This window comes from Canis lupus, chromosome 20 (genome assembly GCF_011100685.1).
Source record: "Canis lupus familiaris isolate Mischka breed German Shepherd chromosome 20, alternate assembly UU_Cfam_GSD_1.0, whole genome shotgun sequence".
Lineage (NCBI taxonomy): Eukaryota > Metazoa > Chordata > Mammalia > Carnivora > Canidae > Canis > Canis lupus.
The window spans coordinates 43,720,663-43,856,591 of record NC_049241.1 but is presented as its reverse complement, the minus strand read 5'-3'; the positions used below and the strand labels follow the sequence as shown (position 1 = coordinate 43,856,591).

Sequence of the window (135,929 nt, the reverse complement as noted above, 5' to 3'; positions counted from 1 at the left end):
CTTCGGCCATTGCATCTGTCACGGTGACTTTTTCAAACATCCTCAGCTCGGTGAGTAACCTGAGGGTGCGGTCCCCTGTCCCACACCTGGGTCCTGGGGGGAGGGCGGCTCTGGGTGAGTTAGGGAGCTCCTGCCCTCCCAGACAGGACTAAAGGCAGGAACTGAAGCAGAGATTGGGCTGTAGCTTGACCCCCGCAGGCTGCTCCTCTAATCTCAAGCCAGCTGGGAATGACCTCCGGCTGTAAAAAAGCCTGCGTGCTTGCTGCCCTTCCAGGGTGCAGCTCTCATCCTGTGGTCTCTGCAGCCTCCGTGCAAGCTGACTCCTAGGGGTCTGTGACCTTGAGCATGAGACATGGAGGGTGGACGCCCTTTCCTCTGATAGCCTGATGTCAGCCCTGCCTTTGAGGGAGGGAGGACTTGGCAGGCCGCTTTGGGTCAGCCAACACCAGGCACCAGCTGTGGGCTGGGCTTGAGCACCCGGCCTCTGCTACTCTTCCCTGTGCCCTTTGCTTGGGGCCAGGGCTATGAGGAAGCCCCCCCACACACACACATGTAAGTCGTAAATGAATAGTGACTTGCGGAAGGTGACAGCTGGGTTTCCAGCTCCAGACCTTTCCCCCTGCCCCAGGATGGCAGGCAGCCCCCGGGGGAGTGAGGAGGTGCCTACTCGCTGAGGTCGAGTCCGGCGGGCACGTGTCTGCGTGGCCTCACAGTGGTCTCTGTCCACAGGCCTTCCTGGGCTTTGTGTTGTATGGAGAGTGCCAGAAGGTCCTGTGGTGGGGAGGCGTGTTCCTCATCCTCTGCGGCCTCAGCCTGATCCACAGGAAGCTGCCACCCAGTGAGAAGGCCCCTGCACACAAGCAGCAGTAGCAACAGGGGCCCAACGACCCAACGGGAGAGTGTGGCCAGGTGCGTGGGGACTGCTTCCCAGGTGGTCTGGGTGCAGCCTCCTGACCATCGGCCAGAGGGAGATGCTCCTGAGGGAAACGGGCCTCTGACCTTGAGGGCGGCCAGCCATGGCTTCTGGGAGGAGAAAGGACAAGCGTGGTCAAGTCCTGCCTGAGGCCTTCTCGAGACACCTGCATGGTGCTTTGGATCCTCACACCCTGGGCCTGCCCGGTAGCCCTTGGCAGACGCTGGAGACCCTGGGCCTGGCATGCTGGGTGCGTAGACTGGAGACCACACTACCTGTAGTCCTGTGGCCGAACAAAGGCCAGTCATGGGACATTGGGATCAGCTCTCAGTGGAGCCTTCCGACAACTCCTGACACCGATGTACAGGATACCTGTGTCTTGCTTCTGCAGTTTGGCAAGGGAAGGGAAACTGGATTAATAAATCCTTTTTTTTTTCTTCTTTTTTTAAAATAGCAGGTACAGCATCTTAATGCTTCCCTACTTTTTTTTCTTTTCCTTTCCTAATTTTTTGGAGTGAGAGGGAGCAGCCCAAGTGAGCTGTAGTTCTTGGAATGGAGTTAATAGCTGCCCTCACCCCTTCCCGCTCCCCAGGCCTGGGGCTCAGCTGCTCTCTTACCTGCCGAGCTCCAGCACACGGTTCTGCCCTGATGGCACCCAGGCTGGCGCTCTTCAGATTCAGCAGGGTCTGTCCATTTTCTTGGTACTCGAGGAGGAGAGCTTGACCTCACTGTGGGGACCTAGTTTTGTTTTACTCTTGAGGAAAGGAAAGCGGCCCAGGCTGCTCCCACCCCCTCATTTCCCCTGGAGGCCTGTCTGCCCGTGGGTTTTCTCAGATCTCTGTGACTTTTTTGTATCTTACACAGTGTGAATGTAATTCCTAGTTCAAAATGGTCTGTGTGCTGCCTGCCTGTTCCCTTGTGTGGAGCTTCAAGTGTGATGCTCACCTCCAGTTCTCTGAGGGGAGGGTGGGGGGCTCCCCTGGGTGTCTCGGTACCCGCTCAGCTCTCCCAAGGCTGACCGCCTCTGTGTCTTCTTCAGACATTCTATGCAATTGGGGAGAACTTGGCAACCAGTAGGCAATGGAGCGGATGGTTGGGGCCGGGGGGGGGGGGGGTGGGCAAGGGCCATGTCCAGGGTGGCCCCTCCTCCCTGCCCAAATAGCACCTGCACTGCCCTCCTCTGTTACTCATGGCACAGCTGACAGATGAGCTTCTGAAAACTGTTCCATGGCTCCTACTGATTGGGATCTGGCCTTAGCTCACCTCCCCAGTTTCTCTCTTACTGCCTCCTTAATAGCCCCTCATCCACCATGCTAGAGTTACCCCAAACACCTGCATCTTAATAGTTCTCAAGTCTAGTATATCCAGTCCTGCCTCTGTGCTTGGTGTTTTTTGCAAGAATAGGAAAGCCCATCCTAAAATTCATGAGAACCCTCAAGGGTTTCTCCACCCTGGACACTCAAAGGGCCCCTGAAGAGCCATAACAGTCTTTAGAAAGAACAATGTCAGAGGACTTACACATCCTGAGTCCAAAACTTACTGCAAAGCTACATAGTGAAAACAGTATATAGTACAGGCCTAGAGATATGAACCAGTGGTACAGCATAGAGAACCTAAGCCCTTTGAGAAGGGTGTCAAGACCATTCAGCAGGAAAGGGCAGTTCTTTTCAACAGTTGGTGCCGGAGAAACTGGATATATGTATCCAAAAGAATGAAGTTGGACCCTCACCTTTCACCATATAGAAAACAAACTTGGGACACCTGGGTGGCTCACTGGTTGAGTGTCTGCCTTCAGTTCAGGGCGTGATGCCGGGGTCCAGGGATCAAGTCGCACATCGGGCTCCGTGAGGGGAGCCTGCTTCTCCCTCTGCCTGGGTCTCTGCCTTTCTCCTTCTGTGTCTCTCATGAATAAATAAATAAAATCTTAAAAAAAAAAACCCTCAAAATCAGAGACCTAAAATTATAAGAACTGAAACTATGAGCTCTTAGAAGAAAACAGAGTAAAAGCTTTCACAACATTGAATTTGGCAATGAGTTTTTGACATCTAAAGCTCAGGCAGCAAAAGAGAAATAAATCGGATCTTATCAAAATTAAGAATTTTTGTGAATCAAAGGACACCATCAAGAGAGTACGGAACGCCTGGGTGGCTCAGTGGTTGAGCATCTGCCTTTAGCTCAGGGCATGATCCTGTGGTCCCGGGTTGGAGTCCCAGGTCAGGCTCCCTGCATGGAGCCTGCTTCTCTCTCTGTCTATGTCTCTGCCTCTGTCTCATGAATAAGTAAATAAAATCTTAAAAAAAAAAAAAAAGTACCATAACCTAAGAATTGGAGATATTTGCAAATCATATATCTGAAAAAGGATTAATATCCAGAATATATAAAGAATTTCTACAATTCAACAACAAAAAATTCAACTTAAAAACAGGAAAAGGACACGAACAGACATTTCTCTGAAGAAGATATACAATGGCCAGTAAGTATGTGAAAGATGCTCAGCATCACTCGTCATTAGGGAAATGCAAATCTAAACCACAGTGATGGGCGCCTGGTAGCTCAGTCGGTGAAGCGTATGCCTTCAGTTAAGGTCATGACCTTGGGATCCTAGGATCCAGCCCCACTTGGGCTCTCTGCTCAGCAGGGAGCCTGCTTCTCTCTCTACTTCTGCTGCTTCCCCTGCATGTGCTCTCTCTGTGTCAAATAAATAAATAAAATATTTTTTAAAAAGCTCCATGAGCTCCACAACAAGATAGCACCTCAAACCTATTAGGATGGTTACTATAAAAACAACAATGCAAAACAAACCACAGAAAATGACAAGTATTGGTGAGAATGGAGAAACTGGAACCCTTGTGCATTGCTGGTTGGAGTGTAAAATGGTACAGCCACTGGAGAAGATAGTTTGGCAGTTTCACAAAAAGCTGAATAATTATATGATTCTAGCAATTCCTGCTCTAGGTATATACCCCAAAGAATTGAAAGCAGAGACTCAAACAGATACTTGGATACCAGTGTTCATAGCAACATTATTTACAATAACCAGAAGGTGGAAACAAATGTCCCAACAGCAGAAGGATGGATAAACAAAATGTAGCATATACATACAACAGATTATTCAGCCTTAAAAAGGAATGAAGATCTAACACACAGGCTACAAACAAAGATGAATCTTTTTTTATTTTTTTAAAGATTTTATTTCTTAGAGAGAAAGCGAGCACAGAGGGAGAAGCAGACCGAGCAGAGCTCCATGCAGGGCTCGATCTCAGGCCCCTGAGACTGAGACCTGCGCTGAAGGCAGATGCTTAACTGACTGGGCCACCCAGGCACCCCAAGAAAGAGGAACCTTGAAAACATTTTGCTTGGGGATCCCTGGGTGGCTCAGCGGTTTAGCGCCTGCCTTTGGCCTAGGGCATCCTCCTGGAGTCCTGGGATCGAGTCCCACATCTGGCTCCCTGCATGGAGCCTGCTTCTCCCTCTGCCTGTGTCTGCCTCTCCTGAATAAATAAAATCTTAAAAAAAAAAATAATAAAACCGGTCAATTTTATGTCATGTGTATTCGTCCACAATTGAAAACAAAACAAAACAGAAAGGAGAGAATGGCAGGAAGAAGGATTGGACACAGTTAGTGGTGAAGACTCCTGCCATGAGTTTTTCTGTGAAGGGGGCAATGGGTGGCAGAGAAGACAGGGACAAGAGAGGGCATTTTGTTTTGTTTTATTTTGGGTTGTGAGAGGAGAAATAGCATATTTATGTAGGCTAACGGCAGTGAACTATCAGCAGAGATACAGAAGGTGCAAGGAAGGGGACTGTTTTGAGCACTGAGCATAAGCTGGAGCCCCTGAGCCACAGTCTGGTGCACAAGGGAGGGTCGGCTTTAGCCGGGGATGCAGACATCTAACTCTCACAGAGGTCAGGAGGTCCGTGTGTGCGCAGAGCCAGGTAAGGCAGCTGGATGTGGTGGGAGGGACTCGTAGAAGTTCTTTTCTCAACGTTCCTCAGACTTTAAATCATGAAGAAAAGACAGTACACCTCAAAAGAAAATTGGGCAAAGCACACGAGTCGATCATTCATAGACAAAGAGGAAGCTCGAACAGCTCATGAACATTCAAAAAACTTCAGTTTCACTGTGATAGGGAAATGCGTATTAAGACCACAGTGAGGAGAGAAGCAGCAGGCCTGCCAAAGGCTGAAAATACTTGCACAACATCTGTCCAAAGAACGCGTCTCCAGAAGATGTCCCACCAGTGTTGGGGTGTTGGTGGGAGCAGGTTGGTGCTGCTGGGCTTGCCCAGGTGACATCACGGCTTGCCTTGCGGTGGCCTGGTGTGCTGTGCTGCTGATGCTGCATTCGCTTGAGCAGCACTGCTTTTGTTTTCCCAGCACCTTTAGGGTGTCAGGACATTCCAAGGACCCAGGCCATGGTGGGTGGTGTGGTTAAAGGTTCACAGAAGAGAGATCGTGCAATTCACAATGTTGAGGCAACTGGTTGGCACTTAGAGCAAAATAAAGGCGTGACATGGGTCACTACGTCATGCCTTTTGTACCCAATAAATTCCAGAAAGAGCAGAGATGAAACTGTAAGGCAGAAAAGAAAATGGTGGCAGTGTGAAAAATAATCTTGGAGTGAAGATATTTCCCCTAGAAACAAAGGAAAAGATAGAAAAATTGACTACATAGAAGTTAAAAAATGTGTAGCAGGACTCAGAGGGAATGAATAAGCAGAAGCTGTTCTGAAGTATAAAATGAGTTCCTGTGGGTCGGAAGAAAATGACCCACATCCCAAAAGATGAGTGGACAGTATTAGGTAGCTGAGAGTAGTCTAGGAAATGATACTCAGTCTTCCTTGTAATGGGGGATGATAATGAAATAAAATCAAAACAGCAATGAGATTGCCCCCCTTTTTTTTATTCTTATCAGACTCGCCATGATGAAAAGTTTAGTAAGCAGGGTTTTGTTGGCTGGTTGGCTGGTTTTTAAAGACATCTTCCCATCTTTCTATATGAGTCACTGATGCAGTCTCTGGAAGGCTCTTTGGCAACATTTACTGAAACTCAAGATGCACATACCTTGTGACACAGCAGCTCGACTTTGGAAGATGTGTGTTCCAAATATCGTCACCCACAAATGCAAAGACATCGGTGCAAGGAAGTTTTGTAGCATACAAGAAGAAGATTTGGAACAATCTCCACGCCCACTCAGAGGCAGTAGTGACCATTGAAAAGAAGAGAACTACTAGGGTGGTTAAGAAATAAATTCCAGGGTATGTTTTAGAGGGGGGAAAAGAAAAGAGCCAGGTACAGAATCAGTATGTTGAGAAAGCTCCGTGAGTAAGTAAATATGGTAGAGAAAACTGGAAAGATGCTTCATAGTCGTTGTCTCTGGAGAGAGGGTCTGAGGGTCTGGGGTGGGAGAGTCATAATTTTTACAGTGGGTATTTATTACTTTCCATCCCGTTTAGAATCTTACTGGTTTCCTAAATAAGAGAAGTCACGTCTTTCATCCATTCTGGAAAGTTCTCAGCATCATCACTTTGATGCAACTGTTCCCTTATGCTTGATTTTCTCCTCCCAGAAGTCATATTATATGTATTTTGGGCTTTTTTTTTTTTTAAGATTTTATTTATTCATGAGAGACACAGAGCACGAGAGAGAGAGGCAGAGACACAGGCAGAGGGAGAGAAGCAGGCTCCATGCAGGGAGCCCGACGTGGGACTCGATCCCGGGTCTCCAGGATCACACCCTGGGCTGAAGGCGGTGCTAAACCGCTGAGCCACCTGGGCTGCCCTATTTTGAGCTTTTTCATCCAAGTCCGCATGTCTCAGTAGGACCGTATACACAGGTGACAGCCTGCGGTATTGGTCTCCGTGATGGCCTCTATGGGGACTGGTTCAAACCAAGTTGGCCTCGTTAGCCGTGAGGATCTGTCTTGAAAGCCGGGTGGCGGGATCCCTGGGTGGCGCAGCGGTTTGGCGCCTGCCTTTGGCCCGGGGCATGATCCTGGAGACCCGGGATCGAATCCCACGTCGGGCTCCCGATGCATGGAGCCTGCTTCTCCCTCTGCCTGTGTCTCTGCCTCTCTGTCTCCCTCTGTGTGACTATCATGAATAAATAAATAAAATCTTTAAAAAAAAAAAAAAGAAAGCCGGGTGGTTTCCTCAAGTTTCTGTATGAACCTTTTCCCGCCAGGCCCAAGGCGTCAATGGAGACACAGTATAATCTGGCCAGAAAATTGAAGCTGATCTGAAAGCCTGCCAGGGCCGAGCGGGTGTCACGGGAGGCAGGGGCACACACCAGAGGTACCATCCACGTGGTCCTCTGGACACAGAGTTTGTAGTGTCCGGGCAGCCAAGCAGGACCTGCACCGGGCAGGATAGGCCGACACTGTGTGGCCGCCCGCCGTGAAGCCCCCTGCCCTGGAGAACTCAGTCCAGACCCAGGACTTCAGGGCAGATGCTGCGGATGTGGTTTACACAATCTCTCACTGTTTGTGCCGCTCATTTACCCAGTGAGCTGCCTGGAAAGGATCGACCCCTTTTGGGGGGACAGCTGCATTAATGAGCCGATGGTCTTCCCAACGTGTGCGGACCAGGAGGAAGATGAGGGGGAGAGGGGCAGGCTGTCAGTGTGCTGTGGCGAACTGCGAGGACTCTGGAAAGCCGGTGGTACCCTGACATCCCTCCAGGGTCCCGAGTGGCCTGAGCTGGCAGGAGCATGTGGGCCCCCGCGATGGGCCTCCCCAGCCCGCAGCTTTGGGCTGGAACCACAAATGAACACAGCCTCGGCGTCAGAAACTCGCTGGATTTTACATGGTCTCAGCGGAGCACAGGCTCCTTCCTGTGGGCATGTGTTCGTGACCCGGCAGGGCCAGCCTGGGATGTCGTCATAGTTCAGGGGCTGCACGGAGGGGTGTCCTCAATCAGCCCAGGTCCTGTGTGCTGAGCCCGAGCTGTGCTGCTGACAGGTCTGCAGGTTCTTGTCACCGACGTCCTGAGAAAGGAGCACGCCGTTTCTCACCTCGCTGCGGTGTTCCAGGCAACCAAAGGTGTGCCAAGGGCAGGTGCTTTACCTGCGGCTGCTGCTCGATCCGGGCCCGTGGGCCTGGGCCCACCTGGAGCCCCGCTCGTGGGGGTCTGCAGGGGTGGCCGGTGCGCAGAGCACGCGGGTTCCGATCGGCCCTTCCAGAGCAGCCAGAGTCAGGGGTGCCCTCGCCTCCTTGATCCTGTCTCCCCACCTGGAATGTAGGAATGATGTGGGGACAGTGAGGATGGAGTGGGGGACCGAGGGACGAGGCGGGGCCCGGCCCACGGGGTGGGAGGCCCTCCATCCTCAGACGCCCGGGTTCCTTAGCCAGAAGCAGGGCTGGGCTGGGAGGGGACAGAGCAGGGAGAGGAGACAGCGGGGCGGGGGGGGGCCCTCTGCCTGAGGCGGGCTGCCGCCGCAGCTGTGTGGGGTGGAGGCAAGCCAGCCACGGGGGAAAAGTACCACATTTGGGGCGCAAAGATCATAGGACATGGCTCATCCGCTGCTCATGGGGAGGTAAACACATGGGTGCAAGTGCAATCAGGGGACCAGACAGAAAATCTATTAGCTCTCATGACAGGTAGTGGGTAAGGGGAGGGGGGCGGTCTTGCTGCTTTAATGTTGTTTTCGAGTTTTTTTTTTTATATATTTTATTTATTTATTCATGAGAGTCAAAGAGAGAGAGGCAGAAACACAGGCAGAGGGAGAAGCAGGCTCCCTGTGGCGAGCCTGATGTGGGACTCGATCCCGGATCTCCAGGATCATGCCCTGGGCCGAAGACGACGCTTAACCACTGAGCCACCCAGGCATCCCAGAACCAATGGTTTTATTTTTTTTATTTTTTATTTTTTATTTTTTTATTTTTTTTTAGAACCAATGGTTTTAAACAGGGACTCCGAGGGGCGCTGGGTGGCTCAGTCGGTTAAGCCTCTCCCTTCGGCTCAGGTCATGATCCCAGGGTCCTGGGATCGAGCCCTATGTAGGGCTCTCCACTCAGTGGGGAGCCTGCTTCTCCCTCTGCACCCCCACCTTACTCATGTTCTCTCTTTCTCTCTCAAATAAATAAGTAAAACCCTTAAAAATTTGAAAAATAAGAAATAAATATAAAGGGCCTCTAAGCGCTGGCAGGGTTGGCAGTGGCGTCTGCTGGTGGGAGAAACAGGTGAAGCTGGTTGCGCCGGATTGCCTGGAGGACATCACAAGGCAGATGGGGACATGTGACATGCGTGGAGTCCTGCTTCCCTTGTGGGGGGACCAAGGAGGGCATGGAGAACAGGGGGACAGGAGGTCTGGAGGCCCTGGAGCAGGAGGCAGCTGGCAGGGGAAAGGCTGCAGGGCTCTGAGGCTGGGCCCGGGGCCCCAGGAGCCAGGGGGCAGGTAAGGAGCCACACGATGCTGATGCTGCCTTGTACTCCCCCCCAGCGGCTCGGCGCGTTTCAAGCTCTTTACCTGAGCTGGGCTCTGAACCACAGCACTGTGCCGGGTCACCCCGTCACCCCATCAAAGTCATCAAGAAACACACGTTTGCCCATAATTGTTCTGAGCGCAGGTTTTCAAGTCGGATCTGAGTTCCAAACCCAGCCTCTCCTGGAGGCTTCCAGGCCCAGCCTCGGCCTCCGGGCTGCCAGTGGTCCCACGGTCCTCCTCCCACCTGCCGCTGGGGCCTCGGGCTGGGTGAGCGGACAGTCCGCCCGGGGTGCTCCTGGGTGCAGGACTGGGGGCCCTGTCCTCCCAGGAACTCCACTTGCCCAGAGCAGAAAGTTCTCAGGCAGCTGGGTCTCAGGTCCCCTCTCCGCTCTTACAGGTTATTGGAGACCCCGGTCAGCCGGTGGTTAGGACGTTTCTATCTGCAAATGGTTACCATTTCGGAAAGTTGAACTGAGAAGTTTAAAAAATATTTGTTTTATTCTGAATGAAGAATCCTACATTCTCCACACGTTACATAGATAACATATTTTTGTGAAAAAGAGCTATATTTTTTGGAAGCCTAAAATGTGGGGAAGAGAGTGCCGTTGTTTTGCATTTCTGTAAATCTCAGTGTCTGCCTTAGTAGAAATCAGCCGGATTTCCCCAGTTGCTTCTGTATTCAATTGTTGAGATGCATTTTGTTGTTGTTGTTGTTGTTGTTGAAATAGATTAAGAAAATCTGCCTTCAGCCAGATACATAGATGAAAAAGGCAGGCATATTTCCTTTTTTTGTTTAAGATTTTATTTTTAAAAATATTTTATTTATTTATTCATGAGAGGCACAGAGAGACAGAGAGAGGCAGAGACACAGGCAGAGGGAGAAGCAGGCTCCATGGAGGGAACCCGACATGGGACTCGATCCCGGGTCTCCAGGATCACGCCCTGGGCCGAAGCAGGCGCTGAACCGCTGAGCCACCCAGGGATCCCAATATTTCCATAGGCTCTTCAGATGATGGTGGATGTCCTTGTTTGAGTCTATACTTGTGCGCTACAAGTAGTAGTTTCTTCACGTTGACGGGAGTGTGGACTCTGAAACTGCATCACCGAGCTTGTCCTATACCCTATGAGGGGATCACAGCGGAGAGGCGAAGAGCGTCTTGGAATTATTGTGCAGATACTTGCTGACCTCTGGACTCCCAGGGGCTCCCAGCCACACTGAGAACGCTGTCCCGGGGCCCACCCAGACGGTAGCCGTATGGTTGTGTTTGCACGTGGGTGGTAGGCAGACGTGTGTTCATCGCTGGGTGAGTCTGAAATGCTCCCTGTGCTGGGCGGCTCTGAGCGTGTGCCTGGCACACAGGGGACACTCTGTGAATGGCGGGGGGCTCCTGATCCCTCGTGGCCCACCTGCTCATCCCAAGTTAGTGGCTGGTAGCATTACCACGGGGCCCCCACCCTGACCTCTGGGGTCCAGGCACAGAGCCCACCATGTCCATGGAAAGAAGTGCCTGCTTCTTCCCCTTTGCCCCCATGCTGGCACCTTCTGGCCTGGGAGAAAGAAAGAAACACTGAGGAAGCCTGGGCCATGGGCAGACAGAGCCGGCGACCGGAGGCCCTGGTGCTCAGGGGTGCAGGTGGACTTGAATGCACCTGGCCACTTCCTTTCAAGCTCTGTGATTCTGGGCAAGACTCTGACCCCTCCGGGTTTCCATCGTCTCATTGTCAGGGGTTATTATGAGGATTCAGTAGCACATAACCAGTACCCAGTGCAATGCTTGGCACAGCCAGGGCCTGCTGGAAGGCTGTTTGTTCCCAGGGGAGTCTTGCTGGTGTTGGAGTTTGGGACGCAGTGGGCTGAGCCACTGCCCATTCAGGAGATGAGGAAACCAGCCCAGAGAGATGGGGCCGGGAGCCCAAGGCTGCACAGCAAGGTGGTGCAGTGCTCCCTCCTGACATCCACCAAGCTGCGAGCCAAGCAGGGGCAACCAGAACTCCCAGGTGTTGCAAGGGTCACATCCAAGTTTAGGTGATGAAAGATGAGGTCCCATGTTTGGGAATCTCAGAAACGCAGCTGGCTTTAGGAGGTCCTCTGCTGGAGGCCTGCGACCTTCCCCTCTCCGGCGCCCTGTTACTATTTCTCCTTCACCGCTAGAGATACGTGGCCCTCTGTGGGCCTGCTGGTCCACTAGGAATCCATGACTCCCGGGGGGGCTGCTGGCCGGGGCTGTCTAACTAGGGCTCCGACGTCGGGCAGTTAGAGTATTCGTTACCTGCTGCTGTGCCACATATTACCCCACCACCACCATGCAGTGCTTTCAAACCACAATCGTGTGTCTGTGTCATCTGCAGCCAGGGCGGCCAGCTGGCATCACCCAGGGCAGAGGCCGCAGGCCCCTTGTAACCTCAGAGGTGACATCCCATCGCTTTTCCTCCATTCTTAATTTTATTTCTTAATATTTTATTTGTCAGAGAGAGAGAGAGTGAGAGAGAGAGAGAGAGAGAGAGAGAGCGCACAAGCAAGGGGAGCAGCAGGCAGAGGGAGAAGCAAGCTCCCTGCTAAGCAAGGAGCCTGATGCAGGACTTGATCCCAGGACCCCAAGATCATGACCTGAGCCCAAGGCAGCCGCTCAACCAACTGAGCCACCCAGGTGCCTCCTGCATTCTCTTTTTAGAAGCGAGTCACCAGGTCCGGCACACACTCTAGGAGAGGGGGTTCCACAAGGCACGAGGTGTGCATCACTGCCCAGCACACTTGGAAGAGGAATTTGCTTTGTTCCACAGGAATGAGAATCGTCCTTTGGGATTTTTGAAACTGTGAGTAGCCTTGGGGGCTCAGCATCACTCCACCCTCCCCTTCCTTTAATTACTCTATAGCCAGCATGGGTGGGCCCGAAGGCACGAGGCATGAATAGGCTGGGGCCACGAGGCAGGACAGGAGGACAGGACAGGAGGACACTGCAGCCCGGAGCAGAGAGGCGGCAGGGCCCAGCGCTAAGAGTCTCTATGTCCCTCTTCAGCCAGACCCTTCACCTCTTTTCCATGTATTTGCGTTCCTCCTGGCCGCTCCAGGGCTTGGGGGTGGCCTTTGTTCTCTCTGATGGGAGAGGTCGCTAGAGGCCCGGGCCACACTGTCTTTTGCGACTCCTTATAAATTAAAACTGAACAGCGTCCAAAACAGGCCTTGGAAATCGTGACATATTGTAAAGCCCCAATCTAACAAACTGCTATCTTTCCTGTTCAGGATACAGGGGGTGTGACTGTCTTTCACCAGGCCTGATGGAGTTTGCAAAGAACCATCCTGTGCCGGCCAGGAGGGGGCGGGCTGGGGGTGGAACCCAGGCCACCGGTTCAGAGATTTGTGACAAGTGTCTTCTTTATCCCGTACCTGCCTCTACAGCCTTTTATAGAAATTACATCAAAAGTCTAAATTAGGGCCCTTTGCTAATTTATTTTTACATGATTTACAAGCGCTTGTTGTAAGTGCTTTAAAAGAGGAATTAAAGGGGCTTTGCCCTTTCTCTGGTTTCAATAAAGTGGAACGATTGTCCAGCTGGGGCTCGTCAGAGGTTGAGAGATGCAGGCCACTCCCAATTAATTCCAAAGCAGGAGATGCCCCAAACAGGCCTAAACATATCGTCTGCGAAACAACCCCAAAGGTAGGTGTTCTAACGCTCCCATTTCACAGAAGAGGAAACAGAAGCCCAGACAGGTGGGCGTCCGTCCCAGGCCACATGGTGGGTAGGTGCCCTGGGCCCTCTGCGCTCCCTGCCTGTCTAGACAGGCCATGGCCTCCGTGTGTTCTGCTACGCACGAGGCGTGTGGCCGGGCCGGGCTGGCCTGGGCTGGCACCACCTTGTTCCACTGGGTGTGGACACGGATGCCTCCCCCTCCCCGCCTTCCCCGTGCCACGTGTGTGTCAGATGAACGTGCAGGACGCGCAGGGCGTGCTCGCTGGGAATTGGTCAGGGAGCTCCCAGAGGGGCAGGCCCGGACCTGCACCCCCATCCATGCCGGGGCAGCCCCGCAGCCCGTGCTGGGTGTTCTCCGGGCCCCTGACCACAGGTAGGCAGGACACCAGGGACGAGAGGGGAAAGGCCCCCTGGCCCTCGGTCGCTGCTCGCTCCCTGCCCCCCGCATCATTATTGGCCGAGAGCCTGGGGGAGCCCAGCACCCAGAGGCTACGATTCAGATGGTGACACGAGAACCTCAGCGAGGACGTGTGCCTGAGCGAGATGGGCGACACCAGAGACTCTGGGCTGGTAGGGGCAGCCCCCTCCCCCGCCTCCCTCTCCCAGGAATCTTCTAGCAGGAGCCCAGTTGCCAGACCCCCCCAGCCCCAAGACTCCACAGTGGGGACTCTCCAACCTTTCAGAAACTGGTCCGAGCCACAGGCAGGTGTCCATTGCTCCTGAAATCCAGTAATTTTCAAAACGTGGCCCTGGACCCTCTGCACTGGATTCAGCTGGGGGTGCGTGTAAAAGCAGTCCTGGACTGGCGCCCTGGCCCCTAGCTAGGGGTGCCCCTAGGGCCATCTACATTTAGGAGCCACACCTCCCTCTATAGCAAGGCCTCACTTGGGAACCACAGGGGACGGGGCCCTTGGCTGGTTTATGAATTTGCTGGATCTGCTGCGTCAGTTCTGTCTTCTCCACTCCAGCTCTCGAGGCCAAGCAAGTCCCAGGTCCCCCAAGACCCCTCTGTCCTCCCCATCCCCTGCTCCCCAGCAATCAAGCTGCCTTTGGGGCTTCCTGACCAAGGGGCACCTCACTTGGAGCCTCCGGCCCTCCCGCCTCACCCACCACCTCATCTTGCCAGCGCTGGTGGCCCCGAAACACCCCAGGCCTGGAGACAGGCTCCTGGCAGGGACACAGGCTGCCCCGGGTAGAGGCTGGCCCAGCTCGGGAGGGGTGGCTTCCCGGGCTCAGAAGCCTCGGGCAGGCCCAGGGGAGAGAGACCTTCCCTCGAGGGGAGTTGGTTCCCCGGGGGGGGCAGTCTTCGGGGAGGGGGTGCCTCCTCCTGGCAGCTCCTGGCGCTGAAAGCCCTGCTTTGTTAGCTGAAGCCTCTGCTTCTGGTTCGGCCCTCCGGAGACTTGCTCAAATGATCAATATGCTTTTAATTAAACTCTGACTGCTTCACGAGGACTGCGTGGTCCCCTGGGTCACGTTTTTCTTTCTGCGAACAGGCTTCTTAAAGAACCTCGAGCGGCGGATCTCGTGGGCCCTTGAGGAGCCATCTGATCCTCGGAACTTCCCAGGTCAAGGGCCTCTCCGGGGTCCGCTTCCTCACTGGGCCTTGGGCCGCACTCAGGACGCTGGCGGGGGGAGGGGATGGAGGGTCGGGGGAGCTTCTCAAAGGCTTTAACCCCAGGGACGAGCTTTGGCAGAGGCCTGGGTTGAGTGGGCGTTATTCTAGGTGTGATTGGCATGACATTCAAGGGCAGTGGCCTGGCTTTAGTCAAAATCCTGGGCACCTGGGTGGCTCAGATGGTTAAGCATCTGCCTTTGGCTCAGGTCATGATCCCAGGATCTTGGGATCCAGTCCTGCCTCAGACTCCCTGCTCAGTAGGGAGCCTGCTTCCTCCCTCTGCCTCTCCCCTCTGCTCTTAGTCTGTCTCTCTCAAATAAAATTAAAAAGTCAACTCCCTCAATCCCGCCCCAAATGCCCACCTCTCTGGCCTGTGGAGGCCGAGAAAATTAAGGCCATTCCACTTTAAGTTCAGTGTTAGCACAAGTGCAGCCATCCCAGGCCCCTGGGAATAAGAGCTGAAATTTACAGTACTTCAGTTACAGGAAGAAAACAGTTTACAGCTTAAGTCCTAGAAAGTCCCATATTAGAATGAGAACAGAGCTCAATGCCCTTGAAAGCCCCATATCAGAATGTAAACAGAACTTGAGAAATTCCTCCACCCCTTCTGAAAATCCCCTAGACCAGCCTATAAAAAAACCCAGCTTTGGGCAGCCCCGGGTGGCCCAGCGGTTTAGCGCTGCCTGCAGCCCGGGGTGTGATCCTGGAGACCCGGGATCGAGTCCCACGTCGGGCTCCCTGCATGGAGCCTGCTTCTCCCTCTGCCTGTGTCTCTGCCTCTCTCCTTCTCTGTCTTTCATGAATAAATAAATAAAATTGCTCTCATTCTGAATGAATAAATAAATCTTAAAAAAAAAAAAAACACCCAGCTTTAACCCACTTCGGGGTCCAAGTCCTGCTCCGCGGTGTCGGGTATACTGTAAATAACCCCTCGTGTGTTTGCATCGGTGTCGGCTCCTTGTGGTTTCTCGGATACGTAATCTTGGGCGCAACAGGCCTACGGGAGGTGTGCAATAAGTGCTCTGATGAAATGAAAGGTGAGTTTTCCATCTGCTGGAAACACCCGCTGGGAGATGACCCGGAGAGGTCTGGTTAGTTACTCTCCACCCACATCCTGGACGTTCGCTTGTCCTTCTCCACCCGCGGGGACAGAGGTGCCCTTGAGGTGACTAAGCCCAAGGACCCTGCTGCCCAGGGGTCTGGACTGGGATTTCTTGCTGAAGACAGGAGACTCCAGCCGCCGAAGTCAAGCAAAGAGCTTTTTATTCAGAGCCCGGAGGTGGAGTGTGCGCCCAGCCTCCCTCCCCGCAGCCCTCCTTGGGTTTTGACAGCGGTTACAGTCCAGTGTGAGGCAAGCACAGTGTTATGCTGTCGCCGTGCAGTGAGGACAGGAAGCTCAGGGTTGGACGGGGCCCCAGAACCCGGTGGGCTGCGCTGAGCTCCAGTGCAAGATGAGCCCGCTGTGCGGGGGGGCCCCCGAGCAGGAGCGTCAGCCCCCCTCCGACCAGGGCCCGAAATCCATGGAGACGGACATTGCCAGTGGTGACCCTAACTCTACGTGCGGCCTCCTCGGGGCCTCCAGGGGCGGCACTGCTTCCCCCCGCGTGCGGAGTCTTTGGTATACAGTCGCCGTGCTGCACCCCTCTGAGCCCCCCTGCCTCCCGGCTGCCTCCCAGGGTTAGGACAACAAACCACAGGCCTCTGTGATCCGAGAACGGCTCTCCCAGAGGGGCCAGCGGCCGCGTCCTGCCCAGACTGCGAGTCCACAGGCTCGGAGCCGACCAGCCCCCCTGCCCTCGTCATGAATAAATATTAAAGCTGATATAGGGACGCCTGGGTGGCTCAGCGGTTGAGCGTCTGCCTTTGGCCCAGGGCATGATCCCAGTCCCGGGATCGAGTCCCACGTCGGGCTCCCCACATGGAGCCTGCTTTTCCCTCTGCCTGTGTCTCTGCCTCTCTCCTCTGTCTTTCATGAATAAATAAATAAAATCTTAAAAAAAAAGCTGATATGGACCAAGATGGGCCTACGGCCTGGCTGCTCTGTCCCTGTTAGAGCCTCACCATCAGCCCCTCGTGGGATGTCCTCCGGGGGCTCTGAGCAGGGCTTAGCACAGGTGGCTCTGTGAACACCGGCCCCGCTGGGTAGTTAACCCTGGGGTTCAACCAGGCTCATCCTGGCAGAGTGTGTGTGTGTGTGTGTGTGTGTGTGTGTGTGTGTCTTTCTGGCTCGTCAATCTGTAGTTCCCCGGCCACCACCCATCCTCTCAGAGAAACACAACAGGCCCTATCTTGTGAGAAGTGGCTTAAAACACAGGCCAGATTTCTGGTCGGTTCTGCTGCCCACGTGGGTTGTGAGACTCTCTCCAGAGGGATAGTTAATTAAGCTATGGGGCAGGGGCGGGGCCGGGGGGCGCTCAGAAGGTCCCCAGCAGCTCTAAATAGGTCCTCTCCCCCATCCCTACTTGTGAATGGACAGACCTGGAGCCACCAGGCAGGACGGCTCCAAGCTCTCCGACTCAGTGACAGTTCTCGTATCCCTGGGACGGGATGGGAGCTCAGCTTTGGCACCACTGCCACGACAGTTACGGTCATAACCCGCTTTTTGAGCCTGGGCATGTCCCTCATGTATGCGTGTGTCCAGCCCAGTGAAGGGCCTCCTCAAGCCAAGCCTGACCCTCAGGTCTGACCTTGCAGGTGGCTGTGGCAGCCGTGCCCCTGTCCTAGGTCAGACAAGCCTTCCCGGGAGCAGCCGGGATCCTGAGACCTTTCCAGGCTGGTCTCTTCTGATGTCACTGTCCCAGCCCGGGGTCCCCGCGGCCAGCCCTGCTCTGTCCTTCCATCATAACATCATGGCCTTCGTTCTCCAAAGCCAGGAGCTAGGGCCCCAACCTCTCCAAGAGAAGACAGACATCCCAAGAAAGGCCAAAGGCAAGTTCTTTCCTGACCCTGGGCTGCCCCGTTCGGAGCTTCCTTTGCTGGCGAGGCTGTGCCAGATGCCGAGGACACCCGGTCTTGGAGGGACGTCCAGGCCCGCTCTGGGCAGACCCTTCCTGATGGACTCCGAGTCTCGTCCTCTCGTCACCCCTAGTCCATCCCCCCAAGACCCGGCCCGACCCGGGGAGAGGATGAGGCGGTGCAGGGGATGGCAGTGGCAGCGGGCGGTCTGCGGGCGGCAGCGGGGTGCAGGGGTGCGTCCAGGTTGCCTGAGGCTTTCGGGTGACGGGCTCCCCCCACGGCAGCCTCACTCATCTATCACCTCCACGGAGTCCTCGTCCTTCCTCTCCTCCGACTGCTCCTCCGTGGTCTCCGTGTTGTCCGTGTCGGACAGCGAGGCCGCCTGCCGCACCCAGGCCCTGTCACTGAGAGGCTCGGGGTCGCACGGTCCGGAGAAGGGGTTGAACCAATTCGGGGAGAAGTCCCCGCCGAAGGTCTCCTTCACGGACTTCCAGCTGCCCCTGCGCTCCCTGGGCTGGTGCTTTCGTTTGAGGCGCTCGATGCCCTGGAGGGACAACGGGATGAAGAGGGTCAGTGGGGTTTGGGCTGCGCACCCCCCGGCACACCCCCAGCGGGGCGGGTGAGGTGAGGGGTGGAGGAGCCGGGACACAGCCAGCCTGGGCCAGGTCAGGGCTCTGGGGGCCCCCGAGGGCCGGAGGGGCCCAGTGGGGAGCGGCGGGGAGCGGCACAGCAAGCAGGGCCTTCATGGGGATCTGGCCTGTGTCCCCCCAGCCCGGGACCCCAGGCCTCTGCCCTTTCCCCCTGCTGCTGCCGGGGTTCCCCAGCCTCACTAAGTCAGGCCAGGCTGCCAAGGGGTCCCGGGTTGGGGAGTAACATCGCAGCTGCCCTGAGAGCTCTGAGAAGACGAACCCGCCCCCCTCCAGGCTTCTGGGCCATGCCCCCCAGCAGGTGCAGCAGACTTAGCACGAAGAAGGGGTGCGGGCGGTAGCAGGGGAGCATGGGGTACAAACAACACCAGGGCCAAGGAAGCAGATCGCGTGCACAGCCAGTGCCAGCATGCGGCGGGCAGCCGGGGGCGCACAGGGTCGGGGAGGCCTGGGTGGGCGTCAGGCCCCGCTCGGGGGGGCAGACTGCCCTGTGGCTTCTCCCAAGCTGCCCACTCACCTGCCTCTGGGCGTCGGCCACCAGGCCACAGAAAGAGGGTGTGGGAGGGGGAGAGGCCCACGGGAGTTAGAGGCACAGCCGGGTCAGCTCTCCAGGCCACAGCACCCTCCAAAAGGCTTTTAGCCCCACAGGGGCCTCTTCCGGAAGCCAAGGGACATTGCTGTGGGTTTGCCCGGCACGGGCACTGCTCATTCACACGACCCATTCCACCTCAGAACGATCTCTGAGGACCTTGTCCTAGGTTTTCTCTTCTTTTCCACACAAGAGCCTTACATAACTGGTATGATCCCTTGTGTTATGCAGAGAGAGAAACTGAGGCACACACACCAACTGAGGTCTGCCCCGTCCTCCGGGCCAGGTCGTCTTCCAGCACTGTTTCTTCCCCCTCCATCTCAGAGATTTACGTTTCTTGGCTCTTGAAAAAATTGTAGGAGTCAAGAATCTGATCTCAAAGTACGTCCCTTGTAAGGTACTAATTACAAAGGGCAAACCAGCGTGGGAGCTTCGCAGGCATCGCCTTAACCAGCTCGGAAGTAACATCGCCGATAATGAGATGTGTTAACGTCGCACGACCTCAGGATGTGACGCGCCCAGGACACCACCTCAGTGGTTTTCCTGCCAGAAACGCGTAATCTAGATCTAATTGCCAGAAAACAGCAAACGCAAATTGAAGGGTAGACACTCTACTGAATACCTGGCCTCTGATCTTCAAAAGGGTCAGAGTCTGATGAACACACTTTGGAACCGGACAGAGGTGGAGGTGGCACGGCCTTACGTCCGGACTCCATGCCACTGAACGGCACGCACCAAAGTGGTGGATTTTATGTTATGTGAATTTCATCTCAATTCTTAAAAAAGATTTTATTTATTTATTCACGAGAGACACACAGAGAGGCAGAGACACAGGCAGAGGGAGAAGCAGGCTCCTCGCACAGAGCCTGCGGCGGAACTCGATCCCAGCACCCTGGGATCATACCCTGAGCCAAAGGCAAATGCTCAACCGCTGAGCCACCCAGGTGCCCTTCATCTTACTTTTTTTTTTTTTAAAGGGGGTCAAATTCATGAAAGGCGAAGAAGGACCGGGCAGCACTGCAGATTGGAGCAGACTCCAGAGACGTGACAAGCGACACAATGAGACAGAGGAGGGTCTCAGCGGGACAACCGGACAAGTCTGAATAAAGCAGGTAGACCCGTTAATGGTATCGTATTGATAAGTTCCCAGGTTATGTCTTGTGGCCATATAAAATGTTTACGTTTAGAAAGACCGATGGAGGGGGGATATAGGAGCGCTTTGTGCTATTTTTGCTGCTTCTCTGTAAGTCGGAAGTTATTTCACAGTGAAAGATGAAAAAAATAATCTGAGACACAAAAATGTGAGCGATACGGTCTTGAACACCGAGTTACAAGGTGACAAGCTGGAAACAATCAAAATGCCCACAGTGACAGCCAAGTCAGCGATCCTACAAACCGAACCACAACACAGCTGTGACAAATGGTGTCCACAGTTTTACAGCGCACCGGAAAATCCTGTCCAACGGTGTCAAAGGAAGACAGCATAGTTAGTTGCACACGACATCACGGGACCCGAGATTACCTCTGGGGAGGGATTTGGGATGATTCGTATTTATATCTGTGGACTTCCCGTACGTTCCAAGCTTTCCCCACTTTTGAGCGGGTGTTACTGTCGTAATCAGAACAGAGGAGCCGTTTCAGGAAACAGACCTTGCTGACAACTTCTGCGGGAGCCTCATGTACTTAGGTCAAGAGCACCGGATGCTGTGCCGCCCACAGACTGGCCCCTCGCCAGGCGCCCCCTACTTAGCAGAAGCAGCGGTGGCCAACTGAGGGGACTTGCTTTGGGGATCCTGCATTCCCTTCCTGGGCAACCCTTAGCAGCCTGTCAAGAGAGGCATTTTAAGAACATGATTTCAGGGAAGCTGCGACATCATGAGGTGGCAGGGCAGGCCACAGAGGGGACACCCAGAAATGGCAGACTATATCCACACTGACTGGGCTCACTCAGAGCCATGATTTTGGGTCCTCGCACCACCCTGAGAGGAGGCAGGTGTTGGTACTGACACTTGGAAGATGAGAAAACAGAGGGTCTGAGAGGCCACTGCGGTAGCCAAAACTTGTCCTGCTGGTCGTCAGAACCGGGGCGAGAACCAGTGTCTCCCCTCTTCCCAGTGCATTTTCAATCCTCCTACAAATTCTCCCTCTACCCGTGCCGATCACAAAGGCAGAGGGAAGCCAGAGCCTGCAGGATTGCTATGTCCATGCCAGTGGCGTGGGCCCAGTGAGCACCAACTTCTTCACCAAGCTCATAAGAACATTCTGGAAGGAGCCCATCCCGTCCACCAGATAAAGTTCCTGAGCAGAGAGATGGACAAACATCCAGGTGTATCAACTCTGAGTCTGGACAGAAGCAAATGTTCCGAATGCATCTGAGGCATAAGAGAGGCCTGAGAGTCTGAACCTGCAGGTTCAGGAGGATCCAGTGGGGTTCGTTTCTCCTGGTAGGACTCAATTTTGAGTTTCGTGTGGATTTAAAGACGTGCTGAAGGCAACCTTCTTGAGCAGGAGGTTTGTGGCGGCAGCAGTAATACCCACTTCAGGCCCAGGCGAACGAGAATGGTTGATTCCTGGGTAGGGGGCAGTGGCTGGAACCAACGTCTCTTGTAAGGTGTGTGTGATGGGGGCTTTGGGGCCCCTGTGCCAGGGTGGCACAGGAGCTGTGATCTGCAAACGGACCCACCCAAGTCCCTAAATGAACATACTAGGACTTAGGCATCCGAGGGAGCACAGGCTTTGTAAGGCTCGGCTGAGACCCTCGGAGCAAGAGATCATTGCCCCTGTCCCCACACTCTGCTCCCCACATCACTGGAGGGAGAGTTGGAGAGGCTGCCACCCACGTCACCTGCCCTCCTCCTTAGAGGGCCAGAGAACACTCTCGCAGCTTTTTACTACAACCCACAAAGGGCGATACTTTTCTGTGCAACCTGGCACCGCCCCCCACAAAGTTCCATGAAACCATAGTTACTCTACAATTGTGGCGCATTTTTATTTATGTACTTTTTTTAAAAGGCCACAGCACACCAACAAGCATCTCACTAATCGTGAACCGTTGTGAGTGGTTTGGGAAGCGGAGGTCTAGCAGAGCTAACGTGGGCTGAAGCCACGCCGTGCGCCAGACGCCACCCTCACTGCCGGTCACGATGCCCCTTTAATCCTCGCTCAGCCTTGTGATTTAGATGAACCTCTCTGGTTTGACACATGAGGTCGTGGAGGCTTAAGTCAGCCGGGGCCCAAAGTCACACACACAACGAAGCAGCCGAGCAGGGACTTGAACCAGAGCCTGGGAGAAGCCAGGGCCTAAGTGCCGGGTCGCCGGGCTGCGTAACCTCAGCAGGAGGGGGACTCAGGGCATCCTTGCGTCCGGAGGGGTGCCACCCAGGGGCTTCTGCAAACTCCTGTGCGTGCGGATGGACCCGGGGCCACTCCGACTTCTAGGGTACCCACGGGGGTCATGCCACCGAGGACTTCCTCCTGAGGGAGAAGGTGGGAAAATGAAGTCTCCGAGTGGGGAGGGCAGAGCGGCCAGCGGCTTGTATCCGTGTCACCGTGAAGCCTTTAATCCGGTGAACCCCTTGGTGCAGAGCCCAGGCGGACAGACTGAACTGTGCAGGCAGATGGACAGACAGATAACGGTCTGGCTCCCCCTTCACGCGAACAGACCTTTCTTGTTTGCTCAGCGTTCATTTGTCGGGGAGGCTGTGGGTTGGGGAAGGGGGCGCCCAGTCGGCACACCGGCAGCACCACGCGGGAGACCCCTGCACACCCCGTGGGGCTCCAGGCCTTGAGAGACGGCGTGTCAGTCACCTGGGACCCAAGGTGCGCCCCGAGAGTTTGGGGTTGGGCTGGTCTGCCGTGCCCTGGGTGATGCTGACGCTGCTGCTCCGGGGACCCCTCGGAGGTGCGGTGCCTCTGGGGGAGAGGGATTCCAGCAGAATCGTCCTCTCTTCACACTTCTTTGGTATTTTAGGGCCCCTCCTACGTTGAGACCCCTGGCTCACCCTTTGGGCGATGCACCTATAAGCCACGAGGGGGGAGGAGCTGAAGGGCCATTGCCCGGCTGGGGGAGCCCAACGCAGCCTCCCCAAGCCCGGGTTTCTGCGCGATGCCCACCTGACACAGGTGGTCCAGAAACACTTCCTAATCCGCCTCATCTGAAAGATCCCTGAAACAGGACGGTGGACGGGGACTTTCTCAGCAGCCGAGGCACGGTGAATGGAAGCTGGTCATTGCAGGTGGCTCACTTGGTTCTCCAGAAACAAACTATTTCAGAGAGGGATCAGTGCGACTAGCAGGAGACCGGAACACGCATTGCTACCCACGCTCACTTTGTGGGGCATGAGGTCCCCAAGCCCGGGCACATGGGCAGAGGTTTGCTGGGATGTGGGCCTTTTGCATGTTCAGCACAGTTGCTGGGAGCCCCTGCCTGAGGCCGACAGGCCGGCAGGAGTCACCTGATCCAGCTCCCTGTGTCACCTTCCTCTTTAAAAAATTTTTTTTGTCACCTTCCTCTTTATCCCCCCTCCCCCCACTCTCCAGGGACCCATCTTTGGAAGACGGAAGCCGCTATAGGCTCACTTCCCAGGCGCACAGCTTCAGGGCTGCAGACAAAAGCTGGGGCCGCCCTGGTGCAGACGGTCCTCTCTCCCCATCTCTCCCCAGCCGTGTGTGAAGCCGGTTTCTTCCCGTGTGGACGCCAGGCCCGGAACCAATCACTTTACTGCAAAGACAGCCACATCCCTAGTCACTGAACTCCAGGCAAAATGCCTTCCATTTCAATGGAAGTGATCTAAGAAAGCCTCGGGGATCTTGGGGTATTCCCATCTTCCGAGGGCCTGAAGAGCTGGGGAGCATTCCTTCTTTCAGCCAAAGGGCTCCGTAAAAGCCCGGAGGTGGAATCACGCAGGAGGCCGAGAGCAACCTTTTTCCTCTGGGAAGGATATGCATAGTATGCGCGGGTTTAAACGATGAATTTCTATTTTTAGGGCTTACCAAAAAAAGAAATCAATACATTTTCAAAACTCTCTACTGCATTCCTCAGAAATTCCACGGGAAAAAGAACCAAACTGGGTCACTTAAAAAAAAAACAACAAAAAACCCCACAAAACCTTGGAGTGTTTGGAGGGCATCCAAATACTTAAAAAATATTCCCCGGCAGGACCAGAGGGCAGCGCTGCCTCCCAAGGGATGGATCCCTGACGGGTGGGAGCGGGCCAGAGCCTGTGACAACTGTTCTAAAGTCACTGTACGGTCACTGTGGCCTTCACATACCTCAGTGAACTGTTGAAAAGGAAAACAAAAATCAAAAAACCTATGGGAAACACACAGTATTAAAAAAAATAAACCAACACTTCGGGGGCGCCTGGGTGGTTCAGTCGGTTAAGTGTCTGCCTTCAGCTCAGGTCCGGATCCTGGGGTCCTGGGATCCAGCCCACATGGGGCTCCCGGCTCAGCAGGGGGTGTTTCTCCCTCTGCCCCCTGCTCGTGCTGCCTCTCAAATAAATAAAAATACAATCTTAAAAAAGTAAAAACCACTTGAGGTCTCAGGCTAGACTTAGGGCATGAAGAGCCCGGTCTCAAGAGGCGAGCCTCAGGAAGGGTCCTGGAGTTTTCTGGTTACACGGGAGGGATGAGAAGGAGCGCCTTCAAAGGACTGGAACGTTCTAGCGACTTCCTCTGGCTCCACGCCGCTTTCTGCTGGGTGGGGAGAGGGAAAGGGACCTTTCTCTCCCCCGTGGCCGGCGCTAGAGGCCACGCTGCGGACTTGAAGGCTTTTCTGTAGCCGGGAGCTCCCGACGGGGGTTTCAGGCAGCAGAATCCCTGAAGCAGAGGCAGGGGTGGGGGGCAGGCTCCGTCGAGGGCATGTGGCTGACGCGTCCTTTAAAATCAACACAACTGGGAATCCCTGGGTGGCTCAGGGGTTTGGCTCCTGCCTTTGGCCCGGGGTGTGATCCTGGAGACCCGGGATCAAGTCCCGCATCAGGCTCCCTGCATGGAGCCTGCTTCTCCCTCTGCCTGTGTCTCTGCCTCTCTCTGTGTGTCTTTCATGAATAAATAAAAAATAAATAAATAAAATCAACACAACTGATGCCTCAGTCAAGAGGAGGAATGGAAATAAATGTCGTTTAAGGGCAGTGGAGCAAGGGCCCTACCACCACACACTCGCCTCGCCCGGACCCTCAGCTCTCCCGAGGGTAGCGCTGTGAGAGAGCACGGCTCAAGGACAGGTTTTGGAAAAATTTTATTGCATTTTGTTTCCATGTGGAAGCACGGACAGAATCGAAAAGAGGCAGCATGTTCCACGTACTGTTCATGGAGAATCACATGGCTAGATGAATTTCCTCCATCCTGCACTGAGCTTCACAAACCTTCCCCACCCCACCCGCAGCACAAGCTAAAAAAGGAGGTTTGTGGTGATCATTTAAAAAACCTCAAATCCACGTGTACAAATTCACAGATGCTCAGCACTCCGAGGTCTGTGATGTCTGCATCCCTGTCCGTCTCCTCATCTCCCTACTCTCTTCAGGCCTCGTGCCTCCGAATGGCAAGGCCACTCTGTCCCCGCGCTGCCCGTTCCCGTGAGCGGGACGGCCACCTGCCAGCTTGCAGAGGCCTGCGGGCCGCGATGTCCACCTTACACCCCGGTCAGCCCTGGGCCAGATGACGGCCTCCCAGGTTAAAATACAGATAAGACATGGCTACGTGCACATTTAGGTGTCTAAAACATCAGAAAGGGTACCCACTTTGGAGATTTACAAAATGGGGCAGAGGGGGGTGATGATGGGCTGTGCGCCTTGGGGGCTGTGGTTGTGTCACTCAGCATTAATGCAGCTGACTGGCCACCTTGCTGGGAGAGGGAGAGAGAGGGGGAGTGGTGGGGGGGAGAGGGCAGGAGGAGATGGAGGGGGAGGGGTGCTAAGAGTAAGCAAAGAAAACCTGTAATAGCGTGATATTTTTTTTCTCCTTTTGACTGTGTAAGGCATTTTGAGCTGAAAAACTCTCCTTCATACTGTTCCAAATAATCAGTGGGAATATAATTGGTGATTCAGAATACAAATAAGACCCCTTTGATCCCACCCCACCCTCCAGAAGTCACTCTACACACCCAAGCCCATGGAGTACAAGGAGGCAAACCGTGTCCACATGGGGGGATGAGGCCACTGGGCCAAGGGCCCTTCTTAGGGCTCTGGCCCTGGTCCCGTCCCTCTTGGTCACAAGGTGGTAAGCATCTGTCTTCGGTGACGCTTTAAGTCCCATTGGGGTGCCTGCCACTGCCTCCTGGGCAGCGGGAGGTCACGGCCCCCCTTGCCTCTCCCACGCATCCCTAACCAGCGTCCAGGCCGGTCCATCCGCGCACCGGCCAACAGCTCCCTGTTAGTAGAGGCGGGCCGGGAGACAGCACCCTCCACGTTAGTCAGGCCAGACAGACAGCAGAGAGGAAATCAGAGGCCAGAGGAGTGATTTTAAAAAAGGAAAAAAAAGAAGAGCAGCTTCGGTCACCAAAAAATAGATAGGATGATCTTTTAAAAATAAAACATGGGGACATTTTTTTTTCTCTGCAACGCTCAGCCATTTTACTGGAGACATTAAAAAAAAAAGTTTTAGAGTAGTTGGTTTGCTTTTTCTCGATTTAAACATTCGTGAGAACGGACAGGACGGTAGTGCTGTGATGTGGTTTGTGTCTGAGTGGCAATGCTGGTCAGGGTCCTTCAGACCACATACTGGTACGGGTCTGCCTTCCCTTGGTCTGGCGTGGCAAAGGGGCTGGCCCAGCCTAGAGAGAAGGGGTGGCCAAAAACGGCTTTCATGTTCATCCATTTTGTTTTTTTAGCCCATCTTCTCTCTTCCTTTTTCAATTGTTCTATTCCCTGAAAACAAGAACAATCATACTTTCAGTCAAGCACTTTATTGCTGTGGATTTTGGGGACGAATGTCCGTTAGCTTGAGATGAATGGAGTAAATGCTTCCTTGTCAAGCCACAGAGCTACCTATATGATACATGTTTCTTCTCTTTCTCTTATAAAAAGTGTCAAAGGAAAAAAAAAAGCATGGTTTTTTGTTTTGTTTTGTTTTTGTTTTTTGGTGGTAGTAGCGGTGGGGTGGGCACATATTTACAGGTCCCTCCAGGGAGGGAAAAGTGAGCAAATCCACAGGCCGCTGAGCCAGGATTCCTGGGCATGCTGATCCAGTGTGTTTCACTAAGTGGAGGAGCACGTCTACCCAGACTGGGCTCTGCGGAGGCGCTTCCGGCCTGGTGCTGGGCCCGGCTGTGTGCAGGAATGCTGTGAAGGCTTGGATGCAAGAAGCCTCAGGGCTGGCAGGGGCTCGTGATCATGACAGCCAATGTTGGCCTTCGATTTGGGTTGGTTCAAGTCTGGCACTACTATGACCACTTTGCAGACAAAAAAAAAAGGGAACAAATCAAATGACTGCTCTGGCATCGTTAGTCTCACCAGCCCAGGGAGGTCAAAGAAGCACCCTGCTCAGTGGGGCTGGCGAGGCCAACCTGAGGAGGCCAGACAGGAGTAGGAGACCGTGGGTGAGGGGAGAAGCCACCACAGAGGAGGAAGGAAAGGGATTAGTATAGGTTAGAGGGGCTGCCTGGACAGACAGCCAGCCCCAGGCATGGCAAAGGGCTTCCCGGTGCTCCTCAGGGAAGAAGCAGGAGCAGAGGCCATCTTGGTGGTTGTCTACAGGCTGGACTACTCCCCTACTAAGCCTCATGGGAAAAGTAGGCTAGGGAGGAAGCCAGTTCCCTCCCTTCGCCCCTCTTCCGATGGAGCTGGTCAGTGGGCAGGGCCTGAGGATGTGGCGCTGCCCAGAGGAACAGGAGGGGAAGCAGCCTGGCAGGAGCCTGGCTGAGGGTCTGTCTGCCGTGGTCTCTGGTGAGGAGGAGGAGCGGGGAGGAGCCGGAGGGGCCAGCCTAAATGGAGTCTCTGTTCACGGAGAGGGAGCTGGGAGGGTCCAGGCGGAGGGTCCATGCGCTTTCCCAAGACACGCCCTTCCTTCTTTTCTGCTTTCCTTTCCAACACAATTCCCTTTAGGAATGGCCTTGAAGGGGGAGGACAGCTAGGACAGGGCTGTGTGAGTTTTCCTTCTGGCTCCCTGAGCCCAAGGCCTGTGTGGCCTGGCCGTATGCAACAGTGGGCGGGGCCAGACGGTCACCCATGGGTTCCCTGCGGGTCTTAGGCAGAGAAGCTGGTCACATTTATGGCTTGGACACATAGCCAGATCTACACCATTGGCTACTATTGTTACAGAAACTCTTACAATGATGTTACTTCTTAAAAAAGGTATAAAAGTTGCTGAGAGCCCCCCCAACATTCTAAACCATCGGGAATTCCCATGGATCCAAAAGATGGCGCCTTGCTGCTGAGAAGCGCCAAACCCTGTTTTTCCACATCCCCAGGGAAGGGCCTGGGGGGCAGTGACAAGGAGTCTGTCTTCCTACGAGCCTCCATCTGAGGCTAAGTAATCAGCAGGCCCGAAGCCGTCCCACAGAGCCCCTGGATGACTGAGATTTGCCACCTGAGGGGGACCTTGGGAAGCCAGGACCTCATGCCTCTGCTCCCCAAACTAAGTGCTACCTCTTCCTCTTGGGGCTCCTCACCTGGAACCCAAAGCCAAAAAGAAGAAATGCCCACATCACAGCAATGGATTGACCACCTTGAGGCTTCTGGACACTTGGGGCAGCCAGACAATGGTGGTGGCAGTGGCACCAGGGGAGTGGGCTCCAGTCCTCCCAGCCAGCAGCCTCGAAGTCTACAGAGAAGGAACTGTGGGTATGGGTAGGGGCGGGGGTAGGGGCGGGGGTGGGGGTGGGGGGAAGGCAATGGACGAGAACCAGAGCTGGGCCAAGCGGAGGGATCTAGTGGCCAGGTGAGGGCTTGATGCCCACAGCTCGGGGCTGCCTCCTGATTCTGCCCTCTGGACCTACTCATGCGGCCACCTCCTTCAGGATGTTGACCCTGCCCATTTCAGCTGGATTAAGGCACCCTTTGTCCATCATCCTCTCTCCAGGCCTCTAGTCCTTGGAGGGGAAGGAAAGGGTGTCCCTGTGCCCGGTAGAGTGCCTAACATGGCAGTGCGTAGAAGATAGAACCAAAATGGGAGGATGGAAGGATTTTGGCAAAGGGCACCCTTCACCAAGGCTGCTAGGCCCCATTCCTGCTGTGACCTGCTGGGCCTGCCCCAAGGGAAGACTCAAATATGTGGGTGGGTGTGGGCCTGTGTGTGTGTGTGTGTGTGTGTGTGTGTGTGTAAGATCCAGTGTCACTGTAATGGAGGCGTGCGCCCTGCACACCTCACACCTGGCCCTGGTCACAGGTCTGCCTGCACACACCCCTCCCAGCAACACCTGCCCCAGGGCCTCCCCCCAAGCCCAGGAGTGGATGGGGTGGGCAGGCCGCCCACGTACCGTTTCATCTGTACAGATGGAGTGCACTTGGGTCCCAAACATCACTGATGTGAATATGAGGAAGAGCAGCCCCTCGAAGCACAGGAGGATGAGGAGGATCACTGTGGTAGGTGGCGAGAAGGAGCTGCACTCTGAAAGGAAAGGGACATGTGAGACTTGGGGCTGCTGGCCGCTGCCCACTGCATGCCACTCAATGCCCCCAGCCCCGCATGGCCTGGCACCTCCTGGGTGCCACACGTTGTCTGGCGTCTAGGCCCAGGTGGCCACTGTCCTGCCCCACACCTGGTTGCACAGCTTGCCCTCGGGCAGGTTCTCCAAGGGCCAGGCCCCTCCTGGGGCTTCCCCTCCTCACACCTGTTACCCCTGGCTCTTTTCTCAGCCAGCATCTGTATCCTGGTGCCAAGCATAGTGCCAGGCACATGGAAGGCCCCAGAAAGGCCTCAGGGCTGAGGCATGAAGACAGGGAGACCCTCCTCTCCACAGAGAGCACAACATGGTTGCACAGGTGGAGGGGCCTCGGTGTGGTTCTGGTTTGGCCATGAATTTTCTGGACATTCCTACACCTCTGTCTGCTTCTGGGTGACAGGAAGGGGCCAGGTCCAGAGAATCGCTCAGGGGTTTTGGGATTCGAAGTTTATGAGGGGTTCAGCTGCTGGCCTTGGGCCTGAGCTGGGGGTGAAATAAGCCCCAGTGGAAATGCCCTTCCCAGGAGCATTTGCATCACAAGACGGTCAGTCCAACCAGAGAGCTGCAGGACCCAGAGCAGGTGCTCTCCCTCTCCTGGCCTCTCTGGGCCCAGGCTGCCAGGGGTGTGACCTGATACAAGTCCCTGTCCCCGCCCAGGCCTCTGCCCCCACCTCAGTAGAGCAGGGAGGTTGGACGAAATGGGTGGTTCTGTTTTAAGCAGTAGAAACCTCCGTCTGGGCCAAGTCTAAATCAGAAGCACCTCCAAATGGAGAGCGAAGCAGAGGTGCTGTGGGTAATGGTGGTGGAGGGCAGCGGGGCTGCCTGGGGGAATGTGGACAACACTGGGAGATGGGGGTCCCCAGCTGATGATACTCACTATCCCAGGACCCTGGACCCCACTGACGGCCACCTCGACCCATTAGTCTGGTTGTGCATGTTTCTCATTGCCCCAGTTCTCGGGCCCCTTGCCCTGGTTGGAGGGGTCTGATTGGGGGGGGAGGGTTGGGCTTCACTGGGCTTTGGGAACTCAGAACCTGGGGGTTCAGTGCTCCCCTGAGCAGCCCTGCATGGGGGGTGGTGGTGAGGACCATCTCATCCAAATGCCTTTATCACCTCACGCCTCCCTTGGGACTTAATGCCTGTAAATGCCTTCCCTTCTGGGTTCCTTGCTGGCAGGGCCTGGTGGGGCCAGCTCGGGAGGCTCTGGGTATGGCAGCTGCCTTCCTGGGTGCTGGGCAGGGTGGGCAGGATGAGGGTTCCACAGTCAGGCAGCCACAGCAGGGTGAGGATCCTGGAGCCAACTCGCCACCACGGGCTCTTGCTAAGAAGCCCCCACTAGTATTGTCTCGCCCCTGCATCCTTCCCACCCCACACGCCATGGAATCACGTTTGTTCCCGTCCTTGCGTGCTGACTGCCTTGCTCACGACACCTCCAGCCCCAGAAGGCCGGGACTTTGGCTCCCTGCTGGACTATCAGACTTGGAGTAGTGCCTGGTAACAAAGGAATGTGGGCACAAGGCCGGGGCTCTCTGAACTTTAGTTCTCCCTTACGTTGGGTGGCATGGTTGAGAACACGCGAAGAACATCTGCACAGGTCATCCCGGGGCCCTGCATGTGCACACAGGCAGGTGCCCACTGGAAAGAGGCGCCTTGCTCCTTCTGTCCTCACCTTGGCTGCCCCGGGGCCGGGCAGGAGGCGGAGCCCAGCACCATGGCGTGCTCTCCATCCTCACACAGCTACACATACCCTTCTCCTCCTCGACTGGCCCCGGGAACTATGTGAATGGAGTTGGGGAGGCAGGAGCCAGGGCCCAGGAGTGTAGAACTACCCCTCTACCCTTCTTCAAACCTCAAGTCAAAGTGCCCTGATTCTGGGGACACCCCCTCCCCTTCTTACACAAGCTGGATGTGAGGCTGAGCAGTGATGGTAGGCGTTTGTCTCACAGACTGTGTGTCAGAGATCTTGCCCAGCATGTGGCCTCTCAATTCCTCCAGCATCTACTGAAAATTTTTTTCTTCCCTCTTATTTTTATTCTTGTTTAAAATCATAAAACTGCATTCATTTTTCACAGCAGCTATTTTTTTCCCTCAGGATTTGTGTGGCCTTCTGGCTGGGGTTCCTTCCTCAGTGCCTGTGCACTGAAATGGATACCACTACAGCAGGGAGAGCTGCTCTATCACCTTAATGTAGATCGGTAATTAAGCAGTTAAGAAACCATCACACACACAAAAAATCAAAAGTTCAGAATGGATTTCTGTGAGACTGGAATGAAATGACTTTTGATTAAAGTGCCTCTTCTTCCTTTTTTTCCTTCTAAAGTAGACTCCACACCCAGCATGGAGCACAATGTGGGGCTTGAATTCATGAGACCTGAGCTGAGATCAAGAGTCGGATGCTCAACCGACTAAGCCACCCAGGTGCCCCTAAAGTGCCTCTTCCTAAAGACAAGGAGACAAAGGTTCTCCCCATGGCAGGGCTCCCGTGCCCTGGGATGTGCTTCCTGTGGGGGCCTGCATTTCCCCTGGGGACCCTCAGGCTAGAGGGTCTGTCCCACTCACTACTTTACCTGTGGAACTGACTTTAAGGGGCTGCTTTTTTTCATGAAGAGAGAGTCGGGCCTCTGCTGTCCCTTCCCTGGTCAGTCCGTAGGCTTGCAGCAGATCTAATAAAATGGGGTTGGCCCCTGGCACCATGACACAAACCAAGAGCCCGCCCTGCTTGGGTCGCACACCGCCCCTTGGAGCAGGGAGGCAGGCTCCGGCACATACTCACTTGTCCAGTCTTCTTCAAAGCAATGCAGAAAGTGGAATCCCACCATGATGAGGGCGTGCAAGGAAATGAGAGCTATGTACATCTGAAACAGGAAAGCAGTGCAGACGCCATTGTTGTGAGAACCTTCTGACCGTGCAGGCTCCCGGGACAGGGGCGCTCAGAACCTCCCGTTCCGGAACACTCTGGCTGAGGGCTGACCAGGAGAGAGCCAGAGAGGCACCTGGTGATTCCTCTACTGGTCTCCCATCCCAGTTCTGGGACTGGGGTGAGCAGCACTTACTAGGAGTATGTGGAATAAGATAGAAACCAGCGCCTGTCGCCAGGCGTGACCTGGGCCCTAGGTGGGCCAGGGTGCTCCAGGCCTGTGGCTTCCCTTCACTTGAAAAGTCTGGGCGCTGACTGCCAAGGGCTCTTGCAGCCCTTGTGCTAAATATTATCTATATCTACTCTCAGGGAGGGCTTGCAATCACCACCCAAACGGGCTTCTGTAGCTACTTAGACTGGACTCTTGGGAGGGGAGCTCAGTACAAGGCCCTTGCTTATAACCAATCAACTTGAGCCAGTTTTCTAGAAGCTCAAGTGGAGGGCATAGGAACAAGCAGGAGTGCTCTGGGAGGAAGGCAGAGGAAGGCCAGGCTATATTCCGCACAGCAGCAAAAAACACCGTGAGTGCCGAGAATTTCCAAAGGACCACAGCACTCCATGGCTCCGCGGAGGTGGGGCGCGATTCGGAAGCTGACTTACTGTAAACAGGACGAAGTACTTCTGGTTGTTCTCGCCAACACAGTTATTGACCCACGGACAATGGTGGTCCATCTTCCGAATACACCGCTTGCAAACGCTGAAAGGGCCCACAAGGCAGACCTTTAGGGGTGTCCTCACAGCAGCAGGGGCCCGAGGGGAGCAGAGAACCCACCCCCTAGCTCTACTCCGTGCACGGGGCCTCCTGGGCACTACCTGCTGTCCCACTGGGCGTGTTGCAAGGGTCCTAGAAGGCGGGTCAGGACCCCCATGGTCACACTTATTCCAAACAGGGGATAGTCCTACGTCAACGAGGCCCCTTCTCGTTTAACATGAAACAGGGTGGAACTGAGGGGCTGAGCAAGAGGCTGCTCTCCGGTGCTAACGGAGAGCTGTGAATCCGGTTTACTGACAGGATGGAGCGAAGAAGCAGTTTCCACAACGTGACAGTCTGAGATAGGATACAGAAAACAGTTGCTCCCAACATCCCCCGAACACCCAAAACCCAAGGGCCAGGCGCTAGCAGGGAGGGTGTGGCTGACCGCAGAGGGCGCCGGAATAGGCAAAGCGGAATAGGCAATGCGGGCTCAAGTGCAGGATGTCTAGGACGACGGGAAGTGCCCCCTCAAGAACCTTCCAGCTCTAAGATAACAACCTCTTAGCTGCAGAAGCAGAATATATTTGAGCTTAAGTGTTGATCAGAAATTCCATTAATTTGCAAATTACTAACTTGTAATTGGGCTCATATTGGGACTGAGACTGTTTCAAGTTTATTGATTACCAAACACCCTCCTCGCCCCTTTTTTGGAAGAAGTAATCTGAAACAGGAATACAGGCTCACAGGGCCTTGAAAGCACCTACCCCCAAAACTCAGGTTTAGAAACACTCCTTTGCCAATAGATGGGCTCGCCAGAAATTGGTCCTTTCTCAATTTGCTAACATAGGCTCCTTGACATTATTTTGAGGTTGTTATCTGCTCAGAACAGTTTAAAATACTGTAAATAGAAGCTTGGAAAGAATACAATTAGGAACTTTACTTTTTTGGAAGCCCCTTAGTTCACACTAGCTTTTCTTTCCATCCGTTTCCACAACTAACTTTACCTTGGGTTCTTAATTTTTTAAAAAATATTTTATTTATTTATTAGAGACACACACAGAGAGAGAGGGGCAGAGACTGGCAGAAGGAGAAGCAGGCTCTGTGTGGGGAGCCTGATGTGGGACTCGATCCCGGGTCTCCAGGATCACGTCCTGGGCTGAAGGCAGCGCTAAACCGCTGAGCCACCAGGGCTGCCCTACCTTGGGGAGAGAACTTAAGTGCACTGTGGGCCATGACAGGTGGATGCTGGTGGAAGGGCTGTGTCACATTCACACGTGGTGAGCTCACACTCACTGAGCTCTGATGACTGTCAGGGCAGGGAAAGCACAGGAGGAGCTCTTCTGGGAATGGAGTTTAGGTGCTCCCCAGACTGCAGGCCAGGAAGCACAGATCACTCTGAATGAGAGCCCCATGGCGAGGCCATGGCTGACTTGGGGCTGTGGGCTCATCCACACCCAAAGGAGGACCTGTGACCTTTTCTGAGCATGGTGTGAGCTTCGGTGGCAAGGTAGGCCTGGGTCTGAGCTACCTTGGTCAGACTGACCAAACTTGGAGCCTCAAGTTCCCCACTCACAGGAAGTAAGTGTTGGAAGCACAAGGTGAGAACTGATCATGGGGGCCTGGCCAGTCTTCACCTTGTTCTTCTCCACAACTTCGAAGGTCCTCACTAGCATAGGGGGAATGAGCACATCTTAGAGATGCGGCCCAGCTCTATAATCTTCCTGGGAGCCAGGAGGACAGGAGAAGAAAGAGGCATGAAAGGGACACGGAGGGATATAAAGAGAAAGTCAGGTATCCATCTCTCTCTGTATGCATGTGTTACCAATTAAAACTACATATGAATATGCATACTACAGATTTCAGTTGATAACACTTGTTCCCAGGATAGAATTTTAAGAGTACAGACAAGTAGACAGTGAAGACTGAGCTGCTCCCTCCACCAGGCCCCACATTCCCTCTGCAGAGTCACCTTGCATGTCCTTCCTCAGCTCTGGGGTCTTAGCTCCCTCCCAATCTAGGGACCATACTCCAAGGGTCACTCCTTCCCTGCTCTGGGCTCCTGACTGGTTTCTCTTCCACCTGTGCTTCCTCCTGCAAGGGGGTTCTAAGTGGGTGCTCTAAAGCAGTGTTTGGTCAGCAGCACAGATGTGCCAAGTGGCCTGACATCCTCTAAAGGCTGCCCAAGTTTCAACAAGCTCTTAAGCAAATCCATCCTGTGCTCTCCTCTCAGCCTCTAAAGAGACCCAATGGGCACCCCAGGAAGTGAGTTTCACAACGGGCTACGTGTCACTGGGCGGCCATGCCAGAACACTCCTCTTCCTCCTCCAGGGAGCAGCAGGGACAAGCAAGCACAGCTGCTGAGAGCTGCAGAAGCTGGCCCAGAGTGCCAGGCTCTGAGCTACCTGCCTGCAAAGACATGGAATGCCCGGGTGGTCCTCCCTGCAGCGTGTGGAGCTGTTCAGAAGCAGGCTGTGGGGTCAGGCGAGGGTGCATGTGGGTGGGGGGTCCATCCATGAACATGGCGAAAGGTCCTGACCAGGGGCTGTCTCACCTACGGCTTACAAAACCACCAGCTGCAACGGTTCTGCATTTGAGACCTGGAGTACACCAGAGGTGAGGCCAGCCCCGCAGCCCATCCAGCTGCCTCACCTTGGGCACCAACCGTCACGAGGAAGAAAAGCTTCCCACGACCCCCAGATACCCTGGTGGGGAATCCCGTCATCTCAGAGCCAGCCCTTTTCCTGTTCCACGCGGCTACGTGGGAGGACGGCTCTGCGGTCCCCTCCCCAGACACAGGAGCTGAGGGCGCTTTCCCCACTCTTGCCACTGGGGAGAACCTCTTCTCTCTGACCTCCTTGCGCTCCTCCCTGAGTGCGCTGGCCCTCTTCTGGGACTCCTCTCGGGCACCACTCGCTGCCCCTCATGTGAGAGCTGTGGGCCAGTAAGCTCCTGGGGCCACGGGCACCGGGGGCCTGGTAGCATGTCCTAAGCCTGCGGGAACAGTTGCTGCACAGCCCTAAGGTCTTCAATGCAGGCATCTGTTGATGTCCCTGACTTTGGAGTTTCCCAAGCCCTTTCTGTGTTTTTTAATCAATGTTCTAGAAGAGGACAGTGCCTCTCCTTCCCTCTTCCTCCAGGTTCCCTGCCATTTTTCAGGCCCGGAAGTGCTTCCTTCAAAAGCTTGGTGGATTCCAACGAGCTCATCGGCTCACAGGCGCTTGGGCCCGTGGCTCTTAGCCCCCAGAGTTGCTGGCTGAGGCCCTGGGCCAAGCCGGGGTGATGGCCCACCATGGAAACATAGCTGTATCTGTGAGGGCCTGTGTATCTCCTTACAGAGCACTTACCAAACAGTATCAGGGTGGGAAAGTGCATCGGCCCCACCTGAGTGGGAAGCCCCAAGGTCAGGGCCATGTCTAATCCACCACTACAGCCCAGGGCCAAGCCTGGGACCCCCTTTGCAGAGAAGAGCCAGCCTGGGAAGTGGCTCCACCACATCAAATTGGGAGGCCCAGCAGGGCAAGAGAAAAAGGCACACACAGCAAGAGGACACCAAGTGGACCATACTCTGTACACAGGTTTTCATCCCACACCTCCTTCACTGTGATTAACAAATTATAAGCAAAAAAGTATCTACCACATCTTGGTCCCAGCTCAGCAACAATTCTGGGTAAGGAAGTCCAGTGTAGCAGTAAGAACACTGCTCTTAGATCCCCATGTTGGGCCCTGGGCAGAGAAACTTAGCTTCTCTGAATCGCCCTCTGCAGAATTAGTCCTGATCTCTCAAGATTAGAGATGATGCAGGTGAAATGCTTTAAAAATACTGCTAGTGCTATATAAATTTTATCGGTGGTAACAACCATGAGAGAGACAAAGTGAGAATCTAGCAGGGACCCTAAGCACCCCATGACCATCTCAGCCTCAGTGTGTATGTGTGTGTGAGGGGTGGGGAGTGTGGAGGGTGTGAGGCTTTTCCAGGGTCATGGTTTCCACCTCCTTGTGCAAGAGGAACCTAGTGCATAAGCCTTGCTGTCTTCATTAGCAAGAATAGCTCCCTCTACAGGGTTTCCACATTCCTCCACGGTTCTCAATGCCAGGACAAAAGCAGCCCGGAGTTCCAGAGTGCCTCTTGGTGGAAAGAGGATCCATCCACACACCAACCACCAGGCTGGAAAGAACATCTACCCATCCAGGGTCAGGGAGCGTCTGTGGTACCCATCAGAGCTCAGGGAATGGGGATAGTTTTAAATTCCATGGGACTCTGTTGGGAGGACAAGATCCAAAGAGCCAGGTGCGTGCTCATGCACGCAGACATGCACCTTCGCCCCAGCAGGGACACAGACACTGACTCTCTCAAGCCTGGCAGCAGGCCCCTTGGCTCCAGCAGTCACAAACCTAGCTCTGTTTGGCATGCTGGGGATCGGCTTATCCCAAACCGCGGGTTCCCAGATGGCCTGGGCCGCCACGAGCCCTCACAGAGGAGCAGTTGTCAGCACACACTTCCTGATGCAGGAGCAGGCGACACACAGGCATCCTCACTCAACTGCATCTGAATCAGCAGCTCTTGTTTTGCTGAAGCTGATTTGTTTACTAGCACTCAAGAATACCTCCCTCGGATCATCCTGGGGAGAGAGGCGAGGAGGAGGCGGTGAGCAAAATGCCAGGCAGTGGAGGCAGCCCGGGGTTCAGGGAGGAAAGAGAAAGAACCACTGTGGTGACCAGAAAGTTCTTTCCTGCAAAGCTCGCACCTCCCTGTTGCTAGTCCAGCCTATAAACCCATCTCGCTCTGCCACATGCACACACTTCTACTAACCAATGGCTTCTCCTGGGGGAGCCAGTTGACTCATATAGTTATTCATGTCTAACCCTCACAACAAGCTGCCAGGCAACAACTCCCTTCGCAGAGGACAGCGCGGAGCTCAGAGGGAGCCTGGTCCACGTCTCACAGCGTGGTGGGAGCACTGGTGGACTCTGAGCGCTGACCTCTCCAACTCTGAGTGAAGTGGGAGCCTGCTCCACCACACTGGGCTGCCCGGAGTTGGGTCCTCTTTACTCAGGGGATGACAACATCTCGGGTGGCAGAAAAGGCAAGACAGGTGCCTCCACCTCAGGCACAAGCAAGCCTTGAGTTTGTCTGTAACACAGACCTCAGAGGTAAACTGACCCCATGGTGGGCTCTGTGCAAAGAAACTCTGCTTCTCCAAACTGCTGGACACCTCATGGGAGACAGCAATCAGCACAGGCTCTGTCCAAGCTGCTCAGCCCTCACTCTCACTAGGGGCCAACTAGTTGAGGGGGTCACCACCTTTCTCTCTCTCTCTCTGATAGCAAGACATACATATAATTACATCAGGCCACACAAGTCACCCCCAAACTGGAGTTCTAGTGGGAAGAGCCCTGGAAAGGAGCGCACACACTGGGTCCCAAGTCTGTCTGTGGCACTCACTAGCTGTGAGCTCCTCCCACTACCCACTCCCCCCACCAGCCTGAGAGAAGGACCAAGTAACATGTTTGTCTTTCTGTAATGTAGTGTTTAAAATTCCCTTGTAATAAAATGCAGTTTTTAGCTAGATGTCTTCTTGTTGAGAAGACTCAAAACAATGAAGAAATCTGAAAACCAAAGGGAAAAACCACCACAGATGAGATGAGGAAATGGCTTTTTTTGGCCGGACTCTACAACTGTCACAACCTCCAGTTTTGTTTTAAAGAAACATCTTCATTCAGGCACAGCCCTTTCATTTCCCTCTGAAAGTTAAGGGAATAGGGCCCACCTCTTAAATGGGTCAAGTACTGAACACTCTGAACGATTTTTCCAAAGCTCTGTCTCTTGTGACCTAAAGTAATAAAACTGTGAGGCAGAAAGAGCAGGAAGCCCCTTAATTTTATAGATACGGAAAAAGAGCTGGAGACAATCAAGGGCCTGGCAGGGTCCTTCGTCAGGTGTGGGACATTCAAGTCTTAGGACAGGTGTCCTGAGCCCGAACCAAATGCCCTCTCCAATCTTTTTTTTTTTTTAAAGGTTTTATTTATTTATTCATGAGAGACACACACAGAGAGAGAGGCAGAGACACTGGCAGAGGGAGAAGCAGGCTCCATGTAGGAAGCCCGACGTGGGACTCGATCCCGGGTCCCCAGGATCACGACCTGGGCTGAAGGTGGCGCTAAACCACTGAGCCACCCGGGCTGCCCTGCCCTCTCCAATCTAAGTGAGCTCCCTGGGGGTTGGGGTTGGGGGATAGTCACAGCAGCCACTCCGTGCCCAGAACAGGGGACATTCAGAAGTCCTGTTGCTGATGGCACCCGAGTGAGAAGCAGGTGCGGGAGCATGTGAGAGGTGAGGGAAGGGAGGAAGCAAGCTGGGGGTGCATGTAGGGCGTGATGAGGAGTGGGGACCCATGTGTACCTGCAGTGGTGGGCTCGGTCAGGCTTGATGCTGCAGCATTTGGGACACTTGTACACCACCTGTCCAGGCTTCAGCTGTAAACTCTCGATGAATTCTTTAGTGGCATTTCCTTTGGGTACCGCCCCCTGTCAGAAAGAAGAAAGGTGTCAGGGCGGGGCAAGGAGTTCCAGCAGTTCTGACACTGCAGTAGAGACGGTCACTTGGAAGCAGTGACTGTACACATGGACAGGACATTTTCACCCCAACAACGTATGTGTTCTGAATTATGCCAATACTGATGGACACTTAATGACAGAATTTTCCTGAAGAAAGTAAATGATTTTTCTGAAGTGAACAGTTACATTGTTCCTGATGATTTTTTAGATTATTTATTTGAGAGAGTGAGAGAAAGACAGGGAGAGAGCACGAGTGGGGGTAGGGGCAGGAGGAGAAGCAGGCTCCCTGATGAGTTCGGGAGCCTGACTCAGGGCTTGATCCCAGGACCCTGGGATCATGACCTGAGCTGATGGCAGATGCTTAGTCAACTGAGCCACCCAGGCACCCCATGTTCCTGATGATTTGCTAGCTAGTCAAATAGTTTTCATTGAGTCCATTCTTTCCTATGTAAATACTACAGTGAGGATTTGACTCACAGATTACTTTTTGGTTTGCATTAAAATTTCCCAGTAATAGCTTTGGCCTTTTCAAATTATTTTTTGGCAGGCATCACACCCAACAGTTCAGTTTTCCCAGGTCAAACTTTGCAGCTCTCAATGTTACTGGCTACTGTTTTTTGTTTTTTGTTTTTTTGTTTTTGTTTTTTGTTTTTTTTGGCTACTGTTTAAACTAGAATCGAGTTTTATTTACGTTGTTTTTTTTTTTTTAACCAATCCTATTGTTATGAAGCATTGGTAATCTATATTCGGTTCTCATAAATCCAAAAGCAACTGGGAGGGACACTGGGTGGCTCAGTGGTTGAGCATCTGCCTTTGGCTCAGGTCGTGATCCTAGGGTCCGGGAATCGAGTCCCGCATCAGGCTCCCCTCAGGGATCCTGCTTCTTCCTCTGCCTACATCTTTGCCTCTCTCTCTCTGTGTCTCTAATGAATAAATAAAGAAAATCTTAAAAAAACAAAACAAAACAAAACAAAACAACTGACTGGAAGCTGCTGCCCTCAGATTTGACTTGCCTCTCGACTAGAACTCCAACTCGCTATCCCATCCTTTTCTTATGCTTGTGGATACTTTGTGATTTGTTTTAGCTGTCAACACCTTGGGGTGACAGACCCAAAGTGCCACCAGAGTCTACTGGGGCTGTGTGCCTGTCTGAGCAGAAGGAAAACAGGCCATGCTCAGGCTTAAGCCAGGTCCCAATAATTGATCTTCAGCAGGCGCCTACTGGGTACTTAGCCTGTGCTCTGGTGCACACTGCTATAGATTCAGGAACCAAACGAGGTCTCTGTCTCAGGAGGCTCCTGGTCTTTTGGAGGCTAACAACAATTCTAGAAGACAGCTGTGTTCCAGGAGCACAGAAAAGCCACTGCCAACTAGCCAGGGGAACCAGAGAAGTTTCAAGAGGTTAGGGTTGTTTTTATGTTTTTAAAGTAGGCTCCATGCTCAGTGTGGAGCCCAATGTGGGGCTTGAACTCAAGACCCTAAGATCAAGACCTGAGCTGAGACCAAGAGTCAGATGCTTAACTGACTGAGCCTCTCAGGTGCCCCTGAAGAGGTGAGGTTTACAGGTGGTCCTGAGGCATGCACAGAGGTTTGCCAGGTGGACCTGAGAGAGAAAAGTGATTCTGGCCAGCAGAGGGGCATAGGTAGAGACATAAAAGTGAGAGTGAGCACAGGACATCTGGGGCACGGTGAGAAAACCAGCATGGCAGAGCCCAGGGTATGCAGTGTCAGCAGAAACGCTGGATAGAAGGGCAGGGGCCAGCTTGAGAGAAAATGCCTAAAGGCTGGGACAGGATTTTTCTTCATAGGCCACCCAGAGCCATCAGGTAACATCTTTAGGATGAGAACTCAGTTGCCTGTATGTGTGGGTCAGATCAGAAGTGGGAGAGAAGAGAAGCCAAAGACCAGTGAGGAGGTTACTGCTGATGGCCCAGTAAGCAAACAATCAGCTAATGAGGCTGAAGGAGAAGTGGGGAGGAAATTCAGATCTAAACTAAAAGTGTAGGGAACCAGATTTATCCTGTGGTAGTAGAGAGGGTATGAGACGGGAGGAGATGAACAAGCTCCACGCAGAGCAGCTGGTCAATGGCAGCATCTTTCACCACTTAAGAGCACAGGAGAAGCAAGGTCTGGGGAAGAGCTGATAGGCTCACTATTGGATATGGGAAGTCTGAAGCGCCTGGGGGACCCCCAGGAGAAGGCATTCAGGAAGGTGGTTGGGAATATGGGCCCAAGAAATAGGAGAGAAGAATGGTCAGTGGCACAGCAGTAAGGGCTAAGAGGCTGGCTTGAAAGTTGGCTGGCCCTGCTTTAAATCTGGGTTCTACATTTGTGGGGTTTTGGTGTTTTGGTCTTTTTAAAAAGATTTCATTTATTTGAGAGAGAGAAAGAGAGAGAGAACAAGCAGGCAGAACAAGCAGGCAGAGAGGGAGAAGCAGATGCCCCACCAAGTGGGGAGCCTGATGTAGGGCTGGATCCTAGGACCCCCCTGGGATCATGACCCATGCCGAAGGCCGATGCTTAATTGTTGAGCCACCCAGGAGCCCCTGGGTTCTACGTTGGTAAGTGGAGTGCCCATTGAAAAGTTGCCTCTCTGTACCTTACTTAGTTCCCTAACCGGTGAGCCAGGACCCATTTTATCCAGTTCTTAGCACCACTGTGAGCGTTAAACTAGACATAGATGCAGACAACTCATAGAAAGGGCTCAGATGATGCTCCCCACAGAGACAGTGCTCAGCACATGGCAGTGCAGCAAACTGAATGTTTTATCTCCCCCAAATTCATAGGCTGAGGTCCTAACCCACCGTGTGTGGTATTCAGAGGTGGGGGCCTCTGTGAGGTGATTAGGTTATGGGGTTAGCACCTTACAACAAGCCCTCAGAGAGCTCCCTTACCCTTTCTACCATGTGAGGACACAACGAGAAAATGTCCATCTATGAACTAGGAAGTGAGCCCCTCCCCAGACACTGAAGCTGCCAGGACGCTGATCTTGGACGTCCCAGACTCCACAGCCAGGCTGTACCCTTGGTCATGCGCTGGAGGCAACAGAGCAGCTTTAACAAGCTACGGATGCCTAGACTCTGATGTGGTGCTGCTACCATGCAAGAACCATCAGTGGTGGGGCCCAGGTACTAGAATTAAAAAACAAAAACCAAAAAACAAAAAACAAAACTCTCAGCAGGGCTGAGAACTTCTATATTATTGGACCAGGAGCTCCATGACTAGGTCTACCTTGTTCAGCACCAGAGCCCCTGGCCTGGAAAAGGTTTATTGGTTTCCAGCACGGGGTGAAAAGCGCAGTGAAAGTAAGTGGAACAAGCAAGAAGGGAGCAGAGTGTGCCAGCCTGGGGGCTTCCAGCAGCATGGCCCGGCTCCCTATCAAGAACTGGGCCAACACTGAGTCAAATCATGTTATGGGATGGGCCTGCTCCACGCCCTCCATCCAAGGTCTGGGCGACACCAGGCCACACTCATAGGTGGGTAGCCACTAGATGCCACCATCAGGGAAGCTGATGTAACGGCTGAATAACAGAAGCTGGGACATGCCCAAGACCCGGAGGGGCCCGAGGTGAGGGACTGTGGTCTACTAGGGTGGGTAAAAGGGGGAGTTCAGGGCTGACAGAGCATTCCTGGTCTCCTTAGAGCGGGGGTCATGGCTTCTAGCAGGCCAAGGGAGGGGGTCCCAGGGTAGAAGGGGTGAAAACTGGGTGTCAGAACCCTTCTCACAAAGGAGAAATTCTGGGATGCGAAGAGCTACTGAAGAAACAGTAAGAATTTGAAATGCCACAACTGGACATCACTCTTGTCTCACGTACAAAGGAAAAACCCTGAGGAACGCCACTGTCCAAGGAGATAAAGCAATGGAGCTGACTTTTCCTAAATGAAGGCCCCGGTTGTTTTTCACCCTCTACATCCGTTTTTAAGGTCCCAGCCACCAGAGCTTGCTGGAAACCTGGGAAGACCACACATAAAGGGCTACAAGAGGGAACCCCGATACTGCCAAGAGCATCGGGGCTCTCATTTGGTACCCTCATTATCACCTGCTATTCCAGACCACGAGGGGAACCTAACAATGCAGCCTTTTAGAGGTCTGTCCCTCCAGCAGCACCGCATGTACATAAACCCCAGGAAAGGCTCATTTCCTTCCCCAGCGAGTCTCCATCTGCCTAGGGAGTCCATCTCGCAGAGCCAGAGACCAGCCGGGCCAGTCCCTGAGACTGACCAGCCTGTGACACAGGCCCTTCCCAAGCCTCTGGCTCAGACGTCTCTTGTCTCTTTCTTTTTTTTTTTCAAAAGAATATTCTCTTCTGTGCTTATCTCCACAGATTTCAGAATTTCCTGTTATTAGTTCACGGTAAGGAGTTTTGTTCTGTACAATTCTGGACAGACGGCAGGGAGTCGGAAGGCCTGCTGAGACATTTCTGCCAGTGTTGTCACACTGGCGTTACTGAGAACCGCCTACTCCTCATTCTTACGCATATCACAGGGATGTCTTGAAGCTTCCATGCTACTGCAGCCCGGGAGACCACAGCATACCGATTATTTTTTTCTCATTTCCACAATAATACTTGTTCATGATTTAAAAAAATAGAGAGAGAGGAGAAAATTGAAAAGGAAAACCCACCCTTTGATTTCACCACCCATAGATCTGTACAATTAACATTTCGGTGTATATCCTTCCAGTCTTTTCTCTGTGCACTTGGCAAGCTAAAAACACTGAAGAATTTATAGGTCCGTCATGCTCATATATTTCTAAAATATGTATTTGGCCCTGTAGTGGCATCTGTTTAAATCTGGAGCAGGGAGGTGTGATACGTTTCTATCAACCATTCCCCTCAGGGGTTAGTCCAAACTTCCAGTACCTTCCTTGACCCCTACCCACTTCCTTTCCTATTTCAGAAAAAACTGAGGCTGCCAGGATAGGCCACCAGCTTGGAGGATGAGGGTCCCAGCTAATCCTGGTCTTCAGGGGCTGCAGACTTTTACCTCAAAGCTTCTCCTGGGTGTTGTGCCCACACTCCAGGCTCTCCCTTGCAACGAAGGTTCTCAAGTTTGTGCATACTTCTGTCTCTGCTACCTCTCTCTTACCCTAGAGTTCACTGCTCTGTGGCACCCAACGTCCACACCAGGAACACCTCTCACCAGGTCACTGTACAACTTCCTGTGACCAAACTGAAGATTGATTCTATGCCCTCATCTCCCTCGAATCTCCTGTGACCACCAGTCCCTCCTGTCACTCTCTCCTGAGGCTGCTCTGCACCCCTCTGGGTGTCCTCCTGCCTCTGGGGCTGGGCCACTTGCCCTCCCTTAGGGTGCTGCCCACCCTGGGCCCTAGGGTTCCTCAGGGATCCCCCTACTGGTCCTCTCTCCTCATTCTGCTTCTCCCTACCCCTGCCAGTCCTCCCTGTCACACCCAGTGGTGATGCTCAATTGGCAGCTCCAACTCAGACCTCTTTTCGAGCTGTAGACATCTCCACCTGGTTGTTCAAGAGGCATTAAAGCCAAAGAAAACCAGCCCCCCAAATTCACCATGCTAGAACTGAATCTGTTCCTTTTGCCCCAGTTCACCCCTCCCATTCCTCCCATTCTCCCTTCTCTGGCCTGTGGTTCATCCGTTTACTGTGCATTCAGGGTAGAAATCCAGCAGTCATCCCCAGCACTCTGAACCCTCTACCCCACATACTGGCTCCAAACTGTGCCTCAAATCTCACGTCCTCCCCTCCATGCTGCCATCATGGCCTTCATTCTGGCCCATCCTCACTTCCCCCAGATGTTAGAGCATCTCCTGCCTCTGCCCATCCTCCTTAACTATTTCCCAGAGTAAACTTTCTAAAAATGGAATCTGGCCATATTATTCTCCCTGTCTGGATGCCTTCACAGGCTTTGCAGAGCCTTCACAAGGCCCAGCGTCCAAGCGTCCACACAGGGCTACCACAACCCAGGCCTGGACCATTGATCCAGTGCCCCCTGGTACCCCACCGCCAGCAGTCCCACCCTGTGGACTACCTGCAGTTTCCAAAGGTACTGTGCTTTCCAAGTCTTCCTCTTGTGCTTCTAGGGACTCTGCGTCGGCATGTCCGTCCAGCCTGTCAGATACCTGCTTGCCTCTTGCCCTGGAACCGAACCCACTCAGAGGGATCACCTCCTCTGCCTTCTTCCTCACAGCCCCCAGGCGGCACCCAAGGCAGAAGCCATCACTTGGCCTTTGCTGCCCCGGCCTGTTTTTATTTGTCTTAGAACACCTATCATTTAAGTACATGGCTGTAAATTTCTGGAGGACAGCAACAATGTCTTTCAACCTGCATTGCCCAGGGCCTGGCACAGAGCATGTATTCAGTAAACCCAAGTGAAGGATAATGATGATACAACAGACATTTATTGAGTGCTCCTATGCCAGGCACAATTCCAAGAGCTTTACTGTATTTTCTCAGTTAATTCTATCAATGAACTTGTGAGGTGGAGACTCTATTGTTCCCCATTTTACAGATGAGGTAACTAAAGCAGAGAAATCAGGCAATGTCCCAAGATTATATGGCTAACAGGAAGCAGAACCAGGATTCGGACCCTGGCAGTTTGAGTCCAGAACTCTTGTCTCTACCAGAAGGCAACTTAAGTATTTACCAGATGTTGCTGTTAAGTGACTTGAAGAGGCTTTTTAAAATTGCCTTAAAAAAAATTGCCTTGATGCTATAATATCATTCTCCTGCCAACAACTGCACACAACATTAAGACTGAGTCAGGCCTGTTTCAATAAGTACTTAGGATAACAACAGTGTAAAAAGGACACAATGGAAAAGCACCAGAGAAGGTTCCGGAGAAATACCAACAAGTCCAAGGACTCAACATCCCCATGCATTTTAAGCAACAAGGATGAAACCTGTTTAAAGTGTTTCAGGGGCCCTGGGATTGAGGCATGAGTGCACCTGCTGTCCAGGCAGAAACTCTCCCTCGATTAGTTCTGCCATGAACAGACTAGCCCCAGGCCTGTATCACAGGCCACCTATCTCCTCCACAAAAAGGTGGGAGGTAGGTAATCCCCAAATGGGTCACTTTCCTCTCTCTGGAGCCAGAAGGATTTTTCAGTCAGAGTTTCTAAGTTGTTTAGTAGCAGGTACGAGAAGTTGCCCGGCATGAAGAAGAATGTAACAGCCTGCTCAAATGACCTCCGAGGAAACTGACCTGACCTGGGGAATGGGTCAGTACTTCTGGCTGCACCCAGCCCTGGCTTATTACCCAGCATGCTGTGAGAGGGCCCAGTGGAACTGCCGTCATGCTGCCATGCTACTGGCCCAAATACTTGCTAACCTACTCTGTACACAGTGTGTAATCGATAAGGTCACCGAGAGAGGCTCCAGAAGGGAATACCAACTGCACATGGATGAGTTTTGGCAGCTGAAACTGAAATTAGTGGCCCCCAATGGTCTGGGACATCATGTGAAGTCTCTTCATGGCGAGGTGTTCACAAGATGGGACTCAAAAAGAGGGAGGAGCAGGCTGACAGATGTAAATTCTTTTCCTTAACAATGTGGTTAAATTGATTTTTTTTTTTTAATTTTTTTTATTTATTTATGATAGGCACACAGTGAGAGAGAGAGGCAGAGACACAGGCAGAGGGAGAAGCAGGCTCCATGCACCGGGAGCCCGATGTGGGATTTGATCCCGGGTCTCCAGGATCGCGCCCTGGGCCAAAGGCAGGCGCCAAACCGCTGCGCCACCCAGGGATCCCCCGTTAAATTGATTTATATGCCTCCTGTCAAATATTAGATTTGGGATTATTTACCATGAGGTTATTAATTGATTAGTTAATAAATGATCAGAAGGGTTTACAGATTACTGCAATTGTGCAGCACTTGGCTTTGAGATTCCTGGCAGCCAGGGCAAGAGACAAACTATGCCTCTTAGCTTAAGAGGCTTCCAAGAGACATACATTGTTCCAGATCCAAATTTTCTCTTATTTATTTATTTTTTAAAAGATCTTACTTATTTATTTGACAGAGAGAGCACAAGCAAGGGGAGCAGCAGGCGGAGGGAGAGGGAGAAGGAAGCTTCCTGCTACACAAGGAGCCTGATGTGGGGCTTGATCCCAGGACTCTGGAATCATGACCTGAGCCGAAGGCAGACGCTTAACCCACTGAGCCACCCAGGTGTCTCCCAGATCTAATTTTAAAGGGACTCCTTCAGGATTCCTGAGGAAGCTCACAGGATGAAGAATTAAAATGTGTCTGCAAAGGGAAAGGAAAAAATGGCGATGCTGGGGGTGGGGTGGGGAGGGAGACATGTACCACGATAAGAGTCTCCAAGTCTGGTTTGTTTTCAAGAGGCTGCCTCCTCCGGGCTCTCAGAGCCCCTCTAGACCTCTGAAGTGTTTCAGGAACACAGAAAGCTCCTTGATACCACACACCGTCAGAGTGAGTGAGGAGAGGGCGCCTAAGACCAAATACTGGTCTGACTTGGGTGCTGCCCGTGCCATGCTGCCTCTAGGCCAGGCCCCTGGTCAAGTGAGGCCCCTTTGGCCTCTTTCTCACTCCTTCTAGGCCTATCTCCTTCACACCACTTCCCACGGGAGCTTCACCTCCAACAGGGCTCCTCACACATTTTTGAGCGATTTCCCTCTTCCCTTTTCTGCTTGAGCTCTGTATGGACCCGTTTCCTACGGGACAAGAACGAGAGGAGGAACGGGGTTCCTACGGGACCCGTTGGAGGAGATGACTACTAACTGGTCCAGAAAGCTTCGGCAGTTGCAGTTGTTCTGATTGTACAACCGAGGTAAGAATTTCGACACTGGAAGTGGTCTATAATGGTTTGGAGCAGACTAAGAGATTCTTTCTTTTTTTAAATATAACCTAGTAATACTAACAAACCCAAATGATAAACAATGCATACATTGTTATACATTGTTTATAACCTGTGGAGATAGTTTTTTTCTGAAGAGCTATATAAGCAATGTGAAAGACCAAGATACAAAACATTATAATCCTGTTAAGGAGCTTCTTAGGCCGTGCAGTGACCCCTTTCTAAAAACACACTCCCCCTACATTGTTAATAAGGAGCCCCTAATTGATGTGTTTTCAGTGTGAGATAGAGGCTGCCTATGCTGCTGCCCCAGGGCCTCCCACCCCTCTCTGGACACACTGCATTTTGCAGGACATGTCATGTGCAGGGAGAGGAGAAAGGCAGGTGGCTGAAGAGCTTAAGGTGGGTCATGCCTTCGGGATATGTTTGAAATGCTTCCCTTATTAATGGTAGATGTTACGTTTTGGGGCCCAGTTTTCTTTGGGGCCACCAGCAAAACACTGATGAGAAGCTGACTGGCATGTGGGGTATGGTCTACAGTTCTTACTCATTTGGGAGTAGAAGCCATGAGAATCATTGGCTCCTGCATCCAAGTGCAAGGGGCTAGCCTGAGGAGATCTCAAGAGAGGAGGCCACATGAGTCATGTGGGATAAAAGGACGCATACATGTGAGAGCAGCTGGAATGCCAGGCCAAAAACCCTCCTGCCGCCCTCCTCTCGACATGCAATTCCCTGACTCATGTGCCTTCTAGACACCGGTGACCTCACCTGAAGCTGTCTGATCCTGACCCTCCACCAGCCCTAAACCTGGCTATCTCCTGCCCACCTGGCATTTCTGCTTACATGTGATATAGACACACCTGTCCAGAACAGAAGCCTTGATTTCTCTCCAAAATCTGTTCTCCTGGATTCTCCCATTTAATAAATGGCATCAGCAATCCCCTGGTGGCTCCAGCTAAACACTCTGGAAGGCATACTCTCTAGTCCCTCTCCATTCTGTCCACCCTTCTGAAGAGTGGTTCTTCACCCCGATACCCAGGGCTCTATCCCAAACCAATCAGAGCAGAACCTTTGGGGGTGGGGCCTCCTACTTCTTCATAGCTCTCTAAGGGGTTCTCATGTGTAGCTAGGTTGGAGAATTGGTGGCTTAAAACGTACTTCTATCCAGTTTCTCTGCTCCCACTTTGGTCTAAACCACCAACCATGTCATGTGTGGGCCACTGTCATCCCTCTAGTACTCCCAGGTCTCTGCCCCACCTTGAACCCCCCCCATTACAAGCACAAGGCACTGATGGTTTCCCACAGCATTAGAGTAAAGAGCAAAGTTCTTGTGAGGCCCCTAGGGTCCTGCACAATCTGGCTTCTGAGGTCCTATTTACATCTCCCAGCTCCTCTTGCCCTCACTCACCACGCAGCCATCACTCTGGTTTTAGTCCTTTCCTCAAACACACCAAATACATGCCTCCCTCTGGGCCTTTGCACCTACTCTCTCCTCTTCCTGGAAGGCTCTGCCCTCAGGGTTTCATTTGCCTGACTCATAGCTACATGCCATTTAGGTCTCAGCTCGAATGCACCACTCAGAGGCCTTCTTAGATTCCCTGGAGCTGAAGCTTGCCCCCTGCACCCCCCAGAAATCACCACTACGTCATCCTGATTGCACTCTTTCATTGTCTTTAAAATACTCATCAGTGTTCACCTTCTGTGCTCCCATCTTCACTGCCTGACCCCCTCCCTACATGAGGATGTGAGCTCCAAGAAGGCAGGGATTTTGGTCTGTCTTGTTCATGGCTGTATCCATTGTTCAGAAAGGACCTCCCATATAGTAGGCACTCAATGAGCACATCGTTTACTTTATCCCATTCATCAGTGCCCCCAGGGCCCTTCCTCCTTGCTGCCAGGGTGATTCCTATAAAATGACAGCTAGATCTTGCCATTCTTTATTCAAAATCCCCAGGGGCTCTCCATGGCCCCTTGTCATCCAACTGCTCCTCTGCTACGTTGGCACTCTGCCCACACTGCCAACCCAAACCCACTCTCCTCCTAAGTTCCCACCGTCCCACAGGGCTCCTGGGTGCCTCGAGGAGACACATGCCTGCATTCCCGTGCCTTCGTGCACGCTGCCCTCCCCTCTTCCTGGCACGCCGTCAGTGTCTTCCTGCCCTACCACTCTATGCTTCTCTTGCAAGAACTGGCCGGAGTGCCACTGAGCAGCAGCCATCATTGTCTAGCCTGGTTAGCATCCTCCTTGTTTTTCCACAGCAACCCGTGCTTTCCTCTGCCAAAGGCTTTTGTTGCATGGGGCTGGCCTCCTCTGTCTCCTCTGGGCAGAGGGCACTTCGCCTGTAACTGTGTACAGGTTTCCACTGCTTTCCTGAGTTTGTGTTCTGTCACTTTGCTTTTTTCAAATTTTTCAAAATTTTAAAAAAGATTTTATTTATCCATTCATGAGAGAGAGAGAGAGAGACAGACAGACAGACAGAGACACAGGCAGAGGGAGGAGCAGGCTCCATGCAGGGAGCCCGACGTGGGACTGGATCCCAGTTCCCCAGGATCACACCCCGGGCCAAAGGCAGGTGCTAAACTGCTGAGCCACCCAGGGATCCCTGTCACTTTGCTTTTTATGAAAGACCTGCTTAGAACCTGTTTTTGCCAACTGAGAGAAATCAGAAGAGGAAGTTTGCTTTTACAAAATGGTAACTGCTTCCTTGCTTTATGCCATTTCAGCTCACGGAAGGTTTCACAGGAACACCACTTTCAGATGGTGGGGTAGACCCATGCGGCACATCCCTCAGGTGCCAGCTGGTCCATGACCCTGTCAATGGTGCTAGCACGTGCAGAAGAGGTGCTATCCGGACTTGCTGGTGATGTGTGACTGAGCCAGGAAAGGGGCTCTCCCCGGGGCGGTTAATGATCCACCGCTGGAACCAGTGGAAGTGGAGGCCCTGGAGGAGGCAACCTAGCCCAGGACCCAGAGTCTCTATCTGGCTTTCCCTGGGGCTCTGTTTTGCTGTGTGGCCAGTGTCAATGCCAGCAGCAGAGCTTTCCCCTTTCTTAATTTAAACACACTTGTCCTACGCACTCAAACAATCAAGCTGCAGGAGGTCTTTATCGAAATCATGCACTCTCACTTTTCCCATACGAGATAATGAACAGGAAGGAGGATTTAATGCCAGGGTACACGACATTCAACAGCCACTTGCACAGCTTGGTATATTTAGCTAAGTCATTGGCTAGAGCGCCACTGCTTTACCCACAGATATTCACCAAAGGGCACTTGCTGCCGCCTGAAACAGGCTTGTCCAGCTTTTCAGGAAAAGATGAGCCTCGCCCAAACAAAGTGAAGGTCATTTCCGTGTAGGTTCCTGGAATTGGATATGGCTTAAATTTCAAGAGCACCTAGTCCTGTATCCACTGGGAAGCCCTGCCCTGACCCAAGCCCCCAGCATGCTTTCCACTCTGATGATCTGTCCCCCATCTCCATGGTTGCCTGACCCTGCCTTTCTAACTAGAGGCTAGGTTTCCCCCAGACCAAACTCTTCCTGTAGCAGGCTCTGTTAACATATACACCAATGTATGTATAGACTCATTCAACCAAGATAGACAGTGTCCCCTTGGGAGGGGTAGGGGGGTGGGGAGGGAGGTGAGTTCCTTTTCCCACCCCAGCCCTGGCCCTCCTGTTTTCCACGCTCCCAAGGTCTGGGGGAACATGCAGGCTGTGGCCATGCCAGGGCCAGAGGAGGAGAGTGTGGGCTGGTTAAAACAAGCCCAGACATACTCACGGGGTCCGTCAGCATGGCCCGGCAGTGAGAAGCCAGGGCCAAGAAGGCCAGCAGGTTGAACACGATTCCGTTGATGATGCTGTACACATAGTCTCGGGATGGAATCAGCATGACAAAGAGGACCACAAATTCCGCATAGAGGACCAGAAACCAGGTGACAATGGCACAGGCAATGCCACAGCCGTCGCGGATAAACCACATGGTTCCCACAGGACTGGGGTGGGGTGGTGGGACACACTTCTCCGGCTGGAGGTATTCTGGCTTCCGCTCAATGTCTCGGAAGTGGTGGGTGGGGATAAGCATCATAAGCTATTCTGTCCATACTGGCATCTGGAAGAAAGAAGAAAGGACCCAGAAAATTGGTGGTGTCTTGTTATCAAGGAGACTTGACAAAATTACCTTTCTAAAGTGAGCCATGAGTATCTATGTGTGAACTTCCTGCAGAAAAGCTGCCTAAACCTTCTGTTCCTTTAAAATGTGAGTTCTTGGGGTACCTGGGTGGCTCGGCCCATAGGTGTCTGCCTTCGGCTTAGGTCGTGATCTTGAGGTCCTGAGATGGAGCCTCACGGGCTCCCTGCTCAGTGAGGAGTCTGCTTCTCCCTATCCCTCTGCCCACCTCCGCCTCCTGCTTGTGCCTGCTGTCCCAATAAATAAAAAATATCTTACAAAAAATAAAGTAAAATAAAATGTGAGTTCTTGGGACACCTGGCTCGGTCAGTTGGTAGAGCATGTGACCCTTGATCCTGAGGTCATGAGTTCAAGCCCCACGATGGGTACAGAGTTTACTTAAAAAAAAAAAAAAAAAAACAGGTTTGTTAGTTCTGTGGCTAAAACAGTAGATTTTCTAGGAATCAGAGACTCCCTCTGTACTGCCCTCTTTGTGGGCGATGGGGTCAAGTGGAGAATGTTGGATGATGTGTCCAAAGATGTTTTTGCACCACCTGGCTGTGGGGCTTCATGAACCTTTGTGTCCTCACCTGAGGAGACACCCCCCTTTCAGCCCCAGCCTCCTCCTCCCAGGGCTGGTGAGGCTCGAGGGAGTCAGAGGTGCTTGTGATGAACGCTGTAGACTGTAACAGCCCACACACCATGGACTCCAGACTCATTCTCTCTAGGAAAGACATCCATTCCTTCTGAAACAAGTACTGAGCAACATGCCCCTTCTTCCTAACAGCTGCAGCCCGTATCTCTGGAGACCGCAATGAAATAACTCAGGATCGATAATAAAGTCTATCTGTCCACAGCACGTTCCGCAAGATGCAGAAAGTACAGATTTCCCTCCTCTGATTCCCCTGATCTTACTCAGAGGCTTGTTGCATCACCAGACCAGATTCTCAGTCAGAAACAGTGCCGGCATGGGCTAGCTCCAGATGGAGGCACCATGGAGAGACCACCAAAGCAGTCTACAGCACAGCCAGTGACATCTCAGGCTTCTGAGAGCTTCAGTCACTTTGTTGCAGAGGAAATTATTCCTAAGCACCACTGGCTATGCATGTTTTCTGAAGACGGGCTCTAAAGGGCACGGGCAAACCTTCAATGGTTGTGTTGGGCTTTCCTTACCCTTTTGCCTTCTTCCTCCCCTCCAACAGAGAAAGAGCATCTGAACTGAATATGCTATAGTCATGACAAGTAAGGACATGTCCAAAAAGCTGAATGGGCAGAGCAGTAACAGCTACTCAAAATGACAGACATTCTAGAGTCAAGAGTTGCAAAGGCTAATGATGGAAGAATAAGGCCAGGGCCTCCCCTCCCCAGGGTGGCAGAGAATTAATAGCTGAAAGGCAGTTAGATGTGTACCATGTACTTGTCCAGAGAAATGTTGACTCAATAAATAGAGTGACTATCACATGCTGGGTACACTGTGTTGGGAGCTGAGGGACGGGAAGTCATGACGTATGGAATAACCATCCCAAGTAGAGTAAAAGCAGTAGTTCCCGACAGGCCATCAGCCAGAATCTTGGAATAAAGCAACCTTGTGCTCTCCGCAAGACAATGGTAATTGGTGCTGCCAGTTACAACCTATAGGCATTAAAGATGCAAGGACACCCTCTGAGGCAGTCCTTTCTTAGAATGGAATATTTTGTAAAAATTAAAAATTATATTGGGGAAGAATATTTAATCATATTGAAGTATATTTATTATATATTATCAAATAATGAAAGCAAATTAAAGACAAAATGTAAAATATCCTATGTTGATGGGGGAAAAATGTATATGTGTGCCCAGAATAAAAAAAGAGGGGGAAGCCAAAAAAAAAAAAAGCTCACCATTTTGACAAGCATTCTCTTGGTTCTTCCTGCTGCCATACAGATTTGTGGTACTTAGGCTCTAAATGCATAAGGTTTTACTGGACCACAGCCATGCCCCTCGAATACATATTGTCTGTCTGCTTTTATGTTACGATGGCACAGCTGAGCGGTTGTGATGAGGCTGTACGACCAGCAAGCCTAAAGTACGTATGCTCTTTTTTTTTTTTTTTTAAGATTTATTTTATTTTTCAAGTAATCTCTACACCCAATATGGCGCTCGATCTCATGACCCCAGGATCAAGAATCACATGCTCTGGGCAGCCCCGGTGGCACAGTGGTTTAGCACCGCCTGCAGCCAGGGTATGATCCTGAAGTCCCGGGATCGAGTCCTGCGTCAGGCTCCCTGCATGGAGCCTGCTTCTCCCTCTGCCTGTGTCTCTGCCTCTCTCTCTGTGTCTCTATGAATAAATAAATAAAATCTTAAAAAAAAAAAAAAAAAAAGAATCACATGCTCCGCTGACAGAGCCAGTCAGGCATGCCTTCCCTTTAGCTTTATATAAAAGTTTGTGGACCACTGGTCCTAGGCAGTTGTTACCTACCAGACAACTGAGATCTGTCTTGGCTCCAGCTTTCCCTTGCAGAAAAGCTCAGTGTGACTGGGATGGTTGGTTACAACTCACCCCACCCCACCCCACCCCACCCTTGTCTGTGGCAGCAAAGCCTCCTGTCATTTGCAGCCTGAGGGTCATCTCACTGAAACCCATGTACTCTGTCAAACTGTTCTTCAATTATCATAAAAGGTGTGGTTTTCTGAAATGGATGATCACTGAAAATAAATATTAGAGTAACGCTACTGTTTAGCGATTTCCAGTGATTAAATTATGCTCATGGTATATTCAGACTAGTTGACTGTATTCTCCTCTGACAATTACTCATTCTTTTTTTTTTTTAAGATTTTATTTATTTATTCATGAGAGACACAGAGAGAGAGAGAAAGAGAGAGAGAGAGAGAGAGGCAGAGACACAGGCAGAGGGAGAAGCAGGCTCCATGCAGGGAGCCTGATGAGGGACTCGATCCCAGGACTCCAGGATCATGTCCTGGGCTGAAGGCAGGCGCTAAGCCGCTGAGCCTCTCAGGCGTCCCACTCATTCTTGATTGTACACATGGCAACAACTTGGCTAGAGTGATGCTTTGCATATGTGGTTTGCGGAGGAATAGACCCTTCCGTGTAAGTAAATTTCCCAGTAACTGTGACTTGTTCCTGAGCAGATACACATTTTAACCATTAAGATGGTTAAGATGGAAATGAAAAATAAAAAATGGAAGTGAAATAAAAACCAGACCGAAAAAAAAGAGACTATAGCTGTTTCTGTCTTAAGTACAATAACCATCCATTTCTTTGGAATGATGCACAGTTATCACTGGGAACATCAGTTACTGGAGTGTGTTAGGTCATGATGTCCTCGGAGGTCATGGGGATTCACTGGGCTCTCGGCCTCACACCAACTGGCTTGTTGAGACTACTAGAATTCTAACTTCCAATATTTCCTTTGTATGGTTGTCTTTCTCTTCTGTTCCTGGCTACTGTCATTTCAGTGTCTACAGTTACCAATTTCCCCGACAAATTCTCCATTTATGACTGCTAATTGGCTGTAGGCTGGAAAACAAATAAATCTACATCATGTTAGCTTTATTTGTTAAAGAAGGGTATTTATTTTAGATTATAGGCCTTTAGGGACCAGCTGCTATGCTCTCCTGCCATACAGTTCTGCAGGTTGGAAGCCCTGTCTTTTATTAGCCCTGGGCCTGGCATGTAGTAGCTGCTGACGGTGTGTGTTCATTATACAAATGCTTGAGTTAAGTAAAATGCCCGAGCTTTGTGATCCCAGGTCCCCCTCTGGAGGCCCTGTCTGCTTCCTTTCAGGGGTGTGGCCATATCCTAGATGGTGGATGATGTACCAAGTAGGACTCTGAAGTAGGTGGACTGTGACTCTTAATTTAAGTAACCAGAATATTCCATCCCTCAAACAATGTCAGACGGAAGAGTGTATAGAGGAGCTCTGTTTTCCCACTGCCCCTCACTGGTGAGGGAGAATCTATGATCTGGGCAAGCACTCAGACAAGGCACACCTGGCAAGATTCAGACACCAAGTACTGAACTGAAGTTCACATTCCACCCCACACTTTAGAGTTTCAAAATATCCTGTTCAAAACCAATCAAGGCATACCACTATAGAAAATTTATTTAAGCCCAAGGCCCGAGCAATGGAAGTAGCTTTCCAATAAGGATTTGTTCCTTAAATTAGCCAACTGGAAATCTGAGAAATATGAGGAAAACTCCACCTCGAACAAATTATGCACATTCCCTTCACACTGCCCCTAATGACAACAACAGCAGGAAAGGCAAATGTTGACCTCTTTTCCTTTCCTATTTTGAATTAGAGAAACTCCAATCCTTGGGGTTGAGGAGTGGCTCTTTGCCCATGACCCCACGAGTCCTTGCTTGTGACCACTGGGCAGAACTGCTTGCTTAGGCCAAGCTGTGCACATAAGGAAGCTGGTGGGTCCCAGGGCCTTTATTCCTGCCCACCAGCTCATACCCTCAGAGGGGTGGTCTCCTCTAGTCCTCCTCCACCACATCTCTTTCATTCCATTCCTTTGCCCTATTGATCCTCTCAATTCTCCTGCCCTTTTTTTTTTTTTTTTTAAGATTTTATTTATATATTCATGAGAGGCACACAGAGAGAGGCAGAAACACAGGCAGAGGGAGAAGCAGGTTCCAGGCAGGGAGCCCGATGCGGGACTGGAGGCGGGGCCTCCAGGATCATGCCCTGGGCTGAAGGTGGCACTGAACTGCTGAGCCACTGGGGCTGCCCAATTATCCTGCATTTAATTCAATTCAAAAAACATATTCACGGAGCAGCCATTAAATATAAGGAACTGTGTAGGGGGTTCACACACAAGGGATCATGAGGACAATAATTTGTGTGTGCTGCCCAGTTCGGGTCCTCCCATTCTCCTCTCCCAGTTCCCAGTCTGCTAAGACTTGTCTTACTAGCTTTGTTCTACTAACCTGCAAGTCCTATTTTGTTTAGCATTGGAACCAGGTACCTGGCATGAATATATGCTCAGATCGTTATTTCTTGAGTGGATGGATGCAGAGACAGATCTACCTCACGATGACCCTAACACATAGGTTTCTAATGAACAGCACAACGGAGAAGCAAATCGTACCTGCTCCCTGCAAATAAACAAAGCCCAGAAGTGGGATAAATAGACTTTTTCATGGCCAGGGAATCCAAAGGGAGTGGATCTGAGCAGGGCGTGGAGCCAGGTGAAGTGTTCTGCTCTGAAAAAGGCAAGGACAGTGGTGATGCAGGTTGTGGGGCTGGATGTCCCGGGCTGTGTGCCTGCGTGTGTGCATACGTGGGCTGTGTTGGGCATAGGAGGTGGGGGCGCTAAGTGGAAATGAAGCTTTAAAGGTAGGGTTGTTACGTAGGCTATGTTTTACAAGGCCTTGAGCTTTAAGATGAGTTGGGAGTTCACCCTGGAGGTATTGGTGAGGCACCCCAGGCTCTAAGGAAAGCTATAAGGACTGTATTCGTGCTATAACAATGCTGCTCTGGCACTGACAGGCAAGACAAGATGAAGCAGACAGGAGGGCTCGGGGTCCATCAGAGGCCAACGAGCCCAGAGAGGCACTGAGGGAACAGGCCAGAGTTCCAGTTGGGTGGAATAGGATTTTCTGCTCCTCTTCCATCTTGTTTCCAAAGAAAGATCAAAAACAATGATCATTTGGCAATTTTAATCATAGTAACCTATGTTGTATTTTTTTGGCCAATGGTTCTGGAACATTAAAAAGAGTTGGCTTTTCCATATGTTAATAATCCATGCCCAAAGTAATTATTCTTCTACCAGGCAAAGGAGCACCCTGATGCCCAGAAAGGTGAAAGGACTAAGCCTTGGGGGTAAGGAAGTCGTAGGAGGATTCACAGTGCCAGAGGAGTTCTGGAGCTCCCAGGAGTGAGTGATCCAGATGATAAGGAAGATGAAGTGTCATGTCAGAATGACCTTCTGAGCTCTGTGATATCTGAGTATGTGGGAATTCTAAGGAAATCATCTAGTCTTCCTTCTTTTTTTATTTTTATTTATTTTTAATTTTTATTTATTTATGATAGTCACAGAGAGAGAGAGAGAGGCAGAAACACAGTCAGAAAAAAAAAAAAAAAAAAAAAAAAAGAAACACAGGCAGAGGGAGAAGCAGGCTCCATGCACCAGGAGCCCGACGTGGGATTCGATCCCGGGTCTCCAGGATCGCGCTCTGGGCCAAAGGCAGGCGCCAAACCGCTGCGCCACCCAGGGATCCCTAGTCTTCCTTCTTAAGAGTTTCAGAAGCAAAAAACTGAGAAATGACTGAAAGGAGTGATAATTTTCTAAAACAAAAGCAAAACCAAAACCCCCCTACATCTGGCCCAGAGAACTGTCTCCAGATCTATAACTCACATGCTTATACCTGACCACAAATGGGTCCTTCCACTAACCCAGACAGGGTTATACCTGACCACAAATGGGTCCTTCCACTAACCCAGACAGGCAGACACAAATATATTTAGTGAAATGCAGTCTGGGGCTCTACAAACCCCAGAGTTTGGGGTACCAGGTTGGCTCTGGGGTATGAACTCATGACTCAATTTCCATGCTGCCTATCCATGGCTGAGCAACACAAATGGGTTTGAAGGGTGATGCTACGGCCAAGATCACAGGTCCCATATCAAATTGTGGCCTATCTACATGCTGGCCAGGCTGGATGCCTAGCCAAGAGTTAACAATTAGTGATGGCAAGAGTCCAGATATAGTGCCTGTAGTTATCATTTGTTGAATGAGGGGGAAATCCTCATAAATCCATCACCTGCCCTAAGAAAACTGACCCAAAGCCCAGGCTTTATGCGCAAGTGTCAAAGCCACGACCTTCACATAAAATATATAAGTTCTGTATTGGATATACTGGAGCCCCCACTGCCTTCTCCGGCAAGTGTCCTCAGGAACCACAGATCCTCTCAGATTGCCAACTTCACCAGCTTTCATGAGATAAGATCCTGCCCCAAGTCACGGATTAGTTCAGCTAGATCTAAAATCCTTAAAAGCATCTCAAAGTACTTTGTGAAGATTACTTTCCTAAGACACCACACCCACTCACATTCTCACATCCACACATGCATTCATGTACAGCACAGAAGGTTTTGGGGACTGTACAGATTAAAGTAGCATTAACACATCCAACCACTAAGGCCTGTATGAAATACATAGACTGGCTGAATAAACTCAAATCAGATGTAATTATTTACCCTTGGCTTAGAGACAAAGGTCATCCAAATACTCAAAAAAAAATTTTTTTTAAGGACTAAACTTTCTGGCTCCCTACTAGTAGGAACTATGCAGTTGACACTCAATTTCATCAACTCCTTAGCTAACGTCATGAACATCAGCAAGGCAGTAGAAACCCTTAAATCAGAGGCGTTTAACTTAGGTCAACATTTGTTTCAGGTGATAGTTAACATTTTAATAATTCTAGTATTATGCCGAATTGTTGTTGCGGGGGTGGGGGAGAGGGGCTAGTCTGGTATCCTCTTGAACTTGCCCTAAACACTGAATTCTCACCTAAACGAAATTTTACTACATTAAAGAACTCAATCTATCCCTACAAAATCACTTAGAAGGTCCCCTGAAAGAAGACAGCATTTTTTCTGGTACTTCTATCATCTTTCTCAATTGAAATTCATCTCAACGAGTACATCAATAACCTTGGATGGTTTAAATCCTCCTGTCTCAAGAATATGGTGTTTGCCTCTTTTAGAACTTCTCATATTTCAGAGTGATAGGACTTAAAAGCATTCAAAAGCCAGCCCTACAACTTCAAAGATGAATGAATGGTCCAGGTCCTAGACACTTTAGAAAGGTATCTGAGGAAGTAGAAAACTAAGTTATCTAAGCTACAATTCTCTTAATTTGTGAAGGATCTAAAAGGCTTGTTAATTTTATACCCATTTTTAGATGGCTCTCAGAAAAACAAAGAATGAACCATGAATTCTTATGTTTGGAATCTTTCATTAAAAAAACCAGAATGAGGGCAGCCCCAGGTGGCTCAGCGGTTTAGTGCTGCCTTCTGCCCACGGCGTGATCCTGGAGACCCAGGATCGAGTCCCACATCAGGCTCTCTGCATGGAGCCTGCTTCTCGCTCTGCCTGTGTCTCTGCCTCTCTCTCTCTCTCTCTCATGAATAAATAAATAAAATCTTTAAAAAAACAAAAACAGAATGAGTCACTAAACTTTTTTTCCCAAAAGGTAAGGGTGTGGTTCAAAAGAAAGGTGCCTTATCACTTGCATCACAACCTGCCAGCCAAGGAAAGCGTAGAGGCAGGCAGAGCACCCTGGCCTGTTCTGGAAGATCGTCACCAACAAGTCTACATGATTTCTCCCTCTGCAGGAATATCTGTCATGCCCTGCCTGTCTCTTATCTTCTGACATACTCAACCTTGAGCAAAACACTTACATTAAAAAAAAAAAAAAGTAAAACATCACACTCCCAAACTGAACCCTATGGGTGTTGAAGTTGACCGAGAAAATCAGGGAGGGGTTGGTAAGTTTAATTTACCTTCTTGCCTCCTAACTGGTCACCTTCTTATAAAACAGACTCATGTGCACACTCAGATTTCTAACAGTAGGCTTTCATTTCATTTCAGAACAAAGTCTGGGATTTGGACAGCTCACGGACGCTAACACTTCTCTCACTTACCACAATGGACTATTGTACTACACCTGGCCAGGTCACCTCCTGACTTCTAAATCTACCGAAAAAAATACATACCCACATAGAGGATGCCATAACTTATGTCACAAACAACTGGGGATTAGTAGAAACTATGTTCATCTGGGTAACACGGTCTACTCCACCCCCCCTTTTAAAGGATTGATTGATTGACTGATTGATTGAGTGATTGATTTTTTTATGAGAGAGAGAGAGAGAGAGAGGCAGAGACACAGGAGGAGGGAGAAGCAGGCTCCACGCCAGGAGTCCGATGCGGGACTGGATCCCGGGACTCAAGGATCGCGCCCTGGGCCAAAGGTAGGCGCTAAACCACTGAGCCACCCAGGGATCCCCTACTTTCCCCTTTTATAGGTGTGCTTTATGATACGTTATAACAAGGAGGAAAATGAATGAGACTTTAAAACAAGACCGTGCATTAAGATTCACTGGTTAAAAAAAAAAAAAAAAAGGTTCATTGGTTCAAAATAAAAGATCACAATCTTGAGTCAGAATTTTGGAGCTGGAAGGAGCCTTAAAGACCACCTATTAGGGACGCCTGGGTAGCTCAGCGGATCGAGCCTGCTTCTCTCTCTGCCTGTGCCTCTGCCTCTCTCTCTTCTCTCTCTCCCTCTGCGTGTCTCTCATGAATAAATAAATAAAATCTTAAAAAGAAAAAAAGACCACCTCACCTATTAGATTTTAGCCAAACTCCCTCTGTTTCATAGATGAGGACATCAAAGTCCATTTGAGATTTTGTCTAAAACAGAAGTTTTAGGGCACCGACATGAACCAAATGCCTAAGATGATTGAGGACTTAGCTGAAGCACCTCGTTGTAACTCTTACAACAACCCAGCACCTTAACCTCCTTATACCTCAACTCGATGAGGTACATTAGTCTTGGGTGATATTCCCAAGGTCATACAAAGCGAGGGAGTGGTAAGGCCAGGATTCAAAACCAGCTCTGCCTGCAACCACAGCCTGAGCACAGCACATGACTTTCTTTTCTTTCTTTCCCAGAGGGGGAGGAGAGGGATGACCAAGCAGGAAACACGAGTTCTGCTTCCTACTCCCTCACATACTTGATGGGACCTGAGGAAAAGTCACTTTAACTTCACTTTGATGGCTTCATCTCTAAAGTGCGTGGGAAGGACTCAATCTCTAAGCTTTGTGACTCCTTTTGAAAAAATCCAAGAAATGGACTCTAAACAGACTTTGCTTCCACTAGCTCCTGGAAGCCTACTGTACCCATTCTTTAAAAAAAAAAAATGTGTGTGTGTATATATATATATACACACACACATTTTTTAAATATATATATATTTATGTATATATATATATATATATACACACGCATACACACACACACACACACACACACACACTTTTTCTTTCTCCTCTGAGCCATTGGACTGAGTCCTAGCAGCTGTCTCTCCAGCTCTTCAACAGATCATGACACCCAACAGACCACCTTACACATGCTGGCCCTTGAACACATGGCCTTTCAGAGAGACACTGCAAGGATGACCTGACCTCTTCCAAACTCTCGTCCAGCTTGTTCTATAGATGAGTAAAGAAATGAAACTCAAGGAATGAGCTGCGGTTCCATAAAATGTTGAGAGAGGTGACTAACTTCCCCTCTCGGTTTAAAGGATCCTATTTGCCACTGGCTCCTGCTGCCAGCACTCTGCATGAACTCTTCCTTCCAGATGTCTGACACCCAGCAACAAAAATCCTTCCAAAGGCAACAATGTATCACCAACCCAGCTACCTTCAATACAGCTTGTCAATGAATGTGTCACTCTCACAGTATGTGAATCCTTGCTAATCAGGGGCTCTGGTCTCATCTGACACTGAACTGCCTTCTGGCCTCTGTCAGGGTAGGTTCCATCTGGGCATTCCTTCCTGGATGTCCACTACCTGCTAGGCACTGGGGCTGCACGCTAGACGCATCTCATTCTGTACGATCTTCACATCTACTCTACTGTGTAGATATAAATGCTGGCTTTCCCGTCCCTTTTGAGAGGAAATTGAGGCATGGAGAGATTTGCCTAAATTCATATTTCTGAGAAGCAGTGGGACAGGGTTACACTCCCCAGCCTACTCTCATTACAGGGCCTGCTTTTTATTCTTCACTACAACCATTAATTTTGCCCAGTAACTAGAAAAAAAGGGAACGGTGTGCTGGTGCTTCCACCATGATCTTGGGTTACTTACCATTTGGCTCTCATGCCCACACATGGTTATATGGAGATGGCACTAGTGGATGGGCCACGTGTGGCGGTGTTCACAGGCCACAGGCCTGAACTTAAGCATTCTGTCCTCTAAGGTGGGGCCCTGGCTGAACACCAGCCAACATTTGATCTTGTCTTAACCTAGGAAGCAGGAGGGATGTGAAGCTTCAGCTAGGACAGTCACCCTAGGACTGAATGCCTAAAATCTGCCTCTGTTGGGGAATGCTTCTTGTAGGGCTGAGTTCAAGCGTGCTGCTTTTTCGCAGAGAAAGCCCACCCATGCTAGGCAGAAGACCAGCCAGCAAAGGGTCCCACCTGAGAGTGCTGAAAATGGCACTTGACCCCACATTGTGCCATGTGCAGACATGCAGCCACTGTGACATCACCCAGGCAAGAGTTGAGCTTTTTTAGGGACTAAGAGCAAAAGCCCTTGGAGGGATCTGAGAGAAGAGCAAGGGGAAAGAAAGAGAACCAGTTCCTCCAATGGCACCAGGCATAAGAAGGGAAGTCATTTAGCTTCAGATTCCTGCTGATGCCACTTATCCCTGGCACCAGTAAGTGCCACGCAAAAGTGGGGCTTTGGAAAGAGCTTGGGACCAAGGAACTAGGCTGTCCATGTCCACAGCCCCAGGCCTACCAGGCAACAGGCTCTCTGAAATCTATTTGAGGACTTTGAAGACAGATGGAAGCCTAGTGCTAAGTGAATACAGACTGGGCTTGGAGTCAGGAGGCCACAGTTCTACTCCTACTCCTGTGGCTCACTACCTCCTGATTTCTGGCAAGACAGTTGCCCTCCCTGGGCCTCAGTGTCCTCATCTATAAAACGAAGGAGGATTGAGCTGAATGCTAAGATCCCTTGCAGGGTTGAGATTCTGCTTCTTTTGTTCTCATGAACAAATTCAGTATTTTCTTTGCTAATTTCTTGGATTTTTTATATGTTTATCAAAAGTGTCCCTTAACTTCCTTTCCCCGTTCTTTGTTCATATACAGGAGGAAATCCTCCAATAATGTTAGCCATTTTCCTGAGCATGCTCAGTGTTTCAATCAATTACCATTTCCTTTTGTTAATTCACTTAATTTTTTTTTCAGAGTGACAAAAAGCACTAGGAAGATGCATCAAATATTACAAAGTGGTAAAAGAGAGAAATCTTTAAAGTGAAGCAGGACCATTTTTTATTGTTTAAATATATGTATATCCACATCGATTCTGAGCTTTACCATCTGGTAAGATATATGTTTTGGGTAAAATGAGGCTCAGAACGTTTAACTGACTTGCTCAAAATTGCAAAAAATGATCTCTGGCTAAGCCCAGATTGCTGGAATAGACACCTAGTAGTCTGCACCAATAGATCATTATCTTCCTAATCATTTTGCCTTTCTAGATTTTCTGCTGCTACTTCTTGGTTTAGAAATGTACACTTTGTAGCAAAGTCAAAAGTTATTGCAACAGAACTGTGGCTAGAATTGCATTTGTCCCACTAGGCTTATTTTTCTAAGGTGAGGTATCTATCTCATCCAAAGGGATTCTGTCCCCACAGACCCTGACCAGGAGAAATTCATGTCTCAGGTAACCTAGAAAAATCAGAGTTCAACTGCCAAATTTCTACATACCAGGAAGGTTACAGTTTGGAGGAGATTATGAAAAGATGGGAGTCTTCCTGGTATTCTCTGGCATTTCTTGGATGGATAATTGAATTAAGTGGGGCATGGAACTGGAGCCTTCTTACCTTTACAGTCAAGAGCCAGGAATAACCTGGTCATTTGTCTCTGGAAATCTGCTTCCAAAGAGGAAAGCAAAGGATTAAAAACATGCAAAAACAGAAAGAAACTCGAGGGTGCATGGCCTCTGTTTCTTTTTTTCTCCCCCAGCAGGTCAATATCCAGACTTCGCTGTTCCATTTCTATTTGGATTTCTGTGGCTGTGAGCATGTGTATGTGTGTTTAACTATTTCCAGATTTGCTAATCAGAATCAGTGACCCCCTTTGTTCACACATGCCCTAGTGAAGAGACATAAGCACCCTGCTACCCTTTCAAAATGAAACACACATGAAAACCGTTCCTCTAAATGAGAATAAGCTTAACCCACATAGTTCTATCAATTTTTCTACCACTGTAATTACAAGTTGTAATTTCTAGAAAAGCAAGACAGCCCCAGACCTGCCGGCCTGACTGGATAGGTTATTTATACCGAGTGTTTCTTCAAACAAGGCACAGGGAGGACAAGTCAAAATATTTCAAGGAAACAGATCTGTAGGGAAAACAGTCGTTTGCTTCTGCTTTTCTGCCGTGCTGGGCTAATTGTGAAAATGCAAAGGTAAAGGCCTAGCACTTGGCTATCTCTCTGAGACTGGAAAGATGTTCCCTGGCTGGGCTTTTAAGAGCTCTCTGCCAACTTCAGCACCACGGACTCAGCATGGCCCCAAGCTCTTTTCTAACCAGCTTTTATTGCTTTAATTAACCAAGGTTAGGTGGGACACGGTTTACTCCACCTCTGTAATGTCATTGTTGCCTGCTAGTGGCTGGCGGCAGCTCTTTACCTCTCGCCCTTGATGCCTGGCCTGCACAATTAGCACCTTATTATAGGTTGGCCTCCCGTCTAATTACCACACTGGCTCAATTGGGCACTTTATTCCTTGTCTTGTTTATGCGCTAGTTTGAGTGCCTGGGCTCCCCAGCTACAGTAAATCCTCAACTCCTTTTAGGTAGGTGTGCTTTCAGCTTCCCATCTCTGGCTCCACAAGAACACGAGACACTCACGGGCATACAAACAAATACTTCCGGTTTGAAGAGCTTCTAGATATCTATTCTGGGAGTAAGACATAGCTGGAATCTGGATCTCTGTGCCTAGCTCCACCATCCGTTCTAGATCCATTGGCCTTCTCTGTTGCTGAGGGCTCTTCTTAGCTACTGTGAGTCAGGTTCTACTTGGCCTACATGTAATCTTTTCCCTATCTAAAAGGGTTGGCTGAAACAGACATAGGAGCATATCCTCAGCACCACGTTCAACATTCCTTTAGAGTAAGGATTCAAGGGATGTGAATTTATGCTTGAATAGACTCCCTGCTTTGGGAATAAAAAACGAACTACAGCTTACAGGGCAGCTACCAATTCCATAACAAACAAAGACTTCCTTCACCAAATACTCTGGCAAATGAAGTGGAGTCTGGTGAGGAGTCTGCACAAAGGGACTTTAGGAGTGCAAGTATGGGAGCTAGATTGCCTGGTCTTAAATCCCAGCTCTAGCACTTTCTTTCTAGTCTGTGACCTGTGACCTTGACAATCAACCTCTCCACCTCAGTTTCCCAATCTGTAAGATACGAATAACAGTACTTGCCTCATGGGCTCTTGTGAGGACTAAATCAAGTAATCTTTGGAAAGTGCTTTAGAACAGAGCTTGGCCTGTAATGAGCACATGTCAGTCAGTGTTAAGTAAAATTAATAGAGTACAGAGATTCAGAATGGATGTACCTACAAAACAATATGCTTCCCCACCCCATGAAGACCCTCACAGTGATGAAAAAATATGCTGGTTTTATAGACTAAGGTGTTGTCCTTGGCTTTTTGATTTTTCTGGCTAACATGCATTCTTTGACTTGCTTCAATAAACCAAAAAAGAACTCTGAATTTATGAGTTTTAAAAATGTCTAATGCATTACCACAACAAACGATAAAAAATGTTCCACCGGTTTTGAAATATAACGGTTAAGGTGTCATTGTTTTAATAGAGAATTGAAAATAAACATTCCGCTGTTTACACCTCTCAGACCCGCTTTGCCTAACATATCAGACATCATTCACAATAGTATTTCACAATATTATTTAACAAATATACCAACTTTTCTCCAGCAAGGAACCTTTAGTCAATTGATCAATAGTCAATTGTCAGGGGAATGGTTCAAATTTTCGTTCCATATTTTGAAGACACATTGAAAGATTTTCATGAAAGATGATTCTGTGGCATCCAACTCAGACTCTTCTGTCTTTTCTGATCTGTCCATTTACTGCCACTTTTTAAATCCTCAATCCTCTTAAATATCCTAGCCGCTAAAATTCCATGTTCAGGGTCTCCACTTTCTGGGCAATCTCTAGAACAAAATATCATTTCTAACATCAGCAGTCCCTTGTCTCATCATAAAGCTCCTCACATAGAAACCAGGTGCCCAACCACACAAAGATGCCTATGTGCCACAACAGGTGGGGCACCTGTGCTGTTATTCAGAAGGAAACCCTTCCAGCTTCATCTCTCAGTTTCCCTGGAGGGCAAAGTCCAACCCTGTAGGCTGTCAGGTGACCTATAAGAGAACTATGTAGAGATACACAAAACAACTGATGTCCAGTCTACCAAGAAGCGATCACTTATTTTGGAACTCAGCAGTTTACAGCTTAAGAATATAGGCAGGTACTTCTCTCTGTACCCCCCTCTGATCCACCTCCCCAATTCCACTGTGCTCGTGGGTGCCATCATTGTAGTTCTTAACCGTGTTCTGCGGTTATGTTGACCCTAGAGCCTTACCCTCTGCCTGGGGAGCTTCTCTGGGCAGAAGTTGTGTTTTATTTGTTCTAGCATTTCAAAGCTGGCACAAAGCCATCCACAGTAAGCTCTCAATAGTTACCTGCGAAACGGTATTGAAGCTACAAGCTGGGAAATACATTCTTTAGAGGATCGAGCTCTCAAGGGTTACTGCATTTTCACTTTTAAGAACAGGGAGGCTCCTTAAAAAGAGGGACATTTGGAAGAGTCATCAGATCCCCTTGCCTCAATCACTCAGGGTTAACCTTCCCTCATTTATCACATGGCCTCTTTAAAATCCGTACCATACCCTACCTTGCCTCACCTTAATGGGCTCCTTCAGTGACCCTATATTCACCTTGCAGGTATCCCTTCTGGATACCCAAGGCCCATACTCCCACTTGGCCACCGCCAGGACTGGCTTCTTTCTTTTCGGGGCAGCTGTCTACAGCTCCCAGCGGCCACACTCTCAAGCCGAGGCTTCCAGCCATCACCGGGAAGCGCTGGGGATGCCTGGGTACTGTGCCCCTCACCGGTGCCAGTTGCCAAGACTCGAACCCCCGTCCTCTCTTTGAGGCAATCAATGCTCCAGCGACCACCTGGGGCAAGGGGATCCTGCAAGGTTTGGGGTCAGCGTCTGGTCAGCCCCAGGGAGAGGCGGCAGGGGTGGAATCCTTGGAGGGGAGTGAGGACGCTTCGGGGCTAGTGGGCACTCACTCCCAGCCCGGACCCTTCCTACCGAGAACGAAGTTCATCACCTCTTCTTTTCAATCACCCTGGGGACTAGGGAAATGCAAGACGGAGGGCGGGGGGGGGGGGGGGGGGAGCGGGGAGGAGAGCAAGGAGACAGCCCCTCAGACCAATCACGACGTCCGCCTCCCCTCGCTCGGGGTCGGTCTCTCTTTCAGGTCTCTCTCTCTTTCTCAGGTCTCTCTCTGTCTCTGTCTTTCTTTCGCGCGCACACACGCACACGCACACACACACTCTGCTACTTCAACTCCAGCTCTGAGCAAACTGCGACGCGCGCCTCTCCCGCTGCAAGTCCTAAGCTCCGGCCCCGGCCCGCGCCTCTGGCCTCACCCCAGCCTTTTCACTCAACCCCGGTCCTCCCTCTCTCAACTGACCGTGAAGCCGGAGGCAGTTCCCCAGTCCCGGGCCCCCGGTGGGGCTCCAGCCGCCGCCGCCGTCGCCTCCCCCTGCAGCCCCCGACCCGGGACCCGGCCTCGGGCTGCAGCGATGGCTCCCCGGCACGAGGCGCCGCGGCTTCCTGGACTCGTCCAGACACGGGGCGGCGCGCAGGAGAAGCCCATCGAGCTGCCGGCGGTGGCGGCAGCAGCAGCGGTGGCTGCAGGAGCGGCCGCGGCGCAGGCTGATGACACACCGGCGCGCTGGGCGGGGGGGGCGTGGTCGGCGCGGGGGCGACGCGGGCCGATGACGTGTGGCGAGCGGGGCGGCTCGGCAGCATGGCGTCCGTAGCGCTGAGCGAGGCGGAGAAGGTGTACATCGTGCACGGCGTCCAGGTAGCTACGCCGCGGCGCCGACCACCGCGTCCCCCTGGCGCTGCGGGTGGCGCTGCGGGTGGCGCCGCGGGTGGCGCCGCGCCCTAGGCCCGCTCGGAAGGAGGCGGCCGGGCGGCGTTTCCCGTGTGGCCGCACAGCCCGGCGGCCGGCGTTCGCAGCCCGAAGCCGGCGACGCGGGCGTGTTTAGGACCCCACGGCGCGGGCAGCCCACGACTGTGCGCGCCTGCAGCGACCCGCGGCTACAGGGTTCCGAACCTGGGTGGGGAGGCGCGCCCCGGGACCTGTTTTAGCGAGGGAGCCCGGCCCCTGGGGCCGCCTCTTCAGCCTTCGCGCGTCGCCTCGCTGGGCTGAGCCTCGCTTTTCCGTGCTGGGGAACGGGGGTTGGCGGTGGGCTGGTGGCTGTTCCCTACCTCGTGGTTGGGAACCGCAGGGAGAGAGGACACTGATGTGAGGGCGCTTTGAAAATGCACATTTCCTTACAAATAAAGGGGAAAAGATCCGTAGAAAGCGGCCCTATACCGGTGGCACTTAGTTCTACGGTGCAGAAGTAAAGATTCAGAGGCAGCTGTAACTGTGTTCAGATCTTCCGTGGTCTTCAGCCCCTAGACTTGACCACACCGGAGCAAGACTTGGAGGATGTCGGGTCGTAATGAACTCCCAAAGGAAGCCGTGTGTGTGTGTGTGTCCTTGTCTGTACTCTACCCAGGTTAGAGACCATCCCAGACCTCTTGGTGAAGTCTAACCGGCATTCGGTTCTTGCCCCTAGAAACCTAATCATTTTGTGTCTTTCTTTCGCTTTTATTTATTTTTATTTTTTTTAATTTTTTTTTTTTAATTTTCATTTATTTATGATAGTCACAGAGAGAGAGAGAGGCAGAGACACAGGCAGAGGGAGAAGCAGGCTCCATGCACCGGGAGCCCGACGTGGGACTCGATCCCGGGTCTCCAGGATCGCGCCCTGGGCCAAAGGCAGGCGCCAAACCGCTGCGCCACCCAGGGATCCCTATTTTTTTAAGAAGATATTATTTGTTTGTTCGTGAGAGGCAGAGACACAGGCAGAGGGAGAAGCAGGCTCCTCGCAGGGAGCCGGATGCGGGATTCGATCCCAGGACCCCGGAATCACACCCTGAGCCAAAGGCAGACGCTCAACCCACTGAGCCACCCAGGTGCCCCTCTTTTCTTTCGCTTTTGGTCCAGTATGCTCAAATTCAGCTTCCCTTTCCATCAGCCGTTTATTCTTTTATTATTTCAAAGATGAATAAGTACTAGAAAAGGCAAAGTAACATATATGCAAAGGGAGTGGTAGAGTTAGTAGAAGTCAAAGGAGTTCTACAATATTGGGGCCTGTGATGCTCTGAAGGCTTCCCTAAGGATGTGGAATTGCTCCCTTTAATCCATGTCAGGTCTTCCTCTGTGTGTTTTCAGGACTCTGTGTTCATTCATTCAACCTAGAATTAAGCTGGACTCACAGATAGGAAGGAGCCTGCCTACTTATATGGAGCTCCCATGCTAGAAGGAAGAGACAGAAATTACAGATCTGTATATGTGTTTGTATGTAAAATTGTACTGATAGCTGTGAAGGAGAAAAATCAGGGACCTGATTTGGTCCAGTAAGTCAGGGGAGACTTCCCTAGGGAAATAGCATTTGAGATGAGCTCTCAGCATACTTATGCTCTCTGTGTATGTCTCTCATGAATAAATAAATAAAATAAAAAAAAAAATCTCCCAACACTTTATGAAAATGTCCATTCCGAGGCTCCAATCCCTGGGTTAACAATACAGTATATACCATGCACTATTTAAAGTCTCGAAAATGAAAAATAAAAAATAAAAAAATAAAGTCTTGAAAATGGTATGGGGAGGAAGGGGGGCGGTGGTGGTGATGGTGGTGGTATCCAGAATTTCCCTTCCTCTTTCCTATTTGCTCATAGGATTCCAAAGGAAAGAGAAAGAAAGAGAAGTAGAAAAGGGGATTCTCTTTGGCCTTTGCTTTGGGATCTCTATTTAAGGACCATAAGACAATGGCTTTCACTGCAGTAGGAAAGCAGCATGAAAGTCGAGGACGGGCTCTGCAATCAGATCTGGATTTCTGTCCCCACTCCATTACGCACTCTCTGTGTGACCTTGGACAAGTGACTTACCCTGTCTGAGCTCAGTTCTTTGTCTGCAATGTAGAGATAATAATGTTTACCTTCAAGCCAGTTTCAAAGATTCAATGACATAAAAATTATAATATAATATATACCTAACAAGAGTAGGACATCTCAGCCTTCTAAGGGTGACAGGGAAACCAATCCAATCATCTACTAAGAATTCTGATTGATCAACCTTTCCATTTATCCTGTCCCACTTCCTCAGATCCATTCTCTTTTTTTTTTCTTTTAAAGATGTTATTTAAAAAAAATAATAGGGATCCCTGGGTGGCGCAGCGGTTTGGCGCCTGCCTTTGGCCCAGGGCGCGATCCTGGAGACCCGGGATCGAATCCCACATCAGGCTCCCGGTGCATGGAGCCTGCTTCTCCCTCTGCCTGTGTCTCTGCCTCTCTCTCTCTCTCTCTGTGACTATCATAAATAAATAAAAAAAATAAAAAAAATAAAAAATAAAAAAAAATAAAAAAAATAATAAAGATTTTATTTATTTATTTATTCATGAGAGACACACAGAGAGAAAGAGAGAGAGGCAGAGACACAGGCAGAGGGAGAAGCAAGCTCCATGCAGGGAGCTCAATGTGGAACCCTATCCCGGGCCCCCAGGATCACACCCTGGGCTGAAGGCGGCACTAAACCACTGGGCCACTGGGGCTGCCCAGTGTTGGGAGATTTTGATGCTGCCAGCAGACGCTGGCTTACGGGCAGACCACTGGCCTGGCCCAGCTGAGAGTCTGCTTTGGAGTCTCTGCTTCTGCCTACTTGGGGTCATATGGTCTTCCACTGTGAACCAGACTGAGCTCCTTTCCCAGCTACACCATTCACTGAGGGATTTTACCTGAGTTTCCCATCTAGCTCACTCTGGTAAAATGAGACTGTATCCATTTGGGGGGCAAAATGGGCTCGTGAGGAATGACATAATGAGGAAATATAGAGCACTTGGCATGTGATCAACCCTAAAGAGATGTTGTCTCCTTGTCAAGTTTGTTTTTTCCATCAGAAGTATGGCTTTGTGCTGAACCATGCATATTATATTCCCAGCCTTCACAGTGACTGCCAACAGCCTGTGGCTGTTGAGGACCAGAGATTATTAAATTATCTCAAGAAAAAGGGGATTTGTTGCAAGGGCTAGAAAGTCCCAAGGCTGCTCCAGGGTACTGCATCTCATGGGCTCCGCAGTGAATCACGTGGTTTGTGTGACTGCTTGTCTTTATATCTATGGTGACACATCCACTTCTCCTGAAGTATATCTCTTTGCAGCGTTTGCCATCCAACTTCCCTTCATCTTGGTAAATCTGTCTCCACTGCTTGCCCCCCACCAACCCCCATACCTTTCTTCTATGTGGCCTCTCCAGCCTCCCTCCAACCTCACTGGTCAGTTCCTCTTTCACTCCCTTCTCAAGTATTTTCCAGGTCAGAGATCAGATTCCAAGGAGAAAGACAGTTTCATGCCAGAGAAGCTGGTTGCTCTCTGGATTGTATGCTTGGGCTTGTGTACCTACCACTGGCTCTGGCTGTTGGAGGTAGGCAGTGACTGAGTCATGTGGCTTCAGTGGAGCTGGACGCACACTAGGCTTTCCAGAGGTCTGCTTAATGGTGCTGTGGCCATGGCCTGGATATTAAACTGGCCTTCATAAGTTCAGATCAGACCCTGGCAGTGGATTAGCCCCACCAAGAGGCTTCCCCCGAGGCCTTATCAAAGCCATTTTATGGAATTTTTCCTGGCAATTGAAGGGAGGGTAGCTCAGCTCACAGTTTCGGTTTCTTTTCTGTGGCTCTAGCTTTCATTGTAAGCTCTGTTAGCAGAACAGTGCAAAAGAGCAGGAATGGGGCTGAGATTGGAGTTGTTAGCTATAAAACCAAGTAGTCTATACTCAGCCGTTCAACCTGGCCATGCAGAGCTGGAGTGAGCCCCCAGGACTCTTGATTTTGAGCCCCGTGCCCTTTCCATTTGCAAGCCCATGGCACAAAGAGCCTGCACCCCAGCAGTTTGCAAGGTGAACAGAATCACATCCTTGAAAGGAAATGCAGACTACTCAATACGCTTGGAAGATGAATGAGGATTGGCATCTGGTTTTCCCTTCTGTGACTTGGGCCAGGGTCTGTAGAACTTTATTTGATGTGGTCCTTCTCCTAACTGGAGTTGCGTTCTAGTAGGTGAAGCATCCTAGTCTCCGTTCTGTAGCAGGTGTGAGGTGTTGGACACATCAGAGAGAGGTAATGGAGGGTTAGCATCACTGCCAAGGCCAGGGTCTAAATTCTCCCAAGTGTGTTATGTTAGTAGAGCCAACTTGTTAGCTTCCTTTAGTGAGTGATAGGACTGGGTTACTTCCACTCTGCCACAGGCACCTCAGTGACCTACCTCATTGATAAGCTCTCTGCAGGGTTGTTTTCGAGGATTTGGTGAGCTGATCCTAGCCCCAGAAGCAGGAGAAGGAAACTGTGCAGGGGGTACTTCTGTGTGCTGCACTGTGCTGAGGGTCCCCTAAATGATTCCTGGCTTTTGGATTCTTCTATATTTCTATGAGGTGGAGTGATTCCTGCTTTCTAGACAAAGAGATGGACTCCAAGCTGTTAGAAACTAACTTGCACAAGGGCACAAAGCTGGTATGTGACAGGAGAGATTTATGTAGAGGATGGGGGTACCTGGGTGGCTCAGTCGGTTGAGCGTCCAAATCTTGGTTTTGGCTCAGGTTGTGATCTTGGGGTTGTGAGATGGAGCCCCACATCAGGCTCCATGCTCAGTGGGGATTCTGCTTGGGATTCTCTCTCTCTTCCTCTGCCCCTCTCACAAGCATGCTCTCTCTCTCTCTTAAATAAATAAATCTTAAAAAAAAAAAAAAAAAAAAGATTACATTTGCTACTCCATGGTGTTGTCCATCACTTTTTGACATCTCTGTTGATTTGTTGGATGGAGCTTTCACTGCAGGGCAGCCCCTGTTTAAATGTTCACACATGGATTCATTCCTTTGCTTCTGAGTACTACTGGTAAATAAACATTTTGGTAAGATGTCTGGCTCTGAGCCAGACCAAGCAGGTTTGGGTAATTTTTAAGCCTTTTATGAGGAAAGCTGGATTAAAAAAAAAAAATTCTGAGTGCAGTGATTCATGGACTAATTTGTTGTGTTTTTTTTTTTTTTTTTTTTTTTTTTTTAATTTTTATTTATTTATGATAGTCACAGAGAGAGAGAGAGAGAGAGGCAGAGACACAGGCAGAGGGAGAAGCAGGCTCCATGCACCGGGAGCCCGATGTGGGATTCGATCCCGGGTCTCCAGGATCGCGCCCTGGGCCAAAGGCAGGCGCCAAACCGCTGCGCCACCCAGGGATCCCTTGTTGTGTTTTTTTGTTTTGTTTTGGTTTAGTTTGGTTTTGGTTTTCCTCCCATTCTCTTGGGTGCTTTTTTTCTATGAAAAAAATACATACTCCGCATCCTTGGAAAGGGAAATTTGTAGATTTTTCTCTTTACTTGTCACCTGAGCCTTTCCCAGTGAGCCTTTGCCAGGGAGCAGAGAGTGATTTTAATGGCCTGTGTTTTTTTTTTTTTTTTTTTTTTTTTTTTTTTTACCCCTCCCAGCCCCCTCTTGGAACAAGGGGGTTATCACTACAAAGGGTTGTGACTAGATCTTTCCAGATAAGTGGTATTTTAAAGCTGTGGTCGGAAGCCCTGTTACCTCATGGCCTCCTTGCATTCAGAATTGTTTTCTCCATCATTAGGACCAACTGGTGGAGCCAGCCGTTCACCCTTTGAGGGAGGCCTGCACTGTCTGTCTCCTGTTGCACAGTGAGAATGCAGGGAAGCATGTGGAATTCTGGCTTGGAATTAAAGTGCTCCTTACTGGCTATGTGACCTGAGCCCAGACGTTTAGAGTCTTTCAACCTCTTTCCTCATTTGTAAAGAGGAACAACAACAACAACAAAAAGCTATCTTACAGGGTTATTTTGAGAGTAAATGTGTCAACTGTGTAGCATTCCTAGCACAGTATCCCAAGTAAAGTAATTGCACGTTAGAGAGTAGCTGCTATTTGTTTTTGCAAATAATTGTGGCTGTTTTAACTTATAGATCTGTAGAATTAGAAAAGTACCTTTGAGGCCTTCTAATTCAATGTCCATCTTTCAACAAAGGAGGAAACTAGTCTGAGCATTTTGTCCTCGGTCAAGCAGCTAGGTATGGCAGGACCAGGCCTGGAGCCCATGACTAATACTCCTAGTGATTGCTCACGCATATACACCTGACCTGCGACTCAGGCAGGAAGGAGGTCTTTGTAAATGATATTTCTGGGCCCTGTTTTCACATTCCTCACAGGGCACTACTGGGGGATGGGGCATCAGAGATTGACCTAGGAAGAAGCCTTTCCTGTTCTATGGGTGAGTTGTTAAAGAGATAGTTACATAGTTTGGGGATCCTCCAGTGAAGAGAGATCACTTTATGGAGTTGGTCCTTGGAGTTCATTTCCTAGACTTGAAATTCTGTTGCTTTTTAAGTACAGATCTCCCCAGACTCAAGATGGGGACTGCCTCCAGGGAGGGGAAGGCCTGGGGATTGGATGAGCAGCAAAGGGACTTCAAGCTGACCTGTAATGTTTATTTTCTCTGCATTAACAGGAGTTGGGATGGGGAAGAGTAGGAACAGAGAAGGTTGGAGCTGGGCAAATGGTGTGCTTTGCTGGATTTCAGTATCTCAAAATCAAAAGTCAGTCATATATGCAGTGAGCCAGGCAGTTTAAAGATAAATTTGTGACACATAGCTTAGAACAGTGTTTTTAAACATTTTGAGGAGCATTAACCCCTTTGAGAATCTGATGAAGCTGAGTCTTTTTCTGAAAGAAAAAAATGCTTTGAAAAAATGTTTACAAAAAATGAGGAAGATCTCCATGAGCTGATGTGTAGTGATTTCCTGCATATGTATTCTTAAGTGTTTAAAAAAAAAAAAGCAGAAGTAGCAAAGTATAAAACAGTATCTCTAGTATGCTTCTCTTCATGTAAGAAAGAAGCGGGTATAAAAAATATTCACATATCTGCTCGATTATGCAAAGGAAGTACGGGAATGATGAACCAGCAATTAAACAGACTGCCTGGGGTGGCTGGGAAAGAGCTAGAAAGAAGGAGGGCATGTAAATAGGGCTGAGGGAAGAGTGGCCTTTCCCTGAGCACACCTTTTCTGATAACTTTGAGCAAAAGAGTCATGGCGATAAGTCCACGTACCCAAAAAGTAAATAAATGATTAAAAGTAGCCACACTGGAGCACTGAGAGCACTAGAACCTCACAGGGGTGCAGAGGAATAGAAGAGCCAAACTGAAGGTTGGGGAAGACACCAGGAAACAGGGTTCCAGATGGGACTGTAAGGCTAAAGACAAAAGAACTGGACCCAAGTACTGTCCTCCATTAGTAAATTTGTTTCTCAAGATTTCACAAATACATAAATACATTGTGGATAATGAGAGCCAGGTTTCTCCCTTTCTGAGAAAGAAGTTACAAATAGGAGGAGGAAGGTTAGAACCAACTTATCAGTGTGAACACATGGCCTTGTAATAGTTATGTGGATATAATAGGTGTGTAGATATAATTATTACGTGGATGGACATAGAAAGAATTACAGCTGTGTGGGTTAGTGTACATCAGTGTTACCTAGTTCCCTTTGCAGAGAAGTTCTGGAAGCAATGATATCCCAGTGGCAATGAACTTACTTAGCAATCAGATCCTGGATTTTAAAGCACTGTTCTTCAATGAAAGGAATCATGACTCCTCAGAAGAAGGGCTAATCCCAGGGCTGGGGCAGGGAAAAATTCAAGAGGCTGGAACATCTTGTCAGAAGTAAAGATGTTCTCAAAAAAGGTTGCAGGCATGTCAAAAGAATGTAGGAACCAACCCAAAGGAACTCCCAGTGGCCAGATCTGGAACACTTTGAGCAGCAGGATAAATAATGACAGTATTGGATTATAACTACAGCATAAAACAGAGATCTGTGAGTTATATTGGTATAAGTAACTAATGGAAGAAGTAAATAAAAGGGGACAAGGGATACGTAGTATCGTAGACCACTCTGAAATCTATCTTCTGCAGCAGGAGTCGACAAACTTTTCCGTGAAGGGCTAGATAAGATTTGGGGCTTTCAGGTTATAAGATCTGCTTCACAATCATTGAGTGTGAAAGCAGCTAGATTGCCTCAAGGAACAGGCGTGGCTGTGTTCCAGGAAAACATTTCAGAGAAGCAGGTGGCCCTCGGGCCTAAGTGTGCTGTCCCTATTCTAGAGAATGCCTGGCTTAGAAGATAATGGCTAGTTATTTTTGTCTGTCCGCAGAGTGGATTTTGTTGAGTTTAGGGGGCAGGAGGGCTACAGCTGAGACAGTTGTACCCGTAGCTCTGACAATACATACTTCCTGGTGCAATTTTGGCATGGCAGATTTGGAAAGAGGCAGCTTATTTTGTCTCTTGTTCAGATTTTGTCTGTTTTGTGTGCCTTTTCGGTATAGGGGGGATGTAGTACGGACTTTGCCACTTTGCCATGCCTGGGTGGAAGCCCACCTTTGGTCTGTGTCACCAGCTGTGGGACCTCAGATACACTGCTTTACATCTCTGAGTCTTCATTTCCTCCTGTGTAAAATAGTAATGTTGTTCCTAGCTACAAGGATAGAATTTTGGATGATTCACTGAGAACGGGATGCTGTAATGCCTAGTTCTCCTGGGAGAAATGGCATGAATGAGTTTAGTAATCTGTTGGTGGTTTGGTTGTGGTTGTATTACAGTTGTGGTTCTTGCACTTTAGGAAGACCTCCGTGTGGATGGCCGTGGCTGTGAGGACTACCGATGTGTTGAAGTAGAAACTGACGTGGTGTCTAACACCAGTGGGTCGGCCAGAGTCAAACTAGTAAGTACTGTGGCTATAGTTCATGCCCATGGGGAGGATCGGCAGGCCCTAGAGAGCCAGCTGCAGACTCCTCTGGGCTTTGGGAGGCATATTTTTCTAGGGAATCCAAGACCCAAGCCAAACTCTGGGAGGGTGTCTGTCTAGGTCTGAAGGACCCTTTACCTTTTCAAAGGGCCACTTCCCAAGTTCCTATGCGCTGCTCCTAAAATGGTCCCCCAGGGGCATAGTCTGTGAGAGAAGGGAGGTGGTTGGGTATCTAGCTACCTGCCCTGAGTGAGGACCCTTCTTATGTGTCTCTGCAGGGTCACACAGACATCTTGGTGGGAGTGAAAGCAGAAATGGGGACGCCAAAGCTGGAGAAACCAAATGAAGGCTACTTGGAGTTCTTTGTTGACTGGTCAGTACTATGTATATATGTATGTTTGTTTTTTAAGTAGGCTCCACACTGGGTGTGGAGCTCAACATGAGGTTTGAACTCATGACCCTGAGATCAAGACCTGAGCTGAGACCAGAGTTGGACACTTTTTTTTTTCCATTTGCAACTATTTACTTCTGAAACACATTATGATAGTCACCATTAATTAATTGCCTACCACATAGCAGGCAATGTGATGAATGTTTTACATACATTATCTTTAATAAGAGTTGGACACTTAACTGACTGAGCCACCCCGGTGCCCCTATGCATATGCTTTTAAAGAAAAATGATTTATTTTATTTTTTAAAAAGATTTTTTTTTGTTATTTGAGAGAGGGAGAGAACACAAACATGAGCCAGGGGTGGGGAGGGAGAGAGAATCCTCAAGCAGACTCCCCACTGAATGTGGAGCCTGTTACAGAGCCTGAGCTCTGTGGGGAGTCTGCTTGATTTTACCTCATGCAGCTCTGAGATCATGACCTGAGCCGAAATCAAGAGTCAGATGTGTAACCAGCTGAGCCACCAAGGTGCTTCTAAAGAAAAACAATTTGAAAGAAGATTGAGAGACTGGACCTCTTGTTTCCTGTTGAGCCCATTTTTATTTTGTATTCAGTCATCATTCCTGCAGCCAGTAGGTATTTCCTGCATTCCTTCTAGGTGTTGGGCACTGGACTATGTGGAAGAAAGCCTTGGCTCAAGTCCTGCCCTTGTGTAGTCACCTAGCCTGTGCTGGGCCTCATTGTCCTTGTCAGAGAGGAGGGCATTGCCAGGCAGCCCAGCACATGGTGGTCCTGAGAGTAGCAAAATGGTGGGTTTTGTGGTGCTTCAAAAAATATAAAATGTAGATAAGAAGGGTCATTTGGTCTAAATGCCATGTTTCTCTTCCTGCTCTAGTTTTGCAGAAAACTTTTCATGACTTGCTTGGCAGAGAAAGGATAAGGGCCAGCCAAACCACCCAACAAACGGAGGGAGTGGCAGTGAGGCAGGCAGTGTGGGTGCTGGGAAGAGCCAGGACTCTGCACTTTCTGCAGCCAGCCAGTCTTCTCTGGCCAGCTATGTGATCTCAGGCTAGTTACTTAGTCTCTCTGTGCCTGAATTTCTCTATCTAAAAAATAGGGATAATGATACTGTTGCAATGATGAAGAAAGGAAATGAGGAAGACAGAGTGAGCACCACCACAATGACTGGCTCCCAGCGGGTTTAAAGGAAGCACCCCCAGCCCTTGCCTCCCCTTTTTCAGGCTCAGGGCTCTTTCCTGGGTTGCTGGCCCAATCCCATCTTCTGTCTATAACTTTGCTTCTAACTAGGTGGTGACAGCAGGCTTTCTTAAAGTGGGTAAGGATCTCTATTAGCTCATGCTAGGTGCAGCTATATAATATTGATTCTGTATGGGAGTCCCCAAGACCCCCATATTTGGAGATTTGCTAGAGGGACCCACAGGACTCAGCATATAGTTGTACTCATGGCTGAGATTTATTATAGCAACGGAAATGCAGCAACATGCGTGTGATGATTCTGTCCAAGAAAGCCCATTAGAGAGTTGGCACCCGAGATTTTTACTGGGGCCGGTCACATGGGTACCCTCTCCTTAACACATACCAAATTCCAGAATCTTAGAAAGAAAGCACATATTCACCTTACCATATTATTTGCACAAATAGTCTAGGCACAATGGACCACAGTTCACTGTTAACTGGGAACGCTCTGATTGTCAAGTTCCCAGATGCTACCTGAGGGCCCACCTTACAAGCAGGCCCTTCAGAGGTAGCAGCCTTGGGCCTGCTGTGTGCACCTTTTCAGCATAGGTGCTAACCCCCGTTTATATAGTGAGTTAGTCTTTCAGACTCAAAGTTTGGTCCTTGGAGTGCCTGGGTCGCTCAGTTAGTTAAATGTCGACTCTTGATTTCAGTTCAGGTCGTGATCTCAGGGTCGTGGGATTGAGTGACGTGTTGGGCTCCATGGTGGGTATGGAGCCTGCTTAAGATCTTGTCCCCCACTCTACACACACGCACACTAAATAAATAAAATAAAAAGAAGTTGGTCCTCACAACATTGCTATGAGAGAGACGACCAATGGAGTTGAGGGTGGGTAGGTGAAATTCCCCAGGGTCATAGAGCTGGAAATGCCAGCTCAGATTTCTCCCAGTCTAAGTCTTTGCTTGTTCTACTTCATGCAGTCTGCAGAAGCCAGCTTTCCAGGGGTATTGTGCTCAGAGTTCTGAGAATGTATCTGCATTTAGCTTTCCGGCCAGTTTCCTTCCAGCACATTCCTACAGCCTGCCCTGCAAGACCCCCCCCCCCCCCCCCCCCCCCCCCGCCAGGCAATCTCCTCTCCTGGTTGGACCTGGCTGCTCTCACCAGTCTGAGTCATCCAATGGGACTGGCCCATCCTTTAAGTTTCTGTGACCTTGTTCAGGCCTCCAACTTATCCCATTGCTCTTGGTGGCAGAAAAATGCCTCTTCTGGCCTTGATCTGCCTAATTCAGTGCAGTAAATGGTCACTGAGGGGCAGGCAAAGAACTGTAATTTGTTTCTCTTTTTCACCTCTTCGTTATCTTCTACCTCCTTCACTTAGGCAAACCACAGATAGCCCAACCACACCTAAGGGAAGGTGTTGCCCTCAGATGCTTGGTATAGGGGACACAGTTCATTGTGGCTCTGTGTCTGAACATGACTCCAGTTAGCCTGCTGCTCTTGTTCCTTTCTTATCCCAGCTGTAAAGGGAGGGTGGCTCCAGGATGGGAGGAGGCCAAGATCTGCCTTCTAGGAGTAGCCCTCCTGGCCATACACGGCTGCCTGCTCCTTTCTTTTGTCCCTTTTTAAGTCTCAGGAGACCCCCAGCAGGCCCAGAAGCTCCAGTTCCCAAGGAGTTCTGACTCTTTCAAAATGAATAATCGTAAGGTGGCATGCCTTAGTGTCTTCGAGTGGCTTGGTTAATGTGATCAGTCTAGCAGGTAGAACTGATGTAGTTTTTGAATATGTATAGGGGAGGTTTAGTGGGGTGAGATCTGGAGCTGATGGCCAAGAAAGAATTCTTAAGATGTCTTTCGTACAGAATGGTAGGTTTTATTAATGCCGGGGGATAGGACCCATGGGCAGAAAGAGCTGCTGCTGCTGCCAGCTGCCCTCTGCTGCCCCTGGATTGTGAGGAGTAACTGATTATATACTTTGAGGTTGGGGAAAGTAAAGATAAGGGAAATTCCAAGAGGATCTTCATATGCTAAAGAAGATTCACCTAATACTGGAGGCCTTGCTATTGTCAAACTAAGGTTGATTTTCCCACTAGCAAGGCATTAACATTAAGACATTTAGGAGGGGATCCCTGGGTGGCGCAGCGGTTTGGCGCCTGCCTTTGGCCCAGGGCGCGATCCTGGAGACCCAGGATCTAGTCTCACGTTGGGCTCCCGGTGCATGGAGCCTGCTTCTCTCTCTGCCTGTGTCTCTGCCTCTCTCTCTCTCTCTCTCTCTCTGTCATAAATAAATAAAAATTAAAAAAAAAAAAAGGACATTTAGGAGCTTCCTGGAGGAACCTTATACTCTGCCTTCCTCAAATATTTGTCAATGGGCTGCAGGTTGTATGGACATTTAATTTTATCTACATTTCCTTCTGCCTTTGTTTACCACATCAGAATCACCATGAGAGATTCACAAAATCTTGTATTCCTACAGAGGAGGGAGATGTTGATTTACCAGGCACTGCTGGCTGCCACCTTTATTGGAACCTCATCTGAGTCTTCAAAGAGCAACTCTGAATTGCACAAACAAACCCTTTTATTCTCATCCAGTGAACAGGAAGGGCTTCTGGACCTTTATGGCTGTGCCCAGCACTAAGGGGGATACCTTCCAGCCCCTCTGCTAGAGAACCCAATGCACTCACCCACCCATAGGCTGAAGCAGAGGTGGTATTCAGCTGGAGGATAGTAGTCGGGGTGGTGTGGGGTTGTCAGTTTGAGCCCAATGTGACTTAGCAGTAACTTCCAAAGTTTAATCATTTACATTCCCAGTGATTAGAGAGGTCTCAGAAAACGAACTGCTTTTCTGCTAACTCATTCTACTTCACTAGGAATAATACTTGGCACCTGAGCTAGATGTTGCCTCCCTCCCCTATAATATTCCCTATGTCTTGGGAGTGCTGCTCTTTGGGGCAGGTACCCAGCTGCGCTGACCCTGGCCCCGTCCCGGTGGAGTAGTAAAGACTTGGGGTTCCTGAGCACTGCCCGGGAGATGCCTGGCAGCACACACAACTCAAACTGGGAACAAACTGGGACCTTCTAATTCTTGTCTCCTGTCTTTGGTTTGTTAGCTGTAACTTGAGAACAGGCTGTTTTAAATAAGAACTTTGAAACTTTGGGAAAATATGGTTTCCATCTGAGGCCCAGAGGAGGGTTAAGAATTTAGGGAGCTGGTATGTCACTCTGGGCTACCACTAGGTGGCGGTCCATCTAGTCTCTTTGTAGCTCAGACACCATGTTGATGGGGGAGTATCAGGAGGAATGGTTTAGCCTCTTCTAGAGGCTTCGGGGCTTTTCACTGGGGCAGTTGAGAACATTTTTCATTCATAGACTTTTCAGTGTGCCCAGCAGTTGCCACTTCCCTATGGGATCTTAACTACTTTTCATTGTGATCACTCGTATTTATCACTCATATTGAACCAGAAGCTTCCAGCCCTGCATTGGTAAATGGAGCCATTGATCTCTGTTCCTTACTGCTTAGTGCTGCTTAAAGGGGATACTGTTAGTGCCTAGTGGGCTGGGGTGGTGGGGGATAAAGCAACAAGCAACCTGCAGAAGTCAGTTGAAGCTAGCTATACTCTGGAAGTCTTCAGAACTAATTAACTCTTACAGAAACTTCAATCAAGGGCTTACAATGAAAAGCTCAAAGTGTGCGACTGTCCCTGTTCCCACTTAGAGGGAAGCTTTTGCAGGTTCAGGAATGAGCACCTGTACACCTAGGGGAATGGGAAGAATTGGGGCATGCTGCAGGGCTAGATGACTGACCAGTGGTCTGGTAAGGCCCAGAGTTAGCCTGCCCCACAGACCCACTGAGTCATTTTTTTCTGCCATAGTCCTGACCTGATTCGGCTGTAAGACTCCAAGGATTTGCAGGCTAGATTGATCCCAGAGGAAACAATGGGTCTAGTGTGTGAAGTCCTGTCCCAGGTAGACATGTCCTTGATCTCACCCTATCCTAGTTAAACCAGAGAAGTCCCAAGCCAGAGGAGCAGAGTAGAGGTGATGAGTCAGGAGGGGTGGAGAACTGGGAGGGGCAGCGTTCCCAGGATTTTTACTAGTTTATCTGCTCAGTAAGCAGTTTCCCCACAGCCCCAGAAGAGGGGTTGGGTCATACTTTATGAGGGATCTGAATTGGTTTTGGCAGTTGTAGATACAGAAAGAACTTGGTTTTATGTCCCAAGTGTAAACTCTGCTACTGAAAGAATGTACTGTGATACCTCTGAGCAGGGGCTGATTTATCATCCTGTGTGCACGTTCTCTCTTTCTAAACTTTGCATTTAATAGAGAAGCCTTTTATATAGGACTCCTTTGGTCTGCATTCTTGACTACAGTATTTGTGGTCTAGTAAGAAGTCCCAGGACCAGAGCATCCATTCATTACCTTGACTCACATTAGGTTATATAAGCCAGACATGCCACATAACACATTCGGTGAGAGTCCACTGCTGCCTAGCAGGTAAGGGCCGGGCTGCCTGGGTTGGAATTTTAGCTCCGCAGTCACTAATTGTGTGAGCTTGGACAAATTATATAACCTTCCTGAGACTCAGTTCCGTTTTCTCTAAAATGGGCTCAGAAATAGTGCCTACCTCAAAGGGTTGTTAGGAGTATTGAGTGAGCTAGTATATTTAAGATGCTAAAAGTGTCTTCAAGCACATAGTAAACATTCAAAAGAGCTGTTAAAGTTTTTCTCCTTGTAAAATGAGAAAGTTGGACCATGTGAAGTCTCCTTGTTCTCCCATAGGTCAGAACCCACTTGTGAGATATTTCACTAACAGTTTGTTTTCAAATGTGAGTTAAAATGCCTTTAGATGGGCTAGAAAGTTTGTCAGAGTCCCCATCACTGCCTGTTAATCACTGGTAGCTCTTTGTTCAGAGCATGTGCTTATCTGGCTGGACCCCTGTGGGCATTTGGTTTCTTGTCCTCCGACATGGTCTCTGAGGTCCTTTTCCAGGTCTGCATCTCTCTCTCCACCTCTACCAAGAAGTGTCCTTGTGCTAGGAGCATCCCTAGTGATGGGTGGGGGGGAACCCTCAGTTCTCTATCCCAACCCTACTCTTCATCCTTTGTTAGAATATGGGGTCTCTGACTTTTTTCATGTTACCTGAAGTTTTGTGCCCCTACCCCCTCCCAGCCCTGACAATTTCCTTCCATTTTTCCAGCCTCCTCCCCAGAGGCACTCCAAGGCTTAGGCACCATCCAGACACAAGAACTTTCCACGGTCTCATGAGCCTCTAAACCTGCCTCTCTGCCTGGCTACCAGCTATGCTGAAAAAATAGTGTGTTTAAAGAAAAAACCTTTAGAATAGGAAAAATTCCCACTTTAAATTAGTTCAGTGTCAAAAAACCCCCAGTGGGGCATGGTTTTGTGCGTAGATTAATTTAGCCATTTGGACCTGAGAAGTTCTATAAGCTATCCCCTAGGGCTGTAAAAGAACGAATACATCATCCCCGAGTAAATTAATTAGTGCCCCCCCCCAGGAGGGTGTGGCCCGCAGCAGTCAGGAAAAAGTACACGTTGTAAGCATAAGCACCTCTGGCTGGATTTGTCTACTCAGATCTATATAGATGTGTTTTTAAACACTTAAAAGATGGATCTTAATATTGATTACTTAGTGCATAAATTAGAAACAGCTTTTGTTTTGCTGGCTGTGCAAAATTATTGAATTGATTCTTGGTAACTTGATTATTTCACCACAAATGAGCTGCTTTTCATGGCTCAGTGCCTGAGTCCCACAGAAGCAGTGAGGGAACACTGAGGCTGCTGTAGGGGTGAAGTTTCTCTTAGGGATTTTAAGTTGGGACTCTGCTGGCTAATAGTGCTAAGGGAAGGCTATATAACTAGAGAAGCAAAGTTACTATATAGTGGACACTCTGTCTCAGGGGCCATCCTTACACCTATAGTAGGATGACATAAGGGATATTTAAATATATTAGGTGAGATTTCTTTCAGCATTACACAGGGGTGGGCATAGCCTAGAGCCTTCACATGGGTTTTGCTTTGCATGGAATCCCCCTACCTGTCTGCAGCCTGACCGACATGTGCTCACATTCGGGTTTGAGGTTTCCTGTAACCCCCAACACTGGTCGACATCCTCCCCAGCCCCACTGCTGCTGTTTTCTCCCTGTCATGAAGTTCTCCCTGATTTTGGGACATTGCCAACTTAGGGCCTTCATCTGCCTTTTGTTCAGGTTCTCCTTCTCCAGTGCCTACTGTAGAGCTGGTACCTTCTGGATGAGTGAGTGCATGGACCAGAAAGCTTCAGTATGTGATTTTGTAGAGAACATTGTGAAACAGCTGGTGTCTTACCTTTCTGGACCTTATTCATTACAGTAACATGATTACTGGACTGTTAACTTATGTCAGATGTATTGAGGGTTTTTATTAAGCCAAAACCCTTAAAAATTTCCCATTAAATGGGAATGTTGTGGGATCCCTGGGTGGCTTAGCGTTTTGGCACCTGCCTTTGGCCCAGGGCGTGATCCTGGAGTCCCAGGATTGAGTCCCAGGATCGAGTTCCGCGTCGGGCTCCTTGTGTAGAGTCTACTTCTCCCTCTGCCTGTGTCTCTGCCTCTCTCTCTCTCTCTCTCTCTGTGTCTCTCATGAATAAATAAATAAAATCTTAAATAAATAAATAAATAAATAAATAAATAAATAAATAAATAAATAAATGGGAATGTTGCTTAGGGCAGCAAATGTTGATAACTGTTCCTTCTTTGTTGAGATAATTGGGCATATGATTCAAGAGGCCGGGGTACCTGCCTTTGGCTTGGGTTGTGATACTGGGGTCCACATTGCATTAGGCTCCCTGCTCAGTGGGGAGCCTGCTCTCCCCCCCCCCCCGCCTCTCCCTCTGCTTATGCTCTCTCAAATAAATTAAAAAAAAAAAATTCAAGAGGCCAAATGGAAAAGGTTTTCCTCTTGAAAAAACAGCAAATAAAGTAAAAGGAATAATCTGATATTTAATCAGCTGGTAGCTTTTCTCTCTCATTTCACTTTCCTGCTATTCAGTACAGTGATAGCTAAAGTGTGTAATAGAACTAGCATACCGTCATACAGATCTTCTAAATCATTCTGGGAGGGTCACTGTGCTTACGGTGTGGTTTTGGTTTTGAGAGTTTCGGGGTGCATTCTAAGGCTATGCAAACCCAGGATGGTGTACATAATTTGACCCCTTTATAACCAGACTGCTTGACTCCCTAGGCCTCCTGGCTTCCTGGGCCTGCCTGAGGGAAGTATTCCACTCTCCAGAGAGTTCGTTATTGCTGCCAAGGTTCGCTTAACTATTGTTCTCTTGTTTCTCTTTGGATAAAGATGGCTTCTGTTAGAAGTGGGGGCTGGGGGAACCCCCATCATGTACACTGACAAATCCAGGGCACAGTGCTTACTGATCTGGCTCACTGCGCGTGTCTGGAGGGTGGACGAGTAGCATCCTTGCCTACTGCAGTGACTTTCCCTATACCACTGACCCTTCCATCTTTCCACAGGGAGACTGGAACAAAGCCTTGTGCCTTCACTCTTTGTATTTGAAAAGACTCACTCACCTTTTCTGTTGCCTCTCTATGTAGTTCAGCCAATGCTACCCCTGAGTTTGAAGGCCGAGGAGGTGATGACCTTGGCACAGAGATTGCTAACACCCTCTACCGGATATTTAACAACAAGAGCAGCATTGACCTGAAGTCCCTCTGCATTAGTCCCCGGGAGCATTGCTGGATTCTCTATGTGGATGTGCTGGTACGTATCACGTTGCTGTACTGGCCACACTGTCTGCCTCTGCTGGAGGCCAGTTGGCCTACTTTCCTGCTGGTGCTTTTTTCCTCTTCAAGTGGATGAAGTTCCTTCAACTTTCAGCTTCCAGGGGAAGATTAGACTGAAAAAACATGATGTCCTATAATAAATTTTTATTTTATTTTATTTTTTTATTTTTATTTTTTTCTATAATTTTTAAAATTAAATATAATGCACATACCATAGCATACATATAATACCGTCCTATAGCAAAAATCACAAAACAGTCCTATCATGGTAGCACCTAAAATTACCCACTGGGTTTGTCAGGGAAGGAAAGAAAAATAAAAAACAAGAGATGCTCTCAAGATGGTATCAGATGGAGGTGACGGGCAGAAGTTAGACAAGTTGGTGTATTCTACTTGGAATGAGGATGAGCTTTTTTTAAAAAAAGATTTATTTATTTGAGAGAGAAAGTGCACACGCGTGTGCAGTGGGGAGGGGCAGAGGAAGAAGGAGAGAGAAACTCTAGCCGACTCCATGCTGAGTGCCGAGCCCTCTGTGGAGCCAGATCTCACGACCCTGAGATCATGACCTGTGCTAAAACCAAGAGTCGGAGGCTTAACTGACCACACCCCAAGGATGAACTCTTTATATGCATTTTCATGTAGACCCTTTGGCTCTTTCATGAGCAGGCACTGCTGTCTTCCCCACTTACAGGTGAGGGAACTGAGGCTCGGAGAGGTACAGTGACCAGCCCAAGAGGTCTCAGCTTATGAGTAGTGGTGTCGGGGTCAAAGCTGCGTCTGTTTAATGCCAGTGCCTGCTCTTGATCTCACTAAGCCATCGTCCTTTGAAAGCACCCTGTAGCCCACCCGCTTTGTGTCCCTGGCTTCCTGAGGGCGGACTCTGAGACCCTGCCTCCTCCTCTGATTCTGCTCCTACAGGAGCCTCTCTGGTCCAGTCTGCCATTTCCTTCCTGGTGTCTTCCCTCCCAGATGCTCTGCAGCCTGCTTCTGGGCACTGGACAGTAATTTCTCATACTGCTGGCACTAAATTCGCCACTTGCTTGTTCATGTAAGGATAGACTCTTGTTGGATCTATTTTATTCCTTTTAGTTAAGTTTTATGAACCCGGAGATTAGTGACTACATCTTCTACTTTAGATTGAGGTCACAAGGCTAAACCATTGACCCAACAGATCCTTTAATGATTCTAAAGATAAAGCAGATTTTGTGGACTGAGAGTGAACTTGGTTATGAGGAGCAACCTGGCTTGTCTCTAAGTGTTGGCCCTGTATGAAACAGGGCAGGACTTTCTGGATCCTTTTTCTTTTTCTTTTTTTTTTTTTTAAAGATTTATTTATTTGACAGAGAGACCTACAGAGAGAGAGAGAGAGAGAGAGTGCACAAGCGGGGAGAGCGGCAGGCAGAGGGAGAAGCAGACTCCCTGATGAGCAGGGAATCTGACACGGGGCTCAATCCCAGGACCCCGGGATCACAACCTGAGCCGAAGGCAGACCCTAACCGACCAAGCCACCCGGGTGCCCCTCTAGATCCTTTTAAATTAATTTGATAATGGATGAAGTACAACTAGCCAAAAGATAGCAGTGGTGATCATTGTCCAGCAGGTTAGGGTTGTTCTGGATGCTGGCCCTAGTGGGTAAAAATAATGAAATGACAAAGTCCGTTTGCTTTTCCTCACCTCCAATAAGTGGGATGTACCTTTTCATGCAGTTCTACCAAGCGGTTAATTTTTTAAATTCTGGTTTTGAGGAGGCAGGAACTGGCAACCTACAATCCCTACTGAATAAGAGGCAGGTTTCTTAGCTACCTGGGGATGTGCAGGCCCACTGTGTGAATTGCAAGGTTCTACCCTGTGTCTGAAGAACATTATATCTTTTCCTTTCTCCCAAAAAAGCTGAAGACACGAGGGTTGTGGTGCATGGCACTTGTCCTCTGGTGATCCTGCTTTTGTTCCTTGTCTGTATTTGTGCACACTCGTGGTTTTGTAGGAGGCTGGCCCAGTGAGGGGTCCTGATGTGTGGTTTAGTCAAGAGGCCTGTTCTCTCAGTGTAGGCTTTTATAAAACGGCTGAAGATTGGGACGTTGTCTCAGCTTAGCACCAGCGCCCTCCCTCCATGGGCAGAAGACAGATGGTAAGCAGGTGTCTGAATGGTACACTGTGTCCCTGTCATCTGCAGACCTTTCTTTTAAGACTCCTTGCATTTGGATTTCTTCTCTAGTATTTTTTCCTCAAGGCTCTATTTGTTTTGGAAATAAGACATAAACTTTTGGAATGTTGTCATCCTCAGAAAAGTTTTCTGAGGGGCACTTGGGTGGCTCAGTGGTTGAGCGTCTCTTTGGCTCAGGTCGTGATCCTGGGGTCTTGGGATTGAGTCCTGCATTGGGCTCCCTGCATGGAATCTGCTTCTTCCTCTGTCTATGTCTCTACCTCTCTCTGTGTGTCTCTCATGAAATCTTTAAAAAAAAAAAAGAAAGAAAAAAGTTTTCTAAAAGCCAGTGTTTGCTTTCAGCCTTGATGGGGATGTGCTTTGTGCATGCAAGTTGGAGGTTTGTCTTGGGACTAAATTTTTATCTTACATCTAAAAATATATGGAATACATGGAGTCCATGTTTGAAGCAAGATGGTAGAAATCCAGTCTTGTTACAGGAATTAAAAAAAAAAAAAAAAAAAGAATGAATCTCAGTTTATTTTTTACCAGTTGGTCTGGATAGTCCTTAAGCAGAGCACATCTTTCAAACAAATACTCACTGGGCAACTGTCCTTGTTTTCATGCTTTTATTATAGGTACATTTACTATTCTAGTCAGATGTTCCCCCTATTTCCAGTATTATTATTATTATTATTTTTTTTTTTACCTCATTTGGCTTATGAGAGTAGAAATGTAACTTCCTGGAAATGTCACCCTTCTTTGCTCTTCGTACTTCTTTTTCTTTTAATATTTTATTTATTTATTCATGAGAGACACAGAGAGAGAGGCAGAGACACAGGCAGAAGGAGAAGCAGGCTCCATGCAGGGAGCCCGATGTGGGACTTGATCCTGGAACCCGGATCACACCCTGGACCAAAGGCGGGCGCCAAATGGCTGAGCCACCCAGGTGTCCCGCTCTTCGTACTTTAGTGTCATGGTTTTTACTCTATGTGGGATACCTTTTAGGACTTTGTCACACTGGCAGTGTGTAGGCGACCTTTGGTGGGGAGATCAGTCACAAGGCTGTCATGTGATGATCCCTGGGAGTAGTGATGAGGGACTGGCACATGGTCCATGGAGCTGGGCCTGGGGAGGACAGAGAGAGTGGGGGAGTGACTGCAGCACCTGGCAGCTGGCTGTGTGTTGTGCCAGGAGGCATCCAGCCCGAGTGTCTGAGAGGATGTTGAGAGGAAGTCCGGGAGAGCAGGTGTTTTGTGGGGAGACATGTTTTCTCCTTTTGCTTCCTAGCAGTGTGTTTTGGAGGTTTGCCTTATGAAAAGAAAGCCCTCATCCCCAGAAGGCCAACAGAATAAGTTGTGTTGTTCCCCTAAAAGAACATTCTAGGGGATCCCTGGGTGGCTCAGTGCTTGCCTTTGGCCCAGGACGTGGTCTTGGGGTCCCGGGATTGGGTCCCGCATCAGGCTCCCTGCACAGGGCCTGCTTCTCCCTCTTCCTATGTCTCTGCCTCTGTGTGTGTGTGTGTGTGTGTGTGTCTCATGAATAAATAAATATAATTTAAAAAAACAAAAAACAAAAAACCAACATTCTAGAATCTGTGCACCTGACAGGGATGTGATTGTGATTGTGTGTATCCTTTTCTTCTCCAGTTCTGCTCCTTTCCCACCTATGTTACAGGAGGTATTTTTGCCCTGGAGAGGGCAGACACCCATGTCCTGCTCCAGGACCACAGCCCAGGCCCTCTGTAACACAAGTCATCCCGCACCTCCTGTTCTCCCCTGGCTTGTCTGGGCCTATTCTCAGATGCGTTCAGGCTGCTTTGGGTGTCCACGTTGCACCCACTGTCCCCTGCTTCCTGGTTGTACCACTGTGTATAGCAGGAAGATTCCTGCTAGGCTGCACCTGCTTGGCAGCAAGAGAGGAGGCTAGGGTCTTTGAGCCCATTAAGTGCTGGGAATGGTGAGGACATGATCTCGTTTAGTCCTTGCAGTCATCCCATAGAGAAGCAAAGCTTTGCTCTACTGATGGAGAACCTGAAGCTCAGAGGGCACATGGCCAGCAAGTGGCAGACCCACACTGCCAGACCTGGGTTACCCCATTGTATGGCGCACCAAGAGGAGCCTGAGTGGGCACACCTGAGGCCTGGATTGAGCTCGTCCTTTGCACCCCAGGGAGGAAGGTAGGCCAGCTGGCACCTGCCCTTTGGGCAGATCGGGTTTAGCATTCTGCCCTCTTGATTTCCTCTCTTGCTGATAAGCCAGAATGTTGAAAATCAAAGTTTGTAGTAGGCCACTGTGTCATGAGCAGGAGGGCTTCTGTGCCCCTAGCTGCCAAGAAAGGGGGGGTGATGTGTTCTCCAGGGTCCCTTCCTGTAGGGAGACCAGACCCCCCAGCTGCTAGAGCAGATGTCAGCATTTCCCTTGGACCTTCTTTGCATGAAGCAGGCACTGTGGGACAGCAGAGTGTGAGACAGTGGTCTTCAGCCCTGGCTAATCATCAGGACCATCTCAAGTCTGGAGTAAAATGCACACACCAGAATGTCACTGTGCATGTTTCATAAGCTCCCCAGGTGATTCTGATGCACAGCCAGGGTTAGAGACCTCAGCTGTCAGTGATGCAGATGGAAAACGTGCAGCACACTTCCTCAGAAAGTCTGTGAAGATGGCAACGGGGAAACGAAGGCACAAGCCAGTATTCTTTAGAAGCACTCAGCTCATGCTTACTGTGTGCTAGACACACTTCTAAGGGCTTTACAAATATGAACTCATTCAGCCCATGTAACAATTCTGTGAGATGGTTGTGATTTTTACCCTCTGTGAGGCAGAGAGAGGTCAAGTAGCAGCCAGCTGACCAGCAAAGACAGAAATCCTAGCAGTCTGACTCAGGAGTCCAGCCGGAGCTCTTTGCTGTGTGGCAGTCTGTGTCTGAACCATGTGGAGAAGAGGTAGTCCCCTGCTAGGCCAGTGAGCTGCAGTTACAAAGTCAGATGGTAACATGGGTTGGGGGTGCGGGTGGGGGTGGGGGTGTCCTGTTTTAATGAGCATAATTCTGCCGTGCTGTGGGAACAGCGGCGTCTGCATAAAGAGCAGTTAGAGATGAATGTGATGTGTGAAGGAGACACACCAGGTATGATTGTCAATTCTGAGTGGAATTTGGAAGGCCCAGGCTTAGGCTGCCTGCTTTCTGTAAGTACCCACAAGGCTGTTTCTTCATGGCAGTCCTTCTGCTGGGCCCTGACGAGAAAGGACTGGACAAACTTGACAGGGTCCAGCCCTCAGGAGAGGAGATAGACTCTAAGCAAAAGCATAAGAGACTACATGACTTTTCTTTCTACATGTGACTAATTCTCCTTCCTTTCTTGGGGCCACCTAGTTGGCTTTGTTCCATAGCCTCAGATCAAGGCATCACTGAAATGAGGACAGAAGGATGTGTCACCTTCCACTTAATATCAGGCTCTGACCTTTCCTGCTGAATGAGCATGCATAAGCACAGTCCATGCTATTGCTCATGGGCAAGAACTTGGTTTTTAGTCTACTGAATGTGCAGCATGGTGTTTGGTCCATGTTCGAGCATTGGCTATGCGTTGGTAATTACACATAGGAGGTAACCACAGTCATAACTGTGAGCCTGGTGGCAGCTGCAGCATCAGTGGCCGCCCTGACTTAACCTGTTTGGAGGCCAAGTTTATGTCAGCACAGGGGAGAGTCACGCTTGCAGTGCAGTAAGGAGCCATTTGGGACCAAATAAACATGATCATTTCCTCCTTGAATGCAGATCCAACTGGCTAGGGGGCCAGTTAAGAGGTCACCCACCACAGGTGGGGGCCTGAGTGGTAGACCCATAGCCCGGACCAGTGGTGACCTCACTTGTGGGGCGTAGGCCAGCACAGCTGCCAAGGTGTCTCTTGCAATGAGAGTGAATGCACCAAGCGTCCTCCAGGACAGCTTCCACATGTTCTTCTCTTTGTTTTGTGAGCACTTGGTCAGTGTTTCGTAGGAACCGGTATCCTTTAACTGAGATGGTACTTAGAGCAAGAAGTGACGTTTGCTTTTCCTCCCTGCTTCACTTCCTGCCTCCCTTAGCTGCTGGAATGTGGTGGGAATTTGTTCGACACCATCTGCATTGCCGTGAAGGCTGCTCTCTTCAACACAAGGTAAGTCTTCCTGGGAACAGCCCCGCACAGAGCCTGAGCAGACACTTATGATGAAACACTTGGGACAGGTGAAGCTCTCAGCACGGGAAGGTAATGAGGGGCTTTAGCATGAAACATGGTGGCACTTCATGGTAAGCTCCAGGTGCGTATATTTCTCTATTTGTTCTTTATGTTATTTTCATAAGTAACCATGTCTCATGTAGAAAAATACCAGGGAACCACAGACAAGCAAAAAGAGTGGAAAGCAACCACAGATTAACTGTGAGATTATTGGATAAAACTGCTCAGGAGCATGAGTTTTGCCTGTTGTGTAGCCTGCTAGATCCCCAGCACCGTGAGCAATGCCTGACACATAGTAAATGCTCACATATTCCTTGACTGGACACAGGAATGTTCTGAAAGCAGGACAGCAGCCTACTCTTGGGTTTAAGAGCAGGAAATGGTTCTGCCACTGTGGTTCAGCTTCCCAACCAGCTGTGTGCAAGGGACATGGCATTAAGCAGTTTAGGAGCTGGCATTTCCTCTGACTGATCATACAGACTTCTCCTCTTCCTTTTTTTTTTTTTTTTTAAGATTTTATTTATTTATTCATGAGAGACACACACAGAGAGAGAGAGGCAGAGAAGCAGGCTCCATGCGGGGAGTCTGATGTGGGACTTGATCCCAGGTCTCCAGGATCACACCCTGGGCTGAAGGTGGCACTAAACCACTGAGCCACTTGGGCTGCCCGACATCTCCTCTTCTATGCACCAGCTTCTTGAAGGAAAGTTGGCAGCATTTGAAAATAAATATGCGGGGCAGTCTGGTTGGCTCAGCAGTTTAGCACCGCCGTCAGCCCAGGGCATGATCCTGGGGACCCAAGATCGAGTCCTGTGTCAGGCTCCCTGCATGGAGCCTGCTTCTCCCTCTGTCTGTGTCTCTGCCTCTCTCTCTCTCTCTGTCTCTCATGAATAAATACATTAAAAAAATCTTTTAGGGCAGCCCCGGTGGCGCAGCGGTTTAGCGCTGCCTGCAGCCCAGGGTGTGATCCTGGAGACCCTGGATCGAGTCCCACGTCAGGCTCTCTGCATGGAGCCTGCTTCTCCCTCTGCCTGTGTTTCTGCCTCTCATTCTTTTTCTCTCTCTTTTTTTTTTTTTAATTTTTATTTATTTATGATAGTCACACAGAGAGAGAAAGAGAGAGAGGCAGAGACATAGGCAGAGGGAGAAGCAGGCTCCATGCACCGGGAGCCTGATGTGGGATTCGATCCCGGGTCTCCAGGATCGCGCCCTGGGCCAAAGGCAGGCGCCAAACCACTGCGCCACCCAGGGATCCCTCTCTCTGTGTCTCTATGAATAAATAAATAAAATCTTTAAAAAAAAAATCTTTAAAAAAAAAAAAAATCTTTTAAAAAAAGAAAAAAATATATTTGGGCCAGGATTTTCATGCCATAAGAGAGCTTACATTAACGGAATGGGGGTCCTAGGGTATAGAACATGAAAATTAGAGACTTCTAGGGCATAGTCTAAGGAATTAATTGGATAAATGAGCAAGGGTATTATTTCTAGGGTGTTCATTGCAGCTTCTTTGTAATGGTAAGAAGTTAGGAACAGCCTGAGTATCCTAACACAGGGGATTGAACTCTGCCCAGCAGCCTATTTAGGGGTTTGTTAATACAGAAAACCAGACACTAACCATGATCCTCTCATCTCATTTGTTTTGTTATATTTTACTTTTGGCAGTTCTTATGAATATGTCTGGATGGATGGATAGATAGATATGTATATCCCCAAATGGACATTGTGATGATTTTCTAGTGCTCCTATTATAGGTGACTTAATATTTATCTATATTTTAGAGGTCTTCTATGGTACATTTAGACTACCTGTGTTATTCAAAGGGAAGTTAAATAAATTTAAGTCCGACATTGCAGGATGGAATATTTGCTGAGAATGAAAGCTGTATAAGTCCCCCACCCTGAGCAATGCCACTAGACTTGGGGCTGAGATCAGTCAGGAGGTGGGCCTAGTACTCGTGTCCACAGTGGGGCCCAAGCACCTATGCCATTGCAGCAGCCTGTGCTGGGGTTATATTGGAGAAGAAAGGAAGTTGCCATCTGTTGTGCCTTGAGCTTCAGAAATCACTACCCATCTGCCAGCTGGTTTCCATGGGCACTAGGAAAAGGAAAGAGTAGAACCAGACAGGCTGTTTAGCTGTGGGGGAAGTGTTGGGCAAACTGTACATCAGGATGGTGAAACCCAGCTGCTCAGGTTGGGGAGGACACCTGTTGTGGGCATAGCCATCAGTCTCCTCCCCAGAACAAGAACAGCCCTACTGTAGCAAGGAATGTGGCTATGTGAGGTATTGGGTCCTGGTACATGGAAAGACGTTTTGGAGAATCCATGTCATTTAGAAGAGGAAAGGCCATTCTCAGCCCTTCAGCTGAACCAGGTTGGGGCCAAAGTATTAGGAAGATGTGTGTGTGTGTGTGTGTGTGTGTGTGTGTGTGTGTGTGTGTTTGCATACACTCATTTTTTAACGTACCAGTCAGAATTCAAACTGGTTACCTGACTTGCTCAAATAGAATGTTACTTAATACTTAACACCTAGGTGCCCCTGACATGGAGGCTTTGAGCTAGGGCAGACCCTAGCAGGACCCCTTGGTTCCTGCAGACATTCCCTGGCTGCAGCTCATCTGCTGTGGATGTGGCCTTGTGTAGGGACAGCCAGCAGGGCTAGACTCATAGAGAGCTTTTGTTAGAGGAGCAAGGCAAAGCACCAACACTGTTTCCATTACGTAGCTGAAAGGACCATCTCTTCCTTCCTGACTCCTCTATCCCAGATGGGGATGGATGGACTCTACGGGTTAAATGTGTTTTCCAGCACCCAGCTCAAGAAACAGAATGTTGCCAGCCCTACCCCCCAGAAGCACTCTCACTATCCACCCCCATGCAATCATTACAGCCACTGAGGATAACCATTGTCCAACAGTAGAATGGTTTTGTACTTGATATAAATGAAATTACACAGTGAGTTCTCTTTTGTGTCTGCTTCATTCACTGAGCATTATGTTTTGAGACATCTGTATTGTAGCCTGTAGTCATAGTTTGCTTTATGCTGCATGGTGGCCCATTGTGTGACTGTGCCACAATTTATTTATCCATTCTACTGTGGATGAGCATCTGGGTAGTTTCCAGGTTTTGGCTATTCCAAACATGAACATTTTTGTATTTTTCTTGCACATATTTACCCACTTCTGCTGGATACGAGTGAAAATTTTGGATCATGAGACATGGCTATGTTTGGTTTTAGTAGGTACTGCAAAACAGTTTTCTAAAGTGCTTTTACTAGATGGTACTCCCACCAGCATTGTATAAGCGTTCCGGGTTGCTTCACATCTTTGCCAACTCCAGTTTTTTTGGGGGGCAGAAAGGGGTTTATCTTTTTAGTATCTGCCATTTTGGCATATGTCCTAGTATCATATTGTAGTTTTAATTTGCATTTCCTTGATGAATTTTTAAGTTGAATACCTTTTTGTGTGTTTGTTGGCTACTTGAGTAGCCTCTTTTATGAAGTCTCTGTTCAAGTCTGTCTTTTTGCCTATTTTTCTGTTAGGTTGTTAGTCTTTTATGTTTGGTAGGAATTTTTTTTTTTTACCTGCAGTAGGAATTTTTTACATAATATGTCAGCTCCTATGTATGCACACATGCACACACACACATTTGCAAATATTTCTCCATTCTGGAATATCTTTTCAACTTTTTTTTTTCTTTTTTAGATTTTTTTATTTATTCATTTGAGGGAGACAGAGCAAGTGAGAACATGAGCAGGGAGCCCAACATGGGGCTCAATCCCAGGACCCTGAGATCATGACCTGAGCCAAAGATAGAGGCTTAACCAACCAAGCCACCCAGGCACCCCATCTTTTTAACTTCTAAATGATGTCTTTTGACAAACAGAAGTTCATATATATATTTTTTTTAATTTCAAAACATTATATAGAAAGAGGGCCATTGAGAAAATGATTTATTCTGCCTAGAGGTGATTATGCTCTTCTGAAAGTAGTACATCAGCCTGAGGTGGGAAGATTGTTTCATTTCTTTTTTTTTTTTTTTTTAATATTTTATTTATTTATGACAGATACAGAGAGAGAGAGAGAGGCAGAGACACAGGCAGAGGGAGAAGCAGGCTCCATGCACCGGGAGCCCGATGTGGGATTCGATCCCAGGTCTCCAGGATCATGCCCTGGGCCAAAGGCAGGCACCAAACCGCTGCGCCACCCAGGGATCCCGATTGTTTCATTTCTAATATCCATTTAATCAAGATGAAAAACAATAAGTGCAGCTTGTATTCAGAGGGTCTGGCCAATGAAATGACACAGATCATGTTTATCCCTTTTAGACCACACTGGAGAAGTCCCCAAGGGGGAACTTCTCCACTAGCTTATATAGCTCTTTCCAGAATAAAGAATGTTAGCTATTAATGTTTTCTTAGGCCTCAGGCTTTTTCATCAGTCTTCAGCAGCACTTTCTAATACTTTCCAGAACGTGGTCTTCACTTACATGGGTCTAAATATGTTAATTTTGACAAATGTGTATCTAAATATGGAGCAGATGGACACATTGATGGTATTTATGGGCAGAGAGTTCTCAGTGGTTGCCTTGTGGTGACCCATGCTTTATTTTCATCATTGCTTTATCTTCATCATCTGTTCACCTGCCAGCATGTTGAAAGTGGAAAGGTTGGTCAATTTCAGAGAAAATACAAACACACCTACATTATTCTTCTTCGGTTTTCTAGTTTCTCTGCCCTTGCATAGGCAGGTGCTATTATGCTAGCCGTGGTGTGGAGCAAACGCTGCTGTGGGGGCTAGAAGGCCTGAATTTAGTCTTGGTTCTAACAATCATTAGTGCTATGACCTTGAACAAATAATTAAATCTCATTCAATAAATGAGTCCCTCCTTGTGTAAGATAGTGTGGTAGACTCTAAGGATGGGGAAATGAGTACAATATTGACCATAGTTTCATTTGTCTTATTCTGTCTTTGGGGGAACATAACTGAATAACAGACAATTAAAATGTCCAGCTCTGGGATCCCTGGGTGGCGCAGCGGTTTGGCGCCTGCCTTTGGCCCAGGGCGTGATCCTGGAGACCTGGGATCGAATCCCACATCGGGCTCCCGGTGCATGGAGCCTGCTTCTCCCTCTGCCTGTGTCTCTGCCTCTCTCTCTCTCTCTGTGTATGTGTGTGACTATCATAAATAAATAAAAAATGAAATAAAATAAAATGTCCAGCTCTGTTTCATTCCTTTTTTTTTTTCTTCAGTGAAATAATAATAAACACAAAAGCAGTAAACTCTAGAGGATTATCCAAATATATGATGTTATTTTATTGTAGCTTATTCTATAGGCACACATAATTTTCTGTATTCAGAATACCTTCAATGCAAAGGCTTCAAATGTCAAAAGTTTCTGGTTAACAAATTTCTACATGGAAGTAACAAGATAAAGACCAAAAAGAATCTCATGTAATAACTTATCACATTCACTAACAAGTCCCTTATTTCCCTTGTATAATTTTAGTATGAAGGGATTCACTTTTAGGTTAAGATTCTTTGCTTTGTTCACAGATGGCACAATATAAAAATCTGTGCAGTAGATTTCTTCAACATGATTGAATCTATTGTTTTTTTTCCCCTTATTGTGGTCTTTTTGTGCCCTTTTTGTGGTCTGTTCAAGAAATCTATTGTCTACTCCAAGGTCATGAAGATGTTTTTAATTTTTCTTCTAGGAGCTATATTTTATCTTTCCTCTTTCTCTGTAGTTTATTTGGTATGGATTTTGTTTATGGTGTGAGATAGGGGTCATTTTTTTTTCTCCATGTGCATATCTGATTGACCAAGGATCATATTTAAAAGTCCTCCTTTCTTCAGTGCTCTGCAGGATTGCCTGTGCACTTTTCACAGAGATGGTAGAGATGAGAATGATAAAGTACAGGTGGGGTGTGACTTTATCTTGTAAGATGCAGGAATTCTGACTCCTATTCTCAGTCTCAAGAAAAAGAAGTTTTCTTTCTCCTCACAGTAATTGGGAACTTTATTTGTGCTTCTGCTCCTAGGATACCAAGAGTTCGTGTTTTAGAGGATGAAGAGGGGTCCAAGGACATTGAACTCTCAGATGACCCTTATGACTGCTTCCGGCTAAGTGTGGAGAATGTCCCTTGCATTGTCACCCTGTGCAAGGTATGTGGTTGTATCTGATGGTTTTTGAATTCCTTGTGGGTCTCCTTCAATCCCAACCCATTAAGCTTATTTAATAGGTTGAGAAGTTTTAGTGTCACAAACCATGTAGAAGTAACTTTAATCTAAATCTAGTAATTTGGTTATATTAGAAACCACTATATGAAGAAAAAAGAAACCACTACATGAGCAGCTCTTTCTTTTTCTTTTTTCTTTTTTATTTATTTATTTATTTTTAAAGGATAGTCACACACACAGAGAGAGAGAGAGAGAGGCAGAGACACAGGCAGAGGGAGAAGCAGGCTCCATGCACCGGGAGCCTGACATGGGATTCGATCCCGGGTCTCCAGGATCGCGCCCTGGGCCAAAGGCAGGCACCAAACCGCTGTGCCACCCAGAGATCCCACTTTTTCTTTTTTAAATTGGAAGCTATGATGGAGTCCCAGGAGTACAGGAGTGAGTTCATAGTAATAGTAGCCAGAATTTGTTAAGTTCCTCCATAACAGGCATTTCACTAAAACAGCCTGTGTGCGCATTTCCCTTAATTTCCTCAATTCTATGGGGTCTAGGCTGGGTGAATAATAATAGGGAGATTGAAAGGTGAACACTGTCCCCTCTGTAGGCCCCAGCGTCCACATCTATGAACTGAGGGGTTGGAGCAGGATCTGGGTATCTATTATGTCAAGTGTGTTTTTGTTTTTTTAAGATTTTATTTATTTATTCATGAGAGACACAGAGAGAGAGAGAAAGGCAGAGACATAGGCAGAGGGAGAAGCAGGCTGCATACAGGGAGCCTGATGTGGGACTCGATCCTGGGTCTCCAGGATCATGCCCTGGGCTGAAGGCGGTGCTAAACCTCTGAGCCACCCGGGCTGCCCAAGTGTGGTTTTTACATTAACGCAGAGGCCTGTGGAGCCTAACCCGTGGCTGATGCTGTTGTGTACTGAGGCCTGTTTTGGCTGAGACTATCCCTGATTCCACATAGGATTCATATAAAAATAGGACTGAATGAGTCACATTTAATTCCCCTGAAATCACTTCCTGAACCTGGGGTATGGGGAAGCATTGGGAGTGACCAAAGCTACCTACACTTGACTCATTATTGAGCGTGCCTCTTAGCTTACACCCTCTTGATTCATCTTTGTCGTCAGTGAAACATCTATGTGGCTTCACATGCCAGTTTCTTCCCGCGCCCCTCTGTTGGAGACTCTTAGTAGCCTTTGACTTGGATGATCTTTGAATTATGGATCTCACCCCATCCCCATCCCATATTATTTTCTCATGCTTTTGTAATTCTGCTTCCACAGTGGTCTGTGATAGAATTGTTGAGCATTGCTTTAGGTGTTTTCCATATGAGTACAATCTAAAATAAAATCTTGAATGGCAGTACGGGTTCTTCGCTGGTGTAGATATTCCTTCACAAAGGTATCAAAGGTGGGGATCTGGGATGTGTATTACCCATTTGTGTACTCTGCCACCCTGACTTTGCAGATTGGCTATCGGCATGTAGTGGATGCTACTCTTCAGGAGGAGGCCTGCTCCTTGGCCAGCTTGTTGGTGTCTGTGACCAGCAAGGGAGTCGTGACATGCATGAGGAAAGTGGGGAAGGGCAGCCTGGACCCAGAGAGCATCTTCGAGATGATGGAGGTGAGGCTCTGACTCTGAGGCAAGTGTTGGCACCTGACCAGGAGTGCTTGCTGGTTCTTGCCCCCTCGATTGCACCATGGGAATTCTCCTTTTGCATCCTTGACCCTAGACTTAGAGCTTGGAGAATAGCTGGTATGAGCTGGTTGTCTACTGACTTAGCCAAGGGTGGAGGTGGTGAGGGCCCTGGACCGGGAGGTAAGGAACCTGTCAGTAATTGTTCCTTGTCCTCTCCCTCTCTGATCTCACACTTCCATGTCTCTGGATGAAAGTGTTGTGCTGATAATATAGAGTCACTTGTAACTCCAAAATCCTTGGCTTTTGTGATCTGATGAGGGAACTGGATTCCTGCCTGACTGCTTCCTGTCCTTTGAAGGGAGTGAGTAAAGGTGGAGCCAGGGGCTGAAGGATGGCCGTCTCCCCACTTCTTCATAGGTCTAGAAGTGTTCAAATGGAGACAAATGGGAAATCCTTCCAGCTGCCTCAGGGTGGATCACTCCCCACAGGTCTCAGGCTGTTTGACCACACCGACTATTAGGGTGCTTTCCAGCTTAGTGCTGATTGGTTGATGTGTGTGTGTGTTCCTTACTGGCCTGAAAGCTCCCCCATGGCAGGGACCACCTGTGTCTTCCCAGACTCATCTTCCCCCACATCCACCTTGACTTTCCAGAAGTCTTCGAAGACCCGGACACAGCCCTGCTGAATTACTGGGGACAGAGTCAGCTGGACCCAGGTTTTTTGCTTTGGGTAACCACAGCTCACCCTCTTTCTTCATTCTTAGAAATAGTGACTTTTCACTGAAGACGTTAAGCATTTAATGTCCGTTTTCTCTTCTTATCGTCTTACTTGAAAGCAAAACTGGGCAGTGTATATGGTGTCAAGAACTCAGGCATGAAGATGTACTGCCCCACTGTACATCCTGGCCCTGGGCCACAGCTCGCTCCATCTCAGAGGGAGTGTGGCAGCAGTAGTGGTGCCTGCCGTGAGCGTGTTGTGAGGAGCCAGTGAGGGTGTGGAGGTGAAGCATATGGCACAGTGTGGGCCTGCCCGGAGTACTCAGGAAACGTCTCTTGAGTGCTCTCTTCAGCTCCCTGAGCTCATGTGTCTGTAGCCGTGCGTGGCAGTGGTATTCTTCATGGCCGGTTGGTTATTTGGTTAGTTTTTTTTTTTTTTTTTTTTTAACAAAAACACTTAAAATACTTTATAAGTTCTGCCAAAAGCTTCTCTAGAGAACTGGCTTGTCTTAGAAGGAGCTCTTTCCCCACCCCCTGGAGAATTTTATGAGAATTCCAGTGTGTAAAACAACAAAAGTGATAAGTAATAGCGAAATTTTATTGTGTGCTTAATGTGTGTCTGGTACCCTGTTTTTAGTGCTTTAAATGTATTATGTCATTGAGTCTTCAGCCATCCTTTGAGGCAACTACTATTGTTATCCTTAATTTTATAGACATGGAAATTGAGATGTGTAGCAGATGAAGTAACTTGCCTATGGGGTTCCCAGCTCATAAATGCTGGTGCTAGGATTCAAACCCAGACGGTGTGCTTCCAGAACCGTCCCCCCACCCCCTGCAGCCACACTGAGCTATTTTCACCTCATACACCAGGTCTGCTGTAGCTGCCGTGGTCAGAGCTCCATCTGGTGAGCCGAGCTGCATCCTCCTCTGTGGCTCCATGAATGAGGTCTACAGACGCTGCTCAGGGGAACCATAGCCCCATGGCCCTGTGTCACTGCTCTGGCCTCATAGGGATGCACTAATCCAGAAGTGCCTCTTGCGATGCTTAAAACATTGCGGTGGCTATGCAGGCCACTTTCCCAAACTCTACCATCACATTCAGACCTCCCAAGTCCTGATGTCCCGTCTCATCCCCTCTTATCCTCACTCCCCACTTTCATTTATATGAACAGTCAGTACCCTTATCTGATTGACATTTTTTCTTTCTCTTGTGTTACGGTAAAATAAATCTTTCCACCGTCACTTTGGCCCTTCAGCCTGACTTTGCATTTCATACAATTGATCATTTCCCACTTTTAGACTAAGATATTTTCGTATAAGTTTCCAATAATATCTGGAGTCTCATCCCGTGTTACAGTTAGGGGCTGGGGATAGGGTCCCTGTAACTGAAAGATTGGGGCGGGGGTCTAGGCCTGGAGATCTTCCTCGCCTGACATTGCTGAGAATGGAACCAATGGCGCAGTTGAATTAAACTGCTATGGAAACATAGAAGACTCAATGACATGGAGACTTGTTGGTTCATCATAGTCTTAAAATGATCTGTGAGCTCCGAATAACAGTTTCATAAAGAAAGATTTTTTATATATTAGTTTTGTTTTCAAGTGTTTCCATGTGGCTCCTGTGTCAGGCTATTTAGGAACTCTGTGGGTCGTCTGACCTCTTGACATGTCTCAGTTCCAACATTCTGTTCCTTTAGCATCTCTGCATGGCAGCAACGCCTAAGACCTGATCCCGGTGTCAGCTCAGTCCCATCTGAGCTGCTCTGTGTAGAGATTTGGTGGCAGGTGAATGAGAAACTGCTTGTTCAGATGTGTCCCCAGAACCGTCTATTCCTTCATTAGACAGACTCTTGATTCCCCGTGGCCTCCCTCTGCCTTCTCACTACAGTACAGTGGGACTTGGCAGTACCAGGACCAGATTTGTGTTTTGTTTTTTTGTTTTTTTTTTTTTTCCCCAGGACCAGATTTGGTTGACTGTTTTGCTGCTTGTTGTAATGGCAGCAGGAGTGCTAAGCATGAGCTAATGGCTGAGGCTGCCTTTGCTGCTTCCTGCTGGCCGCCTGGGGGTGGCATTTTTTTTCTTTGTTTTTATTTTTAGTATGAGAGTTTTCCAGAATGTATCTGTTATGTTGTTGTTGGGGGTTTGTTTTTGTATTGATATGGTCCATTAAATAAAAGCCCTGTAAGGCAGATGGAATGTGTACAGTTGGGAATGGCTAGCAGGCATAGAGGGAAGCTTCCCTGGCCAGTGTGTGTGTCTCACCGGTGGGTATATGCCTTCTTTTGTCCTGCAGACTGGCAAGCGAGTGGGCAAGGTGCTGCACGCCTCCCTGCAGAGCGTCCTACACAAGGAGGAAAGCCTGGGGCCCAAGAGACAGAAAGTTGGATTCCTGGGGTGACTTGCACATCAACACAAATGTGAGGTGTTTGTTATTTTGCTTTTCCTCTTAAGCCGCAGTTTGTATATATTTTTCTTATCTATTATGAATTTGAGCTGCCATTTGTACCTGTAAAATTAAAGTATATTTTCTAGTTTGGTTTGGTATGGCTAGAGTTCTTCAGCAATAATCCAAGATGCCATTTTGTGACCCCCTGTAAAGTCTGGCCCTGGTCTAATGAATGATAACCAAATCCAGAGATCTGCTCCCAAGGAGATTTCTCTGGCCATGCCTCTCCAGTGAGGCTCATTTATCTCCTGCTATAGGAATTCAAAGCAACAACAAAAATACTAGAATAAGGACCTACCAGAAAGTTCAAAGGAAATGCTTATGATATATAATGTTTCTCCTGTAGAGCTTTCAAAATAAACACATATACACACACACATGTACACATGTACACGGTTCATTCTCTTTGTGGATTTGGTGCTTCTGAAGGAGAACAAAGGAGGCACATGCCCCAGGTACACACCCATGGCTTCTACCTGGCTGGTGAAGCTACCTGAGTCCTGGGGAAGCCCAGTTCTTGCTTCCTGCCCTCCAAGAAATCCACAATGAGCTCCCTAGGGTCCAGGGTTTTAGCGGCTACGTTGGTCCTTAGCCAAATGTTCTTATCACTCTTGTTTTGAAATTGCTCAATATTTTATAACCACTCCCTGGTGTTTCATAAGATTTCCTTGTTTTATCAGCACGAAGAAGGCTGCTTTAGAGATGTTGTCATTTGATTACTCAGCCTGCCTTCATACTCTGGGGTCAGAAGGGAAGGCCATTCTTGATGGCCCCACAAGGCTCCTTATAAGCCTGTATTCTACTCACAGCACAGTGTGTTGGAATTCAGTCTGTTTACAGGTTGAGCAATCTTTAGTTTTTTCCAAACAAACTCCCCAGTCAATCTTAAAAAGCCCTGGGGAGGGAGCTGATTCATGAAGGGTGAGTATTTCAGCCATAGCATTTGCTCTCTGTGTTTCAGTGAGACAAATGGGGTGAGGAGTTAGGAATTTATTGCCTAATGGAAGGAACATAATGTGAGCTGAAGCCCTTGAAGCCTGGTTCCAGAGGTCCTGGCATGGATACCTTCTGCTGGCATGGCAAGGTCCATCCCTATGGAGAGAAACAGCTGCCTTGGCTCAGACTTGGAGCTGCTGCCCTCTTGAGAACACAACCTAGGTTTTCATTTTTAAAAAATGTTTTTCCAGTGATTTTTCCCTCCAGGCGCTGTGACAGTGCTCTGACAAGGCAGCAATTAGTCTGTTACTCCTCCCCTGTTCCTGGCTGACTGCCCGTGATGGAACAGGGACAGTGGTCAAGATGCAGCTAGTTTTCAGTCAAGTTCAGAAGCTTCAGTCCTGATGATTAAAGATATCAGATAGATGAGTCTTTGCCAGGCTAAGCAGTTATAGTGAAAATGGGGGCAAGAAATAAGTTAGCATCTGTCTCTGCCACAACCTTTCCTAAGCCACCCCTGTGTGTAAGAAACATACATCACATGTGATATGGAACCCCCAGTGAGCAAGATCTGTCCAGGAGAGGCATTTATTGGAAATGTGTGATTATTGCAGCTCTCAGAATAAGGAAAGAGACTTGGAAAAATACAGTCCTGGAGAGACCCAGTGCTTCATCCAGCAGAAGCAAGCAGGGCTGTTGTTAGTGGCCATTAAATAAACATCAAGGAATGCAAGGTTACAGAATATTCAGATTGGTTCTATTGTTTTTGTGACTTCTCGGTCTCCCAAATCGTGTCAATTCAAGCCTGCAAAATACATCAGTTTAGAATATTAGCCCACTCAGCCTTGAAGTATGCGCGGCCCCAAAGTGCTGGGGACTTACCGCCTCCCAAGGCAACCCACAGCCACTAGGGGGCAGCAACCAGTGGAGAAATGCTGCTCCGTTTGATCCTTGGGTGGACAGTTCTGAGAGCTGTTTTGGAACATTCAACAAGCCACACCGAGCCACGTTGGTGGTGCTCATGACTGTGGTAAACCCTTTCCTTCCTGGTTTACCCTCCTCAGTCCTTCCCTCCTGTTCCCTGTGGGACCACCTCCCAGATAAACTGCCAAACACAAGCCCTTGTCTCAGGCGCTGCCTTGGGGAGTGACTCCGACTAAGCCTTTGGTACTAGAAGTGGCCTTGAAAAGCAGACCCTCCATATGTGTCTTGAAAACAAGAACGACCCGCCGGGATCCCTGGGTGGCGCAGCGGTTTGGCGCCTGCCTTTGGCCCAGGGCGCGATCCTGGAGACCCTGGATCGAATCCCACATCGGGCTCCCGGTGCATGGAGCCTGCTTCTCCCTCTGCCTGTGTCTCTGCCTCTCTCTCTCTCACTGTGTGCCTATCATAAATAAATTTTAAAAAAATAAAAATAAAAATAAAAAAAGAAAAGAAAACTAGAGCAGTCATTGGCAGATGGCAGCAAAGGCCCTGTGGGTGGTGGCAGGTGTGTCGACGATAAGGTAGGCCATCCTGTAGTTGTCAGCGTTACCAAGTCTGGCCTCTGGTGGGTTGGAATGAGGTCCAGGGGAGGAAGTGTTGGGCTGTGAAAGAATGCTCTACCTCATGGAAGCATGGAGTCAGAGGTAATTATAAGAGTTGTTTAGTTGAACTGGCTTCTATTAACTATGGAAAGCCATTAAAAAAAAAAAATGAAAGGCTCATCGGCTATCAACTTGTGGTGTGTTCTGAAAACCAGAGGGCCTTCACAGTACAGTTTAAAGAGACGGGCCTGCAGCTGCTGGGTAGAATGTGCTGACATTCACATTTTGTGCAAGAGCTTCAAAGCCATGAAGGAGATAAGCTGCCTTCTGGGCTGGCTTTCCTTGCCAAAGTCAGGGCTTTTGTCAGCACAGGAAAGGACTTGGACCTGGGTTAAAGAGAGGATCTTCATCCCTGTAATGTCCTGGATGCTTTGAGCAGCCAGCCGCCATCCCCTAGCTGCGAGAGTGCAGCTGTTTCCTGAGAGTCTCTTTCCATGCAGAGACTATACGTGAGGCAGATGTCTCAGGAGATGGTATTTGTTAACCTCTGTCCCACCTCCCTTCATTACCAGACCAATGATTAGGGTCCTATGACAGCCCAGCCTGAATAGGGGATTATAGTCTCTGTTGTGGGAAGAAATAGATTACTCACTGAAATAATTTCAAGACCTGGCTTAGCATATACCAGCGAAATAGCAGCAGGGGTGGCTCTTGACGGACCAGGGCCGTGGCTGAAAAGGAGTTTAATGTCCTGGTAAGGAGGTCTGGGTTGTTCCTAATTCGCTGCTGGGATAGTCCCCTGGAGTTGAGACCTGGTGATCACCGGACCAAATGAGGAGAAGATACCAGAACTGAGCACACGGAAAAAGCTATGACTCTTCTCAGAGATCCCTAAGAGACAGGAGGTCCCAGAGCAAACTGTTGCTCCTCCCATCGGAGAGGCCAACAAACAAATACAGAGAGCCACAACTTACTGGGAAACCAGGGAAGAGAAACCTTGACTATAACTGGCAAATTGCTGGAGGTTCGGTGTAGATGGCTCTGAGAGTTAAAAACTCCAGGGGGACCCAGTCACCAAGGACCCCCATACTTTTGTGAGTTTTATCTCCAGGAGCTCAACCTGCTTCTCAGTTTCAGAGAAAAATCCTCTCATGCTTCTAGCAGGTGGTGGTGGAGGGGTGGGGAGAGGAGGGGAGGGATGATTTTGCAGTACAGCAGAGCACTCTGTTCTTCATAAGGCCTGCCCCTCAGGAGAAACTGCTTAACCAGAGCCTAACTGACTTGGAGGAAGGAAATACCCAGCTCAAGCCCAGTCTAGCCATCCTGTCCCACCTAGGGGTATGAGTGTGTCAGAGTTGCGGAGCTGAGAAGCAGTGTGAGAAGCAGAGTTGCGGCTCTGAGAAGCAGTGTGAGGTTTACAGTCCAGGGGCATAGGTACACTAAAAGACAAACCTGGCCATACCATGAATCACTTCCCCTCCTCCACACCTCATTGGCACATTACTAAAGGCCTATTTACAGCAGTTCCTTTCACCCATCATGTTTGGCCATGAAATGACAAATATGAAGCATACTGAAAAGCGAAAAACTCACTGGAGAAAAAGAGCAAGCACCAGAAGCAGACCTGGCAGGGATATTGGAATTAACAGACGTGGGAATTTAAAACAACTATGATTAATACGTAGGGGCTCTAATGGATAAAGTAGACAGCATGCAAAAACAGATTGGAAATGTAAGCATAGAGATGGAAATCCTACAGAAGAACCAAAAATAATTGCAAGGAATAAAAACACTTCATTAACAGAAATGAAGAATGTCTTACGGGTTTATCAGTGGACTGTGCATGGCAGAGGAAAGAATCTATGAGCTTGAGGATATATCAGTAGAAACCTCACAAAGTGAAAAGCAAAGAGAACAAAGACTGAAAAACAACAGAATATGCAAGGTCTGTGGGACAGTGATAAAAGGTATAACATAAGTATGATGGAAATAGCAGAAAAGGTGAGGAAGGAACAATAGAAATATTTGAGACAATAATAAACTGAATATGTCTCTCACATTAATGTCAAACACCAAACCACAAATCCATCAGTCACTTGGGTACAATGGACATCTGCAGACTACTTCAACAGCTGACCACATTTTTCTCAAGCTCATCTGGAACATTCAAGATAACAGATCAGTCACATTCCGGGCCATAAAACACACCTTAACAAATTTAAAAGAGTAGAAATCATCATACAATGGCCTGCTCTCAGACCACAACACCATTAAACTAGAAGTCAATTTCAGAAAGCTGGGAAAATCCCCAAATACTTAGAGATTAAACAATATACTTGTAAATGATACCCAGGCCAAAGAAGAAATCTCAAGTGAAATTAAAAAATATTTTGAACTAAATGAAGGTAAAAACACAACTTAAGATTTGTGGGATGTAGCTAAAGCAGTGCTTTGAGGGAAACTGAGAGCAATTGAATGTGTCTATTAGAAAAGAAGAAAGATCTAAAATCGGTCTGTGAAGCTTCCAGCTTAGGAAACTAAGTAAATTAAGCCTAAAATAGGCATAAGAAGAGAAATAACAAGAATTAGAGCAGAAATCAATGAAACTGAAAACAGGAAATCAGTAGAGAAAATCAATGAAACCCAAAAGCTGGTACTTTGAAAAATCCTAGAGAAGGGAGAGATCTTTAGAAGCCACCAGACCATCACCAGCCATGTTCTTCCCTGGGGCCATTTGCAGGTTCCGGCCTTGAGTTGAGGATCAGATTTGGTGCACCTAGAAGGATCCTATGGGGGCAAAAGAGAAACCAGCAAAACATTTGGCAAGATTGTGGAGGGCTAGGGTGATGATTTGGAAACTTCAAGATCCCTAATGGCACAGCTGGATTTACATTTGTTGAATTCTTAGGCTGTCTGCAGGGCAGGGAGTTTTAGTAAGAAAACTGTTGTATCCTATAGAGCTAATCGGTTTTCTGTTTCTTCTTGTGTGAGCTATTATATAGCTGAAGACATCAGGTAAGTGCAAAACTGGGCTGAGCATGCTTAGTTTATGAACTTCACAAATGTACAAAGGTCTTGCCCTTGGAGTGGAGGGAATAAAGAGGTGGACGGAGGCCATTCAGGGCTGAGAGCCCAGAGGCTTCTCAGAGCAATCCTCCTCCTCCCACACTTTTGCAGGTTGTCCAGCTGTCTCACACATAGGGTGGTTTCAATGCGCTCCGTGCAAGGATCCCACTGTGTAGGCAGGGTCGAGACTCTTGCCCCATTTTATGGATGAGGATTCTGGGTTTGAATAACTTGTCCCAAAGGATGCAAGTGCCAGGTGCCTGAGCTGGATTGGAAACCCACGACTCCAGTTCTCTTCACTGGAACATGGCTGATCATTAGGGATAAAACAACCAAGGAATGTGGGTCCCATGAGAGCCGAGACCTTGATGGGGTGGTATATTGCCTCTCCCAGCATCATTTGCCCCAGGGCCTGGCACACAAGGGTGGAAGCTGTACTTGTAGCATGAATGACAGCATCAGGCCAACAAGCTTTGAAAAGGAACAAAGGACTTTCCTAATGAGGGTCACTGAGGCCAAAGTTCTAGGCCATTTGGCTTTGGCTCTGATTAAGGGTCTGAGACTGCCTTTGCCATATTTTTGGAGATGTGTACCCTGGATGCTCTTACCTTTGGAGAGAGTGTGGAAAGTTCTCTGCCTCCACAGGCAGGCCACATTTCTGTTGACACGGAACAGCAGAACTAAAAGGAAACATCTGTGCAGGGTGAGGGGCAGGGGTGGGGGATGGCTCCTCGTTGAGCCAGAAGTTTGCATGTTGTTTGGGCTGACATGGGTGGGGTGGCCAGAGATTGTTTTATATAACTCAGACTTCCAACAGCCTTGGAGATAGAAAAAAACAAAACTTAAAAGCTGAAATGTGCCTTTTATTTTTAAAAATATTTTTATTTATTCATGAGAGACACACAGAGAGAGGCAGAGACACAGGCAGAGGGAGAAGCAGGCTCCATGCAGGGAGCCCGATGCGGGACTCGATCCCAGGACCCTGGGATCACGACCTGAGCCGAAGGCAGACGCTCAGCCACCCAGGTGCCCCTGAAATGTTCTTTTTAGAGCTCTCTTCTGATTTTTCAGCCTCCGGGCTTTGTTATCAAGATCAATCTTTGAGCAGGGAAATTGACAAAAAGACTGGACCCTGAGGGCGATGTGTTGGGGGGGCACCCCTCTCCTGGCTGAAACCACCTCCGAATTGCTCTCTTCCCACTGACTGAGGCCTCAGGACCAAGACCAGCAGAGGGGATCCTCCTGAGAGGAGGAAACCGTAGACTCCACCAGGGCTGTCAGTGGGTGCACCACAGGTGGCCACAGTGGGGGCCCTCGCCTGGCCAGGGACGGTGGGTGGTGGATGAAGGGGAGCCCGATACTTAATGGCTGTGAGCTCAACATTGACATGGTTGTTACAAAGAGCCCGTGAATCTGTCTTTTTGAAGAGTGAGCATTCCGACTACAGGCAAGCCCCTTGAGGACATGTTTTGTTCCAGAGCTTTGCCACAATGAGGACTTTAACAAGCAGAATTCTGTCTAAAGGTGATTTTCCAGAAGGTTAAAAAAGGTCCGGGAACCATATTGTAGAGGAATGTGGGAGAAAAAGGAGAAAGGCACACAGAGAGGTCACAGTGGCCAATGTCAGATGTTTGCTGGCCTCTTCCAGGACTGCCCCCTGCCTCCCTGCGGGGGATCTTTGCGATAAGTCCGCTCCTTTGCAGAGTGGGGAGCTGCTGGTTCTGGGAGGGGGACACCTGAGAGGGTGAATGGAAAGAAAGGGGCATCCCACGTTGAGGGACGGTTATACCAGACTGCAGCTTCCAACCTGCTTTTTGACACAGAGGTCGAGAGACAGTGAGCCACTTGCATTTTTTCAGCAATTAAAAATGAGGAAATGCCAAAATAGGGTTATAAAAATAGTGATATTTTAGAGACTTAAAGATTTATTTATTTATTTATTTATTTATTTATTTATTTATTTGAGAGAGAGAGAGGGGGGTGGGGGAGGGAGGGAGAATGTGAGGGGGTGTGGTGGAGGGGCAGAGGAAGAGAGAATCTCAAGCTGATTCCCTGCTGAACATACAGCCCAACTCAACAGGGAGCTCTATCTCACAACCCTGAGATCATGACCTGAGCTGAAACCAAGAGTTGGATGTCCATCCAACTGAGCCACCCAGGGGCCCCCAAAATAGTGATATATTTTAAATATTTACCTTTAGGGATGCCTAGATGGCTCAGCAGTTGAACATCTGCCTTTGGCTCAGGTGATCCTGGGTCTGGGGATCGAGTCCCATATTGGGCTTCCCGCAGGGAGCTTGCTTCTCCCTCTGCCTATGTCTCTGCCTCTCTGTGTGTCTCTCATGAATAAGTAAATAGAATCTTAAAAAAAAAAAAAAAAAAAAGTTTACCTTTAATGAAATTGCACTTTTAACACAGACAATAGGATTCAGGGCAAATGCTATTCATAAGACAGGACTCCCCTTTAAAACATCATCCTGAGTGTGCTACAGGCCCACTGATAGGTACAGGTTTAAAGTGTGTGATGGTGTGTGTTGGGACACCCGGGTGGCTTGGCGGTTTCGCATCTGCCTTCGGCCCAGGGCATTATTCTGGGGTCCCGGGATGGAGACCCACATTGGGCTCCTTGCATGGAGCCTGCTTCTCCCTCTGCCTATGTCTCTGCCTCTCTCTGTGTCTCTCATGAATAAATAAATAAATAAAATCTTTAAAAAAAAGTGTGTGATGAACTTTTCTCTCGGGGCTGTCGGTATATCACCCAGGCCGTATAGACCCTCCTTGGGTGCCAAGCCTAAACCTGAGGAAGCCTCAAGCCAAAAAGACATCCCCCCTGCCCTGGTTTTAGAAGTCATTGTAACAGTGAGGTGACTCTTAATCACTTGTAGAGGAGCTCTGTGTAGTGCACACACACATGCACACATGTACACACGCATGCACACATGCACATACACACCTGTGAAAAGCTGCAAGATATTTGCTCACTAGTTACTAGAAAGCTCTCTACAAAAGCCGCCTTCCTGGAGAACAGAGAGTTCACTTGTCAGGTTAAGTAGGAAAGAGGCGCACTCTCCCAATGAAAGTGTGATCCCGCCTTGCTTGGGAGCCAATGGGGGACAGAGGCCTCATGTGTCCCTGCTACCTCCTGGGGCCCCCTGGTCCAGCCCCAACACTCTCCCCATAGTAGGGTCTGATCACAGCCCTCCTAGCTTGGTTTATTTTTTTGGCGTCAGTTCCCTCAATCTGGGTCCAGAGTGTTTTTAGGCTTCTAGACCTGCCCTGTCGACATCTCCAGCTTGCTTGCTTTCCCACCTCCACCCCGCCCACACCCCTCCCGCTAGTGTTCAGGATTGAGAATGTGCAGTGTTTCCTCCACCAGAAGCGCCAGAAGCCCGGTCCACATTCCTCTCCTCCCCTCCCCTTCCCTCCCCTACCCCCCCCTCCCCTCCCCTCTGAGGCCCTTCCTCAGCTGGGGGCCGCCTTCCTTCCTGCCCCTGCCCACTGCATTAGGTGTCCTGTGAGACCCCACTGCAGACCTGATGGCACAGTGGTCCCCTCCTGTTGAACCCCCCGGGATCCAGGCACACTGCGGAGCGGGTGAGGGGCTGATGGGACGCTAACAGGTCCAGGCACATCCCGGCGCAGCATGGCTCATGCGTGGCTCCTGCACGACCACCAACCACCCAGAGCAGGGCGTCAGCGCCGTTATCCGGCTCCTCTGGGGAGCCTGCTTCTCCCTCTGCCTGTGTCCTCCGCCTCTCTCTGCGTCTCTCATGAATAAACAAATACAATCTTTAAAAAGAGAGAGAGAGAGAACCGCAAGTCCTTTCTTGCCATGTGCTACCCACCCCGAGCTCCAGGAAGCAAGGCTCCCCGTTAAGAATGTGCCCTTCGGCCCCCAGCTGCGTCACGGAGACAGGGGCCCAGCTGCCCCCTAAAGCCCAGTGCTCGGAGGATGGAGAGGCGGAGCCCCCTGGCACTAAGGGCACTCGCCACCCCGCAGTGCCCCAGGCCGCCAGCCGGATCCCTGGCCGCAGAGGATCCCTCCCTACCAATCTGATGGCAGGCTCCCTTGGAAGAAAAGCCCAGTCACACAATGCTGTATTCTCTTCGCGAATAATCTTCAGCTCACAGGAAATTGGCAATTCCGGTGTACGGAGCGCTTGTCCCCTGAAGCCCCGGGGAGTTAGGGTGTCTGCGCCAGGCCTCAGCGTGCGGCTCCTCCAGGCCAGGCGGCTGCCCCCCGAGGTCACAGCACCACGCCGTCCCCACCGAGACAGCGGCAGGGTCGCCTCACGGCCAAGAGCTCCTTGGACCCATGGGTTTCTCTGTTCGGGGCTGTCCAGAATCGCAGGCCGTGTTTGCCGCTCTGTGCCTTTGTCTCCTTCAGTCTGACGCAGTCCCCTCCGTCCCAGTCCGGCCAGTTTTGAGGAACCCGGGGCCGTCGTTTTGTAGAAGGCCCTCAGTCGGGCCCCCGCCGCGTTTCTTTGGCAGGAATCTCTGGACCGACAGACAGACGTGGTGCTGCGTTCCCTCCAGGAGTCCAGGGGGCCCGCGCGCCTTCCACCTGCGCCTCGATCCGTGATGCTTACTTGGGCCACTTGACTGATTAAGCAGCGTCTGCCCAGCTTCTTCCCTGCAGGTCACTCTTCCCTTTGTAAGGGACACATGTCTCGTGGGCAGGTAACACGAGGCTCGGAAAAGATCCCGTTCCTCCTCTGATTATCGGAGCATCCACGTGCTTACCTGTGGGTGTGCTCCAGGGTGCCCACGTCATTGTCGTCATTCGTCATTGTCGCTTTCACGACCTTGCTGACCTTTGGGCCCTGGGCGCTCCCCCAGCTCGCCCCTGTGTGCAGTTACCACACGTTCCCATCATCCCTTAAGCACTCTCCTGCTTTCTGGCAAAACAACTTGTTCTGGGCTCCTTTTCGACTTTCCTGCCCCAGCCCTCGAATCAGGCACGTCTCCCTCCCAGGTGCTCTGGTTCCTTTTAGTGGGAAGCTGGATTGAGAAGCCAGTCAGTCCTTGGACCGTAGGGCGGCTGGGGGCCCTGGAGGGGTTGCTCCATGGTCGTTCCAGTGACAGCTAGGGAACAGGCGTGCACGTTTCCATCTAAATTTAGAGGTTCATCTTTATATGTTCAAGCCCACAGTTGCACACCGATGGCTCTAATTTTAATCCTACACCACGTGATTCATTCTAGTTTTCTCTCTCTCCATGTTTGTGCCTCCCTTCTCTGATGAGGAGTAGCCTGGCTCCCATTGTCTGGAGCAGATCTGCTTATTTGATGGGTGGTGCCCTGTATGCAACCTACCCCTCATCCCTGCCACCCCCCACCTCCCATGCAGGATCTCTCTCTCCTCGCTTGGACTCCCACGCTCCCTGCAGAGTCTCTGCCTCCCTCCACCCTGCTGGGCCAGGACAGTATTTGCTCCCTGCTCCACCTTCGATAGCATTCTGGGGCACTGTGGCTCCCACCTCTCCCACTGTAGTCACCTTTGCTTCAGGATAGGTTGCTCGAGAAGCAGAACATGAAGCAAGGAGAGGATTCCCTGGTATTTTTAACCAAAGATGCACCAAGTGTATCGAGACAGAACCACAGAATAATCATAATAAACATTCTACAAAATCAGGCAGTGAGCCCCAGGTCACACTGTCAAGAGGCCTCGGAGTGTACCTGTTTTGGAGTCACCCCACTTGAGTTCGGATACCAGTGCTGCCCCTGGGGAGCTGGGGCCAGTTCCTTAGCCTCTATGAGCCTCAGTTTCCTCAAATGTAAAATGAGGGGATGACAGCAGCTTTCCTCCTGTTGCTGGCGTGAGGCCTCCGGGAGCTAATGCCAGGGAAGGGCATGCCCCTGCACCTGCCCACCCTAACTGCTCAACAGATGTGAGCTCTGACAACCATCGTGTTTTTCAGAATTCTATAAAAAACAATGATTCTGTATTAGAAGGCAGGGCCAGGACGCTGGGTGGGTGTTCCCCGGGCAGTGAGGCGCTCCCAGGCCTTCCTCCTTTGCAGGCTTTTGTTGGCAGGCCCGCAGACGAGTCTGGGAGGGTTTCCTGGACAGAGGACCCTGTGGCTGTTGCCTTAAGACGAGCAGGCCGGGCCTCAGCTGCCACTGCTCTCCGACCCAGGCCGAAGCAGGCAGCAGCCCCAGCCAGTGCACCAGCATGGAGCTTTGGGGCACCTACCTGCTCCTCTGCCTCTTCTCCCTCCTGACCCAGGTCACGGCCCAGGAGTCCACCCCCAAGGTCAAGAAGGCTGTAAATGCCAAGAAAGGTAAGGAGGGGGACAGGGCTCCTCCCCATCTTCCAGGGAGCTGGTCAGCCTGTCCTTCACTGCTCCTGATGCTCCTTCCCTTCATTTTCCTTCTTGATAAGTCCAGGGAACTTCAGGGAAGTTCCCCCGAAGCCTGGGAGAGTTCTCCGGTACCAGGCGCGGTTGTGAGAATTGTAAGGATCACTGATTCTCGGAGTGGGAAAGAACTTTCCAGATCATCTAAGCCCACACCCACTCCCCCCATCTTCACCCCCCAAATATGTTAAAGAAATGAAACCTTGGGTTTGGCAGTGCCAAGGGGCTCTGCTTTGTAACCTCCAAGCCTGGGGTTACTCCATTATAAAATGGGGATAGTGGCATTTGCTGAAAAGCTTCTGGTTAGGATTTAATGCTACAAAACATGCAAGTGCCCAACGTGGTGCCTGGCACTTGCGATATCCCCAGTGCACAGGGGAAGAAGGGACCCAGTTAATTCTCTGTGTGACAGCGTATCACACAACCTTGAGAAAACAGAAATGGGGGAACCCGAAACCAGGATGCCAGAAGTGGGTTTGCACTCTCTCTGTTGCCTCTGGGTTTGGGGTGTCCTTGGGTTGCCTTGGCTGCTGCAGAGCCTGCCCTTGGAGCCCTGCCTGGGGTGAGGTCACCCCAGGGTGTGTTGAGACAACATGAGCGAAATGCCATGGCGATGAACCGGGGCTGTCACCCCCACAGGGCTCCGAGGCTCCGAGAGAGAGTTCCAGGGGATGAGAATGTGGATTTAGGCAGAGAAAAGGGTGGCCAGAGCCAAGAGCCTGGAAAAGGCAGGGCAAGGGGGCATGGGCCGCCCTCAGGCCCCTCTCTGAGCCTCCTCTGTAAACAGACAGCTGCCTGTAGGCCATGGACTAGTGGAGTGTGGGAAGGTGCCTCAGGACAGCAGAGACCCCCAGGGCTGTGACAAAGAACAGAGCAGCTGCGGCGTTGACAGATAATGACCTCCAAGATTCAGTTTATAAAGTTAACGACAGAAAATCCAAAACAGAATGGACACCATGCCGATGCCACATTTACTTTGAAAAGTGGGCTTATATACAAATACGCATTTGCTTGTATATTCATAGATATTTTTTCTGGAAGGATCCATAAGAGTGACAGTGACAACCTCTGGAGAGCTGAAGGCAATCTCCGTCGGAAAGAAGACTAATGTTTTGAACTGTTTGGGTTTCTTTCTTTCTTTTTTTTATTTATTTATGATAGTCACACAAAGAGAGAGAGAGGGGCAGAGACACAGGCAGAGGGAGAAGCAGGCCCCATGCACTGGGAGCCTGACGTGGGATTCGATCCTGGGTCTCCAGGATCACGCCCTGGGCCAAAGGCAGGCGCCAAACCGCTGCACCACCCAGGGATCCCCTGTTTGGGTTTCTAAAAAGTTGTATGCAGATGTTACCTTCTATAAAATTTTCATTAAAAAGAGTCAATATCACGCACAATTGTGTCCACAAGTATTCGCTAAAATTGCCACCTAGGGAGGTTCTTTGTAGGGGAGGCACAATTCCAAAGGCAAATTATAGGATTTTTTTAAAAAAAGATTTTATTTATTTGTCAGAGAGAAAGAACAAGCAAGGGGAGTGGCAGGCAGAGGGAGAGGGAGAAGCAGACTCCCCCCTGAGCAGGGAGCCCAACGCAAGGCTCAATCCCAGGACCCCAGGATCATGACCTGAGCCAAAGGCAGACGCCTGACTGAGCCACCCAGGCGCCCCTAGAATTTTTAAATGTGGAAAATAGTTGCTAATTTCTCAAGTACCAGAGATTTATTTAATCATTCAAATCATTTATTAAAGCATGTGAAAAAAAGAGGTCAGACCAGATGGTGGCTTGGCCCTCTGCAGCTGTCACGCTGGAACTTGGCCCCAGGCGCTCTCCGTGGAGGTGGCCCCTGGAGACCCTGGGCCCTGAGGCCTGCAGAACAGCTGACAATGCCGGTGGAGCCTTCTGTCCAGCCCTGACCTTTCGCTGGAGCCCACTTCAGTGTTCTCTGACTTGCCCTGGGTTTTCTTCCTTCCACCCACTGTCCACATACACAACAGATGCTTCTAGACTGCTTCCCTGCAAAAGGGCCGATATATGCGCTGAGCAGCCTAGCAAAGGGACACCACCGTGCCCTTAAGGTGCAAATCGGCCCGAGAACCTCGATGGTTCTCACTCGGGCACTCTCAGGAGTACATCACAATCCAGAAGGCTGGTCCTTCTGGAAAGGCTGGATCTGGGGTCAGGGGCCCGGGCAGCATCTGCCTCTTCCACACATCTCCAGTGACTCCAAGGACCCGCCAGGATTGAGATTCTTAGGACTAATCAGAGTGTAGACCCAGAGCACACAAGGGGAGGGAGTCCAGAAGAGAGGCTATCCATTGGGGCTGCTTGGTGCCTGAGGGTGAGGCTGTGTGCAAAGCCCCCACCTTGGCCTCCGGGTCAGGGGACAGCCCTGGGTGCTTCTGGGAGCTCATCTGCTCATGGTGGGAGGTGTAACTCTGGCCGGCTACATAGGGGTCAGCAGGAGGCGAGGCATGTGGGGGAGGCGCAGGTGGCTGGAGCTCTAGTGGCCGTGTGGCCTCACCTGCCAGGGCAGCGCAGGTGGGCAGGATGGCCTCACAGGGGGTCACAGGCCCTCAGAACAGGGAGACCTGGAAGTCTTTCAATAACATGCATCAGGAATCTGAGGCTCCGAAACAGAGAGGGGTAGCACAGAGCCTCCTGACTCCTTGCCCAGAGCTGCAGAGACATTCCCTACTCCTACACTCGGGTGGAGCACTGTTGGTGCCTTCCTCCTTGACCAGTCCCCAGAGGGCCCCTTGCACACGTGGGTACCTCGGTGCAAATTACGAAGGCACCCCTCTGAGTTGCCAAATTGTAGAAGGGCACCCCTTTCTCTGATCTGTCTCAGCATAGCCAGGGCAAAGCTTAGGGACTAGACATGAGCCCACACTCGTCCCCTCTGCTGAGTACCTTTGTGCCGTAGGCAACTTGCACAACCTCACCTGGCACCCTGCGCCGGAGCATCACATGACTGGGCACAGAGCTGCCACGAGCTTGCAAAGGCAGAGGCCCAGCACATGAGGCACACGTAACCTTGCCAGGCTAGTTTGCCAGTCCTAAACCCTCCTCCCCCTACCACTTTTTTTTTTTTTTTTTTTTGCTTGCTTATCCAGGTGTTATTTCCCTCATATTTGATAAGTTACATCACTAATTTCTGCATATACACGTTTCTTGCTCGCATTTGTTTCTTGAGATTTCCTTGCAAAAGCATCTTATGAGTGGACAAAGGCTCTGCCCTCATTGCTCATGACCTTGGACTTTACACAGGCACAGCTAAATGGTCCATGGAAGCGCTTCCCTGCCCTCTACCCCACGCAGCCTTTCCTGAAGCCCTTGGGGTTTCAGTAAGATTGGGGTCCACCCACAGAGCCCTCAGCCTGCACACACAGAGAGACACCCCCCCCCTGCCCCTGCTGGCTCCCGCATAACCAGCTCCCAACAGGCCTCAATGCTCAGGATGGCTCACGTTAGGAACGTGCTCCCGAGCCGTCCCAAGCCTGGGGAGGATCAGACCTGGCGCCACGTGCCCCTGGCTTCGGAACAGGCCTGCTGGCGGCCGGCTCTGCCATCCTCGGCCACTCGCTTCATCCTGGCTTCGGTTTCCTGCTTGTGAAGTGGTGCTACAGGAGGGGTGCATTACACGGGTCACATGGGTTGACTGTGAGCCAAGCACTGTTCACACGCTTGACCTCTCTCTTCTTCAGAGTCCTCTCAGGTGGGGCTCTTTGTATTTAATTAAATTTAATTTATTAATTTATTTATTAATGAGAGACACAGAGAGAGACAAGAGACACAGGCAGAGGGAGAAGCAGGCTCCCCACAGGGAGCCCGATGTGGGACTCCATCTCGGGGCTCCAGGATCACGACCTGAGCTGAAGGCGGCCGTTCAACTACTGAGTCACCCAGGTGCCCCTGAGGTGGGGCTCTTATCAACCCATTTCACAGATGAGGAAACTGACTTCAGGGAGGCGGAGCAACTTGCCCCGGGTCACTCACATCCTTGTGACCTCAGAGCCCAAGCATGCGGGCACCTGTGGTGTCACACTCAGCCCTGGGCTGGAGCGCCTGCCCATCCTGTCCATGCTCTGTTGCTCTAGCCTAGGGAGGTGAACTTGGCAGGTCTCAAGGGCATCTGGCTCTGCTTCCTATGCTTTGCTCTCCCCTGGAGCTGGGAGGGTGGTTGGGGGGGCGGGGCACTCCCGGCCCCTTCCAACCCCAACCCCATCCGACCCCCAGCAGTTCTTCTAAACACGTGGATGGGTTTCACTTGAGTAAGACCAAGTGAAGGATACGTTTCTCAGCAGATGGAAAATCACAAGCAGTTACTTAGACTGTCACCAGCAGGGACAGAGAGAAAGTAGACCAAGATAGCAAGGTCTAGGGGTATCCTTTCCCTTGTCCCCTTGGGTGGTTGATGGAGGGCGGGTTTATCCTACCCCGTCCTTGCCCTGCCCCATCCCTACTGCCTTCTTCACGTGTTTGAGATTGTCTCTGTCCTAGATGCTGTGATCCCCAAGATGTTTGAGGAGCTCAAGAGCCAGGTGGACAGCCTGGCCCAGGAGGTGGCTCTGCTGAAGGAGCAGCAGGCCCTGCAGACAGGTGAGTGCAGACGGCAGTGCACCAGAGTAGGGCTTGGGCCAGGGCAGCCGCAGTGAGTGTGTTTGCAGCTTCCAGTCAGTACCAGGGCCCTGGCTGTCGGGCCAGCCCTGTAGGCCCAGATTCTGGGTTCAGGGAGCCCCCTCCTCAGCCTGCTTCCTCTCCGCCAGATCCCCTGATGTGTGTGCAACTGGGAATGTTCTCAAAGGACAGAGACTCTCCCACAAGGCTGCATTAGCGCCTACCGGAAGCATGGCCCCAGGAGCAGCCTGGAACAGGGGCAGCAGCCTTCCTAATGAGCTCCCACAGGACCCTCCACTCCGCCAGCCCCCGCAGCCCTAAGGGGCACGTTAGCTTCGCTCCCCTGTGTGTCAGCAAATTTGTGGATGCTGTTACTCTTAATCATCCTAATTATGCCGAGGCAGGGCTTCTCATACTTACTTTAAATGGGGAAACTGAGGCACAGAGCGGTCCTGTTCCTTGCCCACGCTCACCCGGCTGGTTAGTGCAGATTAGGATCTGAGCGGGAGCAGCGGGTGCATGCTGGGTGTGAGGAGAGGTTGGTTTCGGTCTTCCCAGCCCTGCACTAATCGGATAAGCAAAGATGGACATGGTCACACAGCTGCAGAGCCTGGGGGCAAGGTCGGGTCTCCTCCAGGGCCACCTAACCTCTCTCTCTCCACCATAGGGTCTCAGACTCGCCCACTCCTCTGCCCCGGGGAACACAGAGAATACAGACTGACAATAATAGATAACACTCAAAAAAAAAAAAAAAAAAAAAAAGATAACACACGTGAGCCTGGCACTGCTCCAAGGGCTTTATGTATATTAACTTTTAATTTTCTTCCCAGAAAACCCATGCAGTGGGCTTATTGCTATAACCCCACCTCCATTTTCCACCAGGAAGCGGAGTCTCTTGCTAACAGCCCGAAGGGCAGAGTCTTGCTCTTAGCTCTGTCGATGCTTCCTCTCCAGTTATCTTCCTGGGACCCGCCTGGGCCCCTTCCTGGGCAATCTATAAATCTCCCTGTGCTCACAGCCATCCTCTCAGCTGTTGCTTCTCTGACAGCATATCCTGACCTTTGGGCCCTCCCTCGACCTCCAGATCCTTCTCACTGGGCAGTCTGCACCCGCTTCTTCCCACCCAGGTCTTTCTTTCACCAGGCACACTGGCCATCCTTCTCTCCCTCTAACATGCCATACTCTGTCCCCTCTACCACAGGGCCTTTGTACCTGCTGTTCTGGCAGCCTGAATGGCTCCCCCAAGATCCATCTAATATGCACACCTCTAGCATCATCACTGTCTCAAGACTTTTTTTAGAATTAAAAAAAATATTTTGTTTATTATTCATGAGAGACAGACACAGGCAGAGGAAGAGGAAGGCTCCCTGCAGGGAGCCCGATGCGGGACTCGATCCTGGGACCCCAGGGTCATGCCCTGAGCCAAAGGCTCAACCGCTGAGCCACCCAGATGCTCCTGTCTCAGGACTTCCTTGTCTCAATCAGGCTCCTCAGTTATAACTCTCGCAAAATGATGTTCTTTCCTTCATCATATTTATTGCAGTTTGTAACGATAGATTCCTTTGGTGATGTATGTCTGCCTCCCCTGCTAGGTGATAAGCCCAGGAACACGGGGGCCACGTTTGATTGCCTTCTCTCCCACCACCTCGCCTACCGCATATCAACACTCGGGAAATTTTTGTTGAAGGGAGGACAAACACATGATTTTGTACAACCTGCTTAATACAGCAGGTAGGGTGAAGGGGCTCTAGAGGGGAAGCGTCCACCATGTTTTTGCTTCAAGTAAATAGAACACCTAACAGGAGCTTAAACAAAAAGTGAGTCTGAAAGAGGGTAGCTGTTAAGTTTTTGTTCAGAAGCCTTGCCTCATGGTCCCAAGGTGGCTGCCCTGGCTCCAGACATCATGAGTGCATGCAGAGCAAGAGGTAGGAGAAAAGGTGGCCCGGCCAATCATCAGGCGAGTGAAAGTCTTCCATTTCCACCTTATTGATCACGGCTCTATCATATGACCACCTGTAGCTTGGATGCAAAAATGAAGCTTACCCAGCCTCTGTAGTGGAGGCAGACAAGGGGCTTGAGAGAAGGGGGTTGAGAACGGATGTTGACTGAGTCAACCAGCAGTACCTGCCACAAAGGGAATGTTTTTCAGAAGCACAGTGCCATTCTGGGTGTCAGTCTCCTCTGCAGAGAGGAAGGTTGGGGGGAGATTGCAGGGCACGCTGGAAGGTGTCTCTCCCGTCTAAGCTTTGTGCTTGGGCAGAGCCCCTTGAGGTGAGGTGATGTGGTGGGGATTTCCCCCCACAGAGTCCATGGCGTCTGGCAGTTTCCCCACCCCCACCCCACAGGGCTGCTGATTCTCTGGACACGCTCAGGGCCTCCCGAGCTGGCAGGGCCCTTCAGCATTGCCCTGCCTCAGGCAGGGATGACCTGTCTCTACGCTGCCACATCCCCCAGGCCCTGGATGCCGCGCGGGGAGGGGCGTGGCCTCGAGTTTGCGGCTGCACCTGCACCTGCACGGCCTGGCCCGCTGCACCGGGAGGGGCGTGGCCTCGAGCTTGCAGCTGCACCTGCACCTGCACGGCCTGGCCTGCTGCACCGGGAGGGGCGTGGCCTCGAGCTTGCAGCTGCAGCTGCTGCACCGGGAGGGGCGTGGCCTCGAGCTTGCAGCTGCACCTGTACGGCCTGCGCAGCCGATGGGCCGAGGGGCCGGGGGATCTGGGCTGTGCCTCGGCGTCCATCGCAGCCCAAGGCTGGGTGCGGGGAGGGGCCGTCGGGGGCCTGGGGTGGGGGTCCCCCCGGACCCCGCGTGACGGCCGTCCCCCCCCCCCCGCAGTCTGCCTGAAGGGCACCAAGGTGCACAGGAAATGCTTCCTGGCCTTCACGCAGCCCAAGACCTTCCACGAGGCGAGCGAGGACTGCATCTCGCGCGGGGGCACCCTGGGCACCCCGCAGTCGGGCTCCGAGAACGACGCGCTCCACGACTACCTGCGCCAGAGCGCGGGCGCCGAGGCCGAGACGTGGCTGGGCCTCAACGACATGGCGGCCGAGGGCGCCTGGGTGGACATGACCGGCGGCCACATCGCCTACAAGAACTGGGAGACGGAGATCACGGCGCAGCCCGACGGCGGCAAGGCCGAGAACTGCGCCGCCCTGGCCGGCGCCGCCAACGGCAAGTGGTTCGACAAGCGCTGCCGAGACAGGCTGCCCTACATCTGCCAGTTCGCCATCGTGTAGCGTCGCCCCCGCCCCGCCCCGCCCCGACCCGCCCCAACCCGCTCCTCGTGCAAATAAAGCTGGTGCCGCTGGGCCCCGAGTGGCTGCGCTGGTGCTGGGCCCTCGGGCGGGGAGCTCTGGGGACGGGGACGGGGAGGGGGAGGGGGAGGAGGAGGGGGGAAGGTGGGGAGGGAAGAAGAGAGAGGGAGGAGGGGGAGGAGGGGAGGGGAGGAGAGGGAGGAGATGGGAGGGGAGGGAGGGGCAGGAGATGGGAGGGGGGAGGGGGATGAGATGGGAGGGGAGGGGAGGGGAGAGGGTGGAGAGGGGAGGGGAGGGGAGAGGGAAGAAGAGAGAGGGAGGAGGGGGAGGAGGGGAGGGGAGGGAGGGGGAGGATGGGAGGGGAGAGGGAAGGAAGAGGAGGAAGGGAAGAACAAGAAGAGAGAGGGGAGGGGCAGGGAGGGGGCAGGAGGCCGAGGGAGAGAGGCGCAAGAAGAGACGAGGGAGAGAGGTGAGGAGGGGAGGAGGGGAGGGGTCAGGAGAGGGAGGAGATGGGAGGTGGAGGTGAGATGTAAGGATGCGGAAGGAGCATGGGAGGGAGGGTGAGGGGGTATATGAAGAGGCGAGGAGGGAAGGGAGAGGAGAAGAGAGAGGGAGCGGGGAGGAGGGGAGGGGGGAGGGGAGAAGGGGACGGGGAGAGGAAGGAAGAGAGAGGGAGGAGGGGGAGGACGGGAGGGGAGGGAGGGGAGGGGAGGGGGAGGAGGGAAGGGAAGAGGGAAGAAGAGAGAGGGAGGAGGGGAGGAGGAGGGAGGAGATGGGAGGGGAAGGAGTGGAGGGGAAGGAGGGGAAGAGGGAAGGGGAGGAGAGGAAGGGAGGGGACGGGGGGGGGAGGGGAGGGGGTAGAGGGAGGAGACCCAAGGCAAGCCAGACACAGTTCTCACCACCAACGGATTCTCAGCAGCAGGACAGAAAAGAATGGAGATAGAGAACCCCCCACTGCTGCTGCACTTTTTTCTTTGCATAACTTTTTATTATCGTATAATTTCCTGCTTGTAGAAAAGTTGCAAGAATTCCTGGATACCCTTCATACAGATGTTCCCAACGGTAACATTTCCCCATATTGCTATATCCTTTTATTTTTTTCCTTAACCCTTAGAGGGTGAATTGCAGACATGGTTCCCCTTTACCCCTAAATGCTTCGGTGTATTTACTGACAGAGAGCAAGGATGTTTCCTTACATCCGCACAGCACCATTATCAAAGTTGGGAAATTGCCACCGACACGCTGTTGCCTAAGTTAGTGCCCTGATGTCTATTTCCCTGATGTCCATCTCCCGGCTTCCCCGTGCTGGAATCCAGCATGCCCTCCTCAGCTCCACGGAAGTGGGTGACACCCTCACCCCCAACCCCTCCTGCTGTGGATCTACTGATAGGATGCTCTGACATCTGAGTCCTGCTGGGGGCTGAGAGGTGGAGGGAGAAAAGAGCAGAGGCTGCCTGCTGGAGACTTTGCACCCCCTTCCTTCCCCAGCACACCCTGGGGGCTGGCCTAGGAGTCCAATAGGACAGTTGCCAACACCGCCCAACCCATGTGTCCCCTCCTTCCCACTGCTTGCAAGAGCTCCATGCTTGCAATAGCAGCTCTCATGTGCTGAGCCGACCAGAGTGCAGGCGCTCAAAGTTATGTTGTATGACTTAAGTCTTATCCACCAGGACAGGATGTGTTATTATCCCCATTTTGTAGAAAAATAAGTTTGAGACTCAGGGAGGTTAAATGACTTCCCTCAGGGTCACACAGCTACTTAAGTGGCAGAGCCAGGATTTAACCCAGGGCTGATTCCAAGGGCCTTGGGCTTTCTACCACCACTGTGATGCTTGCCTCCTGTACTGGAACTTTCCTGAAATAAAACATCGGAAAAGTGGCCTAGTGACCCCCAGCAGCTGCTGGCCAGCTCCTGGCATGACCCTTTCCCAGGGGAAGTCTTCCTTGTCCCATCAGTCATGGCATCAGCCCACTATCTAGACATCCACAGCCCTTTTCCTCCCTGTTTTTTGTTTTTAGTGTCTTGCTTTCAGTAATAAATTGATGACAGTTTCATTTGCTCCATGGCCGTGGGGTGAGCTGAGGGAGGTAGCTTCCTGTGAACTGCGTGTCCACTGGGCATTGTCACCGAACACCTCTCCCGTAATCCAATAATTATGGGAAGAGGTAATAAGATCCACGTTAGGAACAGAAACAGGCCCAGAAGGCTGATGGGATTTGTTCAAGACGGCCCAGAGGCAAAGCTGAGACTCAAATCTGGATCTTGCAATCCTCAGTTTTGGGCTTTTAAAAATCCTACTCAGGTATAATCTAGCAGGATGCAGGTGACCCGGGCCTTTTCAAAGTTCCTGAAGTGGGCGGCTGCCCGCAAGAGGGCACCGTGTCTCTGCGCGAGGACAGGGATCCCGGTGGCGATGCCTCCGGGGCGGGCGGCGAGCACTTCCCGTTTCCAGCAGCAGGGGGCGGTATGGGCCAGAGAATCGCAGGCCACACAGCTCTTGGTTAGGAACGTCCAGACCTTCGGACTGTAAACACGGGGTACACCTGTCCTAGGATCTTGTTTTTATTTTAACTCTTGATACTTTGTTCCTCATGGATTTTCCTGCATTCATTTTGATTTTTAAAAATCTCCCGTTCAAATATTATTTAGCATGATTACTGAGATTTTTTTTTTTTAATTATACTTTTGTAATTTTTTTTGGTGCTTCCTTAAATTTTGTACCCCAGTGGTTCACACAGTTTTTCACTTATTCGCGTAGGTGTTGAGGTTAGGTCAGTGGTTCTTAGTCCTGGCCAGACATTGGAATCACCTGAGGTGCTTAAAGAACCCCCAATGCCCAGGCTGCACCATAGACCAATTAAATCCGAATCTCTGGGGAGTGGGACCAGGCACGGGGAGTATTTGAAGCTCTCTAGGTGATTCCAAGCCAGAGAGGTTGAGAACCACTGGTTACTAGGTTAGGATTTTGGAAGAACCCCATCAGCTCCAGAATATCCTCCTTGGTCTGCCTCAGTCTGAACTTCCTACCATTCTAATCCTTGAGTAGTGGTACCATGCACACTAATCAGTTTGGCCAAAGTAAGTTTGGTTACTGTTTTTTTTTTTTTTTTTTTTTTTAATATTTTATTATTTGAGAGAGAGAGAGAGAGAGAGCAAGAGCTGGGGGCAGGGCAGGGGAAGAAGGAGCCCAATGTGGGGCTCGATCCCAGAACCCCAGAATCATTTTTTTTTAAAGATTTTATTTATTCATGAGAGACACACACAGAGGCAGAGACACAGGCAGAGGAAGAAGCAGGCTCCATGCAGGAAGCCTGATATGGGATCGTGGATCGTGGGATCACGAGACTCGCGATCCTGAGTCTCCAGGATCAGGCCCTGGGCTGAAGGCGGCACTAAACTGCTGAGCCACCTGGGCTGCCCCAAAACCCCGGAATCATGACCGGAGCTGAAAGCAGATGCTTAACCGACTATGCCACCCAGGTGCCCCTGATTACTGTTCTCTATTGATTTTGACAGGAAGTAGAGATTCAACTTGAAGGAGTTGGTGTAAGTTAATTTCGGTAGCAGGTAGGCATGTTGATTGAGCATGTTTATTCAGTTAGGATTAGATTTAGTTACATAGAATGAAAAATCCAAATAACAGAGCCTTAAAACAGAAATCTGGAGGCAGATAGTCCAATGCTGGTGTGGTATCTCTATGGTCATAGGGGATTCAAGATTCCTTTTATTTTCCCATTCTACCATAATGTGTGCTTTCTATCTTTGAGATCACCTCATGGTCCACAATGGCTGCTGGAGCACCGACCATTATTATTCATATTCCAGGCATCAAGTAAAAGAAAATGGGAGCATGGGCAAGGAGGTTCCAGTCAGCTTCCTTTAAGGAGCCTTCTCTTTTCCTTATATTTCATAGGCCAGAACTTTGTCAAATGTCTATCTGCAGGGAAGGCTGAGAAGTACAACCCTTTAGGTAGCTACCTTCACTCCCCAAATAAAATCAAACTTCTTTAAGGAAGAAGGGGCAAATGGTCAGTAACTAGCAGTTTGCAGGTGTAGCATGGAGCCACTGCAGACCAAAACTTGACCGTGGAGGGGAACTAGAAGCTAGGAGGAAGAATTAAGTGATTTTGAAGAAGAAATGGTTCATCTGGTTCCCAAAAACTTGTTGCTGTGGGTCTTTCAACAAGAGAAGCTTACTTTTAATGGGCAGCTGGGTCAGGCCCTAGTTCCTTTTCAACAAATCCCTAGTTCCTAAGTACAGCCATCTTAGCCTGACTTTTGGGTCATTTGTCTCCCAGAGCAGCCCTCTTCCTCAAGAGCCCAGACCAAGAAGGCTGTTAACACCCAAGGTGCTGTGCCTGCCCTTGCCTGGAAGGCAGAGTAGATGATTGCTGGTCTGGAGTCAGAAGGCACAGGGCATATCTTGGCAGACCCTGGCTGTGTTCTGTGAAGCTTTCTTTTTTCACTCCACCTGGAGAGGTAGTTGCACACTGTATCAGTAATGGTCTCAGCAGGAAGCAGGGTTCATAGGACTATAAGGAAGGAGGGCAGCCCTCATTTTGCACGGTTCTGATATATGTGAGTTTCAACTATCACTAATTTCAATTATTTTAAATGACACTAGGCCCTCAAGAAGACGGTTACAATTTCAGTTATGCTGGTATGTTAACTGTGATAAATTGCATGAAGCTTCGATTGCTAAGGTGTAGTTGGACTGCTAGCTCTTCATCCAGAAATCACTATGTGAACAGCACATACATAGTATGATCGGTGACCAATTATGTCACCGCTTTCGAAGACTGTGGGTGAGTGGCCACTGCACGTCCATTACTCAGTTCACGCACAGACAGCAAAGCATGCAGTTGTGTTGCCTCCTTGTCTCCTACTGATGAACTCAGGGGACATTTTACAAAGATGGGTAACAAACAGGGAACTGGCCAATAAAGAGGAAAATGCAGCAAAGCAATGAAATGTGATAATGCCGGAAGAGAAATCTGAATACAGATGGGAATTGGGAATAGGCAAGGTACTGTTCAAACTCCTTCTGGCAAGACTTTTCCAAAGAAACACTTTGATTCTCAATGTCTGTAATGTTTCAAATTAGTGTATTTATATTTGTACTACTTTTTCTCTTACCGACAGTAAGAGGGTTTTCATGCTTTCACAAACCTTTTGAAAGGTCAATCGTAATTTTCCTCATGGATCATTAAGGTTATTTTGCACAGCTGCAGCTTGCTTGGTCATTTTCACAGCCCCCAAACCATGATGAGGACTTGTGTATTTACAGAAATATGGGCGTTCTCAGCAAGGGGGCAAAGGATAGCCACAGCAGGGAGCATCCTATCCTGTAGGATTGGTCCCGGGTGGGGGTGGGGGGGTGGCAAGCAGTACTGCTGGAGCCGCTGACCAGGAACACATGGGAAGAGAGCTCTGTGCCTGGACAGGGGTGTAAGTACTTAACATGTGCTGCCATTTTTACGTCCATGCCCTATACTGGAGGACAGTCACCTGCATCTCAGCTGAGGTGCTCAGTGCTAACATCTTACCTTAGTAAAGACTAAGTGAACAGACATGGGAATCTGGGTTTCTATTCTTCCAGCGGAGGACTCCTAACACCTGCTGTGTCCTGGAATTTCCCTTGGTGCTGCTTGGCATATTGGCTGGGACACAACACACAGACGTAGGGTCAACCGGAAGGAGAAAGAACTCCCATGTCTTCAGTCAGCATTTATAGGAACCATTTCTATTGAGGGTACCCCAGACTCGATTTTCAGCAAGATGGGCTGGGTAAGTTTCAAATTACATTTTAAGTACAACTGACAGAGTGTCAGGGCAGGCGTGGGTACATCTCTCAGATGTTACTGCATATTGCTTGGGATCAAGTGTTCAAGCATTTTCCTCTCTGCTAGGAGTTTCTGTAACTTATATAAGGCATTTCCTGTGCTTTAGTTACATTTCTGGCAATCTCTTGGGGGTCTGGGACCTTCATTAAACAAAAACTTGCTATTTAAATAGAAAGGAGGCTCTGGTTGGCCTTCTGCTGAATGCTTGCATGCTCTGGTGTGGTCTTCTGTTAGGAAGTCTTTGGCTGTTTGCAGCTCTATTGCTGAGATCAATTCAGGGAGGAGTATTTCCAGGCCCTGGGGGTCTCCTAAGCCCATGTTGCTGGCTTCCTTGTGAGAGGGTGAAGAGGACTGGCAGGGCAGAGTTTCCCCACCCTCAGCACTACTGGCTTTTGGAGTGGTAATCCTTTGCTCTGGGCGCTGTTCTGTGCATTGTATGACATCAGCAGCATCCCTGATATCCACCCGCTAGATGCCAGCAGTGTGGGCTTCAGCTGTTGACAGCCCAAATGTCTGCAGATGTTGTCAGATGTCTTTTGGGGGACAAAATCTCCCCCTCCCCATCACTGAGAAGTTGAGAAGCAGTGAGAGGGAGGATACCAGCGAAGCCCTTCAAGAGAGCCTTGCAAAAAATAGTGGAGGCAGATCCTATTGACCCTATTTGTCTGATGCTCCAAATTCAGTGACTTATAAAGAAACCATATTTCCCAAGCCAAATTCAGCACATGTGACTTAATGGAGGCTTAAAAAAAACAAAACAAAACAAAAACAAAACAAAAATTCTTCTGTGAATTTATTTCTTCACCAGCAGTACACAGTTTGTATCACATTTATGTAGTTTTATTTTTTTTTAAGATTTATTCATGAGAATACACAGGAGAGAGAGAGGGGCAGAGACACAGGCAGAGGGAGAAGCAGGCTCCATGCAGGGAGCCCAATGTGGGACTCGATCCTGGGTCTCCAGGACCATGCTCTGGGCTGTGGGAGGCCCTAAACCTCTGAGCCACCCGAGCTGCCCACATTTGTGTAGTTTTAAAAAAATTTTCCCCTTCCTTTCTCTTTTTTATCCTCATGGCCATCCCCCCCATTAAATCTCTTGCATGTCTAATCCCATCTTGGTCCCTGCTTCCAGGAGGACTTAAACTGGTTCAATGACTCAAAAAAAGTGGTGCTGCCCACTGAAGACATGTGTGGCCCTGGTGGGTGGGGCTCAGATGGTTGCATGAGAGTCCGAGGAAAGGAGTAGAGTGGGGCCAGGCTTCCCCTGGCTGCCTCTGGGCAAAGACTGAGCACGGCAGGGGCGCAGGTGCCACACCCCTCCTGCCCAATGAGGGGACTCCTCTAATGGGGAATTTCAGCCTGGGGAGTCCCCAGCGGCCTGGCCCAGATTTTCTCAGGACTGCACTGCGGCCTTAGGTTCTTCCCCCCACCCCCCGTCCTTCTCTCCTTCTCTGCTTATGCAGGGGCTGTCCCTATACTGCAGAGCCCCCCCCTACTCAAACCCTTGATCCCTCAAACCCTTGATCCCTCACAGGTGTTTCCCCAAATAAATCTCTTGCACTTCTAATCCCATTTTGCTGTCTGCTTCTCAGAGGATCAGACAAGTAATGGATTCCCTTCCCTAAAAATAAATTTGTATAAAACAAGATAGTTTGTAGCAAAACCATATCCCAGGCAATGAATAGTTCTAACACTTAAAAGCAGGGATGTACCAGAAGATTGGGGTGTGTGATCATACCACCAGTGTTTTCTGAGAGTGGATTGTATTTCTAAGTGAGGATTTATCTGTACTAAGAATGGCCATTTCTTATTGCCTTCCCCACCCCTTTACAGGAACTTCCTCCAATTCAGAAGGCACCTGCACAGAGATGTTATCCTAATTCCCCTCACCCTGCTTCCCCCACCTCCCTTGCCAACATGGATTTGGAATCACATCATATCCAGATAAAGGGAACCATAGATCTCTTCAGGTGACCGACATAGGGATACTCTAAACTAGGGTGCTGTTTCACCCCCACACCCACACAAATCCCTCTCTTTATTCTCATCTATCCCTTCTTCCTCTTCCAATGTAATGATCCTTATCCCACCATGAAGATATGAGACTAGGATAGAGAGAAGGCTGGGACTTGAAGGTCAAGGCTTTGCCTTTGCAGTGAAAAAAAGTTGTTCCCAGTAGCAGGCTCCGACCAGCCAGGTGCTCACAGGTAGACCATGAAGTTCTCCCGCCAAACAGAGCCAACCTCACAGATCACCAACATCAGACGAGGTCTGACAAAACAGGTCCATTCCACAGTCATGTCTGAGGGCAGACAAAATCAAGGCCACTGTGCAAACCACAAAAACCACCCAACGTCCCCCACTGCCAGCTAACACAAGTGACAGTTCTCTTTTTTACCAAACACAGCTTTAGCTTTGCTGCTTTTGTCTGAGCTTCTATATAAAAATCAAGATACCCAATCATAGAATTGATCCTGCTTCCTCAAAGCACCCAATCCAGAAGGAACTCCTGCTTCCTTGAAACTGCCCCCACAGTACTTAACACAAGTTCTATTATAAGTCGTTTGTAACACCTACGGACTGGGATGGCCCAGGACTCCTCATCTAGACTCATCTAGACACCTATGCAGTCTCCCTCACTGCAGCAAATCAGTAAATCCAACTTTGTTCCTGATGGTCTTTGGCAATGGGCATAGACAGGTGGTCCACAGGTGGCCAGGCCCTGGCTTGTCTTAGCACTTTAGCTCCCGGGCCTGTCTCCAAGGTGCTGCATGCATCCTATGAGAGAGAAAAAAGAGAAGAAAGTGAAGGCAAGACCATAACAAGAAAAAAGGTCTCATATGTACGGCTAGGGTGAATCTCCTGACTATGGTTCCAATTCTTTTTTTTTTTTTTTTTTTAAGATTTTATTTATCTATTCATGAGAGACACAGAGAGGCAGAGATATAGGCAGAGGGAGAAGCAGGCTTCCTGCAGTGAGCCTGATGTGGGACTCGATCCTGGGACTCCAGGATCACACTCTGGGCCGAAGGCAGGTGCTAAACCACTGAGCCATCCAGGGATCCCTATGGTTCCAATTCTAATGAATTGCTCTGGGCTTTGAACAATTCATACAAAAGTGGAGCTACATGTATCCTTCACAGGCCTGCAGAGTAAGTTTTCAACAAGTCAGGGATGAGAGCAAGGTGGGCCCAATGGCCGACTTACAGACAAACCACTTGCCCCAGCTGGGAGGAAGCAGCACGCTGAGGGAAAGCGGAAGGTACAGAGAACATGAGGAAGTGAACTGAGAGATAGTGCAAGTTGGAAGGAGAAGAGCTAAGAACATCAGAAGGAAACAGCTGCAAATGGACCCTAGGGGCCAGAGACGAGGAAAAGAGGAGGCCAAATTCATCCTGACCGTGAATCCTCTGCCCTTGAAGTATATCTCTGCCAAGGGACAACAACTTCGGGGAGACCCTGGGAGAAATGGTGGGGGCAGGGGCTGGAAAGGTGGGGCAGATAAACACCAAAGTGAGGGAGAAGAGGAGAGGGCCATCCACTCCTGGGAATGGGGTTCAAAATTCACCTCCGAGTGTGACTTGAGTGGGAGCCTCAACTGGGCAAGTGTTCCCCTTACCTTTATGTGTCAGAAGGAAACTATCAAAGATAAGACTCCGGAGCAGATGCCAAGGCCCAGCCTTACTGCAGCCTTTACGATACTCTCCCCAAGACTTCTTGGGTTCTCCGAGCAGCTACCAATCAGTCGCCTTTCAAGAGAAACAACAGATCAATAACGAGGGTGGCCTTCCAGAGACTCAAGAGGTCAAAATTAACAGCCCAGCTTCCAGCGAGTGAGAGGAAGCAGAGTGTACCAGTTAGGAAAACAAATGCTTCCAAGGAGGGACGAGACGAATGGGGCTGTGGGTCCAAAGACAAGGAGCAGAGAGGCGCCTAGAAGGGAGCAGCAGCAGGTGCAGGTGCAGGTGCAGGTGCAGGTGCGCAGGCTGACCCCGAAGCCTCGCCGTCCTTGCACACTGCCACCCTTCGGAGCTGCGGACTTAAACTGTGGGAGAGCTGTTGGGCCCCAGTTAGGGAGATGCATGCTTTCCCCCTCCTCGCCCCCCAGATCGCAGGCCCCAACCGTGAGGCCAGGGGTCTCCCGGAGCAAACCTCTTCTGTCCTCAGCGGTGAAAACGTTCACCAGAAGCTCAGTCGGCGACGCCGTGGCACAGTTTCATGGATAAACGGGCTCGTTCTCCATCCGGCCAAGAAAGTCCCCGACTGGGGTCCCAGCAGGTCCATCGGCCGTGCCCCGCCGCCGCGGCCTCAAACCTGCCTTCCAGCGGCTTCTGCGCCCGCTTCCGTGCCCTCTACCTGGAGGCCCACCTGCAAGCCACGTCCGCGGGCAGGGCCGGGCGGGCTCACGGCCTCCCCCGTGCTGTCCCACCGGGACCAGAGAGCCGTTCTCCGCTGCGTGCAGGAGAGAGGACCGGAGCACCGGCTTCACTTCCAGAGACTAACGGCGGCGCCAACCGCCAGGTGAGATCCAGCCAACCGCCAGGTGAGATCCAGCCAACCGCCACCGGCCCCGCCCCCGTCCAGCCCCGCCCACTCCCGCCTTCCCCTCCGCAGCAAGTCCCCGCCTACACCACCACCCACCGCCTCCGTTTCCCCACCCCCACAGCCTAGGGCCGTCACCCCCCTCCGCCCCCGCTCTCCCCACCCCCGCCACGCCCCCGCTCCGCCTCTGCCTGGAGCTCCCTCCCCTCCCCCAGGGCAGCGCCCACGGGGGCTCCGCCTCCAAGCCTTAAGGTCTTTCTCACCCTCTGTGAGGCTCCGGCATCTTTGGCACCGGTTGTCCTCACCCTGGTCCGTTTCATTTCATTTTTTGTTTTTTGTAAATTTATTTTTTATTGGAGTTCAATTTGCCAACATATACCATAACACCCAGTGCTCATCCCATCAAGTGCCCCCCTCGGTGCCCATCACCCAGTCACCCCCACCCCCCGGCCGCCTCCCCTTCCCCCACCCCTAGTTTGTTTCCCAGAGTTAGGAGTCTCTCATGTTCTGTCTCCCTTTCTGATATTTCCCACTCATTTTTTCT

General features: G+C 50.0%; 4 protein-coding genes and 2 long non-coding RNA genes across 10 annotated transcripts in view; 4 read left to right on the top strand and 2 right to left on the bottom strand.

The window, feature by feature from the left end:
- The window catches only part of TMEM42 (transmembrane protein 42), a 4,268-nt gene extending 2,466 nt beyond the window's left edge, over positions 1-1,802 (top strand). Inside the window, exons 2-3 of the mRNA XM_038566702.1 lie at positions 1-50; positions 730-1,802. The exon at positions 1-50 is cut by the window's left edge and continues 97 nt beyond it. Of these exons, the coding sequence (XP_038422630.1) occupies positions 1-50; positions 730-870 (191 nt within the window). The 3' untranslated portion in view covers positions 871-1,802. The remainder of the gene's footprint in view (positions 51-729) is intronic.
- A 14,084-nt stretch (positions 1,803-15,886) lies between these two features.
- Positions 15,887-69,318, bottom strand: ZDHHC3 (zinc finger DHHC-type palmitoyltransferase 3). Of its 5 annotated transcripts, none has more exons than XM_038566694.1 (8): positions 69,095-69,318; positions 52,173-52,502; positions 39,446-39,570; positions 32,952-33,048; positions 32,208-32,289; positions 32,002-32,097; positions 29,249-29,379; positions 15,887-18,139 (listed from the first exon to the last, which is right to left on the bottom strand). In XM_038566694.1, the coding sequence occupies exons 2-8, from the start codon at positions 52,476-52,478 to the stop codon at positions 17,882-17,884; spliced, it is 1,095 nt and encodes a 364-aa protein (XP_038422622.1). In that variant the 5' UTR covers positions 52,479-52,502; positions 69,095-69,318; the 3' UTR covers positions 15,887-17,881. The 5 variants fall into 5 exon arrangements, with proteins under 5 accessions (XP_038422622.1, XP_038422621.1, XP_038422623.1 ...); XM_038566693.1 differs by lacking the exon at positions 69,095-69,318 and adding an exon at positions 63,443-63,790; XM_038566696.1 differs by lacking the exons at positions 15,887-18,139; positions 69,095-69,318 and adding exons at positions 25,054-26,699; positions 63,443-63,790.
- LOC119864705 lies at positions 19,381-24,240 on the top strand. The gene is made up of 3 exons (XR_005374984.1): positions 19,381-19,584; positions 19,809-19,943; positions 23,371-24,240. It is a non-coding gene; the product is annotated as an uncharacterized LOC119864705 (long non-coding RNA).
- Positions 69,319-69,384: 66 nt separating the features above from the next.
- EXOSC7 (exosome component 7) lies at positions 69,385-105,338 on the top strand. The gene is made up of 8 exons (XM_038566692.1): positions 69,385-69,490; positions 78,405-78,506; positions 78,809-78,903; positions 87,722-87,887; positions 94,136-94,206; positions 100,304-100,427; positions 101,916-102,071; positions 105,096-105,338. Exons 1-8 carry the CDS (start codon positions 69,434-69,436, stop codon positions 105,198-105,200), a joined length of 876 nt encoding a protein of 291 aa, XP_038422620.1. The 5' UTR covers positions 69,385-69,433; the 3' UTR covers positions 105,201-105,338.
- An 11,442-nt stretch (positions 105,339-116,780) lies between these two features.
- Positions 116,781-125,060, top strand: CLEC3B (C-type lectin domain family 3 member B). Its single transcript, XM_038566691.1, has 3 exons — positions 116,781-117,058; positions 121,631-121,729; positions 124,581-125,060. Exons 1-3 carry the CDS (start codon positions 116,950-116,952, stop codon positions 124,979-124,981), a joined length of 609 nt encoding a protein of 202 aa, XP_038422619.1. The 5' UTR covers positions 116,781-116,949; the 3' UTR covers positions 124,982-125,060.
- A 6,740-nt stretch (positions 125,061-131,800) lies between these two features.
- Positions 131,801-135,203, bottom strand: LOC102154995. Its single transcript, XR_005374983.1, has 3 exons — positions 134,996-135,203; positions 134,463-134,592; positions 131,801-133,621 (listed from the first exon to the last, which is right to left on the bottom strand). It is a non-coding gene; the product is annotated as an uncharacterized LOC102154995 (long non-coding RNA).
- Between the last annotated feature and the right edge of the window lie 726 nt (positions 135,204-135,929).

Bases quoted from the DNA above. Each gene is read 5' to 3' on its own strand.
- ZDHHC3 (XM_038566694.1), bottom strand. From the start codon at position 52,478: ATGATGCTTATCCCCACCCACCACTTCCGAGACATTGAGCGGAAGCCA. The intron at 39,571-52,172 runs GTGAGTATGTCT...TCTTTCTGACAG, and splicing joins GGGCCATGCTGACGGACCCC to GGGGCGGTACCCAAAGGAAA. The intron at 18,140-29,248 runs GTACGTGGGCGG...TTGTCCCTCCAG, and splicing joins CCATCTGTACAGATGAAACG to GGCATCGAGCGCCTCAAACG.
- EXOSC7 (XM_038566692.1), top strand. From the start codon at position 69,434: ATGGCGTCCGTAGCGCTGAGCGAGGCGGAGAAGGTGTACATCGTGCAC. The intron at 78,904-87,721 runs GTCAGTACTATG...CTCTCTATGTAG, and splicing joins TTGGAGTTCTTTGTTGACTG to TTCAGCCAATGCTACCCCTG. The intron at 94,207-100,303 runs GTAAGTCTTCCT...TTCTGCTCCTAG, and splicing joins GCTGCTCTCTTCAACACAAG to GATACCAAGAGTTCGTGTTT.
- CLEC3B (XM_038566691.1), top strand. From the start codon at position 116,950: ATGGAGCTTTGGGGCACCTACCTGCTCCTCTGCCTCTTCTCCCTCCTG. The intron at 117,059-121,630 runs GTAAGGAGGGGG...TCTCTGTCCTAG, and splicing joins GGCTGTAAATGCCAAGAAAG to ATGCTGTGATCCCCAAGATG. The intron at 121,730-124,580 runs GTGAGTGCAGAC...CCCCCCCCGCAG, and splicing joins GCAGCAGGCCCTGCAGACAG to TCTGCCTGAAGGGCACCAAG.